Genomic DNA, 123,940 nt, shown 5'->3' with positions numbered 1-123,940 from the left:
TGGCTGGCGGCACATGACTGACAGGCTCCAGGCCCTCCCCACAAGTACGGATGACGGTGGAGCGGCAGGGGCCAATAAGCTTCTGCCACCCAAAACAGAAAGTGAGGGAAGTATTGATTTCCTAAACAGGCTATTTCTGGCAAGCCCCAGCGCCAAAAGTCTGGCAAGGTCATCCCAGGGGAGGCTGGCGATTCAGTTCCTGGCCGTTTTCCTCTGTCCCGTTAAAGAACAAAACAACACAATTGAGGTTCGTTTTCCTGGTGTGACGTCCTCCGCCCTATAAGAACATGGAGTGTTTGGTCTCAGGCAGCGGTCCTCCACGCACGTGGGGAAAGGAAGCCCCATTAAACACAGCGGGGGCAAATTCTGAGCAAACTTGCACAGGGTTGTGCTGGTAGACAGGTCTGGAGCCTCAGCAGCCCAGGAGCCTCCACCAGAACTTGCCCTGGGTCCGTGAGCCAAGATTTCATGTTTCCCATAATGCTCTTGGGGGCGCCATTTTGAATCCCCCACTGCTGACACCAGATAGTGGAGGCCATTGGGGCCACTCTACCTGTCCACCTCCTTAATGAAGTCACATTCAGAGCTGCAACTCTGGGAGAGGAATAGAAGGGTCTCCTAGCAAATCCCCAGGACCCTTCGTAATTCTGCGAAGGGAGCCATGACTGGCTAAAAGTGCTTTAAATGGATGGTGGGCTTGTGGCCTTGCCATCGTTCCGGTGGGCGACCCTGGCTCCCTGCAACCTCCTTAGTCTCCACGTGGCCTTTGTAGAGGGAGGGCGAGGACTAAACCAGAATTAGTTGGCTCTTATCAACCAATTCCTCTTGTCAAGCAATTGTAGCTCTCAACCCTCAAACAACTACACTTCCCAGAATTCTTTGGGGGTGTGGCTGGGGGAGTCATGGCTCTTAAAATGGCTTTAAATGTATGGCACAGATGTGGCCTTAGAAACATTAAAAAACTGCCATTTGCCGACTTAGACCTGCCAGTACATCTAGATTACGATGTTTGTCTCCCCCTAGATACTCTTTGAATACAACTCCATACCACTGGCCATGCTGAGTGAGGTGGTGAAGTTCAGGAATATCTGGAGGGCCAGTGTTTCCCCATCGCTGCTCTGCATGGACTGGCCAGTAGCTCTCTGGGGTTTGGACACAGATCAAGGGAAGTAATAGTGCCACTGTATTCTGCTCTGGTCAGACCTCACCTGGAGTACTGTGTCCAGTTCTGGGCACCACAGTTCAAGAAGGACACTGACAAACTGGAACGTGTCCAGAGGAGGGCAACCAAAATGGTCAAAGGCCTGGAAACGATGCCTTATGAGGAACGGCTAAGGGAGCTGGGCATGTTTAGCCTGGAGAAGAGGAGGTTAAGGGGGGATATGATAGCCATGTTCAAATATATAAAAGGATGTCACATAGAGGAGGGAGAAAGGTTGTTTTCTGCTGCTCCAGAGAAGCGGACACGGAGCAATGGATCCAAACTACAAGAAAGAAGATTCCACCTAAACATTAGGAAGAACTTCCTGACAGTAAGAGCTGTTTGACAGTGGAATTTGCTGCCAAGGAGTGTGGTGGAGTCTCCTTCTTTGGAGGTCTTTAACCAGAGGCTTGACAACCATATGTCAGGAGTGCTCTGATGGTGTTTCCTGCTTGGCAGGGGGTTGGACTTGATGGCCCTTGTGGTCTCTTCCAACTCTATGATTCTATGACATCCCATCTTGAGAAGCTGGAGTTGGGACTTGGGCTCTGTTGCATGCACAGCAGGTGCTACAATACAGAGTGGTGGTCTTTCCCCTAAAACGAAAGTTAAGATTCCAGTCCTCATGGCTCCAAACGATCTGAAGAACATAGGAAGTGGCTTTATACCTCCAGTTTGGATCATTGGGTCCATGTAGTTTACTACTGTCTGCCCTGACTCTGCGGGGTTTGAGACAGAATGGTTTAGCAACCCATCTCGCTTCCCAGAGAACTCTGGGAATTGTAGTTCTATGAGTGGAGCTGGGGTCTCCGAACAGCTCTCAGCTGCCTTAAGAAACGACAGGTCCCAGAATCTTTTAGGGGAAGCCGGGACTGTTTAAAGTGGCCTCGCAGCACTTTAAATGCATGGAGGGCCCACAAACACATATCCCAACCCATCAGGGATCACACATTCAAGCAGATCTTCGCGTTCCGTCGTCGCATTTACGGACTTGGGTTTCCGAGGCGAACCTGAGCCCAGCCTCCTCTTGTGCCCCAATCGAAGACGCGTGTGCAGTACCCCGGAAGGAAAATACAGAAGCCTCTTTATTTACAGAACCGGGAACATCGAAACGGACAAACCAACAAAATGAAGAATACAACAAATAGGGTCTTGATGGAGATCAGCCTCCATATTGCACAATCCGAGCCCTGAGGAGAAAGTGGGTGGCGGGACGAGACGCCGGGTTGCATCGAACGTTTGTTCTGCTCAGACTCGCTGAAATTAACGGGCCTAAGCTAGGCTGCACCCGCAACATACATTTAAAACCCTACGATACCACTTTAAACAGTCACAGCTCCCCACACCAAAGCATTCTGGGAGCTGCGGTTTGTTAAGGGTGCAGAGAGTTGCACGGAGACCCCTGTTCCCTTCCCAGAGCTACAAATCCCAGAGTGGTTTAACCATCAACCTTTCTCCTTAAGGGAACTCTGGGAATTATAGTTCTGTGAGGGGGAAGAGAGGTCTCCTAACAACTCTGAGAACCCTTAACGAACTACATCTCCCAGGATTCTTTGGGGGGAGCAATGACTGTTTAAAGCGGTATGATACCGCTTTAAATGTGGAGTGCGGATGGGGCCCAACTTCATTAATTCCAACAAGCCTGAGCAGAACTTAGCTGGAGACAACCCTTCCCTTGGGGAAGGGGCTGGCAAAGCAGAGAAAGAGGGAGGTGGACTTGTAGAATGGGCTCTTCAACCCCAACCACCCCATCACCTGCTAGCGGGCTCCTCTTTTCGGCAGTTAAAGCGACGACAACAACAACGAAAAAGGTCTCGACAATAAATAAATTATAAAATAGCTCTCTCTCTCTCTCCCTCCCCCCCTTCCCACCCCCACCCAACCCCGGAAAAAAAACAACACTGACGGTAAAAACAACAAACAAAAACCCAACTTGGCTTTGAGATGGGTTGCCCTCTTCCTGAATTGAAACCTGGTGTGTCGCGGGAAGAAACGGGCAGACTTGCCTTCCAGAAAATAACACAGTGCACAAAAATATAGAGGAGCTCTGGGAGGGGTCGACCCGGGTGGGGAGGAAGGGGGGAGACGGGAGGGGGAGGGGACGGCGTCCGGGTGTTCTCATGCATGTGCAGAGTGCAGTGCTGGGACAGGAGGGATGGGGAGAGGCACTCCCGAAACCCCAAATGCACCTGGTCCCTGAGACCCGCCGTCTCCCCACTGCCGGCTAGCGTTGGGACACCCCGCCCCAGCTCCGGGGGGGGGGGCACAGGGACCAGAGGGGTCTCTGAGGAGAGGACGGCGACAGGCCTCTCGTTCCGGGGTCCCTTAGTCTGCCCCAGAGGAGGTCCTGTGGTGGCAGCGACCGGCTCCCGCCGCGATTTGGTTATCAGCTCCCGTTGTGTCCTTGGCGATTCCTATGTTGCAGGAATTGGAGGGTGGGGGTGCCAGAGGTGAAACGGCAGGGGGGGAAGATTGGCGGCGGCGGCACGGGTGACCCCCGCTAGCATTCCAGGTTGGCCCCAAAGCTTTTCCGGCAGTCGATGGCCTTGGAGGTGAGCGGCTGGGCTCTCCATTGCTTCAGAGTCTCCTTCCCCAGGCTGCTGGCCAGCTTAGAATAGGCAGACTTATATTTCTTGTCGAAGTCGGCTGCAGAGAGGGGAAGAGGCAGAAAGTGAAGGCGCTCCCTCTTCTCCAGGTTTCTTCTTACAGCGGTTCTCAACCTGTGGGTCCCCAGATGTTGTTGGACTACAACTCCCATCATCCCTGAGCTCTGGCCTTGCTAGCTAGGGATGATGGGAGTTGTAGTCCAACAACATCTGGGGACCCACAGGTTGAGAACTGCTGTGGGAGAAGCAGAAGGACCTGACAGCTGGATCTCAGCACCCTGAGAATTTCAGCTTTTTTCATCCTTTTATTTTTAAATGAACACAGGCAGGTTTCTAGACCTTGTGGAACTCAGCACCCTGAGAATTTCAGCTTTTTTCTTCCTTTCATTTTTAAATAAACACAGGCAGGTTTCTAGGCCTCACAGACCCAAAGAAAGCCCCTCGAATTTGCACTTCAGCATCATGAGGATTTAGGAGGTAAAAGTCCACAAAGAATTTTTTTAATCCTATTGTAAGAAGCAGTCTATATGGAGCGTGGACTGGGCACAAAACCCTACTGGAAAGAAAAACGCCCCTGGCTATTTCCCACAAAAGAAAATAAATGTGGGGGCATAATGGGCTACATCAAATTTTTCTGAAGGTGGTTGTAAACCTTAAAAAAACAAGAAGAGAATGGATATCTGATTGGTTTCAGTATTGTCAAGTAAATGAAATATTTTTTAAAATTAGATATGCAGAACGAAGAGAAGACTTTGAAATCAAACTGTTAAGAGGGTAAGGAAAAACAGTTCTCAAAAATGTACAATGCAACAAAATTTTCAAACTCAAAAATGTACAATGCAACAAAATTTTCAAACTTCATGGATGCAAAGACAGTGCCAAAAAGATTCTTGAGAACGTTAGCCTTTTTCCTTTGGGGGGAAGAAATACAAGCAAGTTCCTAGACCTCATGGATGTAGCCTGTGTGGGTAATGACTTGTGAAATTGCTGGGTGTGGAGATCTCTTTCTCACTTCCCCTTCCTGCTTAGGAACTTCAGAGGCTGCCTTATACAGACCACAGGCCCAACCAGCTCAGCAGTGCCTACACTGGCCGGCAGCAGCTCTCCAGACATCCTCTGTCTCCAAGTAGCTTGTGCCATTCAAACCCCTCCGGGATACAGGGGCCTTGCACTTACCAATGTCCACGTGGTCTCTGCCCAGGGCTGCCAGCTTCAAGAAGAGAATCTCGTGGTAAACGCTCCTAAGGAGAAGAAGAGAACGAGGAGAGGGAATCAGAGCAGCGCAAAAGTCCCTGTGAAAGTGCCCATGGGACCACGGGGAATTTTTTAGCTTGGCAGCAGGGCACCTGACTTGCATGTAGAAGGCCCCCACTTTAAACCCCAGCATCTCCCGGTATGGCTGCCTGAAACTGTGGTGAGATGCTGTCAGTCAGTGCAGACAGCACTGAGTTGGATGGTCCAACACACTGAGAGGTAGCTCCCTATGTTCCTATTGAGGTTGAATCCTGACAAGACAGAAGTACTGTTTTTTGGGGACAGGGACCGGGTGGGTGTGGGGGACTCCCTGGTCCTGAATGGGGTAACTGTGCCCCTGAAGGACCAGGTGCGCAGCCTGGGAGTCATTCTGGACTCACAGCTGTCCATGGAGGCGCAGGTCAATTCTGTGCCCAGGGCAGCTGTGTACCAGCTCCACCTGGTACGCAGGCTAAGACCCTACCTGCCCGCGGACTGTCTTGCCAGAGTGGTGCATGCTCTAGTTATCTCCCGCTTGGACTACTGCAATGCGCTCTATGTGGGGCTACCTTTGAAGGTGACCCGGAAATTGCAATTAATCCAGAATGCGGCAGCTAGACTGGTGACTGGGAGTGGCCACCGGGACCACATAACACCGGTTCTGAGAGATCTGCATTGGCTCCCAGTACGTTTCCGAGCACAATTCAAAGTGTTGGTGCTGACCTTGAAAGCCCTAAATGGCCTCGGCTCAGTATACCTGAAAGAGCGTCTCCACACCCATCGTTCAGCCCGGACACTGAGATCCAGCGCCGAGGGCCTTCTGGCGGTTCCCTCATTGCGAGAAGTGAGGCTACAGGGAACCAGACAGAGGGCCTTCTCGGTAGTGGCGCCCGCCCTGTGGAACGCCCTCCCATCAGATGTCAAAGAGATAAACAACTACCTGACATTCAGAAGACATCTTAAAGCAGCCCTGTTCAGGGAAGTTTTTAATATGTAACGCTGTGCTGTTTTTAACACTTGATTGGGAGCTGCCCAGAGTGGCTGGGAAAACTCAGCCAGATGGGCGGGGTATAAATAAATTATTATTATTATTATTATTATTATTATTATTATTAAACCACACCTTTTTTCATGAGGACTGGAATCTTGGCTTGCCTTTAGGGAAAGGATCAAGGCAAAATAACAGGGCACTTGGACGAGGAAGGCCTCCGGTTCCACCATCTCCAGGTATGTCTGCACCAAATCTCGACAGTCTGACTTAATATAAGGCGTCTTCCTCTGTGACTATTTAAATATACCCTTCATCCAGAAGCATGGGAAGCAGAATCCTACTTTTATCTTTAGAGGAGAGGGCCATGGCTGAGTAGCAGGACACCTGCCTTGCATGCAGAACGCCGAAGCTTCAATCCCCAACATGCCCAGGCAGGGCTGGGGAAAGACTCTCGCCTGAAACCCCGGACGGCCTCTGCCAGCCAGTGTAGGCAACACTGGGCCAGGTGGGCCCAAGCTTGCCGCAGGGACGTGCAGGAGTGGGTGGGCAGAGGGGCAGGAGAGGAGAAACCGTACCTGGGCATGTGTGCCGTGCCGGACTGCTCCTTCACCGTGTCCAGGAACAGAGAGATGGCCTTGTGCATCTCGCCCATCCCGACCGAGCTCAGCACAGCCTCCAGGAAGGAGAGCGAGAAGGGGTGGTTGTGCCGGCGCCAGGACTGGAGGCGGGTGGGGATGTTACCTGGGTGGGGTGCAAAGAAAGGCGGTTACGGGTCTGCGAGCGGACTTACGCATACTGCTTTGAGGTACTTGCTGCTTAACTGTGTTGCACAAAATGTGGATTTTCTGCTGTTATTATTACAGTGGTGCCCCACAAGACGAATGCCTCGCAAGACGGAAAACCCGCTAGACGAAAGGGTTTTCCGTTTTTCAATGCGCTTCGCAGGACGAATTTCTCTATGGGCTTGCTTCGCAAGACGAAATGTATTGCGATTCCTGGGTTTTTCCCCCCCGCTCCTCACCCCCTTTTCTAAGGCACTAAGCTGCTAATAGCTAATAGCCTTTTAGCAGCTAATCCGCTAATCCCTTAAGCCTTTAATAGCCGCTAATAGCCGCTAAACCGCTAATAGCGCTAATCCGCTAATGGGCTTGCTTTGCAAGACGAAAAAACCAGTAGACGAAGAGACTTGCGGAACGGATTCTTTTCGTCTTGCGAGGCACCACTGTAGTTGTAACAGTATTTGGTACTCTGTGAATTTTGCACTATACGGGGTATGAGAGACAGCGAGAGTGTGCCTAAGTATATACTGTGTTTATGCTCATCCAACTGACATGTGACTGCACTAGGGATGGGCGATATTTATTTTATTGGTTGAATTTATATACTGCCCTATACCCGGAGGTCTCAATATTTATCAATATATTGTCCAAAACCGGTCTGAAGTCCATATTGTGATATTGGTTGCATAATTGTTGACCTGGCAATACAGTGGTACCTTGCTTCTCAAACTTAATCTGTTCCGGGAGTCTGTTCGACTCCCGAAACTGTTCGAAAACCAAGGCGCAGGTTCCGATTGGCTGCAGGAGCTTCCTGCACTCAAGTTGAAGCCACGTCCGACGTTTGGCTTCTGAAAAACGTTCGCAAACTCGAACACTTCTGGGTTTGTGGCATTCAGGAGCCGATTTGTTCGGCAACTAAGCCATTTGAGAACCAAGGTTTGACTGTATATCACAAATAATGATGCATGTCAGGGCTGGGCGATATATCGTCCAAAACTGGTCCAGTCCATATCGTGATACTGGTTTCATAATTTTTGACCTGGCAATATATCATGAATCATGGTGTGTGTGTGTTATGCAAAAAATCACAGTGTGGGGAAAACTATGAAGCCAGCCGATGCCTCTACATAGCTCCATCCCTATTTCTTACATTGCATTATATCAATTATGTGTGTTCAAGGCATGCATGAGCGTGCATTGCCCCAAGCCCAGAAGTGGCAAAAAAAAAGGACCCTAAAAAAGAGCGTAGAAAGGGCAAAAAAAGACATAGAAACAGTGCCTAGCGACCCACGAGCCGTTGCATGTTCAATCCCAGGAAGCCCTTGCACCGACCGTTAAGGTCTGCGGAGAGTTGGAGTTTGGGCAAGGAGGCTTAGAGGGAGCAACTGTGGCGCTTGCAGGCTTTTCCCAATAGTGTTTCAAATATTCGTGATTTCACTGCGTTATGTAACCCTCGTGGAAACTGGGAGTTGCCCGTATAATCTTCTTTTGAGGTGGCGGGATAGGTAAAAGAGATTTCTGCTGAAACGTGAAGTGGTTATACAAGTTGGATGGATGGATGGATGGATGGAATAGCCCTCCCCTGCTGTTTGTCCCCAGGACAGACAGGCAGACTGCTCTTGAACATGGAAGCTCCATTCCTCATGAACACGGCTGGTGAAAGGCTAAATGGGATCACATTTATCTAGCTCAGCGGGGGGTTTCCACACAGCTAACATTCCAGGATCTCCTGGAATGGTCCCTCCCCTCCGCCTAGCAACCCCACAAAAAGGTAACCCGTGGTCTTGCTATTCCTGGAACACGCCACTTACCGTGGAACCTCCAGAGGACGTAAAGTGGGGGGTAGGTGTCGGGGTCTGGCGTCAACACATCCCAGACCAAACGTACGTTCACAAGAAGCCCCTCCTGAGGCAAGCCCTGTGGAGAGGGAGAGCGGTCATTGGGGAAGGTCAGAGAGCGCAAAACAAATAATTTGTATTTCTATGTTGCTGTCCGCTCATACGGATCCCAAAGTGGTTACCGACAATAAATAACAATGGTGTAATGAAACACCGCAGGTACAATTAAGCCACGTTGCATAATTAACCAATCGGTCAGTGAAACAACTGCAATGCTACTAACGGGCCGGCAGCTGAAATATAAGCCAAGTATCACAGCTGCAGTGCAAGCTTCGGCCCTGTATACCTGAAGGAGCATCTCCACCCCCATCGTTCTGCCCGGACGCTGAGGTCCAGCGCTGAGGGCCTTCTGGCGGTTCCCTCATTGAGTGAAGCCAAGTTACAGGGAACCAGGCAGAGGGCCTTCTCAGTGGTGGCACCCGCCCTGTGGAACGCCCTCCTGTCAGATGTCAAAGAGATAAACAACTACCTGACATTCAGAAGACATCTGAAGGCAGCCCTGTTCCGGGAAGTTTTTAATGTGTGACATTTTAATGTATCTTTAATCTTTGTTGGAAGCCGCCCAGAGTGGCTGGGGAAACCCAGCCAGATGGGCAGGGTACAAATAATAAATTATTATTATAAGCCGTATTGAGAAGCCAATGGTCAGAGATGAGGGGAGTTGGAGTCTAGCAAAACTTGGAGGGCCACACCCTGGCTCCCCCTAACCCTGGTAACAGAATCATGGAATTGTAGAGTTGGAAGGGACCCCTAGGGTCATCTAGTCCAACCCCCCCCCCCCCCTGAAATGCAGGAATCTCAAATAAAGCATCCATGACAGATGACCATCCAATCTCTCCAAGGAAGGAGAGTCCACAACCTCCCGAGGGAGACGGTTCCACTACTGAGCAGCTCTTCCTGTTAAATCTCTTACGGTCGGAAAGTCACAGGACAATTTATGGACAACTTGCTTTAGGGCAGTGGGGAGGAACCAGAAGTTGCTAGACTACAACTCCCATCACTAGGGATGGCCAGGGCTAATGTGAGTGGCAGTCCAGCTACACCTGGAGGACCACAGGCTCCTTGTGCGAAACATGTCCCAGCCAATCAGAGATCACATATCAAATAATAATAATAATAATAATAATAATAATAATAATAATAATAATTTTTATTTATACCCCTCTCTCCCTGGCCAGAGCCAGGCTAAGGGCAGCTAACACCAATAAAATCACAGTAAAAACATAATAGAGAAAAAAGAGAGGAGGGGAAAGAAAAGAAAAAACCCCAATTTAAAATACAGGTTAAAATGCAATTTAAAATGCAGCCTCATTTTAAAATAGCTGATAAATCAATACCATAAGGGGAGGGAAACATAAGGGTCACACCAAGTCCAAACCAAAGGCTAGGTGGAACAGCTCTGTCTTGCAGGCCCTGCGGAAAGATGTCAAGTCCCGCAGGGCCCTAGTCTCTTGTGACAAAGCGTACCACCATGTCGGGGCCAGCGCTGAAAAGGCCCTGGCCCTAGTTGAGACCGATCTAACCTCCTTGAGGCTCGGGACCTCCGAAGTGGGCCTTAAGGTCCTCCGCGGGGCATACCAGGAGAGGCGGTCCCGTAGGTACGTGGGTCCTAGGCTGCATAGGGCTTTAATGCACTTTCAGAGGTGTAAACTCCCATCGCCCCTGACTGCTGGGAGTTGGGAGTCCAGCAGTTTCTGGAGCGCAACAGGCTCTGTGCCTCTGCTTTACACCTCTGCAATTATATTTAATATTTGATCCCTGATTGGTTGGGATGTGTGTCCACGGCAGGGAGTCTCTGGTCCTTTAGATCTCAATGGCCTCCCATCACCCCTGACCATTGGGCCAGGCTGCCTGGGGCTGATGGGAGTTGGAGTCCAACAATGTGTTGAAGGGCCATAGAAGGTTCCCACCTCTCTTGGTCCAACCTATTTTGCAGGGTTGTTCCCGTGAGGATAAGGAGGGATGGGGAGATGAGTCACCTGCGGTGCTGACTGGAAGTGCTTGCTAGCCAGGAGCAGCTGGGGGAGGCTGCTGGGCAGGCCCAGGCGCTGGAAGTACCACACCAGGTTCCAGTAGATGATTGGGTGGTTGTCCACCAGCTCCGGCTGAGACAGGAAGTCCCCTCCCTCGTTCTCCAGCAGGGTCTCCAGCTCCTTCCGCAGGACTAAGGGGCTCAGGTAGGCAAAGGCCAGGTGTTCCACTTCGGGGGCCGGACCCTGAGGAACCTGGAAGCGGGGGGAACGAAGCGCAGGTAAGAACAAGGAAGGCGTCACGACAGACGTCAACCCTTGCGTTGCTTTCGCCCGTTTTCAACTTTACCGCCAGACCCCACAATATAAAAAAGGGGCCAGGATAAAGCTTCTGGGGGCCGCATTCCAACAGTAGGCAGGGCCAAGGGCAACAGGGGGATGAGAGATTAATCTGAATTTCACCTTAGTATGTTTCTGGCAGTTCTTATTCTTAACCGTAAGCAGGCTTAAGCCCCGTCAGGTAAAAAGGTGGGGTATGAATAAATTTCTACATGCACACTCATACAAACACCAGGCAAGCAAGAGGCAGTTATCAGATTTTGGTGAGGACTAGAAAGTTGATTTTTGAATTTTACTTTAAAGAAGCTAAATCGATCGAACGTGGCTATACGGCATCAAGCCAACTTCAAAAGTTCCAGAAGCAAGTCCGCAGCATTTAATGCCAAGGGGGTGAGCCTGGGTTCAAAATAGGCCTGCTTTGTACCCTAAGTGTTTTTTCCTGTAACTTGAAGCCACGGGTTTGAGTCCTACCCTCCCTTGAACCCTGATTATGCCCTCTGGCTTCCCTGGATGAGTCTCTTGCCTGAGGCAGGAACTAGCCCACCGCGCAAAGGTGCCATTTACATGTGTTGCCCCGCCCACTTCCGCCTCTGGCTCCGCCCACCACTGGCATCACGCGGCCCTCGAGAGCTTGCCCAAACGGGAATGAGGCCCTTGGGCTCTCCGTGTTGCTCCTCCTCTCATCACAACTCCCTCGTTTTCTAGCTGCAAGACCCGGAAGGTTCTCCCCCAAGCCCATCTGCACCGGAGACTCGGTGAAGCCGTTGCACAGAGACCCAGCCCTGGACTCCCTTCCGGGTTCCGGCTCAGCTTCATCCAGAGACAGGCAGTGGGAGCGGTCGCTGAGGACGGGGCCCTGGCTCCCTGGGGCGGGGGCTTCGCTGTCCCGCGGCCAATCGGAGGAGATAGAGCTGGTGTCCGAGGTGTCAGCGATGCTGGGGAGGCGGAAATGATGGAGAGAAAAACATCTCAAGTTATATGCCAATGTATTCTAGTCTTCCTTTTTATTTTTTATTTTTTTGCAAACATGAGGAGTAGAGCCTTACTTAAAAAAAGCAAGCACCAAGCGTCTTCCTTCACCCCCGCACTCAAAACAAGCCATAGATGAGACAGCTAACCTGTTTCTCGGCCTGTGTTGCAAGAAGGGAAAATCCAGATGTGTAATAAATAAATCCCTGCACCTAGAAAACTAGAATACAGTGGTGCCTCGCAAGACGAAAAGAATCCGTTCCGTGAGTCTCTTCTTCTAGCGGTTTTTTCATCTTGCGAAGCAACCCTATTAGCGGATTAGCGCTATTAGCAGCTATTAAAGGCTTAGCGGCTATTAGCGGCTATTAAAGACTTAAGGGATTAGCAGATTAGCTGCTAAAAGGCTATTAGCAGCTTAGTGCCTTAGAAAAAGGGGGTGGGGAGCGGAAAAAAAATCGCAGGAAATTGCAAGACATTTTCGTCTTGCAAAGCAAGCCCATAGGAAATTCGTTTTGCGAAGCACCTCCAAAACGGAAAACCCTTTCGTCTAGCGGGTTTTCCGTCTTGCGAGGCATTCGTCTTGCGGGGCACCACTGTACTGGAGAAGATGCTGCTGGACTCCATCATCCTGACATACTAGATTTCTAGGTGCATGGAATATTTGGAGGGGGGGGTTGCTTTTGCTTTTTGGACTTTTTTAAAAAAAAAAGAGGAATTGAGCTCTCCTCTGAAGGTCAGAAAGGCACAACCCAGACACAGAGGGCTGTATCCAACCGAGTTCTACTCCAGAGTAGACCTATTGAAAATGGACCTAAATTAGTCATGTCCATTCGTTAAAATGGTTCTCCTTTGAAAAAAGGCCCAGTATTGCATACAATTCCAGGCTGACCACAGTTTGCTGTTATTTGCAAAGGGCTAAGCCTCTTGTCTCCGGAATCCTAAGAACAGTCTCAGTTCTCCAATTCTCTGCCAGCCATCCGCTCTGTCGCCACCTACTGGTGGCTCCCTGACTTCCGCCCCACCAGTCTTAGGAGCCTTTCATTGGTTGTAAGCACTGCCTGTCATTGCCTCTGGTGCCACCAAGTGGTGGGCCCCCTAAGTTCCGCCCCACCAGTCCCAATGGACAGCAGCCAGTGCTGCTGACCAGGCCACCCCTATAATGACAGGGGAGTGGAACCGCCCGGGGTTCTGACCTGGGGGCCGCCTGGAAATCCTGGATCTCAATGCTGAGGAAGGGCACGAAGGGGCGGGCGCAGAAGGAGCAGGTGGTGTTGAGGTTGGAATCGTCCGAACTCCAGCCGGCCATCACCTCTTCGTCGTACACCAGCGAGCTGCAGGCCTGGCACCGGGAACAGCTGGAGAGAAGGACCTGAGCAGGTCGGGAAGAAGGTCAGGAAAGAACTTGCTTGGCAAAGGCCCATAGAATCACAGAGGGCAAAGAGTGGCTTGCAGACTGTCCGTTGAAACAAGACAGTTCCTGGCCTGCAAGCTTAAAGTCACGGCACACAAGGGCAAAGGATTAGGGAGGGTAGAGGAAAAAGCAAGCTCTGGAACTGGCTCTTGAAGAACCGGTTCTTATTTGTGGCATAGGAACAACTCAGGAGCGGGAGGCACCTAATGGAACTCGTATTTCAGCAGAGAAGGTGGGGGACAGTGTTGTGTAAGGGTTACAGTGACAGACTTGGACCTGTGAGACCCGAGTTCTAGTTTCTCTGCTCACTGGCTAACCTTGGACCATTCACAGGCCCTCAGGCTAACCCACCTCCTGGGGTTGTTGCAAGGATGAATTGGAGTTGGGGCAAGGGGGAACCATGTACCTTGATCTCCTAGGGAGAAAAGGCACAGTAGAAATGTAATACTAAATTAAATGAAATTAAACAGTCGAGCAGCAGTGTTTTGAACCAGCTGGAGTCTCCAGATCAAGCCCCCGAAAGCAGCCCCAATTAAAGGTAAAGGGACCCCTGACCATTAGGCCCAGTCGTGACCGACTCTGGGGTGGCGGCGCTCATCTCGCTTTATTGGCCGAGGGAGCCGGCATACAGCTTCCGGGTCATGTGGCCAGCATCACTAATCCGCTTCTGGCGAACCAGAGCAGCGCACGGAAACGCCGTTTACCTTCCCGCTGGAGTGGTACCTATTTATCTACTTGCACTTTGATGTGCTTTCGAACTGCTAGGTTGGCAGGAGCAGGGACCGAGCAACGGGAGCTCACCCCGTCGCGGGGATTCGAACCGCCAACCTTCTGATCGGCAATTCCTAGGCTCTGTGGTTTAACCCACAGCGCCACCCGCATCCCAGCCCCACATTGAGTGCATTGCAAATAACTGAGGCTTAATCATGATGCTTGGAGAGTACAACTACGGTACGTTGAAGTACGGATGGTGGAGAGAGGAGCTTTTGAGGGATGCAGGCAGAATGAGTCAGGGATGGCAAGCTGGAATATACCTCAACCGCCGGAGACTCTGTCAGCAGATCGGTGGATTTCCGGAGGTTGAAACTGCACAAGGAGCTGTTTGAATAATCGTACTCGCTGCCCAGGGACACGGAACTCTGTTGCAAAGAAAAGGAGGGTGGGGAATAATTGTTGAATTTTGTAGCATAAACCGTAACAAGAAATAACGCACACCTCAAACGGAGACAGTGAATCGAGTAACCAAGCAAGGAGGAATGGCGATAATAGGAACCCGGGTAGAGGCAACTCCCCATTTACACGGGGGTTAAGTCCCGAGGCAGCGCACACTTAAGCGAAATTGCGTTTACTGGGAACACCATTGAAGAGGCCTGCAAACACCACAATCGCTCCCTCCCAGTGGCGTAGCGTGGGAGGTGCAGGGGGGCCGGCCACACCGGGCGCAACATCTGGGGGGACGCTCGCACTCACAGCTCTCTGCCCCTACCTGGCTCACTCACTCTCTCTCACTGCAGTGCTGGCTGTGCGAATCCGATCCGAGCCGCCGGGTCGCCACCCACTGTGGAGGGGGGGGGGTGCCAGGCATGTGGTGCGGTGCGGAGAGAGAGCGAGGGACTATCTGGGGGAGGGACAGTGCAGCGGGGGGCGCAAATTACTTGCCTTGCCCCGGGTTAGGGGGTGCAAATTACTTGCCTTGCCCCGGGTGCTGACAACCCACGCTACGCCACTGCTCCCTCCAAACCTTCATGCTCAAATTCCGACTCCCTGACTCCCCAGGTCTCAAAGGTGCAAGGGCTCGCGGGATTGCACTTGCAAAGGCTTGTGGGACTGCTAAGCATAGTTCCGCGCCATTTTTGTGCTCTTTTAGGGCCGTTTTTGCCCCTTTCCATGCCACTTCCGGGTTTGTTTTTCATCTCCGCCAAGCTAAGCAGTTGGCTCCTTACCTCTCTCGCCCTGACCTAGCCACTGTGATCCACGCGACTGTCACCTCCAGACTGGATTATTGTAACTCGCTCTATGTGGGGCTGCCCTTGAGACTGACCCAGAATCTCCAGCGGGTGCAGAATGCCGCGGCAAGACTCCTTATGGGGTCTTCGCTGCGAGATCACATTCACCCGGTGCTATACCAGCTGCACTGGCTCCCGGTGGGGTACAGGATCAGGTTTAAGGTGCTGGTTTTAACCTTTAAAGCTCTATACAGCCTAGGACCCTTGTACCTACGGGACCGCCTCTCTTACCGCCTCTCCTGGTATGTCCCACGGAGGACCTTATGGTCTTCAAACAAAAACATCTTGGAGGTCCTGGGAGGTTAGGCTGGCCTCAACTAGAGCCAGGGCTTTTTCGGCTGTGGCTCTGATCTGGTGGAACGCTCTGTCACAAGAGACTAGGGCCCTGCGGGACTTGACATCTTTCCGCAGGGCCTGCAAGATGGAGCTGTTCCACCAGGCCTTTGGCCAGGGCACAGCCTGACCCCCCCCTCCTTTCATCCTAATAGAACTCTAGCCCAATGGTTGCCATTAATCTGATTTGAACTGATTTTATAATGAAATGAAATGATTTTAGAATGTTGTATCATTTTATTGTTGTTAGCCGCTCTGAGCCCGGCTTCGGCCAGGGAGGGCGAGATATAAATAAAATTATTATTATTATTATTATTATTATTATTATTATTATTATTATTACTACTTTGGCGAGATACAGCCCTTGAACACACATAAATGAGGAGTTGCCTAAACAGGCCAGAAGCCTTTATTCCCAGTGGTGTAGCGTGGGTTGTCAGCACCCGGGGCAAGGCAAGTAATTTGCACCCCCTAACCCGTGGATTTGTGCCCCCTAACCCCCCAGATGTTGCGCCCGGTGCGGCCGGCCCCCCTTGCACCCCCCACGCTACGCCACTGTTTATTCCACAACCTGCTTTGTTCCAGAACCACTTCTGGCACGGTTACCGCGCAGCCTGCTGCTCTGGCCTCCCTACCTCGGAGGCAGTGGAGCCCGGGCGCTCGCGAGGAAGCAACAAGCGGCTTTCCAGCGGGCTGCGGCGAGGTGGGAGGTCCCGCTGCTCGGACCCATGGCGTGTGTGCGAATGCTCCGCGGTGGCGCCGTGTCTCAGCGACGGCCGCTTGATGGGCGAGAGCAGCTGCTGGAGCTTGGCAGCCAGGCTTCTGCGCGGTGTGCCGCTCCCAATGCCGCGGTTCTCCGACCCCGTGGTAGAGCCATCCAACCGCCCCGGGCCCGGCTGAGTGTCCACGCTGCTCAGGGTCAACCTGTCGCTCTCGTCCGTCAAGAAGCTGCTGACGTCTGACAGGCTTCCGTCCTCAGAGCTCCCGGCCCGGCCTTGTAGCCATTGGGGCAGGGCAGGGAGTGTGCTGCTGCCGCCGTGGTCTGTGGCGCCCAGGCCCTTGGTTGCTGCAAAGCGGGAGAGGACAGGAAAGGACTGATATGGGTTACAGCAGTACGTTTCCGAGCACAATTCAAAGTGTTGGTGCTGACCTTTAAATCCCTAAACAGCCTCGGCCCAGTATACCTGAAGGAGCGTCTCCACCCCCATCGTTCTGCCCAGACACTGAGGTCCAGCGCCAAGGGACTTGTGGCAGTTCCCTCAGTGCGAGAAGTGAGGTAGCAGGGAACCAGGCAGAGGGCCTTCTCGGTAGTGGCGCCTGCCCTGTGGAACGCCCTCCCATCAGATGTCAAGGAAATAAACAACTATCTGACTTTTAGAAGACATCTGAAGGCAGCCCTGTTCAGGGAAGTTTTTAATGTGTGACATTTTAATGTATTTTTAATCTTTGTTGGAAGCCGCCCAGAGTGGCTGGAGAAACCCAGCCAGATGGGTGGGGTACAAATAATAAATTATTATTATTATTATTATTATTATTATTATTAGGCCAGGGCGTGGGGTCAAATGCGGCCCTCCAAGCCATGCTATCCGGCCCTCAGGGCACGCCAAGTACTGTCCCTGCTTTGCACCCTCCTTGACGGTTTTTGCCTAGCTGGAACCTGTCCGTGGACTCTGCTTGTGCCTCTTGGCCTGCCTTAATGGAGGGTAAAGCAGGTGGGGTGTACCAATGTGTGTAAGGAAGTGTCCTACTGTAAGAAATAAAATTCATGCTCATTGCCCCTCCCACTTTGGGCTCTGGCCCCGCCCACCACTGGCACATGGCCACCGGAAACCTGCGAGGGAATGCGGCAGATATAGCAGGGCAGAAAGGTATTGCCGAAGTGTTGGCCTAGTTTAGAGAAAAAGCGAGTAAGAGCAACACTGGAACTTGGGGACATCCAGCGTTAAACTGTGGAACTCCCTGCCACAGGAGGCAGTGACGGCCACCAAGGCGGATGGCTTTAAAAGGGGACTGGGCAAATTCACGGAGGGGAAGGCTATCAAGGCCAATAGCAACGACGGCTGTCTTCTGACTCGACAGTCGGAGGCAGTGATGCTTTAGAATACCAGCTGCAGGAAGCCACAAGAGAGAAAAATGCTCTTGTGCTCAGGTCTGCCTGATCCTAGGGCTCTAATTAGGTTCTCCCCCCCCGTTGGATATATTTTCGAGAGCCTTAATGCATTTCGCCCATCTCCCATTTTAAAAAAGGAAGGAAGGAAGAAAAGAAATAGGAGATGTTGCTCCTCTCCAAGGACCCCCCCCCCGCCCGCCTCCAAAACTCACCACGAGCCACTCCAGCTTCTGGCTCCTGCTGAGGGAAACTGAGGCTGCCGCTCTTCACCAGCGACGTGGACGGAAGGTTCTCGGTCACGTTGCCCCCAGACCAAGTCGTCTGCCGCTGCAGATTGGACCGGGACCGGGACCGGGAGCCTGGCATCTTGATGCCTCTGCCTTCTGCCAACGGAAGCAGGGAGAAAAATGCCGTCTCCAGCAGCCAGCTCGGACCAAACCTTTTAAGTCCTTTGCATCATGATTAACCTGCTAGTATATCCATCCCAATGAGCTCTAGATGACACTTTTCTGAAGCTGCTTCACGTCCAGACCCCACCTCAAAGCAGTTTGCGGAAATCAAATCACACTTTGGATTTGATATCCCGCTTTATCACTACCCGAAGGAGTCTCAAAGCGGCTAACATTCTCCTTTCCCTTCCTCCCCCACAACAAACACTCTGTGAGGTGAGTGGGGCTGAGAGACTTCAGAGAAGTGTGACTGGCCCAAGGTCACCCAGCAGCTGCATGTGGAGGAGCTGGGAATCGAACCCGGTTCCCCAGATTACGAGACTACCGCTCTTAACCACTACACCACACTGGCACCTTTCAACTATCAACACTCTCCCTCCTCAACATTTCTCTCTCTCCCTGAACTGCCTCCGCCAGGGGCTGTTCTCCCAGGGAATACCTGAGGTAGCAAGGCCCCTTCCATTGGCTTGCCAAGCTTGCCCCATCTTCCATGTGACAGCCCTTTAGCTATACAAATATGGCTATCATTGTCTCCTCTCAAGTCTCCTCTTTCCCAGGCTAAACATACCCAGCTCCTTCAACCGTTCCTCATAAGGCAAGGTTTCCATACCTGACTGGCTGCTGACGCTCTGCGATTCTGCCTCACGCTGCCGCTGCCGCAGAGGCTGGCGGAACTGGGCGGCCCCCAGGACGACGTTCCGCAGCTTGGCCCAGCGGAGGCGGCCTCCCTGGGTTCCAGACGGCCATTTGCATTCCAAAATGGCCTATGGATGAGCAGGAGGAGGAGGTGAGAGGGCAACAAAGCAAGTGCCGGGCAGAAGGGAGATCTCGGGCTCTCGAGATCACATAACACTGGTCCTGAAAGACCTACATTGGCTCCCAGTACATTTCCGAGCACAATCAAAGTGTTGGTGTTGACCTTTAAAGCTCTAAACCGCCTTGACCCAGTATACCTGAAGGAGTGTCTCCATCCCCATCGTTCTGCCCGGACACTGAGGTCCAGCGCCAAGGGCCTTCTGGCGGTTCCCTCACTGCGAGAAGCAAAGCTACAGGGAACAAGGCAGAGGGCCTTCTTGGTAGTGGCGCCCCCCTTGTGGAACGCCCTCCTCCCACCAGATGTCAAAGAGATGAACTACTACCTGAAATTTAGAAGACATCTGAAGGCTCCAGGGAAGTTTTTAATGTGTGACATTTTAATGTATTTTGCTGTGGGTTAAACCACAGAGCCTAGAACTTGCCGATCAGAAGGTTGGCGGTTCGAATCCCTGCAACGGGGTGAGCTCCCATTGCTCGGTCCCTGCTCCTGGCAACCTAGCAGTTCGAAAGCACTTCAAAGTACAAGTAGATAAATAGGTACTGCTCCAGTGGGAAGGTAAATGGTGTTTCCATGTGCTGCTCTGGATCGCCAGAAGCGGCTTAATCATGCTGGCCACATGACCCGGAAGCTGTACGCCGGCTCCCTCAGCCAATAAAGCGAGATGAGCGTCGCAACCCCAGAGTTGGCCACGACTGGACCTAATGGTCAGGGGTCCCTTTACCTTAATGTTTGTTGGAAGCCGCCCAGAGTGGCTGGGGAAGCCCAGCCAGATGGGAAGCGTACAAATAATAAATTACTATTACTATTACTACTGGTAGATCTCAGGGCAATTTGCCGAAGATCAGCAAGGGATTTTGATCCCCAGTTATAAAGCTTTCGTTCCCTCCCTAAATTGGGTGAGAAATAATGCTTAGGGGCGGAACTAGGCATGAGCTTCCTTTTGCAGTTTCCTGGCCTGAATATGTGGCTCTTTCTATTTTCCTCAGAGTCCCCTGGCAAGTCCCCTACAGCCTCTTCCATTCCAGAACCACACAGGAGCACAGGCCTGCAGGTACCAGTTCCAAGCCCTCTCATGGCTCTGGCCATGCGCTGAGACAACATCTCCCATAGCTCAGCCAGCTGGGCTTGCTTGGAGCTCTCCAGGGTCCTGATCTGTCTTTTCAACTCCTCAGGCTTCTCACAATCACTGCCACTTCTCTCTGCAGGTCCCCCGAGCCCCAGGGGGAACAGCAGATGCTGGACACACATCCTTATACCCTGTGCCCTGTTGAAGCAGAATGCCCTCTGGCAGAGGTGAGGCGGCACGAGGGAAGGTGGAGAGGTCTGCAAGCGAGCAAGTGAGGTACCTTGTTGTAGTAGCCATAGGTGATGGTGTTGGGCACAATGCCAGCCCTCTTCATCTCCAGCAGCACTCGGACGGAGAGGACAGGCTCGCCGTATTGACCACACAGCTGCATCAGGATTCGGTAGCACACCTGAGAAGCGGGAGGGCAAAGAGAGGGCATGAACGGTTGTGGGTTGCTTATCCCCTTCCCTGCCTTACCCCTTGCCAAGGGAGAATCCCACATGACAGACCTACAATTCAGTATATCTGAAGGAGCGTCTCCACCCCCACCGTTCTGCCCGGACACTGAGGTCCAGCTCTGAGGGCCTTCTGGCGGTTCTCTCACTGCGAGAAGCGAGGTTACAGGGAACCAGGCAGAGGGCCTTCTCGGTAGTGGCACCCACCCTGTGGAACGCCCTCCCACAAGATGTCAAAGAGAACAACAACTACCAGACTTTTAGAAGACATCTGAAGGCAGCCCTGTATTTACGGGACCGCCTCTCCTGGTCTGCCCCACAGAGGACCTTAAGGTCCATGAATAATCATAGTTTAGAGGTCCCGGGCCCTAAGGAAGTCAGACTATCCTCCACTAGGGCCAGGGCCTTCTCAGTGATGGCTCCAACCTGGTGGAATGCTGTGTCCCATGAGACCAGGGCCTTGCAGGATTTAACCTCCTTCTGCAGGACTCATAAGACAGAGCTATTCCGCCTGGCTTTCAACCTGAATTTAGCCTGATCTTTCATTCCTCTTCCTTCCGTCCCCCTTTTATGAAGATTCCCCGCTCTGGGACCCCACAGCTAATTCTCCCCTGGTCTCCTCGCTGGCCCCACTAATTCAGCCAGCTAGCCCTGGTGATCATCTAATGTTTATTGGATGGATTTCCCCCCTAAACTGATTTTTGAATTTATTGTTATTCACGTTTTATACTGTATTTTATGCTGTTTTTTGTTGCTTCAATTAAGTGTTTTAAATTTGTTGTTAGCCGCCCTGAGCCCGGTTTTCTGAACCGGGAAGGGTGGGCTATAAATAAAAAAATATTATTATTATTATTTATTATAAGAAGCCGGTTCAGATGAATTCAAAGGACCGAACCAATTCTGCACGCTAAAGATGGGGGAGACGGCATCAGGCTCCAGCAACTACCTCATCGGGAAGCACCACCTTCTTGGTCTCCATCTGCTTGAGCACCTCGTAGGCCGTCTGCAGGGCCCGCACCTTAGAGGTTGCTGCCCGCACGTAGGTGGGCAGCGTGATGAACCACAGGCCGTAGCAGTGCCCCAGCAGGCACTTAGCCCACATATCGGGCATCGCGGAGTACTTCTGAGCCACCCGCTGGGCTACCTTCATTTCCTGGAAGCGGTGGGGAATGAATGAACGAATCGTTATTTGCGTCAGCCATCGGCCGTAGCAATAAAACAACAATAAGACAGACAAAGAATAAAAATAAAAAGTCAATTATATAAAACACATTTTAGGGTTTTGAATCAATAAGATAGTGGATCTTATTCTGATTGCCCCAGCTAAAAAAAACCCCTTGCAACCTTTGCTGTCACCTGCTCATCTTGATGATCTGCCAAGGAAAGGGCTGGGCGAGAATGGCAGATGAAGCTGATGGACTACATGGAATTGGCGGAAATGACTGGCAGAATCAGAGACCAGGGAGAAGAGTTGGTGGAAGAAGATTGGAAAAAATTCAAAGTATATTTACAGAAATACTGCAAAATTAATGAATGTTAGAAGAATGCTGGAATGAAGTTATATGGTTTTAGCAGAAATGTTATAAAGAATTAAGCAAAAACTGATTGTTAATGGGCCAAAGTGGAAAATTTAAAGTTAGATTGTGTTAAGATAAATTATAGAACAAAAAATTGAGAAAGATGGAAAGGATTTGCTGAAATAGCTAATTGAACTGGAATACAAAAAAGGGAGGTGTGAGGAGGTCAATGAAACAAGTAAATGAAAGGTAAAGATATGGAAATATTGGGTGTGTTTTTAAATGTTTTTTGTTTTTCTTGTTGTTTTGATGTATTTTTTTGTCTTTCTTTTTATTTTCGATGTATTGTTTGTTAATTTTTTATTGTTTTTTTTTCTTTTTTTTCTGTAACTATTAAACTTCTAATAAATATTATTTTTTTTAAAAAAAGAGAGAGAGAGAAACGGCTGGGTGACCCGGAATGGACAATAAAAGAGGGGTGATAATCTCCTTCCTTTATAAAGAGTGCAAGCCAGGAGGGCATGCGCCACCGATCTGGTACTGCCATCTCCACAAGGACACAAATTTTTTATGTGGAATCTGTTGGAATCGTCCCTCGAGTGGGGAAGATTTGTGGGGTTTTGGGGAGAAGAAAGAGAGAAGGTCACAAGTGAACTCGAACAATTTATTTCTCAACTGCACTGTAGCCCAAGGTCAACAGGGATTAAGGTAAAGGTAAAGGGACCTCTGACCATTAGGTCCAGTCCTGACTGACTCTGGGGTTGCGGTGCTCATCTCGCTTTATTGGCCGAGGGAGCCGGCATACTGCTTCCGGGTCATGTGGCCAGAATGACTAAGCCGCTTCTGGCAAACCAGAGCAGTGCACGGAAACGCCGTTTACCTTCCCACCACAGTGGTACCTATTTATCTGCTTGCACTTTGACGTGCTTTCGAGCTGCTAGGTTGGCAGGAGCAGGGACCGAGCAACGGGAGCTCACCCCGTTGCGGGGATTCGAACCGCCGACCTTCTGATCGGCAAGTCCTAGGCTCTGTGGTTTAACCCACAGCGCCACCCGCGTCCCCAACAGGGATTAGCCAGGGTTATTTCTACCCAGAGCAGACCTGCTGAAGTTAATCAACCAGGGTTAGGCCACATCTGAAACCTACTACTAAAGCCCTGTGGTATCTTTTCAAAACGTCATGGCTTCCTCCGCAGGACTCTTGGGAACTGTGGTCAGTTAAGGGTGCTGCGAGTTAGGAGACCACTATTCCCTTTACAGAGCTAGAACTCCCAGAGTTCCCTGGGAAGAGGGACTGAATGTCAAAACAGCTCTGGGAATGAGGTCTCCTAACAGCTCTCAGCACCCTCAACAAATGACCAGCTCCCAGAATCCTTTGCGGGGGAAAGCCATGTCTATTTAAAATGATATTTCACACACGGCGCTTTAAATGTGCAATGTGAAAGTGCCCTTAAGGTCCAGCTCCGAGGGCCTTCTGGCGGTTCCCTCCCTGCGAGAAGTGAGGTTACAGGGAACCAGGTAGAGGGCCTTCTTGGTAGTGGCGCCCATCCTGAGGAACACCCTCTCATCAGATGTCAAGGAATTAAAACCTATCTGACTTTTAGGAAGACATCTGAAGGCAACCCTGTATCGGGAATTTTTTTATGTCTCATGTTTTACAATTTTTTATGTTCCATTGTTGGTTATTTAGCAGATTAACTGCGCTGCAGAAAGCGTGCTGGGGAGACCACACATTCAGGAAACAATGAAGAAACGCAAAAATAACTTTTGCTTGGCTTTAATTACAAAAACAAAAACTCCTCTGACATTAAATTACATTAAATCTATAAGTATGACCCATTCACCAGGGTACTGAGAGAGGTACGCGCTGCTCTTTATATACTATACCCAATTGCTGACACAGCTTAATTAACACAACGTAACAGCACCTGCTGTATAACTAGGTCATGCTATTTGCTCAGGCCTTTAAAGAGATACACATCTTGTGAAACAATAATGAACCTTAATATTTAAAGAAACCATTCAACAGCTATAAGGCCCAGAGTGGCTGGGGACACCTGTAGCCACTGCTGCAAACCTAGGCGCAAACCCTACCTGTTTGGTCCTGCGTGGAGCTGGGCTGCTGGGAGCGCTGGTCCGGGCTTGGCAGAGTGAGGGCATGAGCTGGTCCTGGGGCCGCTCAAAGAGCTTGGCCTGCAGCCTGGGGAAGCCGTCGTACCTGGCGTGAAGAGAGAGAAGGAGGCGGTCGGCTGAGTTGTGGCCTTCCCCCTTGAAATAAAGCAAGTTTCTAGACCTCCTGCTTCTGAATAGTTCTAAACAGGCACATAGGAACGGTCATATACAGAATCAGACCGCTGTCCCCCTAGCTCAGTACTGACCACACTGACGGTCAGCAGCTCTCCGGGCTTTTATGCAAATTTGCAAAGCAGATGCTATAGCACTGAGCGGCAGCCCCTTCCTGCAAAAGGAAAGTAAGATTCTAGTCCTCACTGTTCTGAATAAATAAGAAAATGAGTCACTTGAGTTGGACGGTTAGTGCATCTAGCTCAATATTGCTGACACGGACTGGCAGTAGCGCTCTCCAGGATTTCAGACAGGAAACTTTTCTGGACATTTTGGGATGGAATTCTTCTTGCAAGGCAGGGGCTGTTCTGCTGCTGAGTTATAAGCCTTCCCCAAAGAGGCTCTCCTCTCCATGTCAAGCCCCACCCTGGCTTCTGCTGGTCACCTCAAGGTGTGACCGGGAAGATTGCAGGCCCACTAATTAATTTCACAGGGTCTTATCTGAGTAGGGTCAACATTCTGATGCAACCCAAAAAAACAAAAACAAAAACGAAATCTCAAGCTATGCTCTCTCTCAACGTTTGAACAAAATTATCTAAACTGTTTACGTTCCTCCCACACCCCCAATTTATACACACAAAATCAGTGTGTGTTATGGTAAGTGACACAGAAGACACAGATTTGGAGGGCTGTCACGTCGAAGGTGGAGCAAGCTAGATTTCCGCTGCTCCAGAAGGCAGGACCTGAAGCAAGGCGTTCAAGTTGCAAGAAAAGAAGTTCCGACTAAACGTTAGGAGGAACGTCCTGATAGTACGAGCTGTTTGGCCAGGGACTCTTTAGCTGTGATTTCTGCATCACAGAGGGTTGGGCTGGATGACTCCTGAGGGGCCCCTTCCCAACTCTGCCATGCTGTGATTCCAGCAGAACTCACTGGTAGCGCGGTGGCAGCTCAGCGCCATTGGGTCCGGTGGGCTCCTCCGGGGGCATGATGAAGACGGTGTGTTCGCTGCCGTGAGTGTCGTCTAGTTCAATCAGGGGAGATTCCTCCATCTTCTCCAGGTCCACTTGCACCTGAGCGGGAACAGCGATGGCAGAAGAGAGAGAGATGATATTGTGACGTGCATCAACGTGGAATCGTGGCCTCACATCAGGGGATCTAGGAAGCGGTCACTTTTTAAAGTCCCTTTTTAAATTTAATGACCATTTCAAGGAGCTCCTGTAGACTGCAAAAGCCTTACAGTGGTACCTTGGATCTCAAACTTAATCCGTTCCAGAAGTCCGTTCCGAAACCAAAGCGTTCCAAAACCAAGGCGTGCTTTCCCATAGAAAGTAACGTAAAACGGATTAATCCGTTCCAGACTTTTAAAAACAACCCCTAAAACAGCAATTTAACATGAATTTTACTTTCGAATGAGACCATTGATCCATAAAATTAAAGCAATAAACAATGTACTGCAGTCACACAATCAATCAGTAGCTGAACTGGGTTCCACACGTCACAAAAACAAAACAAAAAGAGCCGCAAAAACAAAAACGAAAATAGCAAAAACAGACAGTCCTCTGCGTAACACTCAAAAGGGAAGTGTGGCACTCAAATCGGAATTGTAACACTCAAAACGGAGCACATTCAGCTTCTCAAAAAAGTTCGCAAACCGGAACACTTACTTCTGGGTTTGCAGTGTTTGGGTTCCAAGTTGTTTGAGTACCAAGGCATTTGAGAACCAAGGGACCACTGTACTGGGACTGGATTAAGGACTGCGGGAACAGCCACCCACCCTTGACTGAAGTATCCCCCCATTGCTTTAAGTAGCACACTTGACAGATGAAATTCACCAAATCTCATTTTGACTGTTCAATAGCCTGATCTGTACAGCAGCCATTTCCTGGGCCCCAGCTGAACCCACCTTCTCCACGCAGGAATCGAAGAACTCTAGGGACGTGTGCCGGTCGTTGACGAAGGAGCACTCTTCAATGAACTGCGTGAAGAGTTGGGTGCGGAGGAGCTGCCCGTAAAACTTGTGATACGCCCGGTCACGTGACTTCAGGAAGCCTGGATTGGGGAGGGGAGAGAATGGGAGGCAGTGGTGGCATAGTGGTTAGAGCACTGGACTAGGGCCAGGTAGACTCAGGTTCAAATCTGCACTCAAGATATTGCCGTTGTCTTTGCCGTTGTTATCTAGTCATCTCATGAAATTTATGTACTGTATGATTGCAGAAAACAAGCAAAAAACCTCAAAGAGGTTTTGCAAAAAAATAAAGCGACGAAACAGCTATTTTAAAAATTTGAAAAAATAATTCAAATTATTTTTAGCCAAAAGCTGAAGGCTAAAAACCAGGCTAACACCTGCATCATAAAACACATTTCATAAAGTTTGTATACTGCTTATAAAAAAAAACAAGCGAAAAGCCTCAAACATTTTGTTGTTGTTGTAATGTATGCATCTCATAAAATTTATCTACCATATGATTGCAGAAAACAAGCAAAAAACCTCAAAGAGGCTTTGCAAAAACAAAGAGACAAAATTATCAGAAAAGCAACCCTTTATTCAAAAGGAAAGATCAATGACAAAGCTGTAAATAAAACTAAAACACATGTCTACGTTTTATACGTCTCAATGGTCTATGTCATCTTGGGAGGCAGAATATAGTCCCTGCGACCAGAAGCTGCTGATATCCTCCATGAATATGCCCTCCCTCACTGGAACATAAGAAGATAGCTCAGTCGGAAGAGCATGATTCTCTTAATCTCAAGGTCGTGGGTTTGAACCCCACGTGGGGCGAAAGATTGCAGGGAGCTGGGCCGGACAATTCTACGGTTCTAAGAGCCTGGCTCGTGGATCAGGCCTGTGGCCCCTCTAGCCGAGCATCCTGTCCTCCAGGGGAAGCCCCCACGGAGGACCCGGGTGCCATGACAGCTCCCTCCCCTGTCTTGCCGTACCCTGGAGGTTGAAGAGGCTACTGGAGTCGCGGGTCTTCTCAGAGGGCGCCTGCGTAATGGGCAGGAGGTAACAGCGGTAGCCCTTCAGGAGGCAGGCCATGAAGCGCAGGAAAGCCCCCTGGATGTCCAGTTCCAGCTGTTTCCGCCGGCCGTAGATGACATCGTAGTCGGTCAACAGGAATTCCAGGGTGGCTTCCTCGACGGGCCGGTTATACACTGCAGAGGAGAGGGCGACAAGGATGTTAAGGAGGTATTCAGGTTCTCTTACCCTAGTGAAGAAGAAGAAGAAGAGTTTGGATTTGATATCCCGCCTTTCACTCCCTTTAAGGAGTCTCAAAGCGGCTAACATTCTCCTTTCCCTTCCTCCCCCACAACAAACACTCTGTGAGGTGAGTGGGGCTGAGAGACTTCAGAGAAGTGTGACTGGCCCAAGGTCACCCAGCAGCTGCATGTGGAGGAGCAGGGAAGCGAACCCAGTTCCCCAGATTACGAGACTACCGCTCTTAACCACTACACCACACTGGCTCTCAACCTGTGCAGTGGTTCTCAACCTGTGGTTCCCCAGATGTGGTTGGACTACAACTCCCATCATCCCTGAGCTCTGGCCTTGCTAGTTGGGATGATGGGAGTTGTAGTCCAGCAACATCTGGGGAACCACAGGTTGAGAAAGGCTGCCCTCGTGGTTTCTAAGCGGAGGTTGGGTGGCCAACCTATCAGGGATCCTGTCAGCAGGATTACCTCACAGAATCATAGAGTTGTAGAGCTGGAAGGAGAACCACAAGGTTCATCTAGTCCAATACGGGAAGTTTTTTTTTGCCCAACGTGGGGCTCGGACCCATCTTCGTATTGGTATCACTTCCAAATTTTATGAGTCAGAAATGGTTGCAATAATATTTGTTTGTAAGCCAGGCATGTTCAAAGTCCGGCCTGAGGGCCTAATCCTGAGCGACTGCTGATTGAATCCAGCCCTTGTGGCAGTTTATTTCCTGTTGTAAAACCCCCCAAAATGTTGGTCCTGGGGCCGCCTCTCTATCATCTACCCAGGCAAGCAAAGAGACAAGATCAGAGCTCAGGGGCACATCCACAGCCAGGACAAAACACTCAAAGAGGGTGTGAAGCAGGGTTGATGATGACAACAACAACAACAACAACAACAACAACAACAACAACAAATTTTATTTATACCCCACCCTCCCCAGCCAAGACTGGGCTCAAGGCAGCTAACACCAGATATAAAAACAATTGATTAAAATAAAAACTGAAAAACAAGATTAAAATACAACATTAAGATGCAGCCTCATTTCAGTAGAAACTCAAATGAAAAACTTTTGGGGGATGAAAACGTCAAATCTTCACCAAGGCCAACTATCCAGACTGGTCCTACGTGGGCCAGAAAAAGCCAGGGAAGTCCCCAAATAGGAGTTCCATCACAGAAGGAGAAAGGAAAAAGGAAAGAGGGGGAGGGGATCAAGTTGATTCCAAGCCAAAGGCCAGGCGGAACAACTGATGAGGGGGTGTGGTCTGGGGAGAGGGGCGTGGCAGAGAGGAGTTCTGAGGGGGGTGGCCTGGAGAAAGGGGCGTGGCAGCGAGGAGTTCTGAGGGGTGTGGCAGAGGAGTTCCGAGGGGTGTGGCCTGGAGAGAGGGGTGTGGCAGCGAGGAGTTCTGAGGGGTGTGGCAGAGGAGTTCCGAGGGGTGTGGCCTGGAGAGAGGGGCGTGGCAGCGAGGAGTTCTGAGGGGTGTGGCCTGAGGAAAGTACCAAGGGCCAGATAGAGAGGCCTAAACCACGGTTTGTTGGTTTATAAACCTTGGCTCACATTAACCACAGGGAACCGCAGACCTAGGGGAGGGCCTTCCGGGCCTCTCTATTTGGCTCTCGGGACTTCCCCTGGCCAGATTCCCACACAGACCCTGTTGCACCCCTTCCCTGAGTGCTTCTACTGGCGTGGGATATGCCCATGAACCATGCTTGTTTGGATGGAGGAAAGAGAGGAGCGTTAGCCATGGTTTCGTGTCACAACATTTGCATCCCCTCTGATCCTGATTCCCTTCACTGCATGCAGTGACTACTCACTTTCATCCAGCTGATGGTACAGGGAGTTCAAGCAAGCCAAGAGCACCTTGCAAGGCTTCCGAGGCAGCGACCGCGTCGACAGCAGCTTCCTTTCCTCGCACCTGCGCATGGAGCAAAGCTGCCTTTACGGTTAGTGCCTCCTGCCGGCCCGCCCTGCAGCCACGGCGTTCCCCCACCCCTCCCTGCCTGCTCCCCACCTGCAAAGAGGACCCCTTCCCAGAGTTGCTCTTTTGAAAACAGATTCCCCAGCTGCACTGATTCCCCAACAGGGAAATCTTGCACGAAGACAAACAGCAAGCGGGGAGTGAGATCCAGTGTGGCCAGACTTCTGGATGAGGAGCTGGGAGAGTGCAGGGTTCGAATTCCCTCTGAGCCATGGGCGTGACCTCAGGCCTTGCCGCTCACTCTCGGCCTACCCTACGTCACAGAGGGGGGGAAATAAGGGGGCCATATTCCCTACCTTGAGCTCCTTGGAGGAACAGTGGGATACTAATGGAGAGACCCACAGATTTATCTACAGAGTAATGGGCACTGAAGAACCTTGAATTAACAAAAAACAACTGTTTTAACCCATAAAGTATGATTTATACCCCAGCCAGATGGGCGGGGGAAAAATACTAAATAATTATTATAAATTAATTATTATTATTATTATTATTACAGTGGTACCCCACAAGACGAATGCCTCGCAAGACGGAAAACCCGCTAGACGAAAGGGTTTTCCGTTTTTCATGTGCTTCGCAGAACGAATTTCCCTACGGGCTTGCTTCGCAAGACAAAAATGTCTTGCGAGTCTTGAGATTTTTTTCCGCTCCCCACCCCTTTTTCTAAGCCGCTAAACCGCTAATAGCCTTTTAGCAGCTAATCCGCTAATCCCTTAAGCCTTTAATAGCCGCCAATAGCCGCTAAACCGCTAATAGCGCTAATCCGCTAATAGGGTTGCTTCGCAAGACGAAAAAACCGCTAGACGAAGAGACTCGCGGAACGAATTAATTTCGTCTTGCGAGGCACCACTGTATTATTTATTTGTAGCATTTATATCCCACCTCATTTTCTTCTCCACAGAGCTCAAGGTGGCCTCACGGTTCTCTTCATTTAATCCCACAACAACCTTGTGAGGTAGCTTAGGCTGAGAGGCAGGGACTTGTCCCAGGGAGTGAGCCTCGTGACCAAGCGGGGATTCAAACCCTGGTCTCCTAGCACCCGGCCCGACACTCTAACCACTGCTCCACACGAAGTGGGGGGGGGGGCACCCTTTGCTAGTTACTGTAATACGAACGAGGGAGATCTTAAACCCTGAAAGTCATTTATATTGATGCAGATACGATTTGTGCCGATCTCTTAAAGTTTAATAAAACGAACAAGTTTAAAAAGAGAGAGAAGGCGGCATAGCTGTCAAGCGTCCCGTATTTGGCGGCACAGTCCCTTATTCCAGCGCCATGTCTCGCTGCTGTCCCTTATTGAGGATGTCTCTTAAACAAGCTACTGAAGGTAATGGGGCCCTTTCTATGTCCAGCTTGCTTTGTCAACAACAAATTGTTGCTGTTTTTTTCTGTTGAATATATGCTATATGGTAATTTATGGACCTAATAGGTATCTAAAGCCATTTGCACGCAACAAAATATGTATTTTATCAAAGTATCCCTCATTTTGGCTGCTGATCCCTTATTTTCGAGGCTGCTGGTCCCTTATTTTCAAATCTGTAAGTTGACAGCTATGGAAGGGGGCGGCGGGGAGTCCTTGCAAAGGGGATGGGGAGCAGGTCGCGCCCCCCCCCATCCGCTTGCGGCACTCACTGGAAGATGGTATTGGTGTCCAGATCGACGCAGATGACGTCGTGCGGCGGGTCGTAGAGGTCGAAGTAGCTGGAGTGGACCCCGACGATGAAGGGCACCGGGGCGCACAGCACGTCGGCCAGGGTGAGCGGGCAGAGGGGGATGTAAGGGCATTGCCAGTGCAGCGGGAATATCATCTGGGGGGAGCAAACACAGAGGTGAGGGCTGGGGGCCTTGGAAGGATCTGGCAGGGGAATAAAAATACAGTGGTACCCCGCAAGACGAATGCCTCGCAAGACGGAAAACCCGCTAGACGAAAGGGTTTTCCGTTTTTCGATGCGCTTCGCAGGACGAATTTCCCTATGGGCTTGCTTCGCAAGACGAAAATGTCTTGCGAGTCTTGAGATTTTTTTCCGCTCCCCACCCCCTTTTTCTAAGCCGCTAAGCCGCTAATAGCCTTTTAGCAGCTAATCCGCTAATCCCTTAAGCCTTTAATAGCCGCTAATAGCCGCTAAACCGCTAATAGCGCTAATCCGCTAATAGGGTTGCTTTGCAAGACGAAAAAACCGCTAGACGAAGAGACTCGCGGAACGAATTAATTTCGTCTTGCGAGGCACCACTGTATGTTGCGAGGCCTAGATGGAGGAAACCGGGGGTCCATATGCACTGCACATTTAAAGCAGTGCTATCCCACTTCAAGCTTCTCTCCCCCCCCAAAAAAAAATTTTCTGGGAACTGTAGTTTGCTACGGGTGATGAGAATTCCCGCTCACAGAGCTATAACTCCCAGAGTTTCCTGGGAAGAAGTGTTGTTAAACCCAGGCATAGGCAAACTCGGCCCTCCAGATGTTTTGGGACTGCAACTCCCATCATCCCTAGCTAACAGGACCAGTGGTCAGGGATGATGGGAGTTGTAGTCCCAAAACATCTGGAGGGCCGAGTTTGCCCATGCCTGGTTAAACCACTCTGGGTATTGAAATTTTTTTATGTGCTGTAAACCACCCTTCATCTTTTACTTTTAACATTTTTTAAAGTTCTAAATAAATATTATTCCAGATGGCTTTGATCTTTTTACACACCCACCACATATGATACATGGTACTGCATGTTTCTCCACATCACCAGCAGGTATTGGGGATGCTTCTATACATTTTTGATAGTCAAATACCAACGATATAACATTTTTAAAAGGTTGTCCCTTAGAGTATAAAAAAGGTAAAGGACCCCTGACAGTTAAGTCCAGCTGCGAAAGACTCTGGGGTTGCGGTGCTCATCTCGCTTTCAGGCCGAGGGAGCCGGCGTTTGTCCGCAGACAGTTTTTCCGGGTCATGTGGCCAGCATGACTAAGCCGCTTCTGGCGAACCAGCTCAGCGCACGGAAAGGCCTGCTGGAGCGGTACCTATTTATCTACTTGCACTGGTGTGCTTTTGAACTGCTAGGTTGGCAGGAGCAGGGACCGAGCAACGGGAGCTCAATCCGCTGCGGGGATTCGAACCTGCCGACCTTCTGATTGGCAAGCCCAAGAGGCTCGCTGCTTTAGCACACCGTAAATTTCCAGTTTACTTTCCATAAGTTTTCCCACCCACCCCTCCCACTAGATGTCAAAGAGAAGAACAACTGCCAGACTTTTAGAAGACATCTGAAGGCAGCCCTGTTTGGGGAAGCTTTTAATGTTTAACAGACCACTATATTTTAATACTTTGTTGGAAGCCGCCCAGAGTGGCTGGGGAAACCCAGCCAGATGGGCAGGGAATAAATTATAAATTCTATTCTATTCTATTCTTTCCATTGGCTCATATCTATGTTATGGCCAAAGTCTTGGGCCGGCCCATTTAATCATGGTTGAATTCTTGAGGGGAAGAATATAGTGGTTGAAACCAGCATCATAGAGCTTTAAAGGTATGGGGTGAATGTGGGTTTAGCTGGCTCTGCCTGTCATGGTCTCTGGCTCCACCTCTTACTGGCTTTGCCTACTGCTGCCCCCCTATCCTCCGCCCCACCTGAACCCCCAAAGGCCACCCAGGAGCCCCGACTCACAGAGACCAAGGCTTCGCCCACGCTGGTCAAGACGTCCGGCCGCAGGGAGTGGATGAGCAGCTTCTGCTCCGTCAGCACCGCCACAAGGAGGGCCACGGCGTTTTCGGGACCCAGTGTCTGCAGCAGTGTGAGGAAGCTAGCACCACTGTAAGGAAAGAAGGTCTTGGTCGGTGAAAAGGCAACTGACTCCCCAAGCCCTTTAGGAACCCAACTAGCTCAGTTCCATTATCCCAGGAACGCTAGTCTGGTTACATTCCCCCACATTATATACAAATAACAAGGCCGGCCCATGGCATTTTGACGCCTGAGGCGAAGATCAAGGCAGCTTTTCCACCAGCCCCCAGTAATTCCATATTAAAAAATTACTACAGTGGTACCTTGGGTTAAGTACTTAATTTGTTCCGGAGGTCCGTTCTTAACCTGAAACTGTTCTTAACTTGAAGCACCACTTTAGCTAATGGGGCCTCCTGCTGCTGCCGGAGCACGATTTCTGTTCTCACCCTGAAGCAAAGTTCTTAACCTGAGGTACTATTTCTGGGTTGGCGGAGTCTGTAACCTGAAGCGTATGTAACCCGAGGTACCACTGTACTGAATTTAATTTAAAACTTTTTGGCACCTACACAAAAGCATTTTTGTTTAGGGAAGCCTATGCAGCCATGTGAAGGCCGATATGTTTTCATCTTTGCTTACTGTTAAATTTACCTTTAAATGTACACAGTGGAAACAAAAGCAGTTAAAAGCAGTTATTTGAAACATTTTAATAGTTAAAATAGCTTTTAAAAACCCAGATTAAAACACATGTCAGGATACTACATGTCTAGGATAGTAAAGGTAAAGGGACCCCTGACCATTAGGTCCAGTCGCGGACGACTCTGGGGTTGCGGCACTCATCTCGCTTTATTGGCCGAGGGAGCCGGCGTACAGCTTCCGGGTCATGTGGCCAGCATGACTAAGCCACTTCTGGCAAACCAGAGCAGCGCACGGAAACACTGTTTACCTTCCCACCGGAGTGGTACCTATTTATCTACTTGCACTTTGACGTGCTTTTGAACTGCTAGGTTGGCAGGAGCAGGGACTGAGCAACGGGAGCTCACCCCGTCGTGGGGATTTGAACCGCCGACCTTCTGATCGGCAAGTTCTAGTCTCTGTGGTTTAACCCACAGCGCCACCCGTGTTCCACATGTCTAGGATAGGCTTGTCTTAAAGCATTCCTAAGCAGGCACTGAAAGAAATCTAGCAAAGGTGCTTGTCAATAGGCAGGGAGTTCCAAGGTTTGCGTGCTGCCACGATGATATATCAATTTATTATAAACACATAGCGGTATTTCGTGGCACCTGCAACAGTCCCAGTTCTTCAGATTGCAGTGGTCAAGTAGGCATGCGTGGGATAAATCGATCTCACATGCAAACTCATCCCAAGCTGTTTATATAGAGTTACACTTTGCACATGGTCCCGCATGAGCCAGACCGTAGTTTCACACGACACGCTGGTCCAGGCAGAAGCTCCCTTGGGCGAAACTGGAGTTAAGTTAGCAGCAGATCTCATAACGTCAGAAGAGCATACCTGAGTGGCAGAGGAGATGAAACAGGCTGGCACAGAAGCATGTTATCGTAGGAAGACATCTGGACAGGCAAAAAGAAGGGAGAGGGGAGAGGAAGAGAAGAACTGACTCCTGAGTGATTTGTTAAAGAGAAAACACAGCTTTAGATACAGCTTAAACAATCAGCAGTGCAGACCAAAACCTGTCCTTTATTAGCGCAACACCTAGATTATAGTGGTATCTCTGGTTACGAACTTAATTCGTTCCGGAGGTTTGTTCTTAATCTGAAACTGTTCTTAACCTGAGGTACCACTTTAGCTAATGGGGCCTCCTGCTGCTGCCGGAGCACGATTTCTGTTCTCATCCTGAAGCAAAGTTCTCAACCCGAGGTACTATTTCTGGGTTAGCGGAGTCTGTAACCCAAAGTGTTTGTAACCCGAGGTACCACTGTACTGCAAAACATGCATGTCCATCAGAGGTCGGAGGTCACTTCTCAATCCTCCGCTCCAGATGAACCATAATCTTCAGATTCCTAGTTTTATACTTTCAATATCTATCCAGCTCAGAATTTCCTATACAGACTGGCAGCACAGCTCTCCAGGGTTTCAGAGAGGGGGGCAATTCCTGGTGTGACCTGGAGATGCCTGGGACCTCCTTAATGCAAGGTAGGCGGACTGACCAGCTAAGAGCTAAGGGCCTCTCTCCAAGCATCACTCAGGGGTTGAGCAAATGGTTATTACGTAGAAGGTCCTGGCTTGACCAATGGCTTGTTCTTCAGCTGCCTAACAGACAGAGGTGTAGCGGTCTAGGGTTGCAGGGGAGTCAAAGACCCATTGCTATATCAGCAACAGGATCCGTCAATTCACAGCACCCTAGAGGCACCCAACCAGCATGAAAAGGGGAGCTTTTAAGGCTCCAGGCATGGCCAAGCTTGGCCCTCCAGCTGTTTTGGGACTACAATTCCCACCATCCCTGACCACTGGTCCTGTTAGCTAGGGATGATGGGAGTTGTAGTCCCAAAACAGCTGGAGGGCCAAGTTTGGCCATGCCTGTTTTAAGCCAATGAGAAGAAGTCTCCTCACCCTTTGTACTGTTTGGAGCCAATCGGGAGAGGAAATAGGTAAGACGGCCCCTGAGGATCGGCTCCCAGGGTCACTCTGGAGGAGTGCGGGAAGAACACTGAGGAGGAGATGTAATGTATGCTCCAAAGCTAAGCATTCAGGAGCACTGAAATCTCAAGGTGCTCCAGTTTCAAGAGGACGACAGGCAAGTTCCATTGTGTACAGTGGAACTTCAAGGAAAACACAACATAATAAGATATTGGAGCAATCCAAATCATTGGATGTGGAGAAAATAGTAAACTTAACTGAAAGGCAAACACATGGAGATCTATACTGATTGTTCCAATACATCCCTAGTTATGAGGGCCTTTTCTGTGGTGGCTCCCCAATTGATGAGAGAGGCTCACCTGATGCCACCATTATATGTCTTTAGGCGCCAGGCGAAGGCATTCCTCTTTACCTAGGCCGATGGCTATCTATGACAGGCATAGGCAAACTCCGGCCCTCCAGATGTTTGGGACTACAACCCCCATCATCCCTGACCACTGGTCCTGTTAGCTAGGGATGATGGGAATTGTAGTCCAAACATCTGGAGGGCCGGAGTTTGCCTATTCCTGATCTATGGCCTATGAAACCGTGGGGGAGAGGACTGTTATCATGACGACTTATTTTATTATTAGGCTGTCTGTCGGTATGCTTTTCATTGTGTTTTTATCACTGATGTACTGTAAAGTGTTTTTATAACGTTATACACCATCCTGGGACCTCCTGGGCATTATATAAATTGAAATAATATAACAACAACAATAACAATGCATATTTATGTATAATCTTAGAAGGGGGTACGGTGCCAAGGAAGTGCGGTTGTGACTATTATGAACGCAATGTGCACCTCTGAGTTTGCCACAACACTACTGCTAACACAATGGAATTGCCCAGCCGATTCCCCGTCACCCGGGGAAGGTGCGACCTGCAACCCCTTCCCCCCCGCTGCCAACAACAGGATGAGCAAAGGCTCTGGGTTCCTCCACTTTCTGCTTACCTGAACCAGGATCCGAGGCCGCTGTGGAGATGGGAAGGGGACATTGTGCATGAAATGAGAGATGTGCCTGGAAAGAGCAACAGAGAAGTCACAGGGAAGAAGAACACCCTTCCACACCCACACACACCCACACCCACCAAATGAAACCACAATCGCCATCTCTGCCCTGTAACAGCAGCTTACAGGCATAGGAAGAGCTTTGCTGGATCAGGCCAATGATCCGCCTGATTCAGAAGCATTACTGCCCTCCAGCTGTGGGGGCAAGAGTATAAACATTGTGGCTAGAAACCACAGAGCCCTCTCCTCCAGGATTTTGTCTATTCCTCCTTTAAAGTCGCAGTGCCTTCCATCAGCTTCGGCTGGTGGCCCAGCTACGCCCCTATCTGGACAGGGATAGCCTACATTGGCTCCCAGTGCGTTTCCAAGCACAATTCAAAGTGTTGGTGCTGACCTTTAAAGCCCTAAACGGCCTCAGACCAGTATAACTGAAGGCGCGTCTCCACCCCCCTCGTTCTGCCCGGACGCTGAGGTCCAGCTCTGAGGGCCTTCTGGCGGTTCCCTCACTGCGAGAAGCCAAGTTACCGGGAACCAGGCAGAGGGCCTTCTCGGTGGTGGCACCCGCCCTGTGGAACACCCTCCCACCAGATGTCAAGGAGAACAACAATTACCAGACTTTTAGAAGACATCTGAAGGCAGCCCTTTTTAAAGGGAAGCTTTTAATGTTTGATGCATTACTGTATTTTAATATTTTGTTGAAAGCCGCACAGAGTGGCTGGGGAAGCCCAGCCAGATGGGCGGGGTATAAATAAATTATTATTATTATTATTATTATTATTATTATTATTATTATTATTATTATCGTGGGAGTTGTTTATAGTTTATTTCCTTGACATTTGATGGGAGGGCGTTCCGCAGGGCAGGTGCCACTGCTGAGAAGGCCCTCTGTCTGGTTCCCTGCAACCTCACTTCTGAGGGAAATGCCACAAGTTCCTCGGTGCTGGACCTCAGTGTCCAGGCAGGACGATGGGGGTGGAGACGCTCCTTCAGGTATACTGGGCCGAGGTTATTTAGGGCCTTAAATGTTGTGCTCGGAAACGTCCTGGGAGCCAATGTAGGTATTTCGGGACTGGTGTTATGTGGTCTCGGTGGCCACTCCCAGTCACCATTTAGTTGCTGCATTCTGGATCAGTTGTAGTTCAAAGGTACCTTCAAAGGTAGCCCCACACAGAGAGCATTGCAGTAGTCCATGCAGGAGATAAATAGAGCATGCGCCACTCTGGCAAGACATTCTGCCATCTACCATATCAGATGAGAGGGAGCTGTGGCCGTTATCTAGCTAAGGTTCTGCTTACGTTTCAGGCCTCGCAACCACACAGAGAGGCCCCAATCCTATCGGCCGCATCCCCAACTTACGCCTCAAGCGGAAGAACATGAGGCCCCGAGATGCTGTAGCGGTAGAGGAAAGTGAGGAATTTCCGGAAGACGTCAAAAAAGGGCCAGTGGGACAGGACACAGATGCTCTTGCGCGTCTGCACCGATTTGCTGGTGATGGGGCGCCGGTCGACGACGGTGAGGAGGTTCAGCCACATGCACTGTCGCTCCGAGAGGCGTTCCCGCGGGAAGGACTCGTAGAACTGGATGGCAGCGCCGTACACCTGGGAGTGAGAGCAAGAGAAGCCAAAGAAGGGAAGGAGGAAGGTCAGAGCACTGTGCAACCTTGGTGAAACAGTCGCTCACCTGGGGTGAGTGAGGAGTAACTCCAGGCGACCTGGAAGGGAATCTTCGGAGAACGAATGCTTCTTCTTATTGTTCTCAATCTGGCCAAACAAAGGGTATTTGCCCCTGTTACGTGTGTGGGACAGGCTTCTGTAATAAATATTGTGGACTAGAACCATAGAATCATAGAGTTGGAAGAGACCACAAGGGCCATCGAGTCCAACCCCCTGCCAAGCAGGAAACACCATCAGAGCACTCCTGACATATGGTTGTCAAGCCTCTGCTTAAAGACCTCCAAAGAAGGAGACTCCACCACACTCCTTGGCAGCAAATTCCACTGTCGAACAGCTCCTACTGTCAGGAAGTTCTTCCTAATGTTGAGGTGGAATCTTCTTTCTTGTAGTTTGGATCCATTGCTCCGTGTCCGCTTCTCTGGAGCAGCAGAAAACAACCTTTCTCCCTCCTCTATGTGACATCCTTTTATAGATTTGAACATGGCTATCATATCACCCCTTAACCTCCTCTTCTCCAGGCTAAACATGCCCAGCTCCATTTGTAGACTTGTTTGCCAATTGCCATGCTGTGCACACATATTGATGCTAATATGAAAAATGAACGCTAACCAGAATAGCTCACTTGCTGGTCTCTTAAAGATTTCCAAGACTCTGGAATTTGAATGTTTGAAGATCCACCCTATGACATTGGTCTTCTAAAGACTGTTTTTATAGGTTGTTAACTCTCTGGCTATTGGTTTTTGGGCTGTGATTCATTTTTTTGGGGTCACGTTTAAGTTGAGATCTTTCCTAGTTTGCATCTTCTTTGGCAATGTTTTGATGATGTTTAAATATGTTTTTATTATTTGTTGTTTGCCTCCCGGGGTTCTTTTGACAGGAGAGGGAGGTGATAAATGCAACCAACCAATCGTTTTTTAAAAACTTTTTTTTCATGTAGATTGCCAGGCACCTCTGCTGCAGAAGAACCCAAATAAAACAAATACTTGCCCTAACCTGCCTGCAACAAAACCCACACACACGCACTAAGTTGGCACAGTCCTGCCAAGTAGCACAGCCCTCTGTCCCAAATATCCAATTGCTCCCTGAGAGGTGATATCACTCACCCCAGACATTCCGTCTCACAATGGGCAGCTAATTTTCTTAGAGCTCTTCTAAGCCCTACGGGGGTTCTGGATAGTATTAGCACGTAGTCTGCGTAAAGCAGAGCCGTGATGTGCTGGTTTGCTAACTTCGGAGGGTGGTAGTCGAGGTTATGGAGAGTGGTTACCAGGTTATTTAAATAAAAATTGAATAATAAAGGGGCCAAAAGGCACCCTTGCCCAACACCCTTAAATGTTTTAATGGGGTCTGTTAAGTGCCCCAGCCGGCTGCACCTGACTCTAAGGGCCGTATTTGAATGTACTACCTGAATTAAATATAAAAAAAGGTAAAGGTACCCCTGCCCGTACGGGCCAGTCTTGCCAGACTCTAGGGTTGTGCGCCCATCTCACTCAAAGAGGCCGGGGGCCAGCGCTGTCCAAAGACACTTCCGGGTCACGTGGCCAGCGTGACATCGCTGCTCTGGCGAGCCAGAACCGCACACGGAACGCCGTTTACCTTCCCGCTGGTAAGCGGTCCCTATTTATCTACTTGCACCCGAGAGTGCTTTCGAACTGCTAGGTTGGCAGGCGCTGGGACCGAACAACGGGAGCGCACCCCGCCGCGGGGATTCGAACCGCCGACCTTTCGATCGGCAAGCCCTAGGTGCTGAGGCTTTAACCCACAGCGCCACCCGCGTCCCACAAAGTAAAGGTACCCCTGCCCATACGGGCCAGTCTTGACAGACTCTAGGGTTGTGCGCCCATCTCACTCAAGAGGCCGGGGGCCAGCGCTGTCCGGAATGAATTAAATATAGTAGCCTTCTATCGATGGTAGTGGCCCGAAGCTTGTCCCAGAGTCTGGTTCTGGGAACTGAGTCAAACTGAGTCGACCTGGCTGGCAGCCGGATTCTGCACCCAGATTTGTAGGCACAGATCATCCTCTAGAATAGGGAACTAGGGAAATGCTGGTCGCCCTTTGGGGTGCCTCAGGGTCAATTTTTATGGTAGCTCAAATCTTAGTTGTACGGGTGTACAGTGGTACCTCGGGTTACATACGCTTCAGGTTACAGACGTGTCAGGTTACAGACTCCGCTAACCCAGAAATAGTACCTCGGGTTAAGAACTTTGCTTCAGGATGAGGACAGAAATCGTGCTCCGGTGGCGCGGCAGCAGCAGCAGGAGGCCCCATTAGCTAAAGTGGTGCTCCAGGTTAAGAACGGACCTCTGGAACGAATTAAGTACTTAATCCGAGGTATCACTGTCTGTATATACCGTAGATTCCAGTGTATTAGGCGACTGGGCGTATTAGACGACCCCTTAAATTGGGCAGCTGCAATTTGGGGGTTCGTCTTCTAAGCCCAGTCGCCTAATACGGTGGGCAGCTCTGTGCCAGGAGAAAGCGGCCCAGCACAGAGTGGAGCCTGCTGCCCCTGCTGCTGCTTCTGAAGAAGCAGTGGGCGGGCTCTGCGCCACGCGGCTCTCTCCCGGCACGGAGCGGAGCCCGCCACCGTCACCTCGGAGCCACAGCCGCAGCAGTGGGGGGGGGGGCGGGCTCCGCCCATACCCAGTGTACAAGACGACCCCAAACTTTTTAACCTCTTTTCCGGGGTGAAGAAGAAGAAGAAGAAGAAGAGTTTGGATTTGATCTCCCGCTTTATCACTACCCGAAGGAGTCTCAAAGCGGCTAACATTCTCCTTTCCCTTCCTCCCCCACAACAAACACTCTGTGAGGTGAGTGGGGCTGAGAGACTTCAGAGAAGTGTGACTAGCCCAAGGTCACCCAGCAGCTGCATGTGGAGGAGCGGAGACGCGAACCCGGTTCCCCAGATTACGAATCTACCGCTGTGAACCACTACACCACACTGGGCTCTCTCTTATACGCTGGAATCTACAGTATCTCAATTTTAATTCATGAGGTATTGCTGCAATCTGCTTTGATTGTATATTTTATCTTTATGAACGCTGTTTTTATTGTGTTATGCAAGCTGGTCTTTGACTGTAATAAATTATCTATCTATCATCTATTTATCTATCTATCTATCTATCATCTATCTATCTATCTATCTTTTTATCTATCTATCTTTTTATCTATCTATCACCCACCCCAGGTTCTCTGACCCAGCCCAAAAAGTAGTTCCCACCACAATGCAATCCGACTACCTTGTCTCCCGAAGCCCCGGTCAACACGAAGGTGGAGAAGACAGGAAGCTGGTATTTCGTGTCGGCCGGCCAGCTCTCGATGGTCGCCCCCATGGGCAGGCAAAAAACAGCCACGGACTCCGGCAACGGGAACGCCTCGTTGTCCTCCTCTGGGTAGCGACTAAGGAGACCTGGAAGGGGAAGGGGAATGGGAGGAAGCTGTTTCGGTCCCTCCCCGTCAATTAATTACAACTATCCCTAAGGGTCTACCCATTCCCAAGAAGAGGGGATCCTGATCCACTGATCCATGATTCCCTGCAACCTTCAGGCTTGACTACTGCATTCTGCGCTACATGGGACCTGCCCTTGAAGACTACTCAGATGTTTTTGTGACTCCTTTGGAACCTTGGGGAGGCGCAATCAGATTTCGCCTGAGTTCACAGGCTTTGAGTTTCATGCTGCTGGTTTTAACCTGAGAAGCTCTTAGCATCCAAGGACCCACACATCTCAAATACGTCCTCCCCCCACGCCATCTCTCCCGACAGGGATGCTCCTCAAAAATCAGGACCAACTCCATCAGCGTGGCAGCCGATATACAAGGTGTGACCGGAAAGTTTGGTGAACGGTCACAGAAATCAGACAGCGAGAACATACATGCCTTACAGGTCTTCAAAGTAGGCCCTCTCTGTTACAATGCACCGTTGACAACATTCGTAGAGTTGTTGGACACTTCTGGAGAAGTCCTTTTTCCGTACTGCTTTCAGTTCCCTCGTCACAGCCGCTTGGAGGTGTGGAATGTTGGAAAATCTGTGCCCTTTCAGTGACGATTTCAGGTTTGGAACAAGGAAGAAATCCGGTGGGGCCAGATCGAGAGAATATGGAGGGTGGGACAAACTCAGTAACAATTTCACGTGGAACATGAAATTCTTTCACCATCATTTGGACGGACTAACGCTGATCCCGCATCAATAACCTCTGTCGACATTTGCTGCCGTTCTGCTTGTCAACGGTCTTCGATGGTTTGCCGCCCTTCACGGAAACGTTTAAACTACTCACACACTGTCTTTTGAGTTGCAGCTTCACCTCTGTACACAATTGTGAGCATTTTGTGGGTTTCCGATGCTGACTTTATGCTCAAATATTTCTCGCTGTCCGATTTCTGTGACCGTTCACCAAACTTTCCGGTCACACCTGGTATATCAAGATAAGCTGGCAATATAAAGCGAGTGCTCCAATCACTGATCCACCTGGTTCAGTATTGCCTGCACGGACTGGCAGCATCTCTCCAGGGTTTCAGGCGGGGGCCTCTCTCGGGAGATTGACGGCACTTTGATCTGAGCATCCTCAGTGGAGAGGAGGAGAATTGGAATCCACTGGCACCTGGAGGGCCAAATGTCTCCCTGCCCCTGTGTTAGAGCCGGGCGACAGGGTGGCAGTTTCTTAAAAAAGATAAGTCAACACACACAGGGAGCTCAATAAGGCCCCCAAGAGCCACGTGTCCTCTGTCCGAGACATACCTGCTTGGTAAACCAGAGTGTTCCCTTTTGCCAACGCCATCTTGTAGCAGATGTAGAGGGCTGGTCCCCACTGCAGAAAAGAGATAGGCAAGAAAAGGTGGAGGAAAGCAATTGGCTGAACCACAGAAAAAGCAGCCTCAGGAACAGAGAAATCTGCCCGGACCGAGTCAAGGGTATTTGTCCAGCTAACCTAATACTGACTACACTGACTGACAGCTGCTCTTCAGGGTCTCAAGAAGAGCAGGAAAAAATTCCCTGTGACCTGCTCCCCGGGTCTTCAACTGGAAATGCCAAGGACTGATCCTGGGGCCTTCTGCACTCGGCTGCCCTCCTCTCCAGAAAGGTTCCAGCCCTCCTGGTTCTGAGCAATGAGATGGCTCAGTTGGCAGAGCATGAGACTCTTAATCTGAGGGTTGTGGGTTCGAGTCCCATATTCGGCAAAAGATTCCTGCATTGAAGGGGACTTGGATTGGATTATTCTTGTGGTCCCTTCCAACTCTACAATTCTATGAATAAAGGACAAAGCAGTGTGACACGGCAGCTAAAAAAGCCAATGCAATTCTGGGCTGCATCAATAGGAGTATAGCATCTAGATCAAGGGAAGTAATAGTGCCACTGTATTCTGCTCTGGTCAGACCTCACCTGGAGTACTGTGTCCAGTTCTGGGCACCACACTTCAAGAAGGACACTGACAAACTGGAACGTGTCCAGAGGAGGGCAACCAAAATGGTCAAAGGCCTGGAAACGATGCCTTATGAGGAACGGCTAAGGGAGCTGGGCATGTTTAGCCTGGAGAAGAGGAGGTTAAGGGGTGATATGATAGCCATGTTCAAATATATAAAAGGATGTCACATAGAGGAAGGAGAAAGGTTGTTTTCTGCTGCTCCAGAGAAGTGGACACGGAGCAATGGATCCAAACTACAAAAAAGAAGATTCCACCTAAACATTAGGAAGAACTTCCTGACAGTAAGAGCTGTTCGACAGTGGAATTTGCTGCCAAGGAGTGTGGTGGAGTCTCCTTCTTTGGAGGTCTTTAAGCAGAGCCTTGACAACCATATGTCAGGAGTGCTCTGATGGTGTTTCCTGCTTGGCAGGGGGTTGGACTCGATGGCCCTTGTGGTCTCTTCCAACTCTATGATTCTAAACAGGAATTGAGCGGAGCTGGGACAATTTGCCAGCTCGTTGCTCCACCTAGCTCAGTACTGCCTGCAGCCACACTTCAGGATTTCAGATGGGAGAGGAGGAGGAACCCCCAGCCCTCCCTGGAGATGCCAGGGACCGTACCAGGGACCTCCTGGGTACGAAGCCATGAGTTCTGCCACTGCGCCAGGCAGCACCTGAGCTCCGGTACTCACCATGCCAGCGTTGAGGTTCCGGTCCACGCGGCAGAAGGTGTGCGGGAGGCTCTCCCCTTTGCTGGGCATGATAAGGCAGATGTCGGTGATGCCCAGCGTGCTGTAGGCCTGGGTCTCGCTGGCTCGCCGGTAGGTCAGGAAGGTGCGCTGGTGCCCGGGGGCCCCCGAGGCCAGGTTAGCCGAATGGCTATAGGGAGTCGTGTCGATGATTTTGTAGCCGGACTTCGGGTGGTCCTTTCCGTCGTAGTGCACCCTAGGCGAACGGCAAAAGAGAGTGTGTGTTTCACTATGAGGAATAGGGATTGCGGGGGGTTGGACTAGATGACCCCTGGAGCCCCGTACCAACGATACGATTCTAAGGACCTGTCCTTTGCGGTACTCTCAGTTCCACATTTTCCCTTTATTTATCGTGTTTACAGCTCTGTTTTATTTTATTTTCTTAATATAAAGGTAAAGATAAAGGTACCCCTGCCCGTTTGGGCCAGTCTTGCCAGACTCTAGGGTTGTGCGCTCATCTCACTCTAAAGGCCGGGAGCCAGCGCTGTCCGCAGACACTTCCGGGTCACGTGGCCAGCGTGACAAGCTGCATCTGGCGAGCCAGCGCAGCACACGGAACGCCGTTTACCTTCCCGCCAGTAAGCGGTCCCTATTTATCTACTTGCACCCGGAGGTGCTTTCGAACTGCTAGGTTGGCAGGCGCTGGGAGCGAACGACGGGAGCGCACCCCGCCGCGGGGATTCGAACCGCCGACCATGCGATCGGCAAGTCCTAGGCGCTGAGACTTTAACCCACAGCGCCACCCGCGTCCCTCTCAGTTCCACGATTTCCCTTTATTTATCGTGTTTACAGCTCCATTTTATTTTATTTTCTTAATATAATTCTTATTAAATTTCCTGTTCCAGAATTTCAAATAAACATTTTACATCCTTAAGATGGCAACGACTTCCCTTCTCCTCTTTCCACGGTTCATTTTACATATCTTAAATCCCTGCATGTTTTACAAAAACTATAACAGTCGGTTTTCCGTTATTGCATCCATCAATTTACTCTGTTGAAGTTATCTTAACGCTGCCAGCGTTTTTAGCTGTACACAATTATTTCCCATATATTCAATAAATGTTTTCCAGCCTTCTTTAAACATATGTTCTCCTTGTTCTCTTATTCTATATGTCAAGTCTGCAAATTGTGTATATTCTGTCAGCTTAAGCTGCCATTCTTCTTTGGCTGGGACTGTGATCCATTTTATAGCTCCGTTTTCCTCCAAGGAGCTCAGTGGGAAACATACCAGACAGCAAATTGCCCTGATCTGCTAGATGTACTGGCACTGAAAGGACGTTATTGTCAGGAGAACTTTCCACAAGCAGGGTGCCACCACTGAAAAGGCCCCGTCCCTTGTTGCCAACCTCTCTCAAGAAGGGGAGAGGGCCTCAGATGAAGATCTAACAGGGTCCGTGTGCTTTCATTAGGGGAAAGGCATTCTGAAATATATTGGGGCCCATCTCATGCGTGATGAATGCCCACATACCCAACCAACCACCCTACACCTAAGGACATCAGAAGAAGAAGAAGAAGAGTTTGGATTTGATATCCCGCCTTTCACTCCCTTTAAGGAGTCTCAAAGCGGCTAACATTCTCCTTTCCCTTCCTCCCCCACAACAAACACTCTGTGAGGTGAGTGGGGCTGAGAGACTGTGACTGGCCCAAGGTCACCCAGCAGCTGCATGTGGAGGAGCGGAGACGCGAACCCGGTTACCCAGATTACGTGACTACCGCTCTTAACCACTACACCACACTGGCTCTCATCAGAAGAGGCCAGGGGCTCACCAAGCCTACAATGGACAACCATTGGGAAATTCTCAACGAGGACTCCCTGCCTTGAGATTCCCGGCCACTGGTATTCAGAAGCGACAGTGGAGGCAGAACACAGCCACCCGAGACAGTAGCTGTCGATAGATTTCTCTGCGAATTCGCAGAGTTCGAAGGGACACCCAGGGTCATCTAGTCCAACCCCCTGCAATGCAGGAATCTTTTGCCCAACGTGGGGCTTGAACCCATGACCCTGAGATGAAGAGTATCATGCTCTCCCAGCTGTCTCCCAACCTATTACTATTTATTGAATTTACCGTACTTTTCTGTGTAGAAGACGGGGTTTGTTTTACTCTAAAACAGCAATTCTCAACCTGTGGGTCCCCAGATGTTGTTGGACTACAACTCCCATCATCCCTGAGCTCTGGCCTTGCTAGCGAGGGGTGATGGGAGTTGTAGTTCAACAGCATCTGGGGACCCACAGGTCGAGAAAGGCTGCTCTAAAATAATGTTAAAAATCAGGGGGGTCCGCATCTTATACATGGATAGTGCATATGTGGGACGGGCGATTGGTTGGGGGCGTGTTATACACGGAAAAATACAGTATTTATCGCCTTATACCCAGGGGTCTCTGGGTGGTTCACAGAATAAAATCTAGAACTAAAACACAAAATACCTAATAAAAATAACAACAACAACAACAACACAACAGACCCTCCCTTCAAAAAAGCACCGTTTAAAAGGGCCTAAGATGTAAATCAGATCACCCAAAGGCCTGGTTAAAAAGGAACATTTTTGTCTGGTGCCTAAAGGTGTACAATGAAGGCGCCAGGCGAACTTCCCTGGGGAGAGCATTCCACAGACGGGGAGCCACTGCAGAGAAGGCCCCGTTCTCGAGTTGCCACCCTCCGGACTTCTCAAGGAGGAGGCACACGAAGGAGGGCCTCAGAAGATGATCTCAGGGTCCGGGTAGGTTCATACGGAAAGGGGCAGTCCTTGAGGTACTGCGTTCCTGAGCCATTTAAGGCTTTATAGGTCAAAACCAGCACTTGGAATTGAGCCCGGAAACTGATCGGTAGCCAGTGCAGTCAGACCGGGATCGATGCAATATGCCAAAACCGTCTTGCTCCGGATTCTGCACCAGTTTCCGAACCGTCTTCAGAGGCGGCCCTACGTAAAACGCACTACAGTCACCTACCCCAGCTCCACAATGGGGGGCTTGTCCCGACCCCTCCTGTAGCAGATGTACATCTGGGGGTTGTTGAGCAGCCCAGCGTTGAGCTCCACGGGGTTTCCGGAAGTGGTGCGGTCGATGCAGGTGAAGCCGTGAGGCACCTCCTCGCCCTGCGAGCGGACGATGACGGCCACGTCCACGATGGGCTCGCTGGGCCGGGACGGGCGAGGCGGCTGGCTCTCATCCTCCAGCGGCGCCGAAGTGTCCGCCAAGCCGGCCACCACAAAGTAGTCCACCAGCTGCGGGGCCCACTCGTCCGTCATGGCGGCGGCTCACGGCATCTGCAACAGGGGAATATGAAGAAGAGCCGCGTGAGAAGCCCCGCCTCCCGGGAAGCTCCCAGCCAATGGTGGCCTGCGCAGAATGTTCGGAGGCTCGTTGCCGCGGCGCGAGAGACATGAAACCTGTGGAGGCAGAAAATGGCCATCGTGTGCCATCTCTAGGCTTCTCCTGCATGAATTTGTCCACCGCTCTTCTAAAATAATAATACAGTCGTACCTCTGGATGTGAACGGGATCCGTTCTGGAGCCCCGTTCGCCTCCTGAAGCGAACGCAACCCACGTCCACGGGTCACGATTCGCCACTTCCGCGCATGCGCGTGACGTCATTTTTAGCATCTGCGCATGCGGTGAAACACGGAAGTAATGCGCTCCGTTACTTCCGGGTCGCTGTGGAGCGCAACCCGAAAATGCTCAACCCGAAGCTACTTCAACCCGAGGTATGACTGTAATAATAAAATAATAAAATAATATTTTTTTTCTACCCAACCCTCCCCAGCCGAAGCCGGGCTCAGAGCAGCCAACAACAACAAAAGTAACACAGTTTACATAAAATCACAATCCATCAGTTGAAATACATTCTAAAATCAATTCATTCTAAAATCAATTCAGAATCAAATTAATGGCAACCATTGGGCTAGAGTTCTATGAGGATTACCAAAGGAGGAGGTCAGACTGTGACTTGGCCATCCAAAATGGCAGCCACCCCGCCTCCTGTGGCAGGGAGTTCCGCCGTTGAACAGATAAGAGAAGGACAGTCTTTTTTATCTGTTCTGAATCAGATGCCGCCGAGTTCTGGCGATAGGAGAGAGGGACGGGGAATTCCCCTCTGCCGTGCGCCATTTTACAGCCTTGGGTCGTGTCCCCGTCTCTCCTAAAGCCAGAACCAGCAAAACAAACCGGCAGGGCAGCGAAATGGAAGTGTTTCAGGAGGGAAGGGTGTCAGCTGGGAGCCTCTGCCATGCCAACGGTGACAAAAACCATCGCCACCCCCAAAGGCCCAACCAAGGCGACCGACCGATTTGGTCCGCGTTAGGGGCAGTCCTCGATTCTGCCGTCCGCGCAGAATAGTGGTCTGTAGAAAACTTCCCTAAAAGAATGAAAACCGGCGACGTGTCCTGTGGGGGTGGAAGCACCCAGGCCAGAAATGGGCCCCCACCCACAGCACCCAAAGTCTCGAGACAGACGTTGGAGAAGGCCTCTGGGAAGGGTGGGGTGTTAAGTTTTCAAAATTGTTTTTAACGTTGTGCTTTAAATTGCCTTTAAAAACAATTTAAAACGTTTAAAAACGTGTTTTAAATTGTCTTAGGGACACGGGTGGCACTGTGGTCTAAACCACAGAGCCTAGGGCTTGCCGATCAGAAGTTCGGCGGTTCGAATCCCCGCAACGGAGTGAGCTCCCGTTGCTCAGTCCCAGCTACTGCCAGCCTAGCAGTTTGAAAGCACACCAGTGCAAGTAGATAAATAGGCACCGCTCCGGCGGGAAGGTAAACGGCGTTTCCATGCGCTGCTCTGGTTCGCCAGAAGCGGCTTAGTCATGCTGGCCACATGACCCGGAAGCTGTACGCCGGCTCCCTCGGCCAATAAAGCGAGATGAGCGCTGCAACCCCAGAGTCGGCCACGACTGGACCTAATGGTCAGGGGTCCCTTTACCTTTAAATTGTCTTAACCCAGTGAAGAGTGGGGTGTAAGTTATAACAATAAAATAATAATAATAATTCACAGCTGCAGAGTGTATATAGAGAGAGCGAGAAAGGTTTGTGTGTGGGCGTTCATATGTGTGTATATGTGTTTGTGTATTTGCGTGTCTATCTGGGTCTCTGAGGTCGAAAGGGGAAGGAGGAAGCCGAAGAAGGAGATGTCAGCCCTCACGTTTCTGCTGATATGGTGGAACCCGTAGGGCGGGGGCTCTTTCAGGAGGAAACGGGTGTTGGGGCCTGCGGAAGCAAATAGAGGGAACTGGGTGCAACTCACAGCTCTTAAAAAATCCCAAGAGGGACTCGCCATGGATGCCACTTTCTGCAGGTGACCTTTGTGCTAATTCTTGGGGGGCGGTGGCAGTGTGACAACTCTGCACATGCTCAGAGAGGGCGTGGTGGTCCGGGACACAGGGTGGCAGAGCGGTAGTGAGAGGGGCCAAGGACAAAAGTGGGCGGGACAACAGCAGGCTAGATTCTCCACTCAGATCTCTCTCCGTCCAGCATTCAGACAAGCAAGAAACACAGTCAAGCATAAACACTGGCTATAACATGGTTGGAATGGTTGCCCGTGGTAAGAATGCCCCCCCCCCACTTCCAGATGTAGGTGACAGTAGAGAAATCACGTCCTCGAACCTCCCCACAAGCAGAAAGCTAGTATAGCAGCCAGCCTTCCATCCTGATGGGCTAGCTTTCCGCTTGCAGGATATAAAATAAAAAAAACGGTATCAGTAGCTGTGGGAGCATTCAAAAGTGGTTTCGCCCCCTCCCACCCACAGCCTGAAGTGGTACGGTCTCATTCTACCCCTTCCAGATTCCATGACCTTGTTTTTAGGCATATTACAGACCCAAGATCTGTGTGTTGACAGAGAGGAAAGAGGAAGGAAAGCAGAACTCAAGAGCTTCCTGCTGCGACCACAGTTGCAAGGCGGCACTTCTCCGCTGCAACTTGGCTGCCGGGTCAAATGACGTCGGAGCGCCGCACTGTTCCGATGCCCTCCACCCGAAATGCTAGCTTTCACGTGCGCAGGGATTCCTCGCCTCCCATTGGAGTGATGGCTCCGACCTGGTGGAATGCTCTGTCCCATGAGACCAGGGCCCTTCAGGATTTAACTTCCTTCCGCAGGGCCTGTAAGACAGAGCTATTCCACCTGGCTTTCAATCTGAATTTAGCCTGATCTTTTATTCCCCTTCCTTCCCTGCCCCTCCCCTTTTTATGAAGATTACCCGCTCTGGGACCCCACAGCTAATTCTCCCCTGGTCTCCTCGCTGGCCGAAATAGGACTAATTTAGCCAGCTAGCCCTGGTGATCATCTAATGTTTATTGGATGGATTTCCTCCAAATTGATTTTAGAACTTTGGATTTATTGTTATTCACGCTTTTATACTGTTTTTTGTGCTGTTTTTTTGTTGTATCACAATTAAGTGCTTTAAATTTGTTGTTAGCCGCCCTGAGCCTGGTTTTCTGAACTGGGAAGGGCGGGGTATAAATAAAAATTATTATTATTATCAACACACGTGGGAACCGTCCCTTTTGCGGGAACTCCATGCGCCTGAACTTGGTGGCCGTCAAAGACGCCGGTTTGCCACCTCAATGAAAAATATAGCCAAGGGTCAAAGGCCCAAATGAAGAGATGCTTTTTTGTTGTTGTTGCAGGGGTGTGCGTTGGTTTTTGCAAACCCCCTTATCTTACTCCCCCTTACACATGGCAAAAAACACATTTTGAGATGGCATGCATATAAATGCATGGCTTGACAGCTTCCCTTTGCAGCTGCTCTCTCCTGTACAGAAATGGGGGGGGGGGGAGCGCGGGAAAGGTGGACCTAGATGAGCCCCCCACCCACAACTCCCCGCCTGGCTGATATCCAGCTGCTCAGGAGTTCAGTGTCCTTCTCAAATGCCCTCCAACGCAGGAGCTGGTCTCTCCTGCCTTTCCCTCCAATGCTCAGCTGATTTATTTTTAGATTTGGCTGCACACACACACAAACACACACACACATGACTCCCACCTCTGTCACCACCTAGCTGTGCCCACTGAACGCGATGCCCTTGCGAGGCGGCCTGCTCTGGGGCTGGGGGAGCATCTGCCGAGGTTGGGGGCAGTCGATTCTCCATATTTTTCTTCTGGACGAGGCCTCGAAAGGACATACCTCCTCTGAATGCCGTTAGACAGGCAGCCAGGCAGGCAGCCGGATCAGGCCCGCCGTGGGCTGCCCTTCCCAACGTACCTCTCCGCCTGTCAACTACGATAGAGGGAAGACCGGGCGCACACACCGGTTTACGGCTCGGCAGCACGCGGCTCACGATCCCTCTGCCCTAAAACCGAAAGTTAAAAGCCGTTTCGCAACTCGGTGGAAAGGTCCCCTGTCCCATCTCTCCCCCCCCCCCCCCGGCACAGCTGTGGCGGTTTTGGAACACGCTACCCCCTCTGCGGAAGTGCCTTTTTTTGTTTCTAAACAGCATTTTGACCTGCGAGGAGGAGGCCCACTAGGATTTGACGGCTGGGTCAAATCAGGGTGTGGGGTCAACTGTCCCTTTGCTTCCGCTGCCCCCTCCCAGAGAACTGCTTTCTCTCTGGTCCTCTTAAAAGGCGAAAAGTTCAGTAAAGGCCTGCCCGGACTGTACCACTTTTGGGGAGGAAGAGGAGCTGAACTGTTGAACAGACAGTGGAACGGACTGCCTCTGAAAGTGGTGGGCTCTCCTGTGCCGGAGATTTTAAAACAGATTATATAAGTTCAATTAACAACAAAATAGAGGCAGGATCTGTCAGAGATTCTTCAGCTGGGATTCCTGAATTGGGTTGACTCTCAGGCCCCTTGCGACGTTTCGGTTCTAGGATTCTATTAATGTTCCCACGCTGCAGGCATGCATATAGAACGGGGAAAGCCCCTGCATGCAGAAAGCTAGCATGTCAAGGAGAAGGCTTGGCAAGCACCGAACATGCAGCTCAGCAGGGAGGGAGCACCTGGGAGGCCAGTTAATGGAAACAAGCAGCGGCTGCCCTGCAAAACTGCTGTTTCTACTCTGCTTCTGACAACCGTCCCCCATCCATTCCCCCCCCCAAGACAAAAAAACTCCATCCAGATACCCAGCGCAACAACAGGAAACATCAGGAGACGGGTGTTCCTGGTTCGCTTTTTCCATGCACCAGATTGCTGTCGGAAACACCACTCAAAGTCTTTGGCTGAGCTCCCTTCTCACGGGACCTCAGGAAAATGCATGCAACAGTCAGGCCCACCTAGCTCAATATCGCATGCACTGGCTGGCAGCACCTTTCCAAGGTGGCGCTCTCTCCCAGCCCGGCCTGGAGATGTTGGAGGCTGAGACCTCCTGCATGCAGAGCTCTACACACTGAGCTGCAGCCTCTATCTAAAAAAAGCAACACGAGGTTCTAGTCCTCATGAATCTGAGCAAAAGAATGTATAGGGAGCCGCCTTGCAGGAAGCCAGGTGGCTGAGCCACGTCACGCAGTACTGTATACACTGGCTGGCAGCAGCTCTCCAGGATTTTGGGGGAAATTTCTGCCTGGAGACACCGGGAATTGAAGACTTTCTGCCAGCAAAGCAGGGGCTCAACCACTGAGCTAAGGCGCTTTCCTGAAACAGCAGCTCCTCGAAAGCCTCCGGGCGCAGGCGAAAACATCCGTAGTATTTCAATATGCGCATTCATAAATATAGAGAGGGGAAAAATTAGGCCAACTTTCAGAGCGAAAGTGATCCTGGAAGAGAGTAGGGGATGCCCCATAAGCACCCCCAAACTACAGGGCGAGGAAGCGTTCTTGGCCCGAGGGCCACAATCCTTTCTAAGCAATGTTCTGAAGGCCACATGCCACTTGTGGGCAGAGTAACAGCTCCATATTACAGGCTACGTTCTAGGCAGGAGGCGGTGCTAATAGGCAGGGAGGGGCGTGGCTTAGGGAGGGGTGTGGCCTGAGAAGGGTCCCAAGGACCGGAGAGGGGATCCGGAGGGCCGCATCCAGCCTTCAACGGCCCCTCTCCCTGCTGTAACAACAGGGAGCAGGGAGCGAGCCGTCTGATGCAGAGAAGCACTCGCCAAGAAGGGATGTGGCTTCCGACAGGGGCGACTTACTGCAGGATCCGGCCCCAGCACCAAACTTCTCCGAAGTCTCGGGACCGTAGGCGTGATAATCGCACTGCTGAAAGTGGGGGGGGGGGGGGTGTCAGCCAGCGGAGGAACACTCAGTGCTGCCTTCCAACTCCGGAAGGGAGCAAATAATTTGCACTTCCTGTCTGTGGTGCCAGGATGAGGGCAGAGAAAGTGGGGGAGAAGGGAGGAAGCGAAAACTCCCAGAGCTCTGGGAAAGGGAAGTGTGACCGGGGTGGGCGACACCCTCTTTGAGCAGAAGCCAGAAGAAGAAACTGGGAAGTCCCGGTTCTGCTTCTTGCTGAGCAGAGGGCGAAAGGAAGGCTCCCTCGCACCCAGAGAGACAGCAGGATCCTGCCAAAGCAAAAGGGGCCTTGCAAAGTGCTGAAGGGAGCCCATCAACACAGCGTCCTGTCCCCACAGCGGACAATTGCCCCTAAGGACCCAGGATAGACTGACTATGGACCTGGAGGTTCTACATGAGAGTCCTATAGCTGGATCAGGCCAAGCAGCACAGAACTCCACAAACAGGCAGTGTTCGAAATTAGCCAGGCGCTAGGCGCATTTTGGACGCGGGTGGCACTGTGGGTTAAACCACAGAGCCTGGGACTTGCTGATCAGAAGGTCGGCGGTTCGTTGCTCGGTCCCTGCTCCTGCCAACCCAGCAGTTCGAAAGCACGTCAAAGTGCAAGTAGATAAATAGGTACCACTCCAGCGGGAAGGTAAATGGCATTTCCATGCGCTGCTCTGGTTCGCCAGAAGCGGCTTAGCCATGCCGGCCACATGACCCGGAAGCTGTACGCTGGCTCCCTCGGCCAATAAAGCGAGATGAGCGTCGCAACCCCAGAGTCGGTCACGACTGGACCTAATGGTCAGGGGTCCCTTTACCTTTAGGCGCATTTTGCAACTGGCCATTGTCCTCTTGTGACCAAGTTAAGATTCCTGGGCCTGACATCTCCCCCATCTGGAGGTGCATCCCTGGGGATCACTGGATCTTGACTGTTTTCGCACACTAGCAACCCACCCTGTAGAATTCTATCCATTATATATTTTATCCGCACAATCAGAATGAATTTCGGGAACCAAAATGCTTTTTCTGTGCAGCCTGAGCAGGAGCAGTGAAAAGCCTTGTAGCTAATTGTGGTCGCTTGTCTTCACTTACCTCACCCCTCTGCCCTGCTCACGGTTGTGAAGAATAACCCTGCGTTATGAATGTCACCATTTAGAAAAAGAGGTCGCAATAGGCCCATATATATGTGGACTGTCCCTGGATCACATGACTTTCCTTCAAGTTCTCAAAGCTCTTAACCTCACTCAAGGCGGTCATCTGAGCTAGCCAGATGTTTAACTGATCATCAATCACAGCCAGTCCGTCATTTGAAAAATAAGACTTTAGGGTTGTCTTACCCCAAAATGTTGCAACTAGGCATTCAGTTTGGGGGACTGCAACCTTGGTTTAAGGAGCTACAGTGGTACCTCGGGTTACATACGCTTCAGGTTACAGACTCCGCTAACCCAGAAATAGCACCTTGGGTTAAGAACTTTGCTTCAGGATGAGAACAGAAATCGTGCTCCGGCGGCACGGCAGCAACAGGAGGCCCCATTAGCTAAAGTGGTGCTTCAGGTTAAGAACAGTTTCAGGTTAAGAACGGACCTCCGGAACGAATTAAGTTCTTAACCCGAGGTACCACTGCATTTGGCACCGAGCTTATATATCTGAGTTTCTAACACGGCTGTTGAACCTCTTCCCTCCCGGCCGTTTGTTAGGCTGAGTCACCTGGGGAGAACCCAGAGGTTTGCAGAAGTACAAAAACCCCTTAGGAAACCACTAAGAACAACCGCCCCTGCCCTTCCTCAATCATCTTCCTCATCGTATCGTTATTAACGAAAGAAGAACTTCAGAGTAACCCTTCAGGATCAGGCCCAAACCCCAGCTGGGTTAGGCATCCTGTTCTCACAGTGGCCAACCAGATCAGGTCAATGGCCTGGTCTAGTCCAGCACCGTCTTCTCACGTCCAAGTTGGTGGCCCTGCAGCAGTGAGTTCCGCAGTTTAACAACACGCTGCGCGAAGAAACCCCGTCCTCTGTGAAAAGCCACCCACCTCCTTTGCTGAATTTATATCACGCCGTTCCATTTTTTGGAACGGCTTTTTATGCATTTTTTAAAATTGCATTTTTATTTTTAAACTGTTTTAAAAGCTGCATTTTCTATTTGCTGCATCCCGTCTCGGAAACTCCTAGCAAAGGCAAATAAATAAATGCATCTAAATGTATAGTGAATACTTATCTACTTTTTAAAAAATTCACTTATGATCTTTTTCTTTTACTTCTTTATTTTTTCTTTGCTCTTTTTTTCCTGATATCTTATCTTTCATTTCATTCCTTTATTGTGAATAGCATTTTATAGAGGTATAAATAACCGTAAATACGAAAAGAGACAAAGTATTCTCTAATTTGTTTCCTTGGTTATATGTATTTCCTTTTTCTTTTGTATTTTCTTTTGTGGTAAATATGTATGTTTTCTAAGTTGTACTTAATAAAATTTATAAAAATTAAAAAATAATAATTTAAAAAATAAAATAAATGCATCTTATGGAATAACTGAAATGAAGAAATTGCAGAGAAGAAACTGACACGCAGCTGGAGGACAACGACAATGGGCTCTCTGTGCAGCTGCAGCCACCCCCCCCCCGCCCCCAATATTTTTCCTGAGACAACAGCTGTCTGGGGAGAAGCCACGGAACAGATCGGGCCAGATATTAATCTGGGTATTAGACGGCGAGATGCCATTGCTGGGGATAAGAGTTAAGTGATTTCAGTTTAGGGAACCGAGGCGACAGGAATTCTGCCTGGCGGAGGGGGAAAGCAGTTAGAGCAAAGTTTTCCTCCTTATCTCATGAGCCCTAGAATTTGGGGGGGGGGGGCACCTGTTGAAGCTGAAAAGGGAAGTTTCAGGACAAACAGAGGGAAGGACTTATTCGTGCAACCGCGGAACTCACAGCTGCAGGAAGACGGCTCCCAACTTGGATGGCTTTCAGATGATGAGACGGATGGATGGAGGAGCAGGCTAGCAGCCATTATGAATCCCATAACCTCCCTGCTTCTAAATCCCAGTTGCGAGAAACCGCAGGAATGCTAGAAAAATGCAACCTGTGCTGCTGCTGCTCTAGTGCAACTCATGCAACACGCCGGCGATTAATACACACAGAACAATAATTATACATACTTTATCAACCTTCTGAGAAAAATACAAAACGTTAAACAAAGCCACAAAGACTTGCGGACTACCCAGCCTAAAATGAACTTAATAATGTCTGGTTTCGGTATATTTTTCAAATGCTTAACTCAATCTTTTGGATAAGTTCATGAAGATACCAACAAAAAGTAAGTTCAGTGATATTCACAATACCGAGAGATGCTAGTAGAGTTGTAGACAGGATGCTGGCATTTTGCCCGGATACTGAGGTCCAGCTCCGAGGGCCTTCTGGCGGGTCCCTCACTGCGAGAGGCCAAGTTACAGGGAACCAGGCAGAGGGCCTTCTCGGTAGTGGCGCCTGCCCTGTGGAACGGCCTCCCATCAGATGTCAAAGAGATAAACAACTACCTGACATTCAGAAGACATCTGAAGGCAGCCCTGTTCAGGGAAGTTTTTTATATGTGACATTTTAGTGTATTTTTCATCTTTGTTGGAAGCCGCCCAGAGTGGCTGGGGAAACCCAGCCAGATGGGTGGGGTACAAATAAATTATTATTATTATTATTATTATTATTATTATTATTATTATTATTATTTGCCCTGGCAGTCCAAGTAATCAAGAGACCGCTGTTCACCCCCAAGGGCTAAGCAAATCAGTCTCTTAAGCTTAAGCCAAGAAAGAGTATTCTCTGTAAGACTGAATATCAATATACGTATCAAGACTTTGAGATTAGACCACTGAAGAAGCCCGGAAAACTATCTCGGGAGTGTGCTACCTGCAAGCCCCAGTTAAAGAGCCCCATCCGGGGCGAACAGCGGCCTCTTGATTACTTGGACTACCAGGGTGAAACAGGTGCAAAACGCTGAAACTTACCTAAAAGACGGAGTTAAGCATTTGAAAAATCTACTGCAAGCAGACATTATAAGTTCATTTGAGGCTGGGTAGTTCGCAAGTCTCTGTGGCTTTGTTTAATGTTTTGCATTTTTCTCAGAAGGTTGATAAAGTATGTATAACTATTGTTCTGTGTATATTAATGGCCAACGTGTTGCATGAGAAACCACATTGAGTTGACCCCTGCTGGACTGGATGGGCCGCAGGCCTGATCCTGCCGCCGGCCTCTGCTGCTTTTATTCTGATGCTGAGAGCTGGGAAGAGGTCTCGGCACCCCCTCCACCAGAAGCGGAGTGCAGAGGATACAGCTCAGCTCTGGGCAAGACGGGAAAGGGGAGTGAGACATATATAAATTCAATACATAACAATAAAACAAATCTGCGGCAGCTGTTGGCCGCGCGAGAGAAGCCAGGTGTTGCCCCGAGTATCGGGAAGCGAGAACCGCAGAGGAGGAAACCAGAAATGTTCTAAAAAAGCACCAAAATATTATAATAGGCGGGGGAATAAGCGTCCCAAAACGAAAGTGCGGAACCTAATTTGCACTCCGGAAACAGAGGACACGCACCCCTCAGCCCACAGACACCTGCCAGATTTGGAACAACACGTCTCTGAGGTGGAGCAAGAGGGATGGGGGGCTGTGAAACTCCTAACTGGGGCTGGGGGGGGGCTCTGTGGGGTGTGTGAAAGCAGAGAAGGAGGGGAAGGAAGGCCAGTCGAAATATTGCGAGGGGAAAATCTGAATGAATTTGATGCTGGTTTTCGAAAAGCAGAAAAAAATTAATTGGCAGAAGAGAAGGAATAAATATTGTGAGGGGCTCCAGGAAAAGTGTGGGGTGTGCGGGGCAGTTTGTGGGTGTTGTAGAGTGGGGGTGGGGGTAAAATAAATGTGGAATTTCCCCTCTCTTGGGTGGCGCTGTGGGTTAAACCACAGAGCCTAGGACTTGCCGATCAGAAGGTCGGCGGTTCGAATCCCTGTGACGGGGTGAGTTCCCGTTGCTCGGTCCCTGCTTCTGCCAACCTAGCAGTTCGAAAGCACGCCAAAGTACAAGTAGATAAATAGGTACCACTCTGGCGGGAAGGTAAACGGCGTTTCCATGCGCTGCTCTGGTTCATCAGAAGCGGCTTAGTCATGCTGGCCACATGACCCGGAAGCTGTACGCCGGCTCTCTCAGCCAATAAAGCGAGATGAGCGCCGCAACCCCAGAGTCGGCCACGACTGGACCTAATGGTCAGGGGTCCCTTTACCTTTTAAAAATATAAGCCTTCTAGTTCAGGATATCATGGGGAGGAGGTATAAAGGAATGCGAGCCAGAACTGAGATTTCAATCATGTGCAAGTAAGAGGGAGAGATTTGGGGATGGACTTGGAAATACTGAGAATTGCGGCCTCTAACTGGTTTTGACAGCGGGTGGGTGGGTGGAAAGCCAGTAGCCATTGCAGTCCCCCCCAAACAAACAAACAGACAAACAAAACAACAGTTCAAGGTCTCCATTGCTGTCGCCTCCCCTGTCTACTGTGTCAGAGAGGAGGAAAGCAGACTAGGAACTGGGAAGGGGAGGGGGGGAAAGAGGGCTGAAAGTGCATTTTTTTCTGGTGGGGGGGGAGAGATAAATAAGACTCAAGGGGGGGGGGGTAAAAACACGACAGGAGGAGCAATCCCAGGAAGACGCACTGAGAACCGGCAGAGGATCCAGTTCCTAGCAGAATTGGCCCCTGTCTGAAGAAGAAGTGATGCAATCACTGGCTGGGACTGCCAATTTATTCTTATTTATGGTGGGGTGGGGGAGGAGAAGAGGGGGGTGGGGAAGGGGGAGGAGGAGGAAAGTGTGCCCGCAGAAAAAAAAGGGGTGTTAAAAATTAAAGGAGAAAGAGATAGAAGCAGAGTTGGGTTGGGAGTGTTGTTGTTTTGAAGGGGGGGGAGGCAAATTCCTCTCTGCAAAAAAAACCAGACCTCAAGGGGAGCGCAGGGACTGGATTGGGGGGGAGAGGTGGGATGTGGGGGGTGTGGGTTGGGGGTCTCTGTCAGAAGTTGGGAGGGGGGAGGGCCGGGATGAGAAAGATGGGCTTGGAAAGGGGAGGGAGAGAAAATGAAGGGGTCGCTGCTAAGGGAGAGAGAGGGAGGGGAAGGAAGGAAGGAGGCGAAAGGCGAGGCGCGTTGCATCGCATCGCATCGCATTGCCTTGCATCCAATGCACGCGTCTCCTTACCTGGGCAAACTCCGGCGGTGGCTGCGCTGCCGCTCCTGCTACCCTCCAGCCCACGCCATAGCCTGAGCCCGGCCTGCCTGCGCTCAGCTGCTCAGCCCGCTCCTCCTCCCTCCTCCTCCCCCCCGCCTCCGCAGAGGCGGAAAGTGCGCCACCTGCCGCAGAGGAGGACCCTGGAGAGAACTCAGCTCCACCCCCCCCCCCGCCGCCGCACTTGATGCATGGGATTCAGGAGGGGAGGGGGGCGGACGGGAGAGACCTGTGGCGCCCTCCATAGAAGCGTAGGATCTCAGAGTGGGGGGGGGGGGGAGAGGGACACCCCAGGGTCATCCAGACCAACCCCCTGCAATGCAGGAGTCTCAGCTAAAAGCATCCATCGCAGACGCCCCCCCCCCCAACTTCTGCTTAGAAACCTCCAAGGAAGGAGAGAGCGAGGGAGACCTTTCTCCTTTGGAACAGTTCTTGCTGTCAGAAAGTTTTTCCTGATGTTCAGTCGGAATCTCCTTCCTTGCAACTTGGAAGTCCTGGGTTCGAGTCCTACCCTCCAGGTCAGGAGGAGACAAGCTTGTTCCCTCTTCTATGTGGCAGCCCTTAAGATATTTGAAGATGGCTTCCAACGAAAGAAGAATGGCAGACGAAATTAATGGACTACGCAGAATTAGATAAAATGACAGGAAGAACTCGGAACCTGCGGGACCAGAGATTTACAGAAGATTGGAAGAAATATACAAACTATTTGAAGAGCAATTGTAATCAACAAATTACGCTAGTAGGACTACAAGAAGTTTTGTAAGGAGAAATGTATGAAACATTGCAAAATAGAGAAAGAATAGAGGTATCAGTTATGAGTTAAATGTAATTGTGGAAGTAAGAAATGTATATTTAGTGAATAGATTGGAAAATTTTCAGATCTGATTGATGGAAGTCAAAAAAATGGTATGATATGAAAGTATGTTTAATTACTGTTGAAAATGATATGTCAAAAAACTAAAAAAAATAATTATATATTAAAAAGATATTTGAAGATGGCTATCATATCTCCTCTCACTTTTCCTCTTAACAAACCCTGCTCCCTCAACCGTTCCTCATAAGGCACCTCCAGATTTATTTATTCTGTTGTTGTTGTTGTCCCACCCTTCACCTTACAACGATCACGTAAAACACAAGAAAATGTTACATTGAATACAATATTAAATATATTCTTAAAAGTCTTACCTGAAGTCGTCAGGTGGCAGGTGGAGGGCATGGATATCCAGGTAGATCAGAGTTTCTTTAAGACTATTCATAATTATTATAATAATTTTATTATTTGTACCCTGCTCATCTGAGTGGATTGCCCCAGAAATTCTGGGCAGTTTCCAACAGATATAAAAACATAATAAAACATCAAACATAAAAAACCTTCCTTCAGATGTCTTCTAAAGGTTACATAGTTACTTATCTCCTGGACATCTCCTGGGAGGGCGTTCCCCACAGGGCAGGTGCCACTACCGAGAAGGCCCTTTGCCCGGGTCCCTGGAGCATCATGTCTCATCGTGTGGGAACCACTAGAAGACCCTCGGAGCTGATCTCAGTGTCCGGGTGAACGATGTGGGTGATGATCCTTTAGGAATAATTGCTAGTAGTAATAATACATTTTTAAAAGACTGTCATAAAGCTTGCAGACGTCGGCCTCAGGCCTCAGAATGTAGCATAGGCACTTGTCATTTGAATCAGTCAGTTTGGGACTTAAAGGTAAAGGGACCCCTGATCGTTAGGTCCAGTCGTGACCGACTCTGGGGTTGCGGCGCTCATCTCGATTTACTGGCCGAGGGAGCCGGCGTACAGCTTCCGGGTCATGTGGCCAGCAGGACTAAGCCGCTTCTGGCAAACCAGAGCAGCGCACAGAAATGCCGTTTACCTTCCCGCCAGAGCGGTACCTATTTATCTACTTGCACTTTGACGTGCTTTCGAACTGCTAGGTGGGCAGGAGCAGGGACCGAGCAACAGGAGCTCACCCCGTCGCGGGGATTCGAACCGCCGACCTTCTCATTGGCAGGTCCTAGGCTCTGTGGTATAGACCACAGTGCCACCCGCGTCCAGTTTGGGACTTACCCTCCTGTTATAAGAATTTTAAGGCCTCGAATATAGAATAAATATTCATAAATGCACACATATCTAAATATATAAACCACGTGTCTGAAATAGTACAGGAGAGCAAACCTGAAGCCATTTTGACTCTCCCAATGACATCAAATATTCCTCTGCAGTAAGGGAGGCAAATGGGGAAAGCCTTCCCATTGTCTTTTCGCTTACAAATCCTGTCTTAAGGGCGTATCTGTGTGTGAATAGGGTGAGCCTGTGACCTGGATTCAGGAACTAAAGAATTAATCATCACAAAAGAATGGCCAGGCTGCCCAGGTAATGCAATCAGACAGGATTTCTGCTGTAGACCATCTCCTATGATGTAAGTATGCTGATTTTGGGGTGGTCTTTGGCTAAGGGGGTTGGGCAATGTCAAAAGTCTTTAAAGGTTCCTGCGCACTTTGGTTCAGGGTCTCTCCCTCCTTGGAAGGGAACTCTGTTACAACAGAAAAATAAAGATCTGCCTTGCTTTCCACTGGATCTAGCCTCTATCCATTTTTCTCTGACCGAGCATGGACTCGGAGTCCCATGGAGAGTTGGGCAGAAAAAGCCAAACCCCGATTTTTACATCAATTTGCAGAGCAGGAGAAAACAAGCTTGCTCCATTTCCCATGTGACGGCCCTTCAGATATGGCTATTGTATCGCCTCTCCATCTTCTCTTCTCCGGGCTAAACATCCCGTTCTCCACAAAGCTTGGTTTCCAGGCCCTTCATCATCTCGGCTGCCCTCCTTTGCACACCTGCCATCTTGTTGATATCCTTCTGACAGGCAGTACCACCTCCCAAAGGTAAAGGGTAAAGAGACCCCTGACCATTAGGTCCAGTCATGGCCGACTCTGGGGTTGCGGCACTCATCTCGCTTTATTGGCCGAGGGAGCCGGCGTACAGCTTCTGGGTCATGTGGCCAGCATGACTAAGCCGCTTCTGGAGAACCAGAGCAGAGCACGGAAACGCCGTTTACCTTCCCGCTGGAGCGGTACCTATTTATCTACTTGCACTGGCATGCTTTCGAACTGCTAGGTTGGCAGGAGCAGGGACCGAGCAACGGGAGCTCACCCCTTCACGGGGATTTGAATCACCGAGCTTCTGATCGGCAAGCCCTAGGCTCTGTGGTTTAACCCACAGCGCCACCCGCATCTGTTGGTAAAAAAGGAGCCAAGCAGGTAGGGTGAGACTGAGGCCACACAAATGGTCTTCTTCTTCTTTGGTGATCACTCGTAGCCAAGTAAGATTGTCTGCCATAAACACCCAAATGGTACAGCCTTCGCTGTTCCTAACCTCATTCTTTATTTATTTATTTAATATCTTTCATTTATGCTTTTCAGATACAGTGGTACCTCGGGTTACATACGCTTCAGGTTACAGACTCCGCTAACCCAGAAATAGTGCTTCAGGTTAAGAACTTTGCTTCAGGATAAGAACAGAAATCGGGCTCCGGCGGCGCGGCAACAGCAGGAGGCCCCATTAGCTAAAGTGGTGCTTCAGGTTAAGAACAGTTTCAGGTTAAGAACGGACCTACGGAACAAATTAAGTACTTAAGTACAAATTAAGTACGGAGTCTATAACCTGAAGCGTATGTAACCTGAAGCGTATGTAACCTGAGGTACCACTGTAACTTCAAAGTTTACATACTGTATGTGCCTGTACGACACCTAACAGGCAATGAGCCAAACCCAGGCAGCACAGCTTTGGCCAGGTTCTTAGTGTTTTTTTGGACCAGATAACCTCAGAATATGAAAAGGACCCATGAATTATCACCAATATTATCTTAACTTTTATCTTGCCTTTTCCTCAGATTGGGACTCAAGGCGGCTTACGCAGATTGCAATGACCCAGATAAAATGGGGGGTGGGGGAAGCAAAGACACACAAAAGACAAAAACAGCAATTAAACTCCAACGGAATTAAAACAAGCACAAACCAAATCTATTTAAAACTAATGAAAGGAAAGTGAGCTGGTCTCAGACTGCCATCTAGTGGTTCAATGAAGTAGCAACTACTTCATCACTTATCTACCTATCCTATAACACAGGCCCCCCCCAACCTGCGGCCCTCCAGATGTTTTGGCCTACTACTCCCATGATCCCTAGCTAACAGGACCAGTGGTCAGGGATGATGGGAATTGTAGTCCAAAACATCTGGAGGGCAGAAGGTTGGGGATGCCTGCTATAACATCTCAATGAGCATTTATATCGGTTCCCTTGGGGGTGTTCATACATTTTCCTGTTCATTGTTTATTCTTCCCATGCCTGTCCCTGTCTGTTCCCTGACTGCATAAAATCTGATTCATTTCTATTTCTTTTAAATATAATTTTAATCAAATTTTCTGTTTTACGATTCTGAATACTCATTTAAACATCCTTATAATATCAATGACTTCCTTTCTTTCCATGGTTCATTTTACATACCATAAATCCCTACATATCTTACATAAACTAAACCATTCAGGATTCCATTATTACATCAATCAAAACTTGTTTACACTGTTGAATTTATCTTAAAGATGCCAATGTTTTCAAGCGTAAACCGTTTCCCGCTATATATTCAATAAACATTTTCCAATCTGCTGTAAACGTGTGTTCTTTTTGTTCTCTTATTCTTTAGATTAAGTCTGCAAGCTGCACATATTGTGTCAACTTAAGTCGCCATTCTTCTTTAGTTGGGACCTCCCTCATTTTCCATTTTGGGGCTAACAAAACATGGGTCGCAGTAGTGGCATACAAAAATAACCTTTTCTGACACCTGGGAATTTATGTCTGAATTATCCCCAACAAAAAGGACTCCTTTTTTTAATGAAAAGTACTTTAAAACATTTTTTCTCCAGTTCATTATGAATTATTTCCCAACACTCTTTTACCCTTTTACAGGTCCACCACATATGAAAAAACATTCCCTCAGCCTCCTTGCATCTCCAGCACTTATCTGATTCAGTCTTATACATCTTAGCAAGCCTAGGTAAAGGTAAAGGGACCCCTGACCGTTAGGTCCAGTCGCGGATGACTCTGGGGTTGCGGTGCTCATCTTGCTTTACTGGCCAAGGGAGCCGGCTTACAGCTTCCAGGTCATGTGGCCAGCACGACTATGCTGCTTCTGGCGAACCAGAGCAGCGCACGGAAATGCCATTTACCTTCCTGCCGGAGCGGTACCTATTTCTCTACTTGCACTTTGAAGTGCTTTCGAACTGCTAGATTGGCAGGAGCAGGGACCGAGCAACGGGAGCTCACCCCATCATGGGGATTCGAACCGCCGACCTTCTGATTGGCAAGCCCTAGGCTATGTGGTTTAACCCACAGTGCCACCCGTGTCCCTCTTAGCAAGGCAACTCAGAGTTAAATACCATCTGTAAATCATTTTCAAGTACAGTGGTACCTCTGGTACTTAATTTGTTCCGGAGGTCTGTTCTTAACCTGAAACTGTTCTTAACCTGAATTACCACTTTAGCTAATGGGGCCTCCTGCTGCTGCTGTGCCGCCGCCGTGTGATTTCTGTTCTCATCCTGAAGCAAAGTTCTTAAACTGAGGTATTATTTCTGGGTTAGCAGAGTCTGTAACTTGAAGTGTATGTAACCTGAAGCGTATGTAACCCGAGGTACCACTGTAGTTCTCCTTCAAAGAATAACATGCTGAGAACTTCAAATCACTTTTCCAAAGCTTTCCCCAGAGATATTATGTCCTATATCTATTGCCCAGAAATCTGATTCATTTCCAAAGCGGATTTGTTGTGCAGGGGCAGAGATGAATTCGTCTTAACGTATGAAGAATATGCCTCCCCATAGCTGTTGGTGGGATTTGCATTCCTGTCCAGCTTGCAGGGCTTTCCACTGAGGCATTGTTGTGGTGTTGTTGTTGTTTAGTCGTTTAGTCGTGTCCGACTCTTCATGACCCCCTGGACCAGAGCACTCAGGGAAGGAGTGGGAGGGTTCCTGGAGGATATATATACTGCATGAAACTTGTCATTTCTTTGGACTTGCTGTGGACTTGATCATGCAAGTGCCTTCTGCTGTCCGGAGAGCAGAATAATCTCTTTCTTGGAATCAACCTTGGTGTCATTTGACTTCCTTCCTCCTGTCCCGGAGCAACGCAGACCCAATCGGTGAACTCCAATAAGGCTACAACACGTGGTGGGGGTGTAAATATGTACAATTTTTCTGGCAAAGGGTGTTTAAGTGGATAACAGAAATCACTGGGTTAAAGCTGACCGAAAGTCCAGAAATAGTGTTATTATCAATTTACGATGGGGTGGAAGGATCACAGGCTGTGAAGGGCTTGCTCACAAATGTATTGACAGCTGCACAAATTATGATAGCTAGGAAGCGGAAGGGGCAAGCAGAATATAAAATGGGAAAATGGTATAAAGAGGTGTGGGATATAACTATTAATGATAAATTAACATGTGCCATTAAGGTAAGAGGGGGAATATGCAGGAGAAATGATTTTGAGGAGATATGGAGGGTGTTTGTAGAATTTGTACTTTTAAAATGGAAAGGGGTCAAACCATCGCAAGAGGCGTTGAAATTTTGGGAGGCTGGATAGTTACAATGGAATGGTCTCGGTAGTGGGGTGCAGGTTTTTTATTCTTATTTATTTATTTATTTATTTATGATTATTACTTTGTCAAAATACATTTTAAAATTGAAAAAGAAGAAGAAAAGAAAGCCTTCACCTGCCTGTGGAATGACAAGGAGGAGGGAGTCAGCTGAACTTCTCTAGAGAGGGAGTTCCAAAGACAGGGAGCAACTACCGAGAAGGCCCTGTTCCTGTGTCTCCAGCAAGCATGGCTGTGAGGGGGGTGGGAGCAAGCGAAGGGCCTCCCTTGAAGATCTCAGAACCTGGGCAGGTTTGTATAAGAGTACACAGTCTTTCAAATAGTCTGGACCTAAGCCACATAGGATTTTATAGGTCCTATATGCATAGTTACTACATATACGAACACACCCTTCTTGCTCTTGCACCCAGGCAAGCAAGGGGCATGATCAGGGAGTTTCATGGCTACATTGCAGACAGGCAGAAACACTCAGGGGTGAAGCTGGGCCTGTGCGGGATGTGGCCTGCAGAGATTTTTGAGACACAGATAGAGAGGCCTAGAGGGCCACGTTTGGCCCCTGGGCTGTGGGATAGCCCACTTCATAGAACCAACAGGCTTAAGTCTAATTAATGCATGAAGGGGTTAAGACCATAGAGTAAGCTGTCCTGCTGGCCTTAGCACACCTTCAAAGGGTAATCAAGGCAATCAAGACTTTATTCCTTCACCCCACTCCAGATTTACTGAGAAGCTCAGTGTGAAGAAGCAAAGCTGGTCATTCCAGATTAACTGCATGGCTCTCAGAAGCCGTTCTTGATTTCCTATACCAATAATTTTGGAACTTTCATGACTTTGGAACTGAACGAAGTTTTACTGCCTGTGCAACCTTTCCGACTGATGTATGCAACAGCACATGAACCTGACCTTTGTAGAGTTTGTATATAAACCATGCTGAACTTATGAAATGTGCTCTTTTCCTCTGCTGGGGGAACAGGGGACTCTTTCGGAACTCACTTGCAAAGACACATTTTAAAGAGCTAACTGCTTATATTTCTACACTTTACTTTGCTGCACATTTAGTGACTTTAAATCTCTGCTGGGGTTCTTTCACCAAAGAGTATTTGCCCCAAATTTGAATCTTGGCATCTACCGTATATTTTCCCCTCGCACCAACATGGGCTGGAAGGTCCCAACTCTTCCTGGCCTAAGTGTTAGCTGCAGGAGCTGGATTTCCATAACTGGTTTGGCCAAGGTTATATTTACCTTTGATGTGCTGCAACCCTGCACAATCAAAACATGGGAGTTGCTCCCCCAAAGTGCCAGAGGCATGATCCGTCTTCCAGGACAAACTAGTGGGGATTTTGGTAAGAGATCTAGAGGAGAATGACTCATTGGCAACAGACAGCCAAGCTAGGGTGGAGTTCCTCTTTCCTGCCCGTCTATTGCCCTTCGCCTCCACTCTTTATTGTATTTCACGCCTGCTGAATCCCGCAACAGGTAGGAAAATTTCGGAAAGTGTGATGCCGAGTTAACTGCTATATTGCTATTTCAACTATAGATGGCAGTGTAAATGACAGCATAGTTGGAGATGACACCATTTTGCCTTCTTTAGAAGCTTAGGAAGCAACCATGATTCAGATCACTGGTGTATCAAGTGCACTGCTGTCTACCTGTATGGTGATGCTACCTGTATGGTGATGCTGGACCCACCCCCATCGTCCCTCAAACTCCCTACTCCCAAAGCACCATGAAGTATCTTTCTTATCTTACTATATATACCTAGATAGCATCTTAAAAAGCAGAGACACCACCTTGCCAACAAAGGTCCATATAGTAAAAACTATGGTTTTCCCAGTAGTGATGTGTGGAAGTGAGAGCTGGACCATAAAGAAGGCTGATCACCGAAGAATTGATGCTTTTGAATTATGGTGCTGGAGGAGACTCTGGAGAGTCCCATGGACTGCAAGAAGATCAAACCTATCCATTCTGAAGGAAATCAGCCCTGAGTGCTCACTGGAAGGACAGATCGTGAAGCTGAGGCTCCAATACTTTGGCCACCTCATGAGAAGAGAAGACTCCCTGGAAAAGACCCTGATGTTGGGAAAGGTTGAGGGCACAAGGAGAAAGGGACGAGACAGGACAAGATGGTTGGACAGTGTTCTCGAAGCTACCAGCATGAGTTTGATCAAACTGTGGGAGGCAGTGGAAGACAGGAGTGCCTGGCGTGCTCTGGTCCAGGGGGTCACAAAGAGTCGGACACGACTAAACGACTAAACAACAAATGATACTTTTTGCAAGGGCGGAAGTCGGCACGCTGTAGTTTGTGCAGCCGCCAGTAGGGGGCCATGCACATGGCAGCATGGCAACAATGGGCAGAAAGGGGGAAGCAGGCAGGTTGGTGCTGTGGGGTCGCAGGCCAGCAGAGCAAGGAGGCAGGGTCTTGCTTATCTTACTATATTATATTTTTGCAAGGGGAAAGGGCGTCACACTGTAGATCACCTGCTGCTCGCTGAGGGGAATGAAGAGGATGAAATCTCTCTCCCCTTCTCACTTCACCTCCGACAGAAGGAAATGAGTGTCAGTGTCGGGAGAAAGACTTTCGCCTCTTCATTCCTTTCTTCTCTGAGTACGGCAGCAGCAAGAGGATTTTAGGATTGGGGCAAGTTGTGAAAAGATGGGGGGGCAGTTCTGAGTGAACAATGGAGGGGTTTGGGATTTGGGTGAGGTGTAAAGCAGTGGCAGGGAGGTGGGTGGTGCTGTGGTCTAAACCACTGAGCCTCTTGGGCTTGCCGATTAGAAGGTCAGCGGTTCGAATCCCCGCGACAGGGTGAGCTCCTGTTGCTCTGCCCCAGCTTCTGCCAACCTAGCAATTTGAAAGCACACCAGGGCAAGCAGATAAATAGGTACCGCTCTGGCGGGAAGGTAAACGGCGTTTCTGTGCGCTCTGGTTTCCGTCATGGTGTTCCATTATGCCAGAAGCAGTTTAGTCATGCTGGCCACATGACCTGGAAAGATGTCTGTGGACAAACGCCAGCTCCCTCATCCTGAAAGCGAGATGAGCACCACAACCCCATAGTTGCCTTTGACTGGACTTAACCGTCCAGGGGTCCTTTACCTTTACCTAAGGCAGTGTTCCCCTAAGTGGGATTACTTAGGGGAGTGTTAAGAGGCAAGGGGGTGGGTTGCAAACGCTGTGGGTTGCGAACGTGCCTTCCGCACGGATCACGTTAGCAACCCAAGTGTCCACTGTATCATCATCATCATCATCATCATCATCAATCCTGTTTGGAGCTGCCCAGAGGTGGCTGGGGAAACCCAGCCAGATGGGTGGGTTATAAACAATAAATTATTCTATTATTATTATTATTATTATTATTATTATTATTATTATTATTTGGGAGGCAAAACAAGCAGTTCAATCAGTCACTTGACAGACATGTATCTAAACCGCCTCTCTTAAAACATAAAACAATGGAACTGCAGAGTTTCAAGGGGCCTGGAGCGCAGTGGCGTAGCGTGGGTTGTCAGCACCCGGGGCAAGGCAAGTAATTTGCGCCCCCTAACCCGAGGCAAGGCAAGTAATTTGCGCCCCCTGCTGCACTGTCCCTCCCCCAGATAGTCCCTCGCTCTCTCTCCGCACCGCACCGCACGCCTGGCACCCTCCCCTCCACAGTGGGCGGCGACCTGGCAGCTCGGATCGGATTCGCACAGCCAGCACTGCAGTGAGAGAGAGTGAGTGAGCCAGGTAGGGGCAGAGAGCTGCGAGTGCGAGCGCGACCCCCCAGATGTTGCGTCCGGTGCGGCCGGCCCCCCCTGCACCCCCCACGGTACGCCACTGCCGGAGCATCATCTATTCTAGCCCTCTGCAAGGCAGGGATCTCAAGTAAATCACGCCTGACAAAATGCATCCTTGATTTCGTCGAGGCGGGTGTGGCAGGTGCTTATTTGACATTTCACAATGGGAGGCTCTTTCCCAGAGGAGAGGAAATCAGCACAAGCCGGGATGATTTGCAAGACTCTTCCGCAGCTGAGGAGGCTATAAAAACCGGCCTGCCTCTGCGCCTGCATTCACATCAGCTCTCTTCTCGGATCCTGCTCCCTTTGGAAACTCAGGTAAGTCCTCACCTCTTGGCAGGTGGCTTGGAAGCAGCCTCCCATGGGAACTGCTCTCCTCCTCTGCCTGCTTTGGTTTGCTGCTAGCTGCCAAGGAAGGAGAGGGCAGTAGCTGACCAAGGGATATTCAGAGTCAGCCCATTGAAAGGAATGGAGCTAAGCTAGCCCAGTCCATCCATTACAATGGGTCTGCTCTGAGTAGAGCTAACCCAGAGTCCCTTCCTCCATTACCAATGCAGAAATACCTAGGGCTACTGGAGGGAGTCTAGAACGAACCTTCTTTCCATCTTCTGACAACCTGTTCAGTTAAAGGTAAAGGGACCCCTGACTATTAGGTCCAGTCGTGGCCGACTCTGGGGTTGCGGTGCTCATCTCGCTTTACTGGCCGAGGGAGCCGGCGTACAGCTTCCGGGTCATGTGGCCAGCATGACTAAGCCGCTTCTGGTGAACCAGAGCAGCGCACGGAAACGCCGTTTACCTTCCTGCCGGAGCTGTACCTATTTATCTACTTGCACTTTGACGTGCTTTTGAACTTCTAGGTGGGCAGGAGCTGGGACAGAGCAATGGGAGCTCACCCCATCGTGGGGATTTGAACCTCCAACCTTCTGATCAGCAGGTCCTAGGCTCTGTGGTTTAACCCACAGCGCCACCCGCGTCCCACCTGCTTGGTTAGAAAGTCCATTATCTTATTTTATTTTTCACTGCCCTGGCCACACTGGAGGCATAGCTGGAAATTTTTCAGCCTTGCTTAGCAGACTAGTAAAAACGTCTTGTAGGCAAATTTGCAGGCTCATTTTAAAAGCTGCTTCCAAGGGGCTTTGATGTGTTCTTTCTGGGTCCTGGATGCCAGCACTTTAAATCAGCCCTTCATTCAAAACCATGAGGACTAGAATCTTACTTGATTTGGAGGAAGTAGGGCTGAGAACGTAACCCACCTGAATTCCAGGAGAGCCACGGCCAGTAAGCGTAGCTCAGGCTTCGTCATCCCCAGATGTGAGTGGACTACAATGCCCATGATCCACAACCTGCAGAGTCCAGTGGACAAGGATGATGGGAGTTGTAGTCCAACCAACTACAGGGGACGAACTCGCCGTAAGGCAGATTCCTATGTTGCCCTCCTGATGTTGTTGGACTCAGACTCCCAACAGCTTCAACCAACATGATCGATGGTCTGAGATTGTGTGCTGGAAATCAGCAACGTCTTGAGGCCGCCATGTTGGTTACTCCTCTGACTCCCCTGAACCTTGAATCCCTCTCCCCTTTTCCTCCCTCTCCTCTGTATCCTCCCAAAGGCTTAGCAAGATGAAAACTCTCATGGAGAAGGCTTTGGAGTGCATAGTCAACATTTTCCACCAGTATGCCATTCGGAACCCAATGGATGACTACCTGCAGTTCAAGGAGTTCGAGAAGCTATTGAAGGAACAAGCTCAGCCTTTCTTGAAGGATACTCTACCTGTAAGCACTGATGGACAGCTGGGAAAACTGTGGCCACAGGGATGGGGGCAAAGCTCTTGGTCCTGGGGTGTGTGTGTGTTCCTGTGGCCCCCCAGAGGATGCTAGACTCCAACTCCCATCATCTCCTGACCCTTAGTCATGTTGGATAGAGCTGATGGGAGTTGGAGTGCAATAACATTTGTGGCTCCCTTGGCTTTAACTAGACCCCCGTTTCCCAAATTAGTTCTCCAGCTCTTTTGGGACTACAGCTCCCATCATCCCTAGCTAGCAGGACCAGTGGCCAGGGATGATGGGAAATGTAGTCCACAAACAGCTGGAGACCCAAACTTGGGAAACCCTGAACTAGACCACCTCTTGCTTTTCCTGAGCCTGAGAGACCACCATCTCAGTTCTTGCCTTCGTCTAAGGCCAGGGAGAGGACTACAACTCCCACAACCCCCTGCTCACTGGCCATGACTGATAGGGCTGATGGGAGCTGGAATCTGTCCCCAAATAACTGAAAGACAACCTCCTTCCCTCAAGACCCTCTTGGGTGCTGAGATCGGCAGAGTGGGACCTCTTGGTAGTTCTTCCACACTTAGATGTTCTGGGGTGTGTGTGGTGACGCAGGACAGGGTCTTCTCTACTGTGGCCCCAAAGCTGTGGAACTCTGTCTCCAGAGCCTGGCACCTTATACAGCTTTTGGAGATGCTGAAGATGTATATTTTAAGAGCTCACCTTATTTCTGTGGCTGGGAGTTGCATTAAAATGTTTTCATGTTGTGTTTTAATCTTGTAACCTGCCTCGAGACCTTAGGGTGAAGGGCGGGCAATTAATAATAATGATGAACAAATAAATATAACCCTTTCCTGCTTCCTCCTCCTTAATCTTATCTGCAGCCCGGTATGAACCAGGATGCTTACATCAAGAAGATGTTTGAAAAAGCAGACAAGAGCCGTGACGGGAAGCTGAAGTTCACAGAGTTCTTGCCAGTGCTGGAGCTTGCCCTCATAGATGCTCACAACAGATCCCACCGCCTGCCTGAGACAGGGCACTGAGTTAGCCAGGGCCCACCTGCAAGGCAGCCACGGTCCCAATGGATCCCATTCTTGACTCATCCATTCCCATGTAGGCACCCCTGCCTGACTACATCGCTGGCACTAGAAGACTTCAAAGTCTTGTCATAAGAACAATAAAACACACTTCATTGAGAACTCTCTGGGTCTTCTCCTCATGTGTTTCGTTTGCATCCATTTTTATTAATTTTCATCCAGTTTTACAAATTCAGTTCAGTTTCAATGCAATATTCCCTTAAAACCTTTTGACTTCCCATCCTTGGGTGTTTCTCTCCGAATCCTTTATCTACTGCCTTAAATGTAACACTTATTTCTTTTTTTAATTAATATTTTAAATTAGTTTCCAAAATTATTACAAATCAGCCCAGATCACACAATTAATACAATTCCTTGGGGGGGGGAATCAGGTTCCCCGCTCCTGTTGCAAACATATGTCCATTACTTCCTCATGTAGCCACTTCATCCTTCTTTGATCTCCATTTAATATTCCTTCTCTTGACGTGAGTCCATTCTCGCAGCTGACTTTTACTGTTTCCTTACATACAGCACCTCTGTTGTTTTTTGTAAATATAAAATCCATTTCACGCATGTAAGAAGGTAAAGGGACCCCTGACCATTAGGTCCAGTCATGACCGACTCTGGGGTTGCGGTGCTGATCTCGCTTTATTGGCCGAGGGAGCCGGTGTATAGCTTCTGGGTCATGTGGCCAGCATGACTAAGCCGCTTCTGGTGAACCAGAGCAGTGCACGGAAACTCCGTTTACCTTCCCGCCGGAGTGGTACCTATTTATCTACTTGCACTTTGACATGCTTTCAAACTGCTAGGTGGGCAGGAGCAGGGACCGAGCAACGGGAGCTCACCCCATCGCGGGGATTCGAACCACCGACCTTCTGATCGGCAAGTCCTAGGCTCTGTGGTTTAACCCACAGCGCACGTAGTCCTTCATAAATGTTCTCAGACCTGGTGTGTTGGGAGAGCTAGTCGCTTTCTTCTTTTGTCCAGTTCACTGCCATGTTTACAAAACAACTTTCCTTTCCTTCCGCTGTTCCCAGCTTGCGTACAAGGCTGCGTCTATAAATAAGATGTCCATTCTCCGCCATTAAAATTCCACTCTGGGGTTCTTCGGCACGCGGCAAAAGATAAAGCCTTTTCACAAATGAAACCTCTTGTCAGATTTAATTAGCAGCCGTTCATCATCTTGCTCTTAATTTCTCCCTCATGCTCCTGGACACGGGTGGCGCTGTGGGTAAAACCTCAGCGCCTAGGACTTGCCGATCGTCAGGTCGGCGGTTCGAATCCCCGCGGCGGGGTGCGCTCCTGTCGTTTGGTCCCAGCGCCTGCCAACCTAGCAGTTCGAAAGCACCCCCAGGTGCAAGTAGATAAATAGGGACTGCTTACTGGTGGGAAGGTAAACGGCGTTTCCGTGTGCTGCGCTGGCTTGCCAGATGCAGCTTTGTCACGCTGGCCACGTGACCCGGAAGTGTCTCCGGACAGCGCTGGCCCCCGGCCTCTTGAGTGAGATGGGCGCACAACCCCAGAGTCGGACACGACTGGCCCGTACGGGCAGGGGTACCTTTACCTTTTTACTCCTGGACCAGTCCAAAGATAATTTTAAATAAAGTCCATTCAACCTCGGTCGAGGGGGGAGGGCATAATAAAACATTGTTAAATCCCTTGTTCAGCAGAAATCAAGAGCCTCCCCCATCTTTCCCTCGGTGTCAGACAGAATAATATAGCTACAACTACGCACATCTATTTTGCACGAGAGGTCAAGAAGAAAAAAAGACCATTTGGAAAACATATGAAAGCACAAAGCACCTTGACCTCCTCCTTCTTTGCTAGCTGTTGTAAGGGGTTTCAATCTTCATAAAAATCATTCAAATACCTTCAAAGATCCAAAGAGAAGACCTTGGCAGCTGATTGATTGCAGCCTGTTATAATATGCCATTTCAGGAGCCTCATAATTAACACCAATATTCCAAATTAGTGAGGAACTGATCACAAATCATGCCTGAGACGGAGGTTTGTCCATGGCAGGGTCAAACTCCCAGGTTGCACCCGATCTGCCGTTCAAGTTGGCAGATATGGGCTTAAGCGACACCGCGGGATGCAGTGAACTCCCCAGAAACCCCCGAGGAGAAATGGTGGGAGCCGCTGCCTCCTTCTGAAACTTCCTGAGGACAGGGAGGACAGTATTGATTTAGAACAGTGGTTTGCAGAGGGGCATAGTCCAGAGGGGGAAAGCTGGGAAATACTGGGTGAGGAGCAGTTGGAAGAGGAAACACTAGGAGAGAGAGACAGCTCGCAGATTCAGTGTCCTCGAATAGCATTCCTGACCCCCCTTTGCCTAGGACTAGACGGTCTCCAAGAGTGATAGAACCTTAACTGGGAGCAACACCATTTTTAGACGCATAAGCATTCCTTCGTCTCTCGCTGTGATTATTAAAGAAACTCTGGTTTGAATGCTCCTTTTGTTTGATCTTCTTAATCACTGCCACCGGGGGAAGGATCCGATTCCCCGAAGTTTGACAGCAACTGAGCTGTTTCACAGAACTACCCACCCAAAGCATCTCTGCCTTGCCAGGATTCAAGCTCAGCTTATTTTATCTCACCACTGTGTCCAGGCCCTCCCCCAGGGACTGAGCAACCTGTCCTGATTAAGATGTTCTGGAGACATAGAGTTGGGTGTCACTAGCATACTGACAGCACAATGCCATATTTTGCCAATTAAATTAGGGACATCAGGATCTTCATCAAAATAAATTTATTATTTATACCCTGCCTATCTGATCAGGTTGCCTCAGCCACTCTGGGCAGTTTTCAACATATATAAAAACATAATAAAACATTAAATAAATAAAACACTCCCTAAATAAATAAATAAAACATTCCCTATGAAGGGCTGCCTTCAGATGTCTTCTAAAGGTTGTGTAGTTAGTTATCTCCTTGGCTCAGGGCCGGAGGGTGGGGTTTGCATAACTGACCATACCCTCCAAAATTTCTCCATGAAATTAGAGACGTCCTTAGGAAAAGCGGGACATTCTGGGATCAAATTAGAAACTGGGGTGGCTTCCGTAAATCCAGGGCTGTCCCTAGAAAATAGGGACACTTGGAAGGTCTGCAATGCAACCCAACTTTTCTAGAACAAGAGAGGTGCCAGAACTCACCATGAACACCTCTCTTGTTCTCTTATAATGGCAATGGAGGCCACTTGAAAGGTGCCAGGACTGAGTTCCATTGAATTCCAGCTGGAAAAAAAGCCCTGCAGACTCCTAATGACTGTTCCCAGCTGGAGTCAGTCAGGGCTCTGCTCTCCTGGGCTAGGTGGGAAAAGGCTTGCAAGCCAGGGAGCAAGGTCTTCCAGCACTCACAGCCCAAATGGAGCAAGCAGGATCAACATCCTACTCCCCGTCCTCTTCTTTGCAAAGGTCATCTGTCAGGGTGACCAAATCTGTCACAGTTCTGTCGCCAGGCCGGAACCCAGAATGCAATGGCTTTAAACAACCAGTGTCCTCCAATAATGCTTGCAGCTGTCTCAACATACCCCTCTACACCACTTCCCCTCAAAATGGGGGTATTTGTAACTGGTCAGTAGTTATTACAACTCCAAGGGTCCAGGGCTAGCTCCTGTAGGAGCAAAGGAAAATGTAAAGGACCTCTGGAAGGTTAAGTCCAGTCAAAGGCGATTATGGGGTTGCGGCGCTCATCACGCTTTCAGGCCGATGGAGGCAGCGTTTGTGCACAGACAGCTTTCTGGATCATGTGGCCAGCAAGACTAAACCGCAACGGGATACCGTGATGGAAACCAGAGCGCATGGAAACGCCGTTTACCTTTCCACTGCAGCGGTACCTATTTATCTGCTTGCACTGGTATGCTTTCGAACTGCTAGCTTGGCAAAAGCTGGGACAGAGCAACGGGAGCTCACCCCGTCGCAGGGATTTGAACTGCCGATCTTCTGATCAGCAAGCCCAAGAGGCTCAGTGGTTTAGACCACAGCGCCACCCGACTAACCCTTCAAACAACAAAGCGTTAACCACACTCTGAACCTAACCAGCCAGGGCCCCCTCTGCTAAATAAGCCAGGTAAAGAGGACATATGGCTTACTACCATCAAGTGGAATATGCACACTTTGTTATATATTTTAAATCAAATCAAATCAAATAAAAAGTTGCAAATGGGAAAGGAGACCATTGTCCCTATTCACACCCCCCCATACAGAGCTGAACTTCCTGCTGTATTGTAATTTGAGTGCCCTTCACACATGTTGTCCATTGGTCACCAATTGGGATGGCGTCATGGAGTGACTGGATGCAGAGAAGTAGTGGGGAGGGGGCACCAGCTGGGGAACCCCCCAATGGAAGAAAGCTCAGAGCCTGGGGATGAGTGGTGGGACGACCATGGGTGGTCAGAGGGAGAAGACTGGGAGGAGGTGTCAGAAGATGAAGAGGCGACAGGGTTTAGTGTGCAGGAAGAGACTGTGGCGGAGAGCAGTTCAGAATCAGAGGCAGAAGTGGAAGTTGGAGGAGGGGGCAAGAGGCAGCAATGAGTCAGGATGATGAAGAAGCCAAGGTGTCTTTTCCTCCGGCTGTGACCAGCTCCCTTCTCCCCAGTCTCCCAGGACCAGAAGATGTATGCAGAGGGTGGAACTTTAAAGCTCTTTAAAGCTCTATGCGGCCCAGGACCCACATACCTACGGGACAACCTCTCCTGGTATGCCCCATGGAGGACCGTAAAGTCCACAAATGACAATATTTTGGAGGTCCCAAGTCACAAGGTGATTAGATTGGTCTCAACTAGGGCCAGGGCCTTTTCAGTACTGGCCCCAACTTGGTGGAATGCTCTGTCACAAGAGACCAGGGCCCTGCGGGACTTGACATCTTTCCGCAGGGCCTGCAAGACAGAGCTGTTCTGCCTCGCCTTTGGTTTGGACTCAGTCTGACCCTTATCTTTCCCTCCCCTTATGGTTTTGACTTTTAAAATGAGGCTGCATTTTAAATTGCATTTTAACCTGTATTTTAAATTGTTTCTTTTTCTTTTTTCTTATTATGTTTTTACTGAAATTTTATTGGTGTTAGCCACCCTGAGCCCGGCTCTGGCTGGGGCGGGTGGGGTATAAATAAAATTTACTATTACTATTATTATTATTATTATTATTATTATTATTAACAGAGACAGGCACGGTGATGGAGTCTCAGATTGCTTGGGAAGGACTTTGGAGGAGGAGGAGAATTAGGTAGCTTTGGGAAGGCAGAGACCCCCACAACTGCACAATATGGGCAAGATCTACTGGGACGAACTGATGTGCTCACCAGGCCTGGGCTGAGCAGCCTTGTATCTTTTAAGAAAGAGTTTAATTTACTTAACGCCATGTGATTTAGGGCTACCGATACCTACCAACCACGATGTCTATGCCTCAGGAATGCTTCTGAATACCAATGGCCGGAAACAGCAGGAGGGGACAAGGGTTCTGTGTTCGAGTCCTGCTTGTGGGTTCCCATTGGGGCATCTGGGTTGGCCATTGTGAGAACAGGATGCTGGACTCAATGAGCCACTGGCCTGATCCAGCAACCTCTTCTTATGCACTTACGTCTAAATGAGTAAACATCAGCATTGTGGCTGGCGCAACGTGGTCCATTATGAGAACACCCAACATTTTGGGGGTATGAAAACACGGAAAGCAGCGACGCCCATCCACCCACGATTAATAATTCAGGCCGCCTTGCAAGCCTTGGAAAAGCCAGCTATTGCTTGTCGAATCTAGTAACCTGGATTGTGCAAATGGGGCCACAGAACAACTTGCTTGGCATATGCATGGCGGATTTGCATATCAATGGCTAAGAGCCGTGGATAATTAAAGGAATCTCAAGAACAGGAAGGACAGGCAGATACCAGGCGCTGGCTTGGAACAAATAACAAGGAAAAGAAGTTTGCCTTCATGATCAACTCACAACGTTCCTGAAGTCTATGGGGTGTTGTGAAACATAGTACAATTGCCCGAGTTTCAGGTTCATGGCGAGTATAAGGCTGGAGAACCCCTTTTCAGCCCCAGGGCCACATTCCCTCTTTAGTGAGGTTTGGGGGGGGGGCCATGAGCCAGTGGGCGGAGCCAGTGCAAGCAGGAACTAAAAAGGTAAAGGTACCCCTGCCCGTACGGGCCAGTCTTAACAGACTCTAGGGTTGTGTGCCCATCTCACTTAAGAGGCCGGGGGCCAGCGCTGTCTGGAGACACTTCCGGGTCACGTGGCCAGCGTGACGAAGCTGCTCTGGTGAGCCAGCACCAGCGCAGCACACGGAAACGCCGTTTACCTTCCCGCTAGTAAGCGGTCCCATTTATCTACTTGCACCCGGGAGTGCTTTCAAACTGCTAGGTTGGCAGGCACTGGGACCGAACAACGAGAGCGCACCCCGCCGCGGGGATTCGAACCGCCAACCTTTCGATCGGCAAGCCCTAGGCGCTGAGGCTTTTACCCACAGCGCCACCCGTGTCCCTACCACCTAGCCACCTAGAGAAGGGCTATTGTTTGGCGCAATCAGAAGGTCTCGGGTTTGGTCCCTGGCATCCCCATGTAGGGCTGGGAGAGAGAGACCCCTTGCTTGATGTTACGGAAAAATCTAGGTGCGAGGCTGCTCAGCCACCCAGCTCATTGGGCAGAGCCCGCGGGTCCCTGCGGAATAAAGGAAGGAGTCCAGCCACCAACCGGAGCAAATAGCTGTAGACCAACGTTTATTGCGCAACAGGTTCAAAGAGGAATTTTGAACCCCGAGGATGGGGTCACAAGGACTTTGGAACAACTGATTGGTTCAAAATTGGGAAAGGCATACGGCAAGGCTGTATATTGTCTCCCTGCTTATTTAACTTATATGCAGAATTCATCATGCGAAAGGCTGGGCTGGATGAATCCCAAGCCGGAATTAAGATTGCCAGAAGAAATATCAACAACCTCAGATATGCAGATGACACAACCTTGATGACAGAAAGTGAGGAGGAATTAAAGAACCTTTTAATGAGGGTGAAAGAGGAGAGCGCAACATATGGTCTGAAGCTCAACACCAAAAAAACGAAGATCATGGCCACTGGTCCCATCACCTGCTGGCAAATAGAAGGGGAAGAAATGGAGGCAGTGAGAGATTGTACTTTCTTGGGCTCCATGATCACTGCAGATGGTGACAGCAGCCACAAAATTAAAAGACGCCTGCTTCTTGGGAGAAAAGCAATGACAAACCTAGGCAGCATCTTAAAAAGCAGAGACATCACCTTGCCAAAAAAGGTCCATACGTATAGTTAAAGCTATGGTTTTCCCAGTAGTGATGTATGGAAGTGAGAGCTGGACCATAAAGAAGGCTGATCGCCAAAGAATTGATGCCTTTGAATTATGGTGTTGGAGGAGACTCTTGAGAGTCCCATGGACTGCAAGAAGATCAAACCTCTCCATTCTTAAGGAAATCAGCCCTGAGTGCTCACTGGAAGGACAGATCCTGAAGCTGAGGCTCCAAGACTTTGGCCACCTCATGAGAAGAGAAGACTCCCTGGATAAGACCCTGATGTTGGAAAAGATGGAGGGCACAAGCAGAAGGGGATGACAGAGGACGAGATGGTTGGACAGTGTTCTCGAAGCTACCAGCATGAGTTTGACCAAACTGTGGGAGGCAGTGGAAGACAGGAGTGCCTGGCGTGCTCTGGCCCAGGGGGTCACAAAGAGTCGGACTTGACTAAACAACTAAACAACAACAACAAAAATCTTATCCCAGCATACAGTTCATTAAGCATCATCACTACATCATTGCTATATCAGAAAAGGGGAGGGTTATACATGATTAATATAGGAGGGATGTGTTGGGGCAACAGGTGGATACAGGATGTGTAATGGGAAGTACATTCTAAGCACCTACTACAAAGGGACAATAGAACTTTGGTTTGCATAGTCTGCCACCTGGGCAAGTCCAAAGGAGTGCCTTTGCCCAGCGATTGACACCTATGAGTACCTTCCTGTGAGTACGTGACCTCCTGCTTGAGGGATTACGGCGGGGATCAAGTGGTTTCCAAGTCCTTGGCCAATGAAGCAAATTGGGGGTGGAATGAAGGAAACTGGCAAAGGAGTTGATTTTATGTGGTTTTTAAAGCTAGGTAACTTCCCTGAGCTGTCAAGCTGAAAGGATACATTTATGCATAATATTTGTACCATTTAACAACTTTAAAGATGTGCCCCCCCCCCCCCGTAATTTCCATAACACTTGCAAATCCTAGAGAGCTGTTGCCAGTCAGTGTCCACAATACTGACCTAGAAGGACTAATGGCTTGACTCATGGTTGCTGCCTTTGGCCAGGCAAAGTACAGGACAGATTGGGGGTGGAATAGGGGGTGGGGGCTGAAATGACTTTACCTGGTGAAGAAATGACTTCCGAGCAATCCATGACAATGACACACATGGTTCACCGTGTTTTATTCAACGAGAAAAATAACAAAAGCACTATAATGGACGAGTGTAAGAAAAATATTGAATGTTACAAGTGTAGCTGGGCTTTGTAATGCTCACTGGTTTGCTGCTCCCCCTTCAGAAACCGCCTTGTCTGTCTTGATGGCAACTTCCAGGCAACTCTATTACTCCTTTAAACTCATTGTGTATTTAAGCAAGTAAACTCATCGAGCTTAATCAAATGTCCAAGGGCCAATGAACATCATTAGTGTATTTAATAACATTGCCATTTAATAAGCTAAACTATTAAGCCCTCTTTTTCAAAAATAGATTTCATAAATCCAAATAAATAATTATTTTCACAATATTCAAAAAGAAGCATGCATCTACCTGCACACTTCCAAGACATTTGCCCTACATAGCTGCCTACATAGCTGGCTTGCCATCTCCCCAGGTCTTTAGCATGCCTCCTTCCCTTCCCTTTGTGGTGCCCAGCTCTCTGTCCATGTTCAGTTCTCCTTGCCAATCTCTGAATGAGAAGCTGGAGAGTGGGGTTATTAAAAACCCAGCAATGCTTCTCTTGTATTTTCAGACTCCCCTGGCTTTTTAGCAGTTAGGGATCCTGTTATGTACTGAGTTGAATAGGACCCAAAATGCAGCAGTCTGATTGGTCCACAGGAGCCACCCAATCCAACTCCAAGTGGAAGTGAATCCGCAACCTGATTGATCTACAGGAGAATCCCGGAATTAGCCAATCACATGGTGCCCATTGTGTAAATAATGTATATAAAGCAGACATTTCGGGGTAACTGGCCTTCCTCCCTACTAGGAGCTGAATAAAGAGCATGAAATCCACACTCGACTCCGAGTATATTTCAGGGTTTCTCTGGCCGCCAACAACGCCTTAACCCCTTGCCCCTAAAGCGAAGAAGTTGAAGAATGACAAAGGGAGAGTGTGGTAGATCACTGCCAGTTTTTGATACTGGATAATAATAATAATAATAAATTTTATTTATATCCCGCCCTCCCCAGCCAAAGCTGGGCTCAGGGCGGCTAACAACAATCAAAACAATCCAACATTCTAAAAACTTTTCACCATAAAATCAATCAAAAACAAATTGATGGCAACCAGCAAGCAAGACCCTGTGCAGATTGCCAGAGGAGGGGGTCAGGCTGTGCCCTGACCAAAGGCCTGGTGGAACAGCTCTGTCTTACAGGCCCTGCGGAAAGATGTCAAGTTCCGCAGGGCCCTAGTCTCTTGTGACAGAGCATTCCACCAGATTGGTGCCACAGCCGAGAAAGCCCTGGCTCTAGTTGAGGCCAGCCTAACCTCTCTGAGGCCTGGGACCTTCAGGATGTTTTTATTTGCAGACCATAGGTTTCTCTGTGGGGCATACCAGGAGAGGCGGTCCTGTAGGTACGAGGGTCCTAGGCTGTATAGGGCTTTAAAGGTTAAAACCAGCACCTTAAACCTGATCCTGTACTCCACCGGGAGCCAGTGCAGCTGGTATAGTACCGGATGAATGTGATCTCGCAGCGACAACCCCATAAGGAGTCTCGCTGCGACATTCTGCACCCGCTGGAGTTTCTGGGTCAGTCTCAAGGGCAGCCCCACGTAGAGCGAGTTACAATAATCCAGTCTGGAGGTGACCGTCGCGTGGATCACAGTGGCTAGGTCAGGGCGAGAGAGGTAAGGAGCCAACTGCTTAGCTTGGCGGAGATGAAAAAATGCCGCCTTTGTTATAGCTGTAATCTGCGCCTCCATAGAGAGGGAGGTATCGAAGATTACACCCAAACTCTTAACGGACGATGCTGGCACTAGATCACAGCCTACTTGAACCCGGACATGCCTGGACTAGATGATCCTCAGGCTCCCTTCCAACTCTACAATTCTATAATACAACAAAGAGCACCTCCTTTCTTTGAATGGCTAGTTATGGCCCCCACAAACGTGTCTAGTCTGTGACTGCATTTTGGCAATGTGCTTGTTTGACAAAGGGCCACAGTTCATTGGTAGAGCCGTCTCTGCGTGGACAAAGGCCGGATTCCCAGCATTTCCAGCTGGGCTGAGAATGGCTCTGCCCAAAACCACGGAGAGCTGCTGCCAATCTGTGTTGATGCTACTGATCTAGGTGTGTCAAGGGTCTGACTCTGCTAAGTTCACGATTGGGAAATAATTGCCAAAGCTGCCTGAAGATGAGTCAGTCTCCAGTTTCAGAGTTCCAGTAAGTGATTTGGGATGTAGATGAGGACTTTTGAGATGGCTCTTCCATTGGTTCTCCTTCCGGGTACCACATTTCAACAACAAGGACGCATCTCTCTGTGTATTGGAACCAAAGCGTTTTCAACAGTGGATTGCAAAACCCTTGGTAGAACAAGTTTGGGAACTTTGGGAACTAGGGATCCTTTCTGTACAGCTGAGCTCACCACCTTCTTGCTAATGGGATTTTGCCTTTCAAAGTGTAGCAGGACCCCCCCCCCATCATTCAGTTTGTACAGACTTCACACACACTCACACACTACATACGCTACACTTCTGTTATAAATTCATAGAAAATCAACCATACATCAGATTTGCACTGTTCCACTTTTATTTTACTCCATGAAGGAAGGACTACAAAACGGGGAAGGTTTGATACAGGCCACCATAATCCCTTGAGCATAGCAGCACATCCACAGGACCCCTGCCCAGTTGCTATGCCAACCCTGATGGTCCTAGACAGAAGACCATCAACTACACAACAGACTGCATACACGAGTGGATTCAACACGGACTATAACAAAAGAACAGTGATTGGATTTCCCCTCAGGGAGCAGGAAACTGCGACTACCTTTTGTCTTCAGAAAATGACTCATGGGGGGGGGGGAAGAGGGGAACCAGCCAGGTGACAGGACACTCAGGTTACCTCCACAACTCCTCCCTCAACCCCTCCTTTCTGTAATGTATGCATGATGTTTCTGGGGGTGGGCTTGACCTAGAGGAGGGGAATTTCAAAAGTTTTTATAAGGTCTTGCACACCATTTTTCTGTGTCTTTCCTCTCTCCTGCGAGTGAGGGGAACACCCTGCTGCAACAGTACAATAAAGGCCAAGCCTACAGGCTGCTGATTTGCTCCAATTTACTCTGGTTGGTGTCTTTACTTTTTGTCCAAGGGAGCCCTCGGATTTTTCCGGTAACAAAAGGGACGGATGGGCCAATTTGTCTACTTCCTTTTCCTTCGGTTATTCATTTCCCCCGCCTCAAATCCAGCTCCCCGCGTGTCCACAACAGTTTGCCATTTTCTGGCATATCCGGTGCTGTGGTGCAAAGACCCCTCCGGCGGGGGATCCCCCCGTTTCCCAGAGTTGCTGACCCTTTTTAAGGGGGGAACCCCAAAGTTGCTGACCTTTTTCTAGGGAGCTGACACCACCCCAAGACATTATCTCTGCTTGGGAGAAGAAAACAGGAAACATAAACGAAGAACCAGTAAACAGTTAGGATGCAGCTTAACTGTATCAGAAAGGCACTCAGCCGATTGGGTTGCCAATAAATATTCCTGCAGACATTTCTGAGATCATGGTCTTTTCTAATGAGTGGCTCTGTTAATTGTCTTACTTTAAATGTTGTGACGATCCTATGCCCTTTTAAAATGTGGTTTTGGGGGGCTTATTACGGTTGTTGTTTTTATTTTGATTATGTATTTTGTGGTTTTATATTTTGATTTTATTCAGTGAAGTGGCCCAAGACCTTGGGGTATAGGGCGGTATATAAATTCAATTAATCATCATCATCATCATCATCATCCCACTTTCCACCATCCACATGCCCCTTTTTGTCCCTTTACACTGGCATGTTTTGCATCAGCTTTCTTTCAACTAGCATAAATAGATAAAACTGGAAGTGGAGGGGAGAGAGGTACCCAGTGGCATAGCGTGGGTTGTCAGCACCCGGGGCAAGGCAACCCGTGGATTTTAGCAGGGGCAGAGAGCTGCGAGTGTGAGCGCCCCCCCCCCCAGATGTTGCGCCTGGTGCAGCCGGCCCCCCCTGCACCCCCTACGCTACGCCACTGTTCCTGCCTGCTTTATTAACTGAACTCGACCCACCTAGAAGAGGGCAGCTGCTGGGAATGGAAGTGCAAGGAGTATTTGCAACTGTGATGCTGCTTGAAAGTCGCGGCTCCCCCTCCCCAAAGAGAATCCTGGGAATTGTAGTTTAAGGGTGCTGAGAGTTGTTAGGAGACCCCTATTTCCCCTCACAGAGCTACACCACTGGAGGTAGCAGTGAGAGAACACAGACAGACACCGCCTCCAATATCCTATGCCTTCCTGCAGCAACACTCAGAAGGAAATCTGACTCTGTATACAATTGGGCTTACTCTGAGGTGCATTTACATAGGATTATCCTTGCTGCAGGAATTATACCTTAATATTGCTTTTAATCATCACCTGCCCCAGGAAGGTGTGCTTTGCAAAATGAAATCGCATGGCTGCACTGCAACATCAGAATAATAATAATAAAAATAATAATTTATATCCCGCCCATCTGGCTGGGTTTCCCCAGCCACTCTGGGCGGCTTCCAACAAAATATTAAAATACAATAGTCCTTCAGATATGAAAAGCTTCCCTAAACAGGGCTGCCTTCAGATGTCTCCTAAAAGTCTGGTAGTTGCTTTTTCCTTTGACATCTGGTGGGAGGGCATTCCACAGGGCGGGTGCCGCTACTGAGAAGGCCCTCTGCCTGGTTCCCTGTAACTTGGCTTCTCACAGTGAGGGAACCGCCAGGCAGCCCTCAGCGCTGGACCTCAGTGTCCAGGCAGAACGATGGGGATGGAGACGCTCCTTCAGGTATACTGGGCCGAGGCCATTTAGGGCTTTAAAGGTCAGCACCAACACTTTGAATTGTGCCCAGACACGTACTGGGAGCCAATGTAGGTCTTTCAAGACCGGTGTCATATGGTCTCGGCAGCCACTCCCAGTCACCAATCTAGCTGCCACATTCTGGATTAGTTATTTCCGAGTCACCTTCAAAGGTAGCCGCACGTAGAGCGCATTGCAGTAGTCCAAGCGGGAGATAAGCAGAGCAGTGCAAGACATTCTGCGAGCAGGTGGGGTCTCAGCCTGCATACCAGATGGAGCTGATAAACAGCTGCCCTGGACACAGAATTGACCTGCGGCTACCTAATATAAAAGTGGTAGGCAAGGGATTAAGGGTGGAGACAGATGGCTGGCGACGCACAAACTACAGATGCCTCATCCAGCCCACATCATAGAAATGGCTCCCCCTCCCCTTTTAATTTTGTGGCTGGGGGGGAGAGCAGGGGACCCTTATCAGCTGCACTCAATAGAAATCATACCCCACCACACACCCGACTATTAAAACTCTCTCTTGCCAAGCGGCGCATGGGGGGCAGGCGCAGCGGCGGAGGAATCCTCTTGGTGGCACATGGCGCCCATAGGGCCCCTTGACAGCCCTATGCCAATCCCAGGCATGCAGGGAAGAGTTGGCCAGCCGTCTCAGTGCCCCGCAGAGCCCACAGCAAAAGAACCTGTGGTGCTCAAACGGACTCTGCTCCGCTCGTCGGCTCTTCGCCGGACTGCAATGCTCAATACCGGACTCCAATGCAAGGTGCCCCTGGGAGCCCAGTGCTCTGGTGCTGTGCACCGCTAAAGGCAACGGTTAAGATGGCCCTGCTCAGACGGAAGCGAGTGTTTAATGAGAGTACCCCAAACATTGTTTTTAAGATAGTAAGCACTGCCTTTAAGCACAACCGTATTTTGTTTTGGAAATATTAGCCCTGGGGCCTTGTTATTAAGCCCCCACCTGATTGTCATCCTGCTCAAATCACTCTTGGCTGGGCCAGTTCAAGTCCAAGAAGGCTGAAAGGGCTGTTTTGCGGTGGCAGCGAAGCTAAAGAAGAAGGCTAACTTTCTCTGTCTGGCTCCCTGCCCTCCCTCGACTGTTGCAGTGCAGGCTAGAAGGCATGGATACAAGAAACACAACTGCAATCACGGCAATTTTGGCTCTTAGTCATTGCACAAGAGTGGAAGGTGACAAAATGAAAGGTGTTTTCATTCGAAAGGTGGAATTTGTTCAGGATTAATGACTTCCCATCAGGAAACAGGTTGTATGGTAATTCCTGGGTGGCACCCAATCACTCCCTCATAAGCAGCCGACTCTTGTGTCATCACCATCGCTGAAATCCAGATTCAGGGAGGTATATATAAACAGCGCCCGGAGAGCCCTACATCACATCCACGCCTAGGAATCAGCTGGCAAGCTCGGTGAGTCTCTTTCTTATGTTGTAAATAAAAATATGCGCTTTTCCCTTATGGGGTATCCAAGAGCCCATATAGAGTCCTTACATAGGTTCCCTATTGGTAGGAGAAAATAACAGAGGTCAACCAGAGAATATTGAGAAGCAAAGCAGCTAGTAAGCTTGATCTTTATTGATCTGTTGCAACAGGGTACTCCCCTCACACGCAGGAGAGGAAGAGGACCCCCAAAATTGCTGTGCAAGGGCTTATAAAGACTTTTGAAATTCCCATCCTGTAGATCAAGCCCACCCCCAGAAACATTATGCATACATCACAGAAGGGGTGTAACCTAAGACCACCCCTCAGATACATGCCACTTACAGAAATTTAAATGTTGTTTTTCTCCTGTCACAGTTTATCTCCTGTCTGGCAAGTTACTTGATTGGATTTCCTGGGGAGCCTAGCCATTCTTTTGTAGTGATAAAATACTTATTTCCTGGGCCAGGTCACAGGCTCACACCTTATTCAAACAGACATATCTCGTGAGGAAAGAGACAATGGGGAGGCTTTTCCAGTTTAACCTTGCAGAGAAAGGATTTGGTCAGTTTAGGAATCAAAATGGTTCCAGGTTGGTCTTCCTGTGTTGATCTGTGTATGTGCAGTTATGAACATTACCATATATCTAAGACCATAAAATTCCTATCACACTTACAACCCCTCTCTTCAGAGGGGCCAAAACCTGTCCTCCAGTGATTGCAATAACAGGGTACATGGTGCTGCCCCTGGAAATGTCTCAGAAAACTTCCACGGGTCCAAAACGCAGTGGCTGGAGTCAGGGGTGGAGGAAGGGGGGTGCGGTGGGAGCGGATTGCCCCAGCTGTCTTTGCTGAGGGCGGGGTGACATTTGGCAGTTGCGGGCGGGCAGCGCAACAAATGTCCACCATCGGTGACTCGTTCTGCCCCCGGCTGCAGGGTGCGCACGCCGCTCCATGCACCGAAGCGGCTATCCCGCGCCTGGGAGGGCACCCTTTGTTCCCCGCCCCCTCGGGAGCACACCCGCCCTGGGCAGCGGGGGAAAATGCTCTGCCGCTGGCTGGGGTTGCCTTTAGATTTCGCATAAGGTCTGTTCTAAAAGCGTTGGATTGGCTACTGGTCTGTTTCTGGGCCCAATTCAGGGCCTGCCCATTTGTGTTTAAAATCCTAAACGACTTAGGCGCCAAATATCTGAAAGGCCCTCTTCCTCCATAAAGGACTCCCCCCCCCCATGATAAAATGAGCAGAGGTGACCCTTTTGGTAGCTCCCCCTCCCTCAGAAGTTTGGGGTGGTGGTACTCCAGCAGAGGGCCTTCTCTGTGGCAGCCCCTAAAGTTGTGGAATTCCCGCCTCACAGAGGTGGATCTGGCTTTTCGCTTCCTGGTAAGCCCTCAACCTATCTAAGTTTTGGCAATATGTTTTTAAGTGGCCGAAAGGGGACTTTGGCAAACCCAGCCGCCATTGAACCAAATGTGTTTTGACTATATGTAATTTTGGCTTTAGGCGCAATCCCCGGAACGTAACCCCTGTGTAAATTGCAGGCTTACTGTACAACTTTACAGCTTTCTTCACCTGGCCTTTGACACCCAAGGTGTGTGTTTTCTGGTTCCACCTGTTCCTGTGCCTGTAATCTGATTTAACTGTTTTTTAAATCTTAAATGGTTGTAACTTCGTGGTAAAGGGCGAGTTATAAATGTGGTGGCGATTATGATGATGATAATAATAATAGTTTCTCAAATGTTTCCTTGCCAAACAAAAGAGGCTTCTGATTTTCTTCCTCATTTGCAGAGTCCTTTAGGATATCTTTATAATTTCGGAGAGTTAGGTGATGATTTTACCTAACCTAGAGTTCTGTGAGAGGGACCAGGGGCCTGGACATGTTCCTCTCAGGCCCTGCAGCCTCCACAGCTGTTCGTACAACAACATCTGGGTGTGGACAGCCCTGCCACGTATTCCTGTGGAACATGACTGAAACATAGGAACAAGGAGAGACTTCCAGCCTTAACAATCTACAATTGCCATGGTTCTTTCATTGCAAGGGGTGATAGGCAGGAAGCCATGACTGTTCTCAGTGTTATCATAGTATTTTCAATGTATAGTCTTTTGGAGAACTGAGAAACCGAAACGGACATATTCACACATCCTTATCTGCTGCTGGTGGCTGAACTGGAATATCTTGCTGGCTTGCGGCTTCCTAAATTCTTAATAGCTTTAGTGGCCAAAAAGGCCCATGATTATGAACAGGTTTCTGTTGAGATGTGTCCAAGGGAACGGGGGCAATTGGCAGGCCCCCAGCTGGCTCCAGCCCGCCAGCCGGTTGCTGGTCAAACTCCAGTCCTTGGTTCTGCATCAAACTGTGACTCAGGGCTTCAGAAGCCTTTCTGAGCACGCAAGCCAGCAGAGTAAAAAAAACCTCTTCGCAACAGAAGGGCAGATAGAGGCATATGTAAAGCATATTCACAGCAGTTTATTTAGCATACATCAGGACAAAGAAAAACATGTCTGCTCTCCTTTCATGTCCAAAGCAAGAAGCATAAGCAAAAGCTATACACAAACGGAAGTTCCCAGCAAGCTGGGCTGGAATGTAAACAGGCATGTGGCACACAACAGTCATGCCTGTTCCTCTTAAGGTGGAACGGAATATCTTAACAGTTTCATGGCTCTTCCAGGTCAGCAGAGATTGCAGAGAATGGCAACCCACCCTCCGAGTACCCACCAACACCCCCCGGTTACCCATCCCAAGGCTCCGAGCACATCGGATAGTTTGCCTCACTGCACTCTGGAGTTGGCGCTCGAGATCATTGTGAACATCTACCATCAATACGCTCCTCGGGAAGGCAAGGATGACTTCTTGAGCCTCAAGGACATGACAGAGCTTCTCAAGAGCCAAGCTCCCACTTTCCTGGCTGCCTGCGTGAGTGAAGCCAAAGGAAATGGTGTTGGTGGTGGTGCAAATGTGTTTGCAAAAAATTGGGAGTCAGGTTGTTGTTGTTGTTTAGTCGTGTAGTCGTGTCCAACTCTTTGCGACCCCCTGGACCAGAGCACGCCAGGCACTCCTGTCTTCCACTGCCTCCCGCAGTTTGGTCAAACTCATGCTGGTAGCTTCGCAAACACTGTCCAACCATCTCGTCCTCTGTCGTCCCCTTCTCCTTGTGCCCTCCATCTTTCCCAACATCAGGGTCTTTTCCAGGGAGTCTTCTCTTCTCATGAGGTGGCCAAAGTCTTGGAGCCTCAGCTTCAGGATCTGTCCTTCCAGTGAGCACTCAGGGCTGATTTCCTTCAGAATGGATCGGTTTGATCTTCTTGCAGTCCATGGGACTCTCAAGAGTCTCCTCCAGCACCAGAACTCAAAAGCATCAATTCTTCGGCGATCAGCCTTCTTGATGGCCCAGCTCTCACTTCCATACATCACTACTGGGAAAACCATAGCTTGAACTATTCGGACCTTTGTTGGCAAGGTGATGTCTTTGCTTTTTAAGATGCTAGCTTTCTTGTAATGTTGGGGCCATCCGGATGACCTGTTTGCTGATTCATCCCGATTTGCTTGCACAAAGTTGATGCAGAGGTTAGATGAGACCTGGTCTTTACTGAGTTCCCCAAGAAAAGGGATGGACGGTTAAACCACCCTGGGAACTGTAGTGCTGTGAGGGGAAAAGAGGGTCCCCTAGCAACTTTCAGCACCTTTAACCAAACTGTGGTCCCCAAGGAACTATTGGGGGCCCACTTCAAATCCCTGATTCTTCCTTTGAAGCCTTCCCTGCCACACCAACGCCCCACATTATGTATGATTTTAGTTGCAGGGATGCTGGGCATAGCTTCCCTCAAAAGGCCATGTGGGGCCAAATGGGGAGGCCTAGCAGGTGAGCTTTTATTATGCACCTACATCCCTCCTGCAATTCTAGATATAGGTAGGTAGCTGTGTTGGTCTGCCGTAGATGAAATAAAATTTAAAAAATCCTTCCAGTAGCACCTTAGAGAAGTTTGTTATTGGTATGAGCTTTCGTGTGCATGCACACTTCTTCAGATACGGTGGTATCTCAGGTTAAGAACTTAATTTGTTCTGGAGGTCCGTTCTTGACCTGAAACTGTTCTTAACCTGAGGTACCACTTTAGCTAAAGGGGCCTCCCGCTGCCGCCGCACGATTTCTGTTCTCATCCTGAAGCAAAGTTCTTAACCCGAGGTACTATTTCTGGGTTAGCGGTGTCTGTAACCTGAAGCATCTGTAACCTGAGGTACCACTGTACACTGAAACAGAAGTCACCAGAACCTTACATATAGTGAGAGGGTGGGGAGGGGTATTACTCAGAAGGGTGGTGGGAATGGGACTTATTACCAAACTCAAAACCATGGAGAGACCTGGTCTGAATAGAGATACAGTGGTACCCCGCAAGACGAATGCCTCGCAAGACGGAAAACCCGCTAGACGAAAGGGTTTTCCGTTTTTCGATGCGCTTCACAGGACAAATTTCCCTATGGGCTTGCTTCGCAAGACGAAAATGTCTTGCGAGTCTTGAGATTTTTTTTCGCTCCCCACCCCCTTTTTCTAAGGCACTAAGCTGCTAATAGCCTTTTAGCAGCTAATCCGCTAATCCCTTAAACCTTTAATAGCCGCTAATAGCCGCTAAACCGCTAATAGCGCTAATCCGCTAATCTGCTAATAGGGTTGCTTCGCAAGACGAAAAAACCGCTAGACGAAGAGACTCGCGGAACGAATTAATTTCGTCTTGCGAGGCACCACTCTATTGGATTCTTATCTCATTATACATGACAAAGCTATTTTTGGCCATCTCACCCCTTGCTTTTTCCTGTAAGACCAATTGCAGTCGTTAACAGTCGTCAACTGATTTACCACACCTATCAGCCAATCACCCATTCCCAACACCCTTCTGAGTAATACCCCTCCCCACCCTCTCACTATATATAAGGGTCTAGTGACTTCTGTTTCAGTGTATCTGAAGAAGTGTGCATGCACACAAAAGCTCATACCAATAACAAACTTACGTTGGTCTCTAAGGTGCTACTGGAAGGATTTTATTTTATTTTATCCCTCCTGCAAAATACTGACCGGACTAATCAGGACTAATCTTCCAGTATACCTGAAAGAGCGTCTCCACCCCCATCGTTCTGCCCGGACACTGAGGTCCAGCACCAAGGGCCTTCTGGCAGTTCCCTCACTGTGAGAAGCGAAGTTACAGGGAACCAGGCAGAGGGCCTTCTCAGTAGTGGCACCCTCCCTGTGGAACACTCTCCTTCAGATGTCAAGGAGATAAATAACTTATACGACTTTGAGAAGAAATCTGAAGGCAGCCCTGTTGAGGGAAGTTTTTAATATTTGATATTTTATCGCTTTCTATTATTATTATTGGGACGTGGGTGGCGCTGTGGGTTAAAGCCTCAGTGCCTAGGGCTTGCCGATCGAAAGGTCAGCGGTTCGAATCCCCGCGGCGGGGTGCGCTCCTGTTGTTCGGTCCCAGCGCCTGCCAACCTAGCAGTTCGAAAGCACTCCCGGGTGCAAGTAGATAAATAGGGACCGCTTACCAGCGGGAAGGTAAACAGCGTTTCCGTGTGCGGCTCTGGCTCGCCAGAGCAGCGATGTCACGCTGGCCACGTGACCCGGAAGTGTCTTCGGACAGCGCTGGCCCTTGGCCTCTTTGAGTGAGATGGGCGCACAACCCTAGAGTCTGTCAAGACTGGCCCGTACGGGCAGGGGTACCTTTACCTTTACCTTTATTATTATTATTATTATTAATATTTTGTTGGGAGCCGCCCAGAGTGGCTGGGAAAACCCAGCCAGATGGGAGGGGTATAAAAACAAATTATTATTATTATTATTTACAATGGTCAGTTAAAATGCTAAAAATATGTTATAAAAATGTGACACCAGAGGGAGCTGTAGAGCAGCAATCTGTCGTCAATGGATATAGCCTTGAGAGCTATATCATGGTTTTTATTTTAAGTGGTGATGGATGATGGAAATTGCAGTCCAGCCATATCTGGTCCCCTAAGGTCAAAGAATAAGGCAGATCATGATGTTTTCAGAGGAGCATTTGTCAACCAAATTTTCATCTAGTTCTCCCCATCTTCCCTTACAGAACAGAAACCGCCCAGGCTACATGAAAGAGCTCTTCAAAAAGGCAGATGTTGACAAGACCGGACAACTGACTTTTGAGGAGTTCACCAAAGTGTTTGCTCTCCTGGCAGACGATACCCATCGCCTGAGTCACGGCGATGACCGATGTGGCCCAGACCACGATTGAGCTCCCCCCATAAATTGGTACTGCCTGTTGTAAAAGCTGCCAAATAAAGGATCTGCATGAGACATGTGACCCTAAAGCATCTGTTCATAGGGGTCATCTAGTCTGGCTCCTTGCAATGCGGGCTGCCCAACCTCTGTTGAAAAACTTCCCATGAAGGTAATCCCACCACTTCTCAATGGAACATACCTTTTTAAAAAACCAAAATCCATTACCATGAATTCATAATAGGAAAAACACACACAGAATAGAATGGCTGATCATAACAGGAAAAAACCAGCAGTAGCATTACATACATCGGCCTATAAAAAGTAACATTGTGAATTATTTATTTTTCCAGAAGGAAATGCTTAATTCTGTAATAATCAAACGTATTTCCTCAATTCCCCCAATTCCCAGGGGTTTCAGGAGCTTACCCAGGGTTCAGTTTCCTTGGAATGAGGGACAGCAGAGACTGTGGTCTCTTTAAGATACATGGTTTATTCACACATATATAAAGCCTGAGTCATGGGTAGGCAAACTAAGGCCCGGGGGCCGGATCTGGCCCAGTCGTCTTCTAAATCTGGTCCGCGGATGGTCCAAGAATCAGCGTGTTTTTACATGAGTGGAATGTGTCCTTTTATTTAAAATACATCTCTGGGTTATTTGTGGGGCACAGGAATTCGTTCATTTTCCCCCTTCAAAATATAGTCCGGCCCTCCACAAGGTCTGAGGGATAGCGGACCGGCCACCTGCTGAAAATGTTTGCTGACCCCTGGCTGAGTCTACGATGGAAGGGCTTGCAGCATTAACAGCCCAAGAGGCTCTTGCTTCTCACATAGCCACAGCCTTGGATTCAAGCCGAAATCAGGCATGGCTCTGACTCTGGCTTCTCAGCCTGCCACCTGCTTTGTCTTTCTCACCACCAGTTAGTTGAGGAAGGCCTCCTCCTCCAGCCATTTGCCCTGTGTTGCTGAGCCACTTCTTTTGTTATGTTAATAACCCATACTTAGGCCATTACCACACCAGGACGGTAGCCTGGCTATTCCAGGAATTGCAACCCTGCTGGATGCAAAGTTTAGAAGGGGCCACAGGCATAACAACTGATTCCCCGCTCCCCCCCAAAAAACAACAACACTACCTCTCCACAAGAACAAGGTATCTGTTCCCAGATAAACGAACAGGCAGCACAACGCAGCTTCCCTATAGAACAATAACAGGTAAGTTAACAAAGGCATTAGAACACACACAATCAAAAACATTAACACTTTACATCCAACCCCAGTACAGTCATACCTCAGGTTACAGACGCTTCAGGTTGCACGTTTTTGGGTTGCGCACCATGCCGAACCCGGAAGTACCAGAATGGGTTACTTCCAGGTCTCGACAATCGTGCTTTGCACATGCGCAGAAGCGCCGAATCGCGACCCGCATGTACACATACTAAAAACCTCCCTAAACAGGGCTGCCTTCAGATGTCTTTTAAAAACAGGATAGCTGCTTAATTCCTTGACAGCTGATGGGAGGGTGTTCCACAGAGTGGGCACCACTACCGAGAAGGCCCTCTGTCTGGTTCCCTGTAACCTCACTTCTCGCAATGAGGGAACCGCCAGAAGGCCCTTGGCGCTGGGCCTCAGTGTCTGGGCTGGACGATGGGGGTGGAGATGCTCCTTCAGGTCTACTGAGCCAAGGCCGTTTAGGGCTTTAAAGGTCAGCACCAACACTTTGAATTGTGCTCGGAAACGTACTGGGAGCCAATGCAGATCTCTCAGGACCAGTGTTATTCTGGTCCTGGCAGCCACTTACAGTCATCAGTCTAGCTGCTGCATTCTGGATTAATTGCAGTTTCTAGGTCACCTTCAAAGGTATCCCACGTAGAGCACATTGCCCCACCCTTAGCTTTTAATTAAAAACACTGACAACATTTGTAAGAAGTGTTCCCATTTAAACTGCAAGAGGAGGCAGTGGTAAAACCAATCCTTAAGAAAGCTTCCCTGGATTCGGAAAACCGAACTAACTACGGGCCAGTTGCTTATCTCCCTTTCCTGAGCAAGGTTCTGGAGCGAGTTAGAGTTAGAGGCATTCTTTGAGTCCATAGAATCTTCCCACCCTTCTACACAGATCATAATCGGGGGGGATTTCAACGCCCGTATGGGAACTGATGATAACAATCTTTACAGCCAATAGATTACAGATTCAGGACCCTGAAAGCCCAACCGAAGAAGGCATTTCATGACTTTCTAAAGATAATAAATGTAATTTCTCGGGGCTATGCCTAGCCCAGGTCGCAAAAAGAAGGGAGCTGATGATATTAAACAGTAGTAGGGAAGAGGATCGCCCAGGGGAGTATACCCATTTTTCAAAGATGGGAGGAAGTGTGATAGACTATATTCTGATATCAAGATTCGCCTATAATTCTGTGTCGAAGTTTCAAGTGGGACATAACACCGAAAGTGACCACCTCCCACTAACTTTAGCGCTCAATGGCCCATCGTTTAACAAACCCACGGCTAACCTTTACCACACCCCCATCGTTAACTTGGGATCATTGGCCCCCAGAAGCATTAAATGGTCCCCCATGCTCAATACAGAGCTAACTCATCTCCTCCATTCGGAGGCCGTGAAGACCATCTACTCAGCCATTGTATTAGCTAATACCGGGGAAAAGGCCATGGACTCGTTCAACGAGTTATTAGCAAGACTAAAGACCTCCCTAACAACTGAGATACTTAATTCTGTTACAAAGCGGGCAAAGGATCAAGAGAGTTGGTTTGATTTGGAGTGTAGACAAGCAAGGAAACGTCTGAGATCAACCTATCGGAATTACAGAAACATCGGAGCACCCTCGCTATTTATGGCCTACATCTATTTAAGACGAAATTACAAACAGCTATTAAAGGTAAAAAAACAAAAAGCTGAGAGATTGGCCTCGTGTAGATTAGTGAAGGCCTCGAATGACAAAGACTCAACCTCCTTCTGGCGTACCATTAGGGGGCTCCTGGGCCAAGAGCGGATTGGTCCCACATGTATTGTAGAACCCCAGGAGTGGACGAAATATTTCCAAACCCTCTTCTATGACGACAAAGCTCAGCACAACGATCCAAGTGCCTACTCCAAGAATTTACCATATTGGCCTCCTGTATCCATAGAGGAGGCGGGGAAACTAATTGCCCAACTGAAAAACAACAAAGCCCCGGGCATAGACTACATTCCAGCAGAGCTCATGAAGAACAATACCAGTTGGTGGGCTCCTATAATGGCGTCAATATTTACATACATCGATTCAACAGGCATAATCCCTGGTTGCTGGACAGAGGCAGTAATCATCCCAATCTATAAAAAGGGTCCTATGGCAGACCCAGCGAGCTATAGACCCATTAGCCTCCTCCCTATCCCCAGCAAATTGTACGCCAAACATCTCCACATCAAACTAATTGACTGGATGGAAACTGAGGCAGTTCTGGCAGAGGAGCAAGCCGGCTTCAGACAGGGCAGAACAACAATAGACCATTGCTTCGTATTAGCACATCTCATTGACAAATATGTCAATAAAACACGTGGGATTCTATACGCAGCATTTATTGACCTGAAGGTGGCCTTTGACTCGATTTCACTAGTCAAACTTTGGGCTAAACTCAATGCTACCAACATTGACAAAAGATTACTATTCTTGATAAAAAGCCTATATAAAGACTCCAAGTTATATGTAAGAGCCTCAGTAAATGGGCAACTAATCGGCCCTGTACCAGCCACCAAAGGAGTCAAGCAGGGTTGCATTTTAGCCCCGGCCTTATTTAACATATATAAATGACATGGTCAAATACCTAACATCCCCGGAGTTTCATGCCCCCAAACTGGCCGAAAAATCAATTTCAGCGCTCCTCTATGCGGACGACGCGGTTCTCTTATCACGAACTAAAGTAGGCCTCAAAAGGCTATTAAGAGAATTCTCAGCTTACTGCAGGAGAGATCAATTGGTGGTTAATCACCAAAAAACTAAAGTCATGGTCTTCGCTAGGAGACACAGACATCACAGGTGGGAGATGGACAATCAGCCAATAGAACAGGTCAAAATTTTCAAATACCTCGGAGTAGTTTTCCAGTCAACAGGGGCCTGGGAGGCCCATCATAAATATGCTAGGGAAAAAGCATCTCAAAGCGCCAAAATACTGTCTCGCTTTTACTTTACGAAGGGGGGCAGACATATCCCAGCAGCTCTGGAGGTCTTTCAAGCAAAACCCTTGGCACAATTACTCTACGGGGCCGAAATCTGGACGGGAAATCATTGCCGCACACTTGAAACGGTCCAGTCTAAATTCTTAAGACAGATTCTAGCCGTTCCATCATGCGCACCAAATGCGGCCCTACGGCTGGAGACTGGCCTCCTCTCTGTCGAGACCTGGACCTGGTTAAGAACATTCAACTATTGGCTTCGTTTAAATTTAAACCCATCTGGACTATTACCTCTAGTAGAACGAGATGCTCATAGAAGTCGGTGGTCCAAAGTAGTGTATCAAAAACTACTTACATGTGGCCTACAAGCACAGCATCTTCTGAAAATGGGTCTCCCCAAGGCAAAAACCATTATTGATCAGCGCATGAAGGATATTGAGCAGCAGAATAATCTGGCCTACATTAAGAAATTTAGTGCTTGGTACGCTTATCTGTCCCCCTCCCATTTTGATTTTCGGGCACCTTATTTGTCTACCTTAACCATTCCAAAACTGTTACCTTCAGCTGTTCTTGAAGGTAGATATCAAAAAATCCCATTTGAGAACCGGCTCTGCCCCTGTGGAGCTGGCTATGTAGAGACGGTGTCACACGTTCTCTTGTCTTGCTCCCTATATAAAGATCTCAGGGACGAGACCATTACGCCGCTCCTATCTGCCATCCCGGGCCGCTCTTGCGAAGCCAAATTGTTCTCACTTCTAGCCGACCAGAACAGCTCGACAACAGAGAAGGTTGCCAAATTTATCGAGAGAGCAATGAGACTGAGAGCTGTTATCTGAATGACATCAGTGTCGTCACCCGGATTCCTTGCCTAGGTTTTTATGATTATTATCATTATGTTTTATTATTATTATTTTATTACTTCTGCCAAGTTTTAAGTACTGAGATTATTAATTTACCTAGGGTTTTAATAGGTCACAAGATTTTATGGTAACTATATCTGTAATGCATTTCTGTTGGCGTTTGTCCTTTGATGCTATGGCCTGTCGGCTACGCAAATAAAGTCTAGTTACTAGTTACTTCTTACTGCTGTTTTAATGTCCACAAATCTAACCTTATGATGTTCATAGTACTATCCAGTCCTTTCTTATTATTTTTCCACATCTCTTGTTGTTATTTTCATATATTTTTCCTTTCTCTTTGTGACCTCTGATAGTCTCCGCAAGCTGGTTAGAACAGTTTGTAATCCTGCGTGGATTTTTTTTTATTATCCAGTAGCCATATCCAGACGTTTTCCATATAACATCACTTCCATACACCAAAACAGTCTTAGCGTCATTAATCTTCACCAATCTGCCTCCTTTCTCAAAACCTCTGAGGAGATTCACTAGGAATGCAGTCTGAAAACAAATCCATTCTTCCTCCCGGCTATAAATCCTTTGGCAAGATGGCAACTCCGAATTAATTGCTGCGCCATTCCCAAAAGCTCTTATTGCTTCTCGGTCTCCATAAAGCATACTTTTGGTTAAAGTTTATCTCCACACAGACCTTAATCATCTTGCTTGGGTCAGTTCAGCCGACGGTTCTAATGAGGAGGGGTTCTTGTAAATCACATAGAAGGAAAGTAAAAAATGCCCCCCCCCATTCAGCCCCGTTGTCAACATACCCTGCCTTTGGTGTATCTTCATCGTAAAATATTCCTGTTTCTCCGGCCCGTTGTCTTCTTTCGCAGAGGTCACTTAAATTAGCAGACTTCACTCCTCTTCTCTACTTGAAATATGTGCATTTGCTTCTTTTGTAATTAATTCTTCCAAATTGCTGCAACTAGTGCGCGATCAGAGACAGCGTCCAGGAGAGCCGAGGTCCACACGGGGGCATTCTGCCTAGGGCCCTCACCCCCTTCTTTCGAATTAGGGGGTGATTTATGGGCACAGCAGGCAAGGGCAGTGTTCCCCATTTCCTTGGGGCAGCAAGGGAGGCTGCCTACTCCCATAACAGCCTTTTAATTACCCCATGTGGGTCGGAGAGATGGTATTGTCGGCCATCTTCCAATGCGCCCCCTAGTGGCCCCCCCTGCAGCTTTTGATACCATCCACCATGGTTTCCTTCTGGAGGAACTCTCTGAATTAGGGGTAGGTGGCACTGCTTTGCGCTTCTTCCAGTCCCACCAGAATGGCCGTTCCCAGAGACTGATGCTTTTCATCTTAAGTAATGGAACTTAGTGCGCTCAAGGGGACAGTGTCCAGGAGATCCGAACTCCCATCTTCCCTTACACCAGGAAGAATTTGGGAGGCTGATTACTCCCATCTCTGCCTGGGCCTGACAAATTAATTGACAAAGATAATTGAATCAATGTTTTCAATAGTTATGCAGAAGAAGCACAGAGAATGGGCACGAGTTAGTGTGCAGTGCTTCAGCCTAAGGAACCCTTGGGCTGAGTGAGAGCGGACTTGGAAAAGACTATAGCCTGGAACCCTGGAGAGTTCACCCAAGATGAGACCAAACTTTCTTTTTAAAAAGTGAAAACCAATGTTAGAATCAATCTAGCGGTGAGGAAACAAAACTTGCATTAGAATGTTCTCTGTGAAAATCCACGTTATAAGTTACTGTTTTCCTGGTTCCAATGGTTGCAATGCATTTTGGTCCCTGAGTGCAGGAATTGCCCTGTCAACTGCTGGGGTCACTCTGAGTTGGAGAGTCCAGGAATATTCGGGTGAGGGGGGCAGTTTCCCCACCCCTCCTGTAAGTTATTCTTGGTTATCAGCCTGCTAACTATTGAAGGATTGGGCTGAAACTACCACTGCTTCCAACCTTGGATTTTTCGGAGCCAGCTTTCCCCATTGTGTTTTCCCCCAGGAGTGTCTGGACCACAACCTCTGTCATCTCTGACTGTTGGCTGTTCTAACTGGGGCCAATGGGAGTTGGGAGACCCATGACATTAGGAGAGACACAGCTCTCCTAGAACATCCCAGGAAGGATGACTAAGTGTATCATACTCTTGTGTGTGCTTGAATTCATCAGAAGACGGCTTGCTTTTTCCACTGGTTTCAGCCACTGTAACCATCTTTCCTTCTTTATTCTCTCCCAACTGCACAACAAAAAGGCCTCTTCTGTTGCTGATGAGGTTTTGGAAGACAATGATACCTTGGTCACCTATCGGGAGTTCACGTATCTAGTAAGAAGATTTCTTATCATGTCCTATGAGAACTCCACAGCATGAAGAACCAACCTGGAGGTGAAGAATCCATCAACTCAACTCCATTTCGAGAGCTCATGTCCTCCTGAGACAATAAAGATTTGATTAAAAGATCCATCACCTCTTGTGGTGTGTTTTTCGGAGGCACAGTAACAGAATCTTAGCTGGATCAAAAAGTGCAGGTCAGGAACATTCCCTCGAAGATAAGAGGATGTCAGTAGGATAAATGAGAAGTATCAAGACACCTATTAGAAGTGTCAAAAAAGACATTAGTAAGAAAATAGAAAACTTGTTTAAAGACCAACATAACAGACTGTTTCTTTTTGTTAGAAGGAGGAAACTGGTTCTGGGTGGCGGTTGAAGAGCTGGAATTTTGGATGAAGAGGAATAGAAGGTCGTTTGAAAGGAAGAGAGGGAAATTGTAGAGCAGCTGGATAAATTATTAGGATCGGTCTTCACCCTTCACTGCAGAAGATGTAGTGCAGGTCCCTTGGCCTGACAAATTAATTGACAAAGATCATCATATCCCCAGGTCTAGAAGGGCTCTATGCATGAGCTCTTGAGGAACTGAAATGTTCACAAGACCTGCCTCTAAAGATTGGAACATGGTCCACATGACACCGTTTCTTAAAAATGGCCCCCAGTGGGGATCCAGGTGATTTCAGGCTGGTTAACTCAATGTTTTTTCAAATTAATACAGTGTCCACCCCCCCATAAAATATTCGTGCCAGACAAATTAATTGACATATTGAAGATCCTCATATCCCCAGGTTCAGAAAGAATCTTTCCGGAGCTCTTAAAGAATTTAAATGGGATGTACAGAGTAAAATCTTCGCAGGACCTGTCTCTAAAGACTGGAATATGGTCCATGGGACAACAAAACATCAGACATTCAAAACCTCCTGATATGGGGCTGCCTTAGACGTCTACGGAAGGTCATGTGATTGTCTCTTTGATAGCTGATACGAGAACGTTCGACAGGGTGGGCACCACCACCGAGAAGGCCCTCTCTGTAACTTCACTTCTCACATTGAGGGAACCACTAGAAGGCCCTCAGACCTGGACCTCAGTGTCTTGTCTGAAACAGGGGGTGGAGACGTTCTTCAGGTATACAGGATGCAGTTCCAACCTTCTGCTCCTCGTACGCTCCTGGGGCATCAACTGAGAACAGCTGGTGACCTGGGTGAGTCCTCCCTTTATCTACCATCTTTGTAGAAATTACAATTTAGCACTTCTCATGGCGTGGCATTACTGGACGTTTAAGGAAACATGATGTTCTGCCAAATCCCTCTGAGCACGGAGCTTAAATATGATCCAGTGGCAACTAATTGCCAATCAAGAGGAAGGCTTTAGTCTAACCCCATTTCCTCCACTTCTTTAACATTGATTGTTTGATGATGATGATGATGATGATGCTATATTAAATATATTACTTGTACTCCTCCCACCTGCATGTGTTGCCCAGCTTGATGTTCTGCCAAATCCCTCTGAGCATGGTGCTTAAATATGATTCTGTGGCAACTGATTGCCATTCAAGAGGGAGTCTGGAGTCTGTCCCCATTTCCTCCACTTCCTTGACTCACCTGAAAGTTCTCTTGACGGTTCAACATGCCAGGCAGCCGGACTGAACTGCAGTGCTCCCTTGATATCACAATCGACGTTTTCAATAGGTATGCAGAAGAACCAAAGAGAATGGGCATGAGTGAGTGTGCAATGCTTCAGCCTAAAGAACGCCGTGTGTTGAGTGAGAGAGGACTGCGTCAACTGGTAAAGGACCAGCTTCCAGACATGCCACAGGTGAGGAGCGGGAGAGGGTGGTTTGTTGCTCAGTTGGATTACTCCTTGCAATGGGGGAAGCACTTCAGTTCTCTGCATTTTTTCAAAATTCTGACTTCTCAGATTGCCCTTTGCTTTTCCCTTTTCGGGATTAATTTTATAATGAAGTGATTTTATAATGCTTTATCGTTTTACTGTTTTTAGCTGCTCTGAGCCCGGCTTCGGGTGGGGAGGGCGGGATATAAATAAAATTTATGATGATGATGATGATTACGAAATTTCTTGTTTTGAATCTATCTCCCCTTCAGTTGTAAAGCAATTAGTTACTATTCCCCCATCCTGGCTGGTACTAGCCAACTGTTAAAGTACTTTTTTATTTATTTAGCAGAATGATCCGCACAAGGGCAGCCAAGCCTCCTCCCTCTCTCCTCCCTCTGCTCCCTCTCCACAACCTTCCAGAGTGGATTTTCTGTGACTGCGTTGAGGAGGAGAAGAAGGAGGGGATGTTCTGTTACGCTTGCAGTAGTTGTTCCACAGACAGAAAAGGAAAGGAAAACCCCACTTGGGTGCAACACTTTTACTGTTTAATCTACAAAGACCTCTAAATAGTTTACCCAAGATGAGACCAAACTTTCTTTTTAAAAATGAAAACCATTGTTAGAATCAATTTGGCATAAAATTTAACAAAGTGTTATGAAGTGTAGCAGTGGTGAAACAAAAAATGCATTAGAATGTTCTCTGTGAAAAATTCCACGTTACAAGTTACTGTTTTCCTGGTTCCAATGGTTGCAATGCATTTTGGTCCCTGAGTGCAGGAATTGCCCTGTCAACCGCTGGGGTCACTGTGAGTTGGAGAGTCCAGGGATATTCGGGTGAGGGGGGCAGTTTCCCCACCCCTCCTGTAAGTTATTCTTGGTTATCAGCCTGCTAACTATTGAAGGATTGGGCTGAAACTACCACTGCTTCCAACCTTGGATTTTTCAGAGCCAGCTTTCCCCATTGTGTTTTCCCCCAGGAGTGTCTGGACCACAACCTCTGTCATCTCTGACTGTTGGCTGTGCTAACTGGGGCCAATGGGAGTTGGGAGACCCATGAGATTAGGAGAGACACAGCTCTCCTAGAACATCCCAGGAAGGATGACTAAGTGTATCATACTCTTGTGTGTGCTTGAATTCATCAGAAGACGGCTTGCTTTTTCCACTGGTTTCAGCCACTGTAACCATCTTTCCTTCTTTATTCTCTCCCAACTGCACAACAAAAAGGCCTCTTCCGTCGTTGATGAGGCTTTGGAAAGAAACGGTGGCCAGGTCGATTTCTGGGAGTTCACGGATGTAGTAAGAAGAGTTCTTTTCATCTCCTATGAGAACTCCACAGCATGAAGAACCAAACTGGAGGTGGAGAATCCATCAACTCAACTCCATCTCTAAAGCTCATGTCCTCCTGAGACAATAAAGATTTGATTCAAAGATCCATCACCTTCTGTGTGGTGTTTTTCAGAAGCACAGTAACAGAATCTTAGCTGCAGCAAAAACTGCAGGTCAGGACATTCCCTCGGTGATAAGAGGATTCCAGTAGGATAAATGAGAAGTGTCAAAAAGACGTTAGTAAGAAAATAGAAATCTTGTTTCAAGACCAACATAACATACTGTTTCTTTTTGTTAGAAGGAGGAAACTGGTTCTGGGTGGTGGGTGGGGACTGGAATTTTGGATGAAGAGGAATAGAAGGTCGTTTGAAAGGAAGAGAGGGAAATTGTAGAGCAGCTGGATAAATTATTAGGATCAGTCTTCACCCTTCACTGCAGAAGATATAGTGCAGGTCCCTGGGCCTGACAAATCAATTGACAAAGATCATCATATCCCCAGGTCCAGAAGGGCTCAATGCATGAGCTCTTGAGGAACTGAAATGTTCAGAAGACCTGCCTCTGAAAATTGGAACATGGTCCACATGACACTGTTTCTTAAAAATGGCCCTCAGTGGGGATCCAGGCAATTTCAGGCTGGTTAACTCAATGTTTTTCATGGGAAAACTGATACAAAACACTCTTTGTTTTTAAAAATTCTTTACATTTTTAAATCAAATTAATGCAGTGTCCACCCCCCCCCATTAAATACCTGTGCCAGACAAATTAATTGACATATTGAAGATCATCATATCCCCAGGTTCAGAAAGAATCTTTCCGGAGCTCTTAAAGAATTTAAATGGGATGTTCAGAGTTAAATCTTCACCGGACCTGCCTCTAAAGACTGGAACATGGTCCATGGGACACTGTTTGTTTAGACGGGTTTTCAAATTAGCAAGAGCATTCAGATTATACAGTGGTACCTTGGTTCTCAAATTTAATCTGATCCGGAAATGTGTTCCAAGACCAAAGCGTACCAAAACCATGGCGCACTTTCCCATAAAAGGTAATGCAAAATGGATTGATCTGTTCCAAACTTTTAAGAACATCCCCCAAAATAGCAATTTGACCTGAATTTTACTAACGAGACCATTGATCCATCTAATGAAAGCAATAAATAATTTCCAGAGTCCCTTAGAAATAGATATTGCTTGTTTAATGATGATGATGATGATATATTAAATATATTACTTGTCCCCCGCCCATCTGCATGGGTTGCCCAGCCACTCTAGGAAGCTTCCTACAGAGTAGAAAAGAACACAACGAAACATCAGACATTAAAAGGCTCCTGATACGGGGCTGCCTTAGACGTCTACGGAAGGTCATGTGATTGTTTATCTCTTTGATAGCTGATAGGAGAATGTTCCACAGGGTGGGCACCACCACCGAGAAGTCCCTCTCTGTAACTTCACTTCTCACATTGAGGGAACCACTAGAAGGCCCTCAGACCTGTACTTCAGTGTCTTGTCTGAAATAGGGGGTGGAGACATTCTTCAGGTATACAGGATGCAGTTCCAACCTTCTGCTCCTCGTACCCTCCTGGGGCATCAACTGAGAACAGCTGGTGACCTGGGTGAGTCCTCCCTTTATCTACCATCTTTGTAGAAATTGCAATTTAGCACTTCTCATGGTGTGGCATCACTGGAAGTTTAAGGAAACTTGATGTTCTGCCAAATCCCTCTGCAACCCTCCTCTGAGCATGGAGCTTAAATATGATCCAGTGGCAACTAATTGCCATTCAAGAGGAAGGCTTTAGTCTACCCCCATTTCCTCCACTTCCTTAACATTGATTGTTTGATGATGATGATGATGATGATGCTATATTAAATATATTACTTGTACTCCTCCCATCTGCATGGGTTGCCCAGCTTGATGTTCTGCCAAATCCCTCTGAGCATGGAGCTTAAATATGATTCTGTGGCAACTGATTGCCATTCAAGAGGAAGGCTGGAGTCTGTCCTCATTTCCTCCACTTCCTTGACTCACCTGAAAGTTCTCTTGACGGTTCAACATGTCAGGGAGCCGGACTGAACTGCAGCGCTCCTTTAATGACACAATCGATGTTTTCAATAGTTATGCAGAAGAACCACAGAGAATGGGCATGCTAGAGAGTGCATAAGGAACCCGGTGTGCTGAGTGAGAGCGGACTGCGTCAACTGGTAAAAGACCAGCTTCTAGACATGCCAATGGTGAGGAGGGTGAGAAGGTTGTTCGTTCCTCAATTGGGTTACTGCTTTTCTTGCTTACAGTTACAATTCTCTTGGTTAGAATTCTCCAGGTTGCATCCCCAATTAGGGCTTGGAAAAGACTACAGCCTGGAACCCTGGAGAGCTCCTGCAAGTCAGTGTGGGCAGCACTGAGCCCGTTGGACCCACGGTCTGACTCGATGTAAATAAGCCAGTTCCTATTTATATCAGCCCCTTCTTCCCATGGCCGGATTTAGGATTGATGAGGCCCTAAGCTACTGAATGTAATGGGGCCCTTTATATCTCCAGCTGTCCTTTGTCAACAACAAACTGTCGCTGTTTTTCGTGTTCACTATATGCTATATGGTAATTTATGGACCTAATAGGTATCTAAAGCCATTTACACATGTTGTCCATGCAGAATGTCGGCACCCTAGATATAGAAATGAGCAAACCAGTGATATTTTAGGGAGCAGGCTAGGAGGCGGGGCCCATCACTTACATCATAGGAGCGTACACAACACAAAACACTGTTGCTGTATGTAGGTTTTATTTTATTTGTTTTTTTATCTTATATTTTGTAAATGTACATTCAGTTTCCCCCCCTTTAATTTTTTTTGGGTCCCCCAAGAGAGTGGGGCCCTAAGCTATAGTTTGTTTAGCTTATACGTAAATCCAGCACTAGGGACACGGGTGGCGCTGTGGGTTAAACCACAGAGCCTAGGACTTGCTGATCAGAAGGTTGGCAGTTCGAATCCCCACGATGGGGTGAGCTCCTGTTGCTCGGTCCCTGCTCCTGCCAACCTAGCAGTTCGAAAGCACGTCAAAGTGCAAATAGATAAATAGGTACCGCTCCAGCGGGAAGGTAAACGGTATTTCTGTGCGCTGCTCTGGTGCGCCAGAAGCAGCTTAGTCATGCTGGCCACAGGACCCGGAAGCTGTATGCCGGCTCCTTCGGCCAATAAAGTGAGATGAGCACTGCAACCCCAGAGTCGGTCATGACTGGACCTAATGGTCAGGCGTCCCTTTACCCTTTAAATCCAGCACTGCTCACACTCCTTGGAGGTCAGATCTTATCTGTGGCCACCTCTGCAGAGACCTCTTGGCACTGCTGGTCTCCCCCTTAGGGAGGAAATAGTGGGGACCTGCCCTCTGAGGTCTCCTGGGGTCTGTACCCACCCAGCATGATTCAGAGCAGGCTCTTTTTCCTTCCACAACTGCCCCTGTCCCCACTTTAACTGTTGGTTAAGGTAGATTTGATTCTCCTTCTTGTTCACAATATGAATCTTCACTCACCCCTCCTTCCCTGGTGGGAGGGAGGACACTATTTAATGCTTTGCCTCAGGGGCCAAAAAGTCTTGAACTGTCCCTGTGCACAGGGTTGCAGAGCTAGCATCCATGCACACTTCTTTGGGAGAAAATCTCACCAGAACCAATGGAACGTGCTCTAAAGCAAGCAGGCTCAATCTCTTTTGCTTTCTTGTAAATGGAACCTGTTCCCTGGTGAACTTTGCTTTGTGTGGCAAGGAAACAAACAGGTTACTCCTTCCTTTCGGCAATGAAACAATTTTGTTGCTGTTATGACCCTCTCCCTTCTGGGCGCCCGGATCGTAAAATCGCTCTTCTTGGAACTTACTTCAAAGGAAGCCTGGTATAGAATAAGAGAACAAGAAGGATGCACGTTTCATGAAGACTGGAAAATGTTTACTGAATATGTGGGTGAAGATTGCGTTCATTTAAAAATGCTGGTAGCATTAAGACAAATTCAACAGCGTAAATAAGTTTTGCTGGATGTAACAATCAATTACTGAATGGTTTAGTTCAGGCATAGGCATACTCGGCCCTCCAGATGTTTTGGGACTGCAACTCCCATGATCCCTAGCTAACAGGACCAGTGGTCAGGGATGATGGGAATTGTAGTCCCAAAATATCTGGAGGGCTGAGTTTGCCTATGCCTGGTTTAGTTCATGTAAAATATGCAGGGATGTATGGTATGCAAAATGAACCACGGAAAGAGAAAAAAGGAAGTCATTGATTTAAGGTTTTGAAATGCAATTTAGAAAATGTAATTAAAAATTATATAACAACAACTACTACTTATTATTATTATTATTACCCCACCCATCTGGCTGGGTTTCCCCAGCCACTCTGGGCGGCTCCCAACAGAATTGAAAGCACAATAAAATATCAGACATTAAAAACTTCCTAAAAAAGGGCTGCCTTCAGATGTCTTCTGAAAGTCATATGGTTGTTTATTTTCTTGACATCTGATGGGAGGGCGTTCCACAGGGCAGGCACCACTACTGAGAAGGCCCTCTGCCATATATATATATATATATATATACATATGGTGAGTATTGTGGGGGTCATAGAATTAACACACTAAGACCCTATTCAGCCCAATAGGGTAACTTTTCTTTTCTTTTTGGAACAAAGGAACTCAGAGAAGGGCCTGGCAAGTTGGGGCACGGGAACGATTTACTTGTTTCTTGTAACTTGAAGCCATTGGTTTGAGTCCTACCCTCCAGAACAGGAGAAAACAAGATTGTTCCCTCTTGAGAGATTTGAAGATGGCTATCGTATCTCCTCTCAGTCTCCTCCACAAGGAGAAGGGGACAACAGAGGACGAGATGGTTGGATAGTGTTCTCGAAGCTACCAGCAAGAGTTTGACCAAACTGCGGGAGGCAGTGGAAGACAGGTGTGCCTGGCGTGTTCTGGTCCATGGGGTCACAAAGAGTCGGACACGACTAAATGACTAAACAACAATAACAACATCATATCTCCTCTCAGTCTCCCCCTTTCCAGGTTAAACATACCCAGCTCCTTCAACCGCTCCTCATCAGGCATGGTTTCCAGGCCCTTGATCATCTCAGTTGCCCTCCTCTTCCATCTTGTCTAGATGGAACTAGATGAGCCATTGGCCGGAACCAACCGGGCTCTTCTAACATTCTTTTGTCTTTTTTTATGTCCACAATATGTGCATTTTCCCAAACGACACAGAGTTGTGCCATTCACTTGCAGCAGTGGGACCAGAATCAGACAATGGCACGTCCCTGCAGAATTCAGGGACCACGATGGTTTAATCTTGCAGATTGCCTTGCAGAGGTATTAGAAAGCATTGTATATTTCCCTCCCAGTACATTTCCACTGTTCCATTGGGAAACCTGCTGGGGGGGGGGGGAACAACAAACAATAAAGCCTGTCTTCTCTGCAGTTGCCTGTCTTCCTCACCCCAAGCTGTCAACACAACTATGTGCAACAATTTGCTGAATTTGGAAGAGAGAGAAAAAGTGTCCAGAATTTTGCAGAAATGCAGGGGAAGGACCATGGCTCAGAAGTTTCCAGGGTCCATCCCCAGCCTCACCAGTTAGGGCTGGGGAAACACTACAACCAGGAACCCTGGAGAGCTCCTACAAGTCAGGGTGGGCAGCACTGAGCTCGTTGGACTCACGGTCTGACTGAATATAAATAATCCAGCTGCCTATTTAAACCAGCCCCTTCTCTCCAGAGCTGGATTTAGGTTTGATGAGGCCCTAAGCTGCTGAATGTAACAGGGCCCTTTATATGTCCAGCTGTCCTTTGTCAACAACAAACTGTCACTGTTTTCCGTGTTGACTATATGCTATATGGTCATTTATGGACCTAATAGGTATCTAAAGCCATGTGCACATGTTGTCCATGCAGAATGTAGGCACCCTATACAGTGGTACCTGTATGCTTCAGGTTACATACGTTTCAGGTTATAGACTGCGGTAACCCAGAAATAGTACCTCGGGTTAAGAACGTTGCTTCAGGATGAGAACAGAAATCGTGCTCCGGCAGTGCGGCGGCAGCAGGAGGCCCCATTAGCTAAAGTGGTGCTTCAGGTTAAGAACAGTTTCAGGTTAAGAACGGACCTCCGGAATGAATTAAGTACTTAACCCGAGGTACCACTGTATATAGAAATGAGCAAACGAGTGGTATTTTAGGGAGCAGGCTAGCAGGCGGGGCCCATGACTTACATCACAGGAGCCTACACAACACAAAACACTGTTGCTGTATGTAAGTTTTATTTTTATTTTTTTATCTTTTATTTTGGAAATGTACATCCAGTTTTCTTCCTTTAAGTTTATTTGGGGCCCCCAAGAGTGTGGGGCCCTAAGATATAGTTTGTTTAGCTTATATGCAAATCCAGCACTGCTTCTTCCAGAACCTCAAGGAATAGAACCTTCCATTATTTAGTTATTATAGGGGAAGAAATCTCTCCCCTACCCCCAAATGTTAAAGTTGTTTATTTATGTAACAACAGCAGCTAGGATTCTTATATGAGCAGAAAGGGAAGGCAGAAGAATTTCCAACCAGAGAAGTATTGATAGGTAAGATAATGGATAGTGGTACTGGAAAAAGTAACATCAAAATTAAGAGAAGCTGAAGAAAAATTCTGGGAATTATAGGGATAGAATGGGGTCAGCAAACCTTTTCAGCAGGGGGACTGTCCACTGTCTCTCAGACCTTGTGGGGGGTCAGACCATATTTTTTTGGGGGGAAAATGAACAAATTTCTATGTCCCACAAATAACCCAGAGATGCATTTTAAATAAAAGGACACATTCTACTCATGTAAAAACACGCTGATTCCCGAACATTTCCACGGGCCAGATTTAGAAGGCCTGCCTGGTGTTTTTACATGAGGAAAATGTGTGCTTCTATTTAAAATGCATCTCTGGGTTATTTGTGGGGCATAGGAATTTCTTCACCCCCCCCCAATATAGTCTGGTCCCCCACAAGGTCTGAGAGACAGTGGACCGGCCCCCTGCTGCAAAAGTTTGCTGACCCCTGCTCTAATAAAAATAAAAATAATAATTTATTATTTATACCCCGCCCATCTGGCTGGGTTTCCCCAGCCACTCTGGGTGTCTTCCAAAAAAAATATTAGTATACTGTAATACATCTAAAGAGCCAGGATGGTATAGTGGATACTGACGATGTGAATGTATAACATTAAATGGAAAATAAATAAAAATTATACAAAAAACAAAACAGACAAAACAAAACAAAAAGGACTCTGGGGTGTTTTTTGGGGGGGCGGGGGAGAAGTACTTTGCAACATTTTTTCAGTTCATTATGAATTATTTCCCAACACTCTTTTACTCTTTTACAGGTCCACCACACATGATAGAACGTGCCTTCAGTCTCATTACATCTCCAACAATTTCTCTTGCCAATTAACAATCGGACAGTCTGTTCCCCCCCAGGATATTTTGCAAGTAAAGTCATGATTGTGATGCTGGTTCAGGAAACAAATTTACTTGAAAGCAAACTTCACTGAGGGACGCGGGTGGCGCTGTGGGTTAAACCACAGAGCCTAGGGCTTGCCGATGAGAAGGTTGGCGGTTCGAATCCCCGTGACGGGGTGAGCTCCCGTTGCTCGGTCCCTGCTCCTGCCAACCTAGCAGTTTGAAAGTAGGTCAAAGTGCAAGTAGATAAATAGGTACCGCTCCAGCGGGAAGGTAAACGGCGTTTCCGTGCGCTGCTCTGGTTCGCCAGAAGCGGCTTAGTCATGCTGGCCACATAACCCGGAAGCTGTACGCCAGCTCCCTCGGCCAATAAAGCAAGAGGAGCGCCACAAACCCAGAGTCGGCCACGACTGGACTAATGGTCAGGGGTCCCTTTACCTTTACCTTTAAACACCACTGAAGTTAACCCCCCCCATTTCCTCCCTATGAAAGGAGGTTAAGAAATTGAAGGGGTGTTGGTTGGCTGGAAGGCTATTATCTAATCTGTTCTGGTATTTTTATGAGGGTAAAAGTCAAGCAACTTCAAAGGGACACATTTTAGGGACATGATTGTACAGTAACCACACCACGGTGGTCTGTATCTGAAACTGTCAGGATTTCTACAAAGAAAATAAATCCCCGTTGCTACACCCATTTCAAAAGCTGCCTACAGCACCTTAAAGTTCAGGTTTCACAATGGAGGGTGTGCAAAGACAAATGAAGTAACAATGTATATGTGTGTGTGGCCTGGCCATTTTTTTCCACAGCCAGAAACGGACCTCTTCCAACCATGCTAGCCCCCACAAACTGCTTTTTTATCATGCAATTTTTTCATGCTATTAATTCCAAGCAAAGTGGGGTGCCAATTCAAAGTGCTGGTTTTGACCTATAACCTTCACTTTCCAAAGCAATATGCAAAACTGAAAAACATCAGTCCTTCAGAATTTGTGCTGTTCTGAACTTTGCAGTGCTGTTTCTTCGGCCAAGTATTGTGTACAGAAAATACCAGGGACAAGTGAAAACGATGTGCATTAGACTAGGACAACGTTGCTTTGCAAAAATGTGTCTATCAGGCAAAATTGCACAGAGAATGTGTATTTCAGGAGAAATTAGCACTTCTTTGTTGCAGCTTGCACCGAGAACCACTGGATGGCAATGTTCTGCAGCAAAGGGACTACCTTTTGGAGGTGAGAAGACTCGAGGGTTGGCAAGATATCTATGCTCTGCAAATTCCGGCTGGGTTGCACAGTAAATATTTTGAAATGATTTAGAGGGGAGAGAGAATTTGCATTGCTTAAATATGGCACCAAATCATTAATACAAAAGTTAAAAAGAGTTAGAGACATCAGTTAATATGGATAGACATCGGGAAACTTAACAGGGAGTTGCTGCATTTGAAAACCTAAACTGAAATCAATGGAAAGTGTAAGGAGCCATGTTATAGTCTGGCTACAATATCATCAGTTACATGAAATGTTTAAAATAGATATGAAAAATGGTTTTTCGGACCAAAGCTCACAATTTGAAAAAGAACTTACACAAAACAAAGAAAAGCGTTTATCCAAAATGTACGATTAGATTGGGAAACAAAAGACGAGCTTGTCAAGGTCTCTGTGACACACTGGGTAATAGATTTAGGGCATAATATAGACTTTAATCTGTGGGGAAAACTCTGGAAGACCGACCTGAAGTTTACAGCATGTTATTCCTTTAAAAAGAACTACTTGAAAATGCTTTACAGATGGTATTTAACTCTGCGTGGGCTTGCTAAGATGTATAAGACTGAATCAGTGCTGGAGGTGCAATGAGGTCGAGGGTACGTTCTTTCATATACAGTGGTACCTCAGGTTAAGTACTTAATTCGTTTTGGAGGTCCGTTCTTAACCTGAAACTGTTCTTAACCTGAAGCACCACTTTAGCTAATGGGGCCTCCTGCTGCTGCCGTGCCGCCAGAGCCCAATTTCTGTTCTCATCCTGAAGCAAAGTTCTTAACCTGAAGCACTATTTCTGGGTTAGCGGAGTGTGTAACCTGAAGCGTCTGTAACCTGAAGCGTCTGTAACCCGAGGTACCACTGTACAGATGGACCTGTAAAAGGGTATATAAGTATTGGGAGATAGTTTATAATGAATTGAAAAAAATGTATAAAAGCACTTTTCCAAATAAAAAAACCAGAGTTCTTTTTCTTGAGGATAATTCAGACTGAAATTCTCAGGTGTCAAAAAAGGTTATTTATGTATGCCACTATGGCAGCTCGTGTTTTGTTAGCCCAAAAATGGAAAATGAGTGAAGTCCCAACTCAAGAAGAATGATGGAATATTTGCAGCTTGCAGATCTAACTTATAGATTCATGTCCAACTCCCAAGAGACTGCAATCTACTCCCACTATAAAAAAAACAAACTGGCAGTGATCTACCCATTGGAGTGACCAGGGACGCCACGCGATCAACTGGTAGATCGCCACCAACTGGTTGGACATGCCTGGAATAAGAGAACAAGAAGAACATTCATTTAAAGAAGACTGGAAAATGTTTATTGAATATGGTAGGAAATTGTGTACTCTTGAAAAGGTTGTCAGCATTAACATAAATACCACAGTGCAAATAAATTTTGATAGAAGTAATAATGGAATACTGAATGGTTTAGTTTATATAAAATCTGCAAGGATTTATGTTATGCAAATTGAACCATGGAAAGCAGGGAAATCAATGATAGCTTAAGGTTGTTTAAATGAATATTCTAAATTGTAAAACAGAAAAATTAATAAAAAATACGTATTTTTTAAAAAAAGAGAGTTGGAGCCAGAACGCAGCCTTGGTCCACTCCTTGGGACCTTTTAGAAACATCAGTCACACCACCATTTAAACCTGCTCTGACCCTCATTTCCATGCTGCTGTATAGTTCTTGGATCAGTAGCTCTGGTCAGCAGCTCTTGGATCAACAGCTCTTGGATCAACAGCTCTTGGATCAACAGCTCTGGTCAGATCTCACCTGGAGTACTGTGTCCAGTTCTGGGCACCACAGTTCAAGAAGGACACTGACAAACTGGAAAGTGTCCAGAGGAGGGCAACCAAAATGGTCAAAGGCCTGGAAATGATGCCTTATGAGGAACGGCTAAGGGAGCTGGGCATGTTTAGCCTGGAGAAGAGGAGGTTAAGGGGTGATATGATAGCCATGTTCAAATATATAAAAGGATGTCACATAGAGGAGGGAGAAAGGTTGTTTTCTGCTGCTCCAGAGAAGCGGACACGGAGCAATGGATCCAAACTACAAGAAAGAAGATTCCACCTAAACATTAGGAAGAACTTCCTGACAGTAAGAGCTGTTCGACAGAGGAATTTGCTGCCAAGGAGTGTGGTGGAGTCTCCTTCTTTGGAGGTCTTTAAGCAGAGGCTTGACAACCATATGTCAGGAGTGCTCTGATGGTGTTTCCTGCTTGGCAGGGGGTTGGACTCGATGGCCCTTGTGGTCTCTTCCAACTCTATGATTCTATGATTCTATGAATGCAGTTGATGTTGGCAACTGATATTTCTCCCACAGTCTATTGTGATGAGTACCATAAAATGCAACAGGAAGATCCATAAAAGCTCCGTAAAGATTATTTTAATATTGATCAATGGCACTGCGTCCTCCTTCGAGCTCTGCTTGTTCTTCATGAATAAAGTTGTTACCTTTGCAACCGGTATGATAACTTTTAAAGGAGATATACCATGGATACAGTTTTCTGGAGATGTCTATTAAACTAACTGGCTGATAGTTTTGTGGATCTTTCCTAACCTGTTTCTTATAAATTGGGAAAATGAGGCTTGTTTTCCATCCAGGGGGCAATTGGCTAGGAGCAAATAAGGCACTCACCATTCTGTGCATTCCTTAAAGAGCTCAGGTGAAAGCATATCATCTCCTGGAATGTTATTTCATTTCAGGCAATAAATCGGGGCCTTTATCTGATTACAGAAGATTGGTTGCCATTCAGCTAAGTTTGAGAAATCCTTACCCATTGCTGGTACATGCAGGGCCAGATTTAGGTTTGAGGAGGCCCTAAGCTACTGAAGGTAATGGGGCCCTTTATCTGTCCAGCTGTCCTTTGTCAACAACAAATTGTCACTGTTTTTTGTGTTGAATATATGCTATACGGTAATTTAGGGGCCTAATAGGTATCTAAAGCTATTTGCACATAACAAAATATGTATTTTATCAAAGTAATTGTTGAACTGAAATACAATTAAGAAGTATATTGATAGTGAAATGCAATTAAGAAGAAGTATATTAATAGTGAAATATTTATTAAGCTCTAATTTAAAATGATTTTTTTATTCATAACAAACTTAATAATGCAAACATATTGGCACATTTGGCAATAACAAAAGTTCCTTTAGAAACACAATTGACAAAGACTCATAATCTAGTCTCTAGAAACTTGCTATAACATGAATTAATAATAGGTGTTAATATATGATGCAAACTACTAATAGTTATAAATAGCTTTATTAATATGAAATTAAATGTTATAACCAAGGTACCACTGTATATAGAAATGAGCAAACCAGTTATATTTTAGGGAGCAGGCTAGCAGGCGGGGCCCATCACTTACTTCTTAGGAGCCTACACAACACAAAACACTGTTGCTGTACGTAGGTTTTATTTTATTTGTTTTTTATCTTATATTTTGGAAATGGACATCCAGGTTTTTCCCCGTTTAATTTTTTTGGGGTCCCCCAGGAGAGTGGGGCCCTAAAGCTATAGCTTGTTTAGCTTATATGTAAATCCGGCACTGGGTGCATGTGACTGTCCAGATTTACAACCAAATATATTGGAGAAACATTTAACCCAATCAAGGGCAGGAATTAAGGCTTCTCACGTCATTTTGACCCCAGTTCCAGAATTGTCTTCCCTCTGTTCCATTACCACTAGTACCAATGCCCTCTGCTGGGTTTTCGAATATTCAGCTTTCTTGTTATTTGAGCGGAATCTTGTTTTCCAGCCTACATTCGATCAATATCTCCATGGATTCCACAGATCGATTCTTAATCCCTAATTGCCTCAAGTAGAACTTTCTTTATGGTCCATAACGAAGCTGGACCATAAAGAAGGCTGATTGCTGAAGAATTGATCCTTTTGAATTATGGTGCTGGAGGAGACTCTTGAGAGTCCCATGGACTGCAAGAAGATCAAACCTCTCCATTCTGACGGAAATCAGCCCTGAGTGCTCACTGGAAGGACAGATCCTGAAGCTGAGGCTCCAAGACTTTGGCCACCTCATGAGAAGAGAAGACTCCCTGGGAAAGACCCTGATGTTGGGAAAGATGGAGGGCACAAGGAGAAGGGGACGACAGAGGACGAGATGGTTGGACAATGTTCTCGAAGCTACCAGCATGAGTTTGACCAAACTGTGGGAGGCAGTGGAAGGCAGAAGTGCCTGGCGTGCTCTGGTCCAGGGGGTCACGAAGAGTCGGACACAACTAAATGATAAACAACAACAGAACTTTCTTAGCTGCTTTGCATTGACCATCAAGGCAATGTGTGTAGTTATTAATTGTAGAAGTTATCAGATAGGGCCTGAGCGCTGTGGCAATTTGCTGGAAGACATCAACAGGATCTGAAGGTTTGCTCATAAAAAGGTGATGCAAGCTTGTCGGATGATTACTAAATAGTGTCTCTTGAATATTGCAGCTCAATCTGTGAGACCATTTCAGTCTTTTCCTGTCCTGTATTTCTCCACTCACGCTTGCCGGTTGCCGGTATACATTCTGTTACAAGGTTTATGGTCACTGGTATTGCAAAGTGGCTGCCTTCCGTTTGTTCTAAGGCTTCAGAAGTGTTCGCAAAAGTAAATAATGACTACAATGTGATCGATAGCACTTATACAATATATACTGACCCTTAGACTTCCATGAAGGATATAGAAACTATGTTGGGATACAAATTCCAACAATTTCAGGTCCTTTGCTTCTCCAAAGAACAATGAGAGATTAGGAAAATATCTCCCAAGTCTATGTTTAAAGGTAACAAGAGACCATCCACAATTGCTTCAACTCGGGCATTGAAGTTTCCACAAAAAAGTATAAAAGCTATGTGGAATTTATGACTGATCTGCTCCCATAGGGATGTTAAATCTGAGCAAATCTTGGTGGTCAGTGACCAGACTATTAGTAGCAGTGGCGTAGCGTGGGTTGTCAGCACCCGGGGCAAGGCAAGTAATTTGCGCCCCCTAATCTAACCCGGGGCAAGGCAAGTAATTTGGCCCCCCCCCCGCTGCACTGTCCCTCCCCCAGATAGTCCCTCGCTCTCTCTCCGCACCGCACCGCACGCCTGGCACCCTCCCCTCCACAGTGGGCAGAGACCCGGCGGCTCGGATTGGATTCACACAGCCAGCACTGCAGTGAGAGAGTGAGCGAGCCAGGTAGGGGCAGAGATCTGCGAGTGCGAGCGCCCCCCCCCAGATATTGCGCCCGGTGCGGCTGGCTCCCCCTGCACCCCCTACGCTACGCCACTGATTAGTAGGGGGAAGGCAGATGTTTATACAGAAAAACAAAGTTCCCGATTCAGTTTTGATTTGTATTAGCAAAATGCAATTAATTTGAATTCCAAAGCCTGCTATCCTGACTTCCACAGCTAAATCAGCTGATATAAAGGCAGTCGAGCTCCCACTTCCTTGGCCCTTTGTATATTTTTAAAGAGCTGGTTGGCAAAAAGAATTATAACTGTGTAAGTTGGCGGGGGTGGGGGAAGGGTTAAGTTTTTGAGACCAAGTCTCTTGCGAACATATTATATCCTTGTGAACTGCCTTGAGACCTGTGGGTATAGGGCACTATACAAATAACAATGATGATGATGATGATGATGATAATAATAATAATAATAATAATAATATCCGATGCAGGAGGAGCATACAAATGAAATCCTTATCCACCTTCTTAGCGAACCAAAAATTTGCTTTTCTATAGTTACCCCTAGACCTGGGCTTATTTTGAGCATTTGTTAAAGGATAATCTGGAAAGTTTCTGGAGAACAGATCGCTAGAAGAGTAGGAGTTTGGGGACTACAACCTGGGTATATTTCATCCAATGCCTGCATTCAGGCCAGCATAATGAATCTTCCCTTCCTGTCTGTTGAAGTGTATCTGAATATTATTAGGCCAGATGACAGTCTTATAATATAGTCTTATGGCTCAAACCCGTCTTCTCCTTCCTCTCCAGTTGTCTTTCCCAGACTGCAATTATCTTTCTCCTGGAAGTACAGGGAAGGGATATCTCCTTTGCAATTGGAGGTGGTGGCGGGGATTATTTGCACAACCTTCTGATTTGAAAAACAGCCTTTTGTCAGCAAAGCATGAATTAGAGACCAAGATTTATCTCGTAGATCTGGATGCTAAAAGGCTAACTTGATGCAGCCTCTCTGATCGTAATTAGACAGGTATTTACAATATAAAACATTTCCTAAATCCAGTGACTTAAATTCCGGCTTGCAGTTCAGATTCTGTTTTCATTATTCCATTGGATTTCTTCACTGGCCAGTTACGAATGACCACCTGTAGAACATCTTGGGACCTCTTTCTGTAAGAATCATCATTGGAATTTGGACATTCCCCGTAATTCACTGCCTTTCCAAGTGTGTTTATTGACCCATCATTTGCTGCTTTCCCTGACTGGATTCGGAGTGTCAATCTGGAGTCGGTGAAGGAGAGGAATGGAATTGGGTACCATCTTCATGTGGATGGCAGCACATGCTAAAATCGTAGGTGTGCTTGTCTACTTAGAAGCAAGCTCAAGTGAGCTTATGGTAGTTTCTACAGTGGAACCTTGGTTCTCAAACACCTTGGTACTCAAAGAACTTGGAACCCAAACACTGCAAACCCGGAAGCAAGTGTTCCAGTTTGCGAACTTTTTTGAGAAGCCGAACGTGCTCCATTTTGAGTGCCACACTGAGTGTTGCACTGAGGTCCATCTGTTTTTGCTATTTATTTTGGATTTTTGTTTTTGCGGCTCTTTTTTTGTTTTGTTTTTGTGACTGTGTGGAACCCAGTTCAGCTACTGACTGATTGATTCTGTGACTGCAGTACATTGCTTATTGCTTTCATCTTATGGATCAATGGTCTCGTTAGATAGTAATATCCATGTTAAATTGCTGTTTCAGGGGTTGTTTTTTAAAGGTCTGGAACGGATTAATCCATTTTGCATTACTTTCTGCGGGAAAGCATGCCTTGGTTTTGGAACGCTTTGGTTTTGGAACGGACTTCCGGAACGGATTACATTTGAGAACCAAGGGACGGCTGTACTTGTGGGTATTGGATAGCAGCCCAAATGTCAGCTGGACTTAAATGATGTCTAATTTGAGCTAAAGCATTAACCCCCCCTCACACTCCCAGACAGATGGTGAAACCTCGAATCCTTGCACAATGCTTCTGCATCTGAAGAGAGAGAAAGAGGAAGCTGTCATTCGGAAGCTAGAAAATGGGTGTCGTTCGCTCATCGCCAATCACAATGCTAGGTCCTGAAGGCAGAGAGACTGGGTTGCTCCATGTAGATTGACTTGTGGCTGTTTTATGCCCCAGCTTGTTGGGTGGGGCTGTCGGAAGGCATGCAGGAAACTGTCCAGATCAGGCCAAGTGAACCTGCAGCCATATAGCACCAGAATGGAACAAGGAATACCCCAAATCTTGAGTTGATTGCTTTCCTCAGTCTGAGATGTGGAAAGAAAAGTGTGGTGGGGGGAGAGATGGGGGTGCTCAGGTATTGGTGACGGTGGCAGTGGGGGGGGGGTTAAATCAGCTGATGAATGGGGCCAAAATCCTGCTCAGTTTGGCTGTGTGCACTCAGTCCCTTGTTGAGAACAGCTGTGCACAGCCTAAATGCAACACAGGGCTATTTGAAAGCCCTTTTGCAAACCGCCCTGCGCTGGTCTTAAATTCTCTGGCTTTCAAAGGTTTAAAGAGCATAGAATCATAGAATCATAGAATCATAGAATCATAGAGTTGGAAGAGACCACAAGGGTCATCGAGTCCAACCCCCTGCCAAGCAGGAAACACCATCAGAGCACTCCTGACATATGGTTGTCAAGCCTCTGCTTAAAGACCTCCAAAGAAGGAGACTCCACCACACTCCTTGGCAGCAAATTCCACTGTCGAACAGCTCTTACTGTCAGGAAGTTCTTCCTAATGTTTAGGTGGAATCTTCTTTCTTGTAGTTTGTATCCATTGCTCCGTGTCCGCTTCTCTGGAGCAGCAGAAAACAACCTTTCTCCCTCCTCTATGTGACATCCTTTTATATATTTGAACATGGCTATCATATCACCCCTTAACCTCCTCTTCTCCAGGCTAAACATGCCCAGCTCCCTTAGCCGATCCTCATAAGGCATTGTTTCCAGGCCTTTGACCATTTTGGTTGCCCTCCTCTGTACACGTTCTAGTTTGTCAGTGTCCTTCTTGAACTGTGGTGCCCAGAACTGGACACAGTACTCCAGGTGAGGTCTGACCAGAGCAGAATACAGTGGCACTATAACTTCCCTTGATCTAGATGCTATACTCCTATTGATGCAGCCCAGAATTGCATTGGCTTTTTTAGCTGCCGCGTCACACTGTTGGCTCATGTTAAGTTTGTGGTCAACCAAGACTCCTAGATCCTTTTCACATGTACTGCTCTCAAGCCAGGTGTCACCCATCTTGTATTTGTGCCTCTCATTTTTTTTGCCCAAGTGCAATACTTTACATTTCTCCCTGTTAAAATTCATCTTGTTTGTTTTGGCCCAGTTCTCTAATCTGTCAAGGTCGTTTTGAAGTGTGATCCTGTCTTCTGGGGTGTTAGCCACCCCTCCCAGTTTGGTGTCATCTGCAAATTTGATCAGGATGCCCTTGAGTCCATCATCCAAGTCGTTGATAAAGATGTTGAATAAGACCGGGCCCAAGACAGAACCCTGTGGCACCCCACTAGTCACTCTTCTCCAGGATGAAGAGGAACCATTGATGAGCACCCTTTGGGTCCGGTCAGTCAGCCAGTTACAAATCCACTGAGTGGTAGCATAGTCAAGACCGCATTTTACCAGCTTCTTTACAAGAATATCATGGGGCACCTTGTCAAATGCCTTGCTGAAATCAAGGTAGACTACATCCACTGCGTTCCCTTCATCTACCAGGCTTGTAATTCTGTCAAAAAATGAGATCAGGTTAGTCTGACATGACTTATTTTTCAGAAATCCATGCTGACTATTGGTGATCACAGCATTCCTTTCTAGGTGCTCACAGATTGTTTGCTTAATGATCTGCTCCAGAATCTTCCCTGGTATTGATGTTAGACTGACTGGGCGGTAATTATTTGGGTCCTCTCTTTTCCCCTTTTTGAAAATAGGGACAACATTTGCCCTCCTCCAGTCTGCCGGGACTTCGCCTGTTCTCCAGGAATTCTCAAAGATGACTGCCAGTGGTTCTGAGATCACATCTGCCAGTTCTTTTAATACTCTTGGATGCAGTTCATCTGGCCCTGGAGACTTGAATACATCTAAACTAGCCAAGTATTCTTGTACTATCTCCTTAGTTATTCTGGGCTGTGTTTCCTCTGCTGAATCATTTGCTCCAAATTCTTCAGGTCGGGCATTGTTTTCGTTATCGGAGAAGACTGAGGCAAAGAAGGCATTGAGGAGTTCAGCCCTTTCTGTGTCCCCTGTTTGCATTTCACCATCTTCTCCTCTGAGTGACCCCACTGTTTCTTTGTTCTTCCTTTTGCTACGAACATACCCATAGAAGCCTTTTTTGTTGCTTTTAACCTCTCTAGCAAGCCTGAGTTCATTCTGTGCTTTAGCTTTTCTGACTTTGTGTCTACACGTGCTGGCTATTTGTTTGAATTCCTCTTTGGTGGTTTCCCCCCTTTTCCATTTTTTGTACACATCCTTTTTTAATCTTAACTCAGTTAAAAGTTCTTTAGATAGCCACCCTGGCTTCTTTAGGCACCTTCCATGTTTCCGTCTCATTGGTATTGCCTGAAGTTGTGCTTTTACTATCTCCCTCTTAACAAACTCCCAGCCATCATGAACTCCCTTTCCTTTTAGTATTACTGTCCATGGGATCTCACCCAGCACTTCCCTAAGTTTTATGAAGTCGGCTTTCTTAAAGTCAAGAAATTGAGTCCTAGTATGCTTGGCTGCTCCTTTCCGTTGTATAGTAAACTTCAGAAGAGCATGATCACTTGCGCCTAATGATCCTTCCACTTCTACCCCATTAACCAGGTCATCGACATTGGTTAGGACCAGATCTAAAATGGCTGTTCCTCTTGTTGCTTCTCCCACTTTCTGGACAATGAAGTTGTCTGCAAGGCCAGTGAGGAATCTGTTTGACCTTATGCTCTTGGCTGAGTTTGACATCCAACAAATATCCGGGTAATTGAAGTCCCCCATTACTACTATCTCCCTTCCTTTTGCATGCTTGGCCATCTGTTCCAGGAAGGCATCATCTATGTCCTCCGTTTGGCTTGGGGATCTATAGTAAACTCCCACAATGAGGTCACTATTATTCTTCTCTCCCTTAATTTTGACCCAAATGCTCTCACTTTGGCTTTGAGGTTCTAAATCTTGGATCTCTTCACAGGTATACACATCCCTGACATATAACGCCACTCCTCCTCCTTTCTTGTCTGGTCTGTTTCTCTGAAATAGATTGTATCCC

At 48.2% G+C, this 123,940-nt stretch overlaps 3 protein-coding genes and 1 long non-coding RNA gene across 6 annotated transcripts; 3 read left to right on the top strand and 1 right to left on the bottom strand.

Moving 5' to 3' along the window:
- Positions 1–2,268: 2,268 nt before the first annotated feature.
- On the bottom strand, positions 2,269–60,254 carry DENND4B (DENN domain containing 4B). 3 transcript variants are annotated; one of them, XM_083416422.1, is made up of 29 exons: positions 60,130–60,234; positions 51,960–52,047; positions 47,720–48,036; positions 44,716–44,968; positions 43,361–43,430; positions 41,865–42,034; positions 38,309–38,550; positions 36,896–36,962; positions 34,816–34,874; positions 33,253–33,397; positions 31,238–31,413; positions 29,442–29,542; positions 27,371–27,586; positions 26,337–26,482; positions 25,364–25,503; positions 24,244–24,367; positions 21,580–21,786; positions 20,459–20,587; positions 18,906–19,059; positions 18,059–18,229; positions 16,372–16,802; positions 14,432–14,536; positions 13,180–13,355; positions 11,763–11,952; positions 10,688–10,933; positions 8,622–8,727; positions 6,607–6,772; positions 4,984–5,048; positions 2,269–3,847 (listed from the first exon to the last, which is right to left on the bottom strand). In XM_083416422.1, exons 3-29 carry the CDS (start codon positions 48,016–48,018, stop codon positions 3,702–3,704), a joined length of 4,500 nt encoding a protein of 1,499 aa, XP_083272548.1. In that variant the 5' UTR covers positions 48,019–48,036; positions 51,960–52,047; positions 60,130–60,234; the 3' UTR covers positions 2,269–3,701. The 3 variants fall into 3 exon arrangements, with proteins under 3 accessions (XP_083272548.1, XP_083272547.1, XP_083272549.1); XM_083416421.1 differs by lacking the exon at positions 51,960–52,047 and having other exon boundaries at positions 60,130–60,254; XM_083416423.1 differs by lacking the exon at positions 51,960–52,047 and having other exon boundaries at positions 25,364–25,497; positions 60,130–60,254.
- Positions 60,255–70,734: 10,480 nt separating this feature from the next.
- Positions 70,735–73,531, top strand: LOC310666315 (protein S100-A12-like). Its single transcript, XM_083416954.1, has 3 exons — positions 70,735–70,883; positions 72,176–72,338; positions 73,217–73,531. The coding sequence occupies exons 2-3, from the start codon at positions 72,186–72,188 to the stop codon at positions 73,373–73,375; spliced, it is 312 nt and encodes a 103-aa protein (XP_083273080.1). The 5' UTR covers positions 70,735–70,883; positions 72,176–72,185; the 3' UTR covers positions 73,376–73,531.
- A 14,481-nt stretch (positions 73,532–88,012) lies between these two features.
- LOC310667162 (protein S100-A15A-like) lies at positions 88,013–94,395 on the top strand (the record flags this gene model as incomplete). The annotated part of the gene is made up of 4 exons (XM_083418886.1): positions 88,013–88,069; positions 89,579–89,666; positions 90,745–90,989; positions 94,169–94,395. Coding segments are annotated over 4 exons (555 nt in total), but the record flags the coding sequence as incomplete, so codon positions are not given.
- An 8,254-nt stretch (positions 94,396–102,649) lies between these two features.
- On the top strand, positions 102,650–104,923 carry LOC310665904. Its single transcript, XR_014505703.1, has 2 exons — positions 102,650–103,472; positions 104,714–104,923. It is a non-coding gene; the product is annotated as an uncharacterized lncRNA (long non-coding RNA).
- The last annotated feature ends 19,017 nt before the right edge of the window (positions 104,924–123,940 follow it).

Source organism: Podarcis tiliguerta (assembly GCF_965153285.1).
Source record: "Podarcis tiliguerta genome assembly, chromosome: 16".
Lineage (NCBI taxonomy): Eukaryota > Metazoa > Chordata > Lepidosauria > Squamata > Lacertidae > Podarcis > Podarcis tiliguerta.
Note: the sequence above shows the minus strand (reverse complement) of the source record. Positions and strands in the feature narration are given on the sequence as shown.

What these genes read in the sequence shown, in the direction of transcription:
- DENND4B (XM_083416421.1), bottom strand. Translation starts at nt 48,018, where the DNA reads ATGACGGACGAGTGGGCCCCGCAGCTGGTGGACTACTTTGTGGTGGCC. An exon ending in AGGTGGTGCTTCCCGATGAG is followed by an intron (nt 20,588 to 21,579) that starts GTAGTTGCTGGA and finishes CCCGCTTCTCAG; the next exon opens with GTGTGCTACCGAATCCTGAT. An exon ending in GAGCGTCAGCAGCCAGTCAG is followed by an intron (nt 18,230 to 18,905) that starts GTATGGAAACCT and finishes TTCCGTTGGCAG; the next exon opens with AAGGCAGAGGCATCAAGATG.
- LOC310666315 (XM_083416954.1), top strand. Translation starts at nt 72,186, where the DNA reads ATGAAAACTCTCATGGAGAAGGCTTTGGAGTGCATAGTCAACATTTTC. An exon ending in TCTTGAAGGATACTCTACCT is followed by an intron (nt 72,339 to 73,216) that starts GTAAGCACTGAT and finishes TCTTATCTGCAG; the next exon opens with CCCGGTATGAACCAGGATGC.